This window comes from Cetorhinus maximus, chromosome 5 (assembly GCF_964194155.1).
Source record: "Cetorhinus maximus chromosome 5, sCetMax3.hap1.1, whole genome shotgun sequence".
Classification (NCBI taxonomy): Eukaryota; Metazoa; Chordata; class Chondrichthyes; order Lamniformes; family Cetorhinidae; genus Cetorhinus; species Cetorhinus maximus.
This window is the reverse complement of record NC_135883.1, coordinates 12,609,829-12,731,724: the sequence shown is the minus strand read 5'-3', so window position 1 is coordinate 12,731,724 and position 121,896 is coordinate 12,609,829. Positions and strand designations below refer to the sequence as shown.

At 44.2% G+C, this 121,896-nt stretch overlaps 2 protein-coding genes across 2 annotated transcripts; one reads left to right on the top strand and one right to left on the bottom strand.

The window, feature by feature from the left end:
- Positions 1 to 208: 208 nt before the first annotated feature.
- Positions 209 to 57,067, bottom strand: zpax1 (zona pellucida protein AX 1). The gene is made up of 25 exons (XM_078541397.1): positions 56,746 to 57,067; positions 55,080 to 55,149; positions 50,073 to 50,238; positions 27,808 to 27,910; positions 14,557 to 14,613; positions 10,432 to 10,524; positions 8,398 to 8,522; positions 7,788 to 7,928; positions 7,263 to 7,340; positions 5,085 to 5,252; positions 4,873 to 4,969; positions 4,293 to 4,510; positions 3,581 to 3,734; positions 2,609 to 2,823; positions 2,412 to 2,526; positions 2,131 to 2,336; positions 1,940 to 2,057; positions 1,694 to 1,860; positions 1,516 to 1,592; positions 1,313 to 1,440; positions 976 to 1,165; positions 755 to 896; positions 581 to 674; positions 407 to 508; positions 209 to 321 (listed from the first exon to the last, which is right to left on the bottom strand). The coding sequence occupies exons 1-25, from the start codon at positions 57,065 to 57,067 to the stop codon at positions 209 to 211; spliced, it is 3,459 nt and encodes a 1,152-aa protein (XP_078397523.1).
- kcns3a (potassium voltage-gated channel, delayed-rectifier, subfamily S, member 3a) lies at positions 35,018 to 68,143 on the top strand. Its single transcript, XM_078541518.1, has 2 exons — positions 35,018 to 35,092; positions 66,107 to 68,143. Exon 2 carries the CDS (start codon positions 66,171 to 66,173, stop codon positions 67,644 to 67,646), a length of 1,476 nt encoding a protein of 491 aa, XP_078397644.1. The 5' UTR covers positions 35,018 to 35,092; positions 66,107 to 66,170; the 3' UTR covers positions 67,647 to 68,143.
- The last annotated feature ends 53,753 nt before the right edge of the window (positions 68,144 to 121,896 follow it).

Below are 121,896 nucleotides of genomic sequence, written 5' to 3'. Positions count from 1 at the left end.
GCTTGTGTTATTTAATTTTAACCCTGTGGTTCCATTAAAAAGGTTCCAAGAATTGGTACAGAATAAGGAAAAGCTCATTAGGCACTGATTGCCAGACAAATCATTGAATGGCCAGAATTGTAGCTCAAGACTTGCCAAGCTTTTATGGCATTATCTAGAAGATAACAAATACATGGATAATTATGAATAATTAGCTTTTAATTAAAGCTCAAATTGATCTGTTCATTTGACATTTGTAACCAAACATTCCAAGCACAATAGAAACAATTATTGCTGATGCTCCAAACAATATCAATGGCCAATAGGACATCACTTGGGTATCTAAAAGAAAACAGTAAACACATTTCAGTATCAGTGATTGGATAGCCCAAGAAGGATTTCAAAATAAATTAAAAAAATTTTTCACCTTTCACAATCTTGTTTTCAAGAGTAGGGAATTCTGCCAAGATCACCACTGCTCCTGATGATACATATCCTTGCAGGTGGCGCTCTGCATCAGCACTCCGACCTGCAGTTGCACACAGCTGTCAGTATGTTACAGGCAACACCACAAATTTTATTCTAATTGTAAATGCCTTACCCATTCGTTGTTTTCCCGGTACACATTGACCAGGACAGAGGAGCCCATTTACCGGTTCCTTCCCGCACAAGACTACACTGCAATGAAAATACACCTAAGGAAATAAAAGGACACTATGATAGCAGGACATTAGGTAGAAAGCACCAAAGCATGTTGTGCTGAAGCAATCCTCACCTGCTCCAAGGTATTAACATCTCCCAAGATAAAAGCAAACATCTTGACTTCAAACCTTTTGAAGTGACTAGGATATCTGACCCTCTCACTCCTTGTTACTGGATGGAAGGTGGTCATATACAGATCAGCCTCATTCTCACAGCTATAAACAAAAGTTCCTCGTTACAACAGAAGTAAATCAGTAGCTTGCCAACTTTAGAAAGCAGCAGTTCATTACTTGCCTGTTGACAACAACTGGCCACTGTGGAATGCCCCGTCTGTCTTGTGATGCAGTTGCCCAACAATCTTGCAGGAACAATTCAATTTGTGGATCTTCATTACGCAACAGTTGCACTTCAAAGTAGAGGGGGTCAGTCAGATACTTCACTACTGGATAGTCACTGTGTTCATACAGGTCAGAATACGACACATCTGCAAGCATCCAAGCAATGTGGTTGGGAAAGAAATTACTCATTTCAAATTGATCTTGCCTAGTGAGTTACAGATGATCACATACTGCATATTTGCTTTAAGGCCATTTTATATGGAGCTGGTGTGAAGTCATTAGCTGAGTTTTACCTTTGGCAAGTTGCATAACTAAGACTAGAGGTCCATATCCAGGTGCAATTATTGGCTGAGCATTTATTTGGTGTTCAAACTGAAGATGCAGCGAGTCATTTACATGGTAACGACATGATATTGCAAGCCTAGGAGGAACAAGTAGTTACTTACCATTTCATATACCTACATCAAAAATAAAACAACTTTTCTCAGATTCTTACCGATATATTGGATCACTAGGTGCTGATTTTCTGAAATATGCCACTTCATTCTCATAGATCATGTGACCATTCTCAAACTATTACAAGAGAAGCCAAATTAGTCAATTACTAGATGCCTGCTGAGCCCTTACTGCAGACTCCAGCTCATTTTTCAATAGAAAAAAAATTGTTGGCTTACCCTTCTGCTAGTTCCACATGAGTCTGCAGAAAATTCAAAGGTGGCTTTGAATTCTGTACTTTCCTTGGGTTTACAGGTTTTATCTCTCAGCATCATTTTGCCATTTACTCCCAACAATGCTTCAAGTTTTAGAGCAGTAATGACAATTCTTCCATTTGGGAAACAAGCTAAGAAAGAAAAATAGTCAGTATGCCAATGCTATGCAAGAGGTCAGGTTATCAGAGTGAGTGAAAGGCAAGAGCTTACTTAGGAGGTTGGTTGTTGGAAAGCTACAAGAAACAGAAAAGTTGACTAGCACATCTAGGGTTTTATTATCCCGGAGCTTGAAGTCAAATCTATTGCGAAGACCTTGGTTATTTATTGCCTGTAACAAAGCCACAATTAATTTAGGATCCAATCAAATTAAATCAAGCCAAGACACTAGTTAAGCAGCTTACCTCATGGACAACACGAGCTGCATCATGTGGAATTACGATTACCGAGTGGGTACTATTCTCTCTCAGGATATAACCATGCTGCTCAGCAGAATGAGGGGTTAGCTGTACATTTCCAATGAAAGCAATCCAGTAATGATCCAAGGTGTCATGTGTCACTACCAGTGTGATGTTCTCTTCATCACAAAAACCATTTGCCATAGGAAGTTCTAAGGGAACATTTTACATTACTTGAAAGCATTTAAATTGCCTTTTAGTCTGCACAAGGAGAAAAATCCCCTTACCTATTTTATGCTTATGTATTAAATGAGCCACATGTGTGAATGTTAGATTTTCTGGTACCACTGTCAGTGTGTAGATGATATCAAGGGTATATTGTTCAACACCATCTCCAATATACTGAAAAAAAAAGGAACGGGAAGTGTTAGCAACATGTTCAAGCAGCCATGTGGAAACACAATTAGCCCCGATATTCCATTACCTTTCTATCTACAACTGGTGACTCCATTGGAACTTCAAGGATGAAGATTCTATTTAGGGCTGTTTCATTTGTGGTAGTCCCATTGTACACATTAAACATTGTGTTTTCTTCATCCACAGGGAAGGATCGAGAGTCCAAGGTGAGTTTTCTAAGTTCTACATCAGGAAGAAAGTTGCCCAGTGTGACGTTGAATAGCCATTGCTCAGGAATGGTCTCTGGAAGACATGAAAAAGCTTATTGTACACTGGAATCCAACTAGAGATGTGGGAATTGATTTTTCATGGTGTTTATTGTCCATGCTGGGCAGTTTGTCAGCAGAGTTAGAAGGGCATTTCAATTTGTCTAAAAAATTCCTAGACGACTGAACTTATTTCACCAATGTTCAGCTGAAATAAACAGAAAATACTGAGGTTGAGCAGCATCAACCCAAAACCCCTTTGTTCTCTCATTAGAACTCAAGCTGGAGAAACAAGACATGCATAAATAGCACTACTGATCATAAAAACATGGCATTTTCTCAGAGCTCATCTATTTTGTTTGCACTATGAATTAACTTTAGTTGATTCCATTTGCTTGGTAATCACCTCATTCACCATACCAGAAATGGATCTGTAGACTTAGCAACACCAAGGCTCCTTTGGAAGCACCTCTGAAACCAGTGACCCTTGACAACTACAAGAGTTGAGGGCAGCAGGTGAAAGGGAACACCTCCTCCCAAAGTTTACATCATCTGGACAAACATTATAAATCCTTCATCAGAAACCAATGAATTATGGAAGCACTTACTTCATGGACTTCAGTTGTTCAAGGCAGCAACCACCTTCTGTGGGCAATTCTGTGGTCAATGTCATTATTTCAATGACAGCATTAGAGTTTTAATACACAAAGTTTCTGCACATTATCTAGACCATATTTCAATTTTAAAATGAAAAGCCTCTCACCATTAGGGAGGGATGTGCTATTAGTACATACCATCAGAGAGAATTGGGGGTTGAGGAATAAAGGGAGTAGTAACTGGATGGATCACATTGATTTTATTCAGTCCCCATGCCTCATCTTCCCACTGGTGTTCCAAGAACAGATTAATACTGTACTTGATACCATACTGTCCATCCACCACATGGCTCTGAAAGTAAGTGACAATTCAGCTATTAGAACCAAGAACTTCAGAAATGGAACAGTGGCATTTTAAATTTGTGCCCAGTTTCTTCAGGTTCAGTGACACATAGCCAAAGAATTAAAAACAAAAACCTAATCTACACTTGCCTGCAATGTCAGATTGAATAAAACTCCTAACATGCCTTAGTAAATCAGGTACATCACAATGTAGCAGACTGCAACCAATGTACATGGGACTAGACAAGATAGGATTTAAACCATGAGGGATGGTGGTAATGTAGTTAAATGTTTATGGATAATTTTGCTCTAAATCTAGAGTGACCTTATTGACATTAAGAGCTTGAAAAAAATCCTGAAAAGCCAAACCAATGTGATATTGGATGGCTTACCTTCAGACAATTGGAATGTCAAGCATATTGATTTTCAGAATGAAAATTTTATAACTCCTTTGAAACAGAAGCCAATATCATGACTGCTTTTGAATGGGTTTGTCTCTGAACTTGCATAAAAACCTGTAACATGGATAATATGGAAAGTAAAAGAAAAAATCCAATTCTTCACCAACCTTATAGTAGCCATCCTGTGCTCCAATTGGGACCCTTATAGCAAGAGCTGTATCATTTTTATCAAGGGTATAGTTTCTTTCTGCCATTCTTGTGGGGTCCAACTTTATGCCATTTATTCCCATGGAGGTGTTGTCTTGATGAACTACACTGGTTACAATTGGAGTGAAGATTCTTGGCACTGTCCATATGATAGTGTCATCAATGAATGTAATACCATCTAATGGGTAACCAAAATACCAATGAATGTAATACCATCTAATGGGTAACCAAAATACCATTGATAAGTCAGCAATACAACTTTGGGTCACAATTATTCTAGTTAGAATAGAAATGGAACAGAAATAAAATGGATGGCTCCCCTACAGAGGGCACCACTATAAAAGGACAAGATTTTAGATAGTTACAGAAAGTGGTTAGCTAGTCTACAGTTAAAGCAAACATTTTATTCCTGTTTACTTGTTTAAGTTAAACAATGGTATCAATTTTAGATGGTTTGATCTATTCACTTCAGTCAGGACAGGCAAATGAAAGATGGTTGTGCTATTGAGAGCATAATGCTTGTAACATTTGATTTCTTACCAACAGGACAAGCCACTGCAGTGTCAATTAGCAAAATCATCCAATGCTCTTTGTAAAAGCTTGTTGACCGGATTACAGTCAAGGGAACACCTTGGACCTAATTGTAAAAAGGAAAGACTAAATTTGTGCGCAAAGCCAAAACATCCAAATCTTATTCAGAAGAATGCTTCAAATTGTACCAATGCCACCTGGTATACGATTAGTGAACTCACCAAAACGATTTCAGCCTCATTTGAATGATATGGAGCACGGAGCAATATACGAGACATTGTAGTATTGATTCCATAGTTCATTTCACGTGCTTCTTTCACAGTCATGCTTCTTTTGCCACCAGGGGTGTGAAATACCACTTGCCATATCCCACTTTCTGCACTAGTTGCCTAAATGAACAGTGAATACCAAAGGTTGGCAAGTCTTTCCATTTGACTGAATTATATTAGGAGTTCACTTTTCCCTAATCTGAATGTTTAAAAGATTAGCATCAGTAATTGCAGTAGGTGTTCCACTAACAAGAATCTGCCAACGTACAGAGTATAATGTTATCTGGACAAAGTTGGAAACAATTTAGAGAAAGCAAGTGTGGATGAACAGATCCCATTGCAACATTGCAATGAGGGGATAAATGTGTAATTCTCGAGTTAAGTTGGATGGTGGGCAGGGATGAAAGTGTTTAAAAACTACATCTTAAAATTAAATAGGAAGAATCTAATGCAACATGGCATGAACAAATTCTAGGCTTAAATTTTCTAAGAAGTTGTTAACTGGGCTTTCCCAGTCCTGTGGATTGCCTTGATGAAGCATGTTAAGAGTTGGAACAGCTCAAGTCAGTCACATCAGCAAACTCAGATGGTGATAAGAGATGACCACCTTAATTTAGATTTCCTCAGGGTATTCAAGTGAAGTCCATGCATCCATTTTCTAGAATGGTGGAACTCCCATAACAGGTAAAACCCTTTAAAACCAAGGTGCTCACATGGCATCTTATTCTAGACTGTAGAATATTTTTTCATGGTTGGGAAATAACAGTAGTCATGTGCCTTAATGGATTCAACAGCATTAAGTTAGGCTGTTGTTCACAAACAAAAACCCTACACAGATTGGTGTTTTTTGGCCCTCAAAAAAGGTAAATCAGCCAATAGTCCACGAAAGACCATAGGCATCTGCCTCCATTAGAGACAACTGTTCACACCACTCCGCTAACATGGGGTAAGGCAGGGAGGGAGGTCTTCACTCCCACTACCTGATGTGGTAGTTCAAATTGCACAGTGGGTGTCATTCTGCATCGCACTCTAGCCTGCTGAGTTAAACACCCTATCCCTCATCTGATCCTTCAGAATTGGAATCTGCACTAAAAACAGCTAATCACAGAACATTAATTACTTCTATAATTAATATACATACCAATTGTGGTGTGGCCTGGCCCTGTGTATGGAGTTTCAGGTGGAAGATAGAAAACAGGTGAAAGGAGAACCCAAACTAAAGATATTAAGAACTGTGCAACACAGGTGTGGAGAAAGACTTGGTTAATTTAGGTCAAGATAAAATTTTTTGCTAGAAGTAGCAAGGTCAACAAATGAATTAAACTGCAGAAGTGCTTGCATCAGGGAATGCCAGACTTCCTTGTTAAAGCCAACAAACATCTCCTCTAAGCCATGGAGATTAACAAAGTGGAGGCAAGCATGGCCTTGGAATTCATGCAAGGGACCCAGCCAGGAGACATCTGGAGAAGGGTGTGAACCCATTGACTTATTGGAAAGGACAGTGAGGTCATGGTTTATGGCACCAAGGCCAAAAAGTTTTTTTTTAAAAAAAAAATAAAAAGCACAAAGACATCATTGCTGCAGTGGTTAAGGTGACCTGGTCAGTCACCCTTGGAGGGCTTGTCAGCAGATTGACCAGAGATAGACTCTGGCTCAAAGCAACCGGTATTGTCAAGAGTCTGTATTAGTAAGTGTAGGGGTACATAAAGTTGTGTGCCATTTGATACCCAGAGTAAAGGCTAGTACAGGTAGAGGATCCTCAGGAGAACTGCTGAAATCCTATATTGATAAAAAGGATTGCAGATTTATTTGCGTTATTACAATTCAGCACTTAGATCTCAAAACAATCAATTCTCTCCAAGTACCAGCTGATTAGCTGAGCTTTAGCATTGAGTTTATAATGCCAGGGTCACAGGGAGAGTTAAAGGGTGTTGTTAGTGTTCATTCTTACCATTTAATCTAATGAGGCCAATACAGATTTAATAAAAGTCCTTAAATGTCATTGGTTGTCATCTCTACATCTGATCAAACTATACTGCACTTCATGCACATATATGTTTACATCAATCACAATGCCTCTATTTTAATATTGGGAAATCTCTTAAAGATGGCCAAGAAACAAATACTTACTTCTGGAAATACCAAAGCCCAATCTTCAGCATCTTGGGCATAATCTTCAATGCTTGGTATACTTCTTTGTACAGAGACCTGTGCATGATTGCAAGATTAAGTTTAGTGCATTTTTAATGGGGTAACACATCTTTGCACTATTAGCCACTGAACCAAGTTACATGCCTACATTTTCAGTAGGATCAATAGAGAAAAAAAAAGGACAGGAACACAGACCTTAGCCCATCAGATAGGGGCTAGATTTTTTGCTGAAAAGACTATCCTAAAGAACCCACTGGATACACCAGTAAAAACAGGAATAGATGACTTGGTGGTTTTTTAAAAAAATATAAATTAACTAAACTACATTCCTTAATGTAGAAAGGCATCAATCCTACAAGGATCTCAGTACAGTCACACCTACCATATGCCATAAAGGTATAGATACAGATCCCTAACTGGTTAGGCCAAATGGTGTTTGTGCTGTATATCTTATGTCAATCTCCACTCAGTCTGAGCAGCTATATTCAGAATTGCTGTTTTTACCTGCATGTAGTTTTCTTCACAGTATATTTCTCTTGCAGCCCATGGTGAATACATACAAGACAGCCTTTGAACATATGTTGAAGCTTCTGCATCAGTTCCTGATACTTTTATTTGTATAGTGATACTGAATTGCTCATCATTCTGCAAAGAAATTGGAAGTGCAATAAATGATAAAGATGAAACATTCTGATCATTCGTTCTCAGGCACCAAGGGCTGAGTGCTATAATCCTGAAAAGCTTCCTATTGTGCAATTCCACATAAGACCCCATGTGACTTCCATTCAATAGCCTCATCATGATGCAGTATATTAAACTTTTGAACATCTGATCCCAGCTGGGAGCACATTGCCCCATTGGTTATCCCTCCAATCCCTCCCACTCACCCATCCCCATTTCTGTTGTTCCAAGAAACCATGCTCCAAACAAGATTGCAAAATTTGGATCACATTTAGAAATGTTTCAAATGTCAGCCACCATGTATCCTAAAAAAGTTACTGAAATATTAACATAAGCAATATTTGTATCTTACTGGTTCAACCTTTGGTCAAGGCAAATATTTAAAAATTGTCCCTTAAATCAGTTCCCATACTAAAAGCTCAGGACTACTTACCAAATTATGGACACAACAGCTGAGGACAGAGGCACGGAATTCAACATTCCAGCGCTCCACTGCAATTGTATAACCACATTGTGATGCAAACTTTGGTGTAATGGGAAAGATATAACCAGACTGATCTGAGAAAATAAAACAGCGAGTTAGCATGCAAACTGAATTAATTGTGCTTGCTGTGGACGAATATTCTCACTCTGCAAACAATCGATGGTCAAGCTTTTCCTTCTTGAGAATCCATGTTGCAGGGCATTTCATTTGTACAGGGTGGGGTAGAAAGAAAGAGGAAGAAAAGTTCACCCATTAGCTGTTTCAGGTTATTAAAAAAAGTGGAATGGCCCAATTTTTTTAATCACAAGAAATTAAATGTTAGTTGTGTCACATGTGGTGCTTACCCAAGTTACTAGATCGATGTTTGAAAGGGCCTTGAATTGGATGGAGATGACTTTTCCACACACGAGGGGCTGAATATTCATGCATTACAAAGCTACAATTGCCAGGAACAGATTAGCAATCTGGTTCAACATGAGGTTGGGATTGGCAGGCAAAGTGTCTTGGTGAGGGTGCACTCCATAGGTAGTGCAGGGTATGGAATGGAAAACTGTTGTATCAGGAACTCAAGATGCCTTATCTCCAGTCACAAAATATTGTGCAGACAATGTTGTCAACTTGGGAGGTGAAGTCACACTTTGGATAGCCAACCAAGCTCCATCTTGAAATAACAGTTAGGATTTGTAAAGCAATACTTCAGAATACCTATTGTAAACAAACTAATGCTAATTATGCCATGAATGGCATTTACACTATTGTAAATAATTTAATTTTGGCTCAGGCTTGTCAAACTAGACAATTTGCAACTTATGACAAGCTTCAAGAACCAGTGACCAGAAACAGTAAGGCGACCTTACCAAAGAAAGGGATTATCTTGGTTCCTGGTTCTCTTCAGTGGAGAAGGTCTTGCTAATTCCCATTCTTACTTCCCAACTGCTCTTCAGGATAAAGGACATTTTTGATGCTATTGTTCATATTCAGCCAGAGTACACTGCTCTTTAAATGCCCCTGGGGATTGATTTGCTGGTATACAAGAGGTTAATGTCAACCTAGATCTACGTTGCACATGGATGACCACCTGTAGATCTGGTCCGATTACTTTAGATCACACCATTTATTGCTCCCAGTTGAATATCTGCACCATTCCAGAACCCTTAAAGGCTTAGGGTAACTTGAGCAACTTCTCCTTGTTACTTTATATCATGCCATGTACAGAATACCCTCCCCCATTCTGAAGTGAAAAATTATGACCCACTCCCTTAACCTTCAACTCTCAGCTTAAAGCTCAAACTACTTCACCTCATACATAACACCAACCTATTTTTAAAATAGAAGGGCATCATTCTAAAAACATTAGACATCATCCAACATCTAGTATTTGAATACCCACCATTGACTTCTCTATTGGCCACACTAGCTCAAGTTGTCAACTGCATATTTATGTTTCCACATCCTGTCAGGAGTTAACCATTTTACTCCTCCCCCTTTCCTACTCATACCAATGCCATCCAATATCATAAATATCTACTTAAGCAGTAAACTTGTACCACCTCAGCAATATTGCCACAAAAGCATTGCCCATATAAAACATAATTTTACTAGATTATTGCCTTTTGGATTTTGAGTCATGAGTTGGCTAGATATTTAGTTAACACACCAAAGGCCAGATCAATCTAGTTCCCACTACCAAAACTGCGGGATATACAACCCATTAGTTTTAGGTTACACTTTCCAACTATCTCTTACTATCACAAGATCACCCACGACAACACATCTTGGTTCCAATTTTATGATGTGGGGCCATGGAACGCAACTTACTTCACTTATTCCAGCTCCCATGTCACAAATGGGGTGAAGAGGAGAAGGGAGCCAGTGGGACATGGAATGTGAAGTTCGGCACATAAGAGTTGGAACTTCAGATCAACATCCCGCCGGCACTGAAATTAAAAACCGAGTCTCGTTACATGGACACGGAAAACTCACCAACAACGCTAATCTGCCAAAACTTCCCGACAAGAAAGTGCTTATTTAGTCCAACCCAAAATACACTGTCGCGGCATTCAGTCTTCAGGAAACCTACAGAAACGGATCAGAGAAATTCCTTCAATATTAAACCATTGGCGGCGACACAACAACAATAACAACAACAACACCGGCTTCACACAAACGCCGACCTGGAGGCCCAGGTTGCATCGGGACTTCAGGGGCTGCCGCAATCACCGACAATATCAAGCTGCTAAAAACAAACAGAGCAGCCATTAGCAAAAAAAACATGATGAGGAAACTTCCTCCCAACTTTCCCCCCATTGCAAAGACTTACCCAAATAACAGGGCAGGCGCCATGGCTCGGACTCTATCCCCAAACTGCCCAGGCCACGTCTTTAGTGGCTTCCCCCACAACATAACTTAAAAAAAAAAGCAGAGAGTCTCCCAGTGGAATGGTGAAAGGGGTAAGAAGGCGCGCGCAATTTAAGCCGGGCTCCGGGCTCCGGGCTCAGGGTCACGCGCTCATCATCATCATCATCAGCAGCAGCGCCCGCACCTGGTGCAGGTTACAGCGGAGCCTGGTTTGCATTATTGGGCCACCCTCAATCCTCACCCTCTGCTTTGCTTGTGCCTCCGTTGAATCCAAAAAATCAGGTCTGGGCACCAGCGGGGTCTGGGGTGTTTTATCGACCCTCTCGATCACATTTTGATTTGATGTTTGTAAGTTTTCTTTAAACTTTGTCTTTTGGTTTTACGGCTAACCTGACTTAGGGGCTGTGTTTACTTTATCCCTCATTTTGTTGATTTGGTTTATTAGGTTGGCTTTAAAAAGAGCTACAAAAGTCAAGTCTGATACTCCAGGGCAAATACTGAGGGATTCTATACGTTCCCAGCGCTGACGTTCAGATGAGCCCTTTAAACTCTCTGAAGAAAAGAAAAGTAATCGGCCCGAAACGCTAACTCCTGTTTTTCTCCACGTTTCCAGCATTTTTTTGTTTTTGGTTTTTTTTTCAGACTTCCAACATCCACAGTATTTTGCTCATGTGACTGACTGTCTGCTGTCTCAGTTGCATGTGTAAGATCCCATAACACTATTTTGAAAAAGAACAGGGGAATGAACCCCAGTATCTCGGCCAATTTCTATGCCTCAGTCAGCATCATAAAAGCAGATTATCTGGTCATTATCACATTAAAAATTTGAAAAACCTCCCTGATTGAGGTTTTTAAAGATAGTGTACCTGATGTGCATGAGTGATGGTCCAATGAGTCCAAACTAAAATTTTCATGCTTAAGGGAAGTTTATGGTTCCCATAGGATTTCATTGTTTAGGTTGATTTATGCACATTTTAATTTTGAAAATGCCCTAACGATATCAGGAAGATACTTGTGTAACCTAATCGGCAAAATGGACCCAATATTGGACACATTTCCCTCCCTGTATCTCATTACATTGCCACTACTGGAAGAACGGTATAATTACAATGTAGGGAGAATTTTATGCACCCCCCCCCGCCCGCCATATTTGAAAGCAGGGGGCATGTAAGATAAAGTGAGTGGCCAGCCCACTGCCTTTCCCCTTACCCCTGTGCTGTCCCCCATATTATTGGAGGGTGGATAAGGTGATGGGAAATCTGCCTGCCCTTAGGCCTATTGAGGCCCTTAAGTTGACAACTAAAGGCCACTTAAGGACCTCACTCTGCCTCAGCCACCATGATACATTGGGCAGGGGAAGGTGGCCAGCCTGCTACTCTGTTTTTATGCCCCCCCCGCATCAGGTACAACTCAGGCTAAAATGTGGAAAGGAAGGTGAGTACCTCCTGTGGGGGACTTCCCCCCCAAGATGGTACACCCGCTTTGTGCCTCCTGCCCCGGCCTCCGACACACTTCTTCACCCCTCCCCACAGCCCCTCCTTCTTGTTAGGATCCCTGATCCCTCCATGATCAAAATCCCTGGACTGATACCATGAAGTGCAGTATCCATGTTCTTTCTTTTCGGGGAGTCCTTGCAGTCCCAGCAGTGGGCACTACCATGTTCGGGCACTGATGACTCAGCTGTCTGCTTGGCTGCCAACTCTTCAGGGCGGGAGTGGAGGGGTGGAGGTCCCACCCTCACCTTGTTAAGGCCGCATCCAACTTATTATTGCTGCAGTGAAGCCCTTTGAAGTTGGCGAGGTGCTGACTGACTTTTCCGAGGGGTGGGATGCTGCGAGGAATACACCCCCATCAAAAATTCAGCCCGCAGTGTCTCAATTTTGAGACTCCTAGCTCCTCAGCATATATATCAGAGAAACCCCTGTACAATTCTCTGCTTCTGAAATTGAAGTCACTTTTGCGATGTAACTATAAACATAATATAAATCTAAATTATATAAGAATACGTCTGTGCCTGTTTCCATGTTGTAACTTCTGTGCACCTGAGTGATACTTTGATGTATTGGATTCCATTCTCATAGGTAGAACCTTTCCATCCTGATTTTTCCTTTCCTCCAACCGTGCACAACCTCAGTTCTAGTTTTATAAGCAATTATTTATGCATACAGCAGCAATGCAGTTTTTGGGGGCTTTTATGCCTATCCAATATTTCAATTTATACAATTATTATTATGCATTGAATATAGATGCAAGCTTTAAAACATATTTTGTAAATTGCAGTAATCTCAGTAATTACTTAAGTTTACTGATATTTGTGTGCATACTTGTGTTAAAAAGCTAGCCCTGGGCAAAGGTTTCTGTAGCTGCTGACCACAGTGAGTGTTACATTTACTAGAAGTATGAAATTTAGGGGAAAGTTTGCCACCTAGTGTTGTGACTGCTTTGTTAATTGAAGCATTCTAAAAGCAAATATTCTGTAGTGTGTGGCCAGAGAAACTGTTGCTTTCAACCTATCTCCACATCATTAAAACTTCAGTATGCTCTGAAGTGTCTGCTTGAACAGTACAAACATGTTCAATGGTAAATAGTTATGAGGAGTATTTTGAGCTTCATAATACTGTTTATGATCTGAAATTCAGCTATTTGGCTCCTATGTTGGGCACATTTTTTATCCACGGTGAAAATGTTTCCAATTCTCTAGGCAAATTCTGATTATCTCCATTTTTATATATTTTCTTTTAGATAGAAATTCATTTTAAATTCACAATAGGTTATTCTATTAATGATTATTAGTTGGCTGGATATGTTTTTTTTTTATTCATTCATAGGATGTGGGCATTGCTGGCTAGGCCAGCATTTATTTCCCATCCCTAATTGCCCTTGGAAAGGTGGCAGTGATGGTGAGTTGCTTTCTTGAACTGCTGCAGTCCATGTGGTACAGGTACACCCATAGTGTCGTTAGGGAGGGAGTTCCAGGATTTTGACCCAGCGACAGTGAAGGAACGGCGATATATTTCCAAGTCAGGACGGTGAGTGGCTTGGAGGGGAACGTCCAGGTGGTGATGTTCTCGTGTTGCTGCCCTTGTCCTTTTAGATGTTAATGGTCATGGGTTTGGAAGGTGCTGTTTAAGGAGCCAATGTGCAAACAAGTGAGACAATACATATCTGTGTGAAGTGTTACGACCGGTCCCCGGGCGAGGTCCCCCAATTTGTTATGATCCCGCACGAGGTACCCCAAATTGTTATGCTCCCAAGTGCGGAAGGATGAACTGGCTCCCCTTCTTTATTCAATCCCATCTGTTGGTCACAGCAAAGTTAGCTTAAAAACGATTCCTTCCGTCATGTGCACCTTTTCCCTGTCCAAATGTATTTATCTTTAAACAGAGACAATTTAACCAGGCTTTCTTGAATTAAAGAAAGAGTGAGTTTATTAGTTACTAAAACGCAGGAAAAAATAATAAAAACACAACACACATACACACAGATTAGAAATGAGAAATTGAGTCCAAAAATAAAAGTTCAAAAGATATATGAATCAGTCCTTTGGCTTGTCCATGAGGAATGGATGGTGAAACGTTGCAGCTGTTAAGTTGGGTGATTCCGGTAGAGCTGACTTTGGGCAGTTGAGCAGTGGGTTTGGAGATTCTTGGTTCTGCAGGTTAGCTGAAAGCAATTGTCCTGTTTTCTTTTCGATTGTGGCTTTGCTGACTTGTGACTTGCTTCCAGTAATCAGAGAAAGGACATTTTTACCTGCAAGTGCAGGGATGACTAGTTGCTTTTCTTCAGCTTTGATCTTCACAGCGTACACTAGCATCAGAACAGAACACCAGAGCTAGCACACAGAACTAGGGTTGCAGTTGGCTTTTTAATCCCTTTTCTTGTGTATTTCTGGAAGGGATAAAACAAACATGCCTTTCACCCAGATCTGCTTTCTTTTCAACTCAGTTCATGTCCACAGTCTGGGATATAACTCAACAGGAGATGGCTTCTGCTGAGATGGTAATCAATTTTCATTATCTCCACTAGCACAGCGGATTACAGTTCAGTTTTTGCATTGCATCTTTTCCTTTGAAGTGCCTCTATCTGAAGCAGGCCTTGTCACACCTTTTTAGTTGTGACATTCCGTCCTCTCTGGGCTAGTTGGTCAAGCAATGCACATAGGACTTTTTCAGCAAGTGCTTACTTTACAGTCTCAGCCAGCTTTTGCTTGTAGGTCCTTTTTCTAAAAAAAAACATACTTGAAAGTTCAATATGTCCGTAAGTAATTCAGGACAATGATGCGTGGTCATGACAAAAGGTCACTCGTAGTTTCTTAGCCAGCGGACCACCTGGCTTCCTGAAGTAATTTCATTACATGCACCTTATTTGTATCTAATGACATTATGCATTCAACATTAGTATTTAGAAATGTGAAAGGTGCAGGAGCCTGTCAGCCATTCTCAGGTTTTTCTCAGCCACAAACCCACAGTTGACTAAGACACTGTCACACTATCTGGATAGTAAAATTGATAAATTATTTTCATGCATATTTGAAAAAGAACTGCTTTGATCTATGCTGTCAAAAGAAGCTGACATCTACTTTAAAGAAAGCCGTAATTATATGTGCACAGCAGTCTTATGAATGCTCAGCAGCTAATTTGTGTGCCTATCTTTTACAAAGATGAACAGGGCTTAAGCACCTGCACAAAAGGATATTAGGTATGGATTCTACTTTCTAAATAGTTTAAATAATGATGTAAGACAAGCACTGAATTGCTATTTGTTTGGTATATTGTATTTCTTCCATGTAATTTTATTCACTATAAATAGAACTTTGCAATTTTAGCCTGAATGATAGATGGAAGTGTTGAATTTTCAACCTATCAAAGTGGATGGGGGTGCTTCATGTTTCAGGATTTATGAATGTTTCAAAAGGAATCTTAGTATGGCTTACATGAAACTATTACATTTAAGTTAGATTTTGTTCTCAAGCAGGTTAAATGCTCTGAAAGGAAAAAGAAGGCTGGAAGCTCGGTATTAAAGCTAGATAAGTCAGTTTGTGGAATAATGCTTCTTGCACAGAACTCCAGCTTGAGAGAATAGGAGTTATTATTAATGTCCTAGATAAGTGATTGGGTTATTATGCAGAGATGATCTTCTCTGTGAGCCATCCAGGCTCATTATATCTGGATGGTCTTATTTGAAATAGCAGTTAATAGTTTTTAAGGGCTGCACTTACAGGGCTGGTTTAATTGGCAGCCCTAATTATGAACCTCCCCAAGAGCAAGTGATTCAAAGGTCAAACTCTTTGTTCCCTGTCGACCATGGAAAGGGCAGACCCATATGATCTGTGCTCAGATGTGTAATATTTGATAAGTGGAGTAGACAGGAGGCAAGTAGTCCTGAACTGGTTCAGAATAAACCATAACCAGGCGTGCTAATAGGAGCAATGTGTCCAGTTCTTAAATTGTATTTGGGATGAAAGATAATACAGAATCAAGTTGAAGTGCGGTAGAATTTATGACAAATTTTCTTTATCGTCCATTTAACATTGCAAAATAAACTAATTTCATAATTTGTTTTAACCTCATCTGATTAAAGTGTAAATCAGTGTGCCTTTTGGAAGACTGGAGAAGTGCATGTGGAGACAGAGGACAGGTTTTTCTGGTCGGCGAGCGGGGAGGAGCGGGGCCCACTCGCTGACGCGTAAAATGAGGCGGGGATACATTGGGCGTGCGTCCCGAAGTCACCCCGCGTCATTTAGATTTTCAGTTCGGTGGCTGCGTACCCGCCGAACTGTCAACAGCCTATTAAGGCCATTAAAAAAACAAATTAACATGATTGATGGACCAGCCCGTCCAACCTTAAGTTTGGCGGGCAGGGCGGGAGCCCAGGCGGGCTTCAGAAAAAACATGAAACCTCATCCACGGGCGGGATGAAATTTCATGAGGGTATTTAAATTTTTATTAAATATTTAAATAAAAGTTATGGACATGTCTCAACATGAGGGGACATGGCAGGGAATTTTTTTAATCATCATTATTGAAAGTTTTAAATCAGAGCTGATCTCCCTGAGGCAGCACTTTGCCTCAGGGAGATCTGTGTGCTCTTTCACGCGCATGCCTTAATTGGCCCGCCCACGTAAAATGGCAGTGCGCCCCAGACTGGGGGGTGCCGATTGGAAGCCCGCCTGCCCGCGCCCACTCCCCCCCCCCCCCCCCCCCCCCCACAATGGGGGGAAAATGTTGCCCATAGAAGTTGTTTATTGCAAATACCCGAAATGCTGAAACTGAGAGAATATCTGGAGCACAGCTGGAATTTGTAACAGTGAGCATATGGTATAGTCATTAGTGTGAAATACTGCAGTAAAAGGGTAACTATTAATCTTGTGGCACACTGCTCTTATTCATGGCACGCATGAATTGTAAATTTCATATTATAGACATGAGTATGTATATTGAAATTTTATTTTGCTGTGAACTTGAATAGTGTTCAGGGATATTCTGTAATGGTTTTCAGTGATTATTCCATAATTCAGTTTTATATGAGCATAAAGTCAAAAGCTAAAATTAACAATACCAGATTTTCAGCGGTTGGAAACCAAGGGCTGAATTTAGCCCTTGACGGGCGGGCGGGCAGCCGAACGCCGCTGCCAAAATGGACCCCGCCACCATTTTATGTGGGCGGGCCAAATAAAGCCCGCCCAGCGTGACGCCCGATGGGAAGCGCTATGCGCTCCCTGTGCGGGCAGGGGGATTCCCCAAATGCGAGAGTGCGCTCTTTCGCACATGCGCACAAAAGAGCTCAGATCTCCCTGAGGCTATGTGCTGCCTCAGGGAGATCGCTGAAAGGATTTCAAAGTTTAAAAATAAAAAAATCATTAACATGTCCCCCTCGTGACAATGTCACACGAGATGGGACATGTTAATAAATATCACAGAAACTTTATTAAACTTTTAAAAAACCGACATCAAACCTCATTCCGCCGGTGGATGAGGTTTCATGTTTTTTCTATTCCCCGCCGGGGCTCCTGACCTGCCCGCCAGCCATAAGGTTGGACGGGTAGGGCCTTTAATTGATTTAACTAGCCTGTTAATGGCCTCAATTGGCCATTGACAGGTCGGCGGGCGGACAGCTGATCGCGCTGTCCCTCCGCCTTCCTGAATATTTAAATGGGGCGAGATGACGTTGGGGGTTCCGCCTGACGTCATCCCGCGTCATTTTCATGTTGGCGAGCAGGCCCCATCCCCAGCTCGCCGACGGAAAAATTCAGCCCCAAATTTCTGTTCCGCACCCCCAGTGGCTGAGACTTTCCACTGCAAACATAAAGTTATAAAATCACCCCATATTTAATTTACATATTGGTCAGTGTACTTCAAAGTGAGTATACATGAAGCACTTTAAATCATTTGAGAGTTATGTGTTCAATATAAATGAAAGGCTTTTCCTCTAATATGTTAAAAATTTCCAGGTAAGGTGTCGGACCCTCACGGCTTCTTCCCAGTATTTTGAATTTATATTTGTCAACATATTCACCAATGAATTGGTGTAGAGGGTTGAGGCCAAGTCAGAAAAGATTTTGCAATCTATCCCAAGTAATATTTCTTCATCTTCCATGCAACAGTTGGTCTTAAGTGGCAAGTATTGTTTATTTTGCTTTGTTTAGGAAAGGGAATGCTACAGTAACTTTCTCATGATCTCCCATGCAAGTGACTATCTCATGGCATGTTTGAAAAACAAAAGTGTGTCAGACATTATTTACTGAGGCAGTGTCCTTTAATGAAAGGAATACAGGCACGGTAACAGCTAAAAACTGACTTCCTAAGGGGTGAATGATATTCATCAACAACACTTTAGACGTATAAAATTAGTCAGGATAAGAATGTTACTCCCTAGTTAACCTAGTGCAATGTAAGCAAAATAATACCACTCTTGACAAACTGCAGCAAGTTAAATTTCCTATTGTCAGGTAAAACAGAGTGGGACTTAGAACAGAATATTATAGATAGTATCATACATATATTTTGAAATGAAAGAAAGAAGTAAAATTTCACAATCTCAGAACATCCCAACATATTTTACAGCCAATGAAGAACTTTTAAACTGTAGTTACTGTTCTAAAATAGGAAACTCAGCAGCCAATTTGCAAGTTTCTACAATGTGATATGGATCAGATAATCTGCTTTAGTGATGTTGATTGAAGGAGAATTATTGACTAGAACATCAGGGAGAACTCCCTGCACCTCTTTGAAACAGTGCCATGAAGCCTTGTACATCCACCTGAGAGAGCTGATGGTGCTGTGTTTTTATAATGATATAAAGGAACCAATAACTCATAAGGGATTGTGTAAACACATTATGAGTTCATTTATTGAGACTAGGCACATGAGAACAGGTATGAAGTTTGAAGACACCAGCAGCAGAGCTGCCTGTGTATGTGTGCTCTATTCAAGCAAAAGTGAAGCTTAAACCAGATCAAATGACACACTTCCCTTCTAGTGATGTCATGTTGCAATCCCTTAAAGGCATATTACAACATCCCCCTTTCTTTTTAATGATACTTCCCCCTCCTAAAGAAGGATAATTATTTACAATACATGTTCATGTTTCGTTGCTATTACATAGGCGTATAGAACTGATTAATGTTTGAGTCTAAAGTGTAGAGATAATCTACTGGTACATCCAGATCTTGTAATAGTAACCTTGTCTGGAGGTTTCTTTAATTGTTCACAGTGATCTGCTGGATTGTCATTCTTGGCTGTTGTTCCTGGTTGCATTTGGGATCTTGTCTGAGATGCAATAAGACTGTATGGTGGTTGAGGATCTGAAATGCATCTGATTTGTCCTTGGTTATGCCTCACCGTCGTGCCTTTATGTGCAATGACTTCTTGGTTCTGAACAAATCCTTGTCACCTTGGCTGGTTGCTGCAAACCTTCTGTGGATCCTATATGCAAACTTGTTGTCCCAACTGTAAACTTGGCAATTCTGTATCCGCATTTGCATTATGCAAATTGGTCATCTTCTCTTGCAGTTTTAAATTTTGTTCTCTAGTTTCTGAGAGAGCCGAATAGGTAAGAGTAGGTAGATTGGTATGCACCTGTCTGCCAAACATGAGCTCTGTTGGTGATGGAGTAGTTTCACTTAAAGGTGTTGCTCCCAGATATAATATTGCAATGTGTAGATTTTGCTTGGTCTGTCTACATTTGAGAATTAGGGATTTCGCCATGTGAATCATTCATTCAGCTAGGCCGTTAGATCTAGGGTAATGTGGGTAAAGAACTAGTGTGATCGATATTCCACTTCTCACACATAGCCTGAAAATAAATTGCGGACTGTTATCTGTAATAATTTCTCTAAGCACACCAAATATACTGAAAATAGCACTTAGAATGTGCATGACATTTGTGCTTGACGTATTGTGCACTTATCAAATAATGGGGCACTTGGTAAAGTACTTGACAATGACAATGAAGTCAGCGCCATGGATGTGAAAGAGGTTGGATGCGAGTTTGGACCAAGGGTGGGTAGGAACTTTACGTGGAATCAGTGGTGCTTTGTGCTGACTTGGCAAATGCACTTGACATGCCTTGTACTTCTTGATGATGACTTCAATGTCATTGCTCATACCTGGCTAATAGACCATCTCTCTGGTGTGTCCTTTCATCCGATTTATGCCCAGGTGTGAGTGATGAAGTTATTTTAGAATATCAGGTTGCAAAGGCTCTGCTATGATGACCTGCCTGCCTTTAAAAATGACTCCGTGGGAGATGTCTAGTTTGTCGTGATAAGGCCAAAATTGTCTCAAGTGTTCGGGGACATGCTGAATTGAATCAGATCATCCTTCAGTGATGATTTTCCACAGTTTCTGTAGCGTGGAATCTTTCGTGGTTTCTTCTTGTAGCTGCTGGCAATTGCGTTGTGCAAAATATACCAGATCAGTTGACAGACTTGCATTCGCTTGCAAGCAAAACATTGCTGCTCTCTTGAAACTGCCAATTTTGTTGAAACATTCTGGATATTTCGATATTAGGTCATGAACTGAGACAATAGTGGTAGTTTGTGAGGTTGATCTGCCATATGAGGCCTGACTGATTCCATGCATGGTCATGACATGCCGGTAGACCTACAATCTTAGTCTCCACGATGTAGAACATCTGTGACACCCAGGAGGGTTGATCGTACTTGCACTCCAGGACTATGGGACCTGTTAATGGAATTAGTGAACCATTGCACACTGAAAGCTACACAGCAGTAGGTTTCGCCAGGGCCCTTCATGTCTGTGGATACATGCCTTTTAGAATTTGCAAGGGTAGCATATTGGCACTTGCCCCTGTGTTAATCTTGGCCAATAACAAATAGTTACCAAATTTCTTAGGACTGATCATTTTAATCTTGGCAAACACTTCAGATGGTGTGAAAGCATCTATGTTTTCCACGAGATTGACGGTGTGAAACCTGTGCTCACTGCTCTTCTTCTTCTTGTGCACATCATCGTAATTTTCTGGTTTGTCAATCACCTCATGTATATGTTTCTGACAGGTTACCAGATGGTCATTTCTATTGGGTGAAGGTGCCCATTGTGTATGGTCTGTATGGATCAGTGCATGGTTCTTTGTAGCTACATCAGCCTTTACTCTAATGCACTGCTGCTGCCAATGGCCCTTTCTGCCACATGCCTTGCAGAATTGCTGGAAAGCTGGGCATTTACTTGGTGCACGCAGAAGGCCACACCTTCCACATGCCTTGCTTTTGATGTCATGCAGCAAATCTCTTAAAGGCATATTACAACAGTTGGAGCCTCGATTTAACATCTCATCTGAAAGATGGCACCTTTGACAGTGTAGCACTGCTTCAGTGCCGCAATGGGAGGGTCAGCTAAGATTTTTATGCTTAGGTCTCTGGAGTGGGACTTGCATTACTGCAATTACAGCTATAGCAATCCCCATTCAAAGGATGGCATTCCATCAGTACTGCACTGAAGTGCCAGACAATTTTTTGTGTTCTCTGAACTTGTGCTTGAACCACAACCTTGTGACCCAGAGGTGGAAATGCTTAGCCACAGCTGACAATGATTTTCTGTTTTATTTCACTATTTCTGTTATACACTAAACACTTGGATTCATTGTAAACTGTTGCAATTCACATCTGATTCCAAACTACAAGGCACCATTGAATCTGAGGAGGCAGCTCAGAAATGAGTTATATAAGTAGCTGGAGCAAAGACTGATGAATTTAATATTGACAAGAATAACATACGAAAATACATGAAGGATGTATGTTTGCCATGAATGGCACTGAATTTGTTTCAAGGGTAATGTTGAAAGAGTTCAAGGGGGTGGTGTAATCTATATGCCCAGCATGACCAATCCTGCAGAGAAGCAACCAACAAAGCAAATAAAATGACCAAAGTAGAATACACATTTGAGAAAGCCTGACATGCATAAACTTGTCAGTGCCTTGGAAGACTTCACTTTGAGTACACTGCCAAGTACTGAGCACTCATCAAGGCAAAAGGAAGACATTCAGAGTTTGAAGGTACTTCAGAGAAGTGTCACAAGATGGATTTCTTATTGTTGGACAACTGAGTTGCAAAGAAGGACTAGAAGAACTTGACCTTTTCAGCTTTAAACTGAATGACTGAGATGCAATATTATATTGAACAGAAAGGTATATTAGTTCAAATTAAACCATGTCAGTAGAACAAGGTTTACAATCCCCGGCACTAAAAGGCAAATATAGCACTGACATTCTGAAGATTTTCATACAGAGAAGGACCAATACTTCTGGGATAGACATTTGGGTATGGTAGTGGAAACAAAAAGCATTAAATCATTTAAGTAATAGTTGGACACTGTGCCGGAGGGATCATTCGAGTCTTGACGGATAATTTAAGGCGAATTCAAGGAAATTCCTCATTTATTTATTTTGTGAAGGAGGAAAATTGGTGAGGTATGGGGATAATTTGTAATGAAATGAGATAATATCCCATCTAATCTCAGGGTGATGTTGTAAAATATTTATTTCCTTTCAGTACCACTTGTTCTTTCTAGATATTTTTGAAATATTATACTTGTCTTTCTCATCTGTATATTTAATTTCTGTTTCCTTTCTTCCTTTTAATGATTTTTAGTTTCTGTTGGTATTGTTTACATTTCTTATTTAAATTAAGTTTTCACCATTAAGATGTAATATCAAAGTGATTAACTGTAACTTACACTTCAAGTACACATTTTAGCTCTGATGACTTTTATTATAATGGAGTAGGCTTGTTAATTTGTTTTTGTAATTTCTTTACAAACCTCAAGAGGGAGACAAAACATTTCTGGCTCTGGAATTCTCTCCTGGGCAAAATAGGACTCCAGTATGTGGAGCTGTCATTGTTGAACAAAGGCTACTTGAACAAGGTTACGGAAAAGCTAATATGACCATTGATATATTAAACAATTTCTCCCACTCTTTTTGCACGTCTGTGTCCATTAAGGTCAAAATTATGTCATTTGCATTTATTACAATTGTTTCTGACCTCTCCCTGATGCTGCTGTGCTAAATTTTCAATCTATCTGTCTGTCTGTCTGTCTACCCACACAAAATTTATCCAGTGGACACACAGAATATTGATTGGCTCAAGTATCTTTTTCATTCGGTATTGGGACCCTTGCATTTCCTGATATATATTAATGATCTAGATCTTGGTTTGCAGGGCACAATTTCAAAATTTGCGGACGATACGAAGTTTTGGAGTGTTGTGAACTGTGAGGAGGATGGTGTGGAACTTCAAGAAGGCATAAACAAGTTGGCGGAGTGGGCAGATAGGTGGCAGATAAAGTTCAATGTGCAGAAGGGTGAGGTGATACATTTTGGTAGGAAGGACATGGACAGACAGTGTAAAATAAGGGGTGAAATTATGAAGGGGGTGCAGGAACAGAAAGACCTGGGTACATAGATCATTGAAGGTGGCAGGACAGGTGGCGAGAGCAGTTAATAAAGCATATAGTATCCTGGGCTTTATTAATAGGGGCATAGAGTACAAGAGCAGGGAGGTTATGCTGAATTTATATAAGACACCCATTAGACCTCAGCTGGAGTATTGTGTACAGTTCTGTGCACCATATTATAGGAAGGATGTGAACACATTGGAGAGACTGCAGAAGAGGTTTACAAGAATGATTCCAGGGATGAGAAACTTCAGCTATGAGGATAGATTGGCAAGATTGGGATTGTTTTCCCTGGAGGGAAGAAGGTTAAGAGGAGATTTGATAAAGAGGTTCAAACTCATGATGGGGCTGGACAGACTAGATAGGGAGAAACTGTTCCCACTTGTAAAAGGATCAAGAACAAGAGGGCACCAATTTAAAGTGATTTGCAAAAGAAGCAAATGTGACGTGAGAAAAAACTTTTTCACATGAGTGGTTCGGGTCTGGAATGCACTGCCTGGAAGTGTGGTGGAGGCAGGTTCAATCAAGGCATTCAAGAGGGCATTAGATGACTATTTGAATAGAAACAACGTGTAGGGATACAGGGAAAAGGCAGGGCAATGGCACTAGGTCATAATGCTCATTTGGAGAGCCAGTGCAGACATGATGGGCTGAATGTCCTCCTTCTGTGCTATTAAGATTTGTGATTCTGTGATTCACAAAAAGGATCCTTGTCTGGAATTTCCACTGGGTGCAATTAGCAGTTTGCATCTAGAATGTGCTGAACACTTTGTTAGTTTGCCGAGGTGAAGTTATGCTCCCACACAAAACTCAACACTACATGCCCGGATGTAGAGTCTCCCATGAATTAATATAACAAAACAGCTTCAGGAGTAGTCATCATCCGAAGATACAGTGTTAGTTTTCACATGTAAGATGATGCCATGAGCTCTACCTCACCATCACCTCTTTCAACTCCTGCACTGTTGCTACATAATCAGACTGTTTATTTGACATCCAGTACTGTTGAGTAGAAATTTACTCCAATTAAATATTGGAAAGACTGAAGCCATTGTTTCAAACTTGGTTCTCAAGCTACTGACTCCATCCCTCTCCCTGACAACAGCCTGAGATTAAGGCCGTCTGTTTGTGTTGTTGGTGTCACATTTGACCCCAAGATCAACTTCCAACCTCAAGTTTGCTAAGACCTCTTATTTCCGCCTCTGTAACGTTGTCCGATTTCACTACTGTCTCAGCTCATCTGCTGCTGAAACCCTCATTTGTGTTTTAATTACCTTTAGGCTTGATTATTTCAACACACTCCTGGTTGATCTCCTACACCCCACTGTCTGTAAGCTTGTGGCCATCTAAAACTGGGCCCTAGCTTGCATCAAGTCCTGTTCACCTACCATCCTTGTGCTCGCTGACCTACATTGTCACCCAATTAAGCAATCCCTCGATTTTAAAATTCTCACCCTTGTTTCCAAATCCCTCCACGGCCTCGCCCTTCCCTATCACTGTAATCTCCTCCAACTCCTCAATCCTCTGAGATTCTATAATTCTGGCCTCTTGAGCATGCCCAATTTTAATTACTCCATCATTGGTGGTTGTGCCTTCAGTTGCCTAGGCCCCAAGCTCTGGAATACCCTCCCTACCCCTTGCCACCTCTCTGGCTCACATTAAAATATTCCTTAAAACCTACCTCTTCGACAACACTTTTGGTCAACTGACCTAATATCTCCTTGTGTGGCTCGGTGTCAAATTTTGTTTTATAATGCTCCTATGAAGCATCCAGGGATGTTTTATTACATTATAGATGTTTTGTAAATATCAGTTGTTGTAGAAAAGTCAGAGGAATGGAATTGTCCAGATTGGAGCCGTTTTTCAACTTGTTAAACAATGTTTTCTGCAGTAGGACATAGCTGTGGCTTGAACTGACTGCTGATCTTCAATTAGCTAATTGATATTTCTGTAGCAGCAGTGAAGACATGTGGCTTGAATTGACTATCATTGTCTGTGATCTAACCCTGGATCCATGGGACTATGAGTGCCTGTGTCCCTGAGAATCTGGTGGAATATGAGGGCTCCCTCAGATGATGGAAATTTGGTGGAAACCTATCTTTTCAATCTGGGGACAAGGTCAGATTTGTGGGCAGGAACTGCGTGGTTAAGGGACTATTTAAACTAGCATAAAAGGTTGCAGGTACTAAGAGTGTAAAGTAGTCATAGATGCAACTTGCTTATGCTTAAAATTCAGCAATCTTTTCTGCTGTCTCATTTGATTTTACACAAGTGCAGTTGTTACTTGGCTGGAAATTATGCAAAAACTTGAGGCCTCTTTCTGTAAAACTATTTTCTCATTGTCTCTATTTTTCCATTCACCACAACGTGGCCAATAAAAAAAATCACTAACTTCCCAAAATTGGCCCAAATTGGTGCAAATATTTATTTTTTAAAAATCTGAAAAGTATCACTAAAATCCCCCCTGAACTTGCCTTCTGGTTCATCTATTATTCAGCTTTGTCTAGGACCTTGATATTTATTGGGTCTCCATCTCTGGGTCCTGTAGGTCCAATCTACAGACTAGGTGGTGATACCTGACATACATGCCCACATTCCTGTCCCCAGAGCATGCTTGGAAATTAAATATTATTTCCTGTGTTTTATCAATTTCCTCAAGGGGATAGCTAATGATGTATTTCAGTATCTTGAATTCCTGACCTCCCACCATCCTTTGTGAGAGCACAAGTAATGGCCAGTGTTCTCCATCACATTCTATTTATATGGAACTAAGATTTAAACAGAAAGGTTGATGTATTGAGTTTTTTTTTACAACAAGCTATAAATCCCAAGCTAAGCTATATACGTCAATACCAGATCAATTATAAGCTCCAAATTTAAAGGAATCCTTAAGTTTTCCTGCTGACAGAGATCAAAGATCTGTACTTCTCTGTTCCACTCGCTAAGGCCATTCCCAGACCTCTGCTATGTTTCAGTGCCCAGACCATGGTCCTCACCCTTGCTGGGAAAGATTTGGGATATAAAATCAGAATAGCTGGGTATTACAGAGGCAATGCAGAAATTTTATAAGGCACTAATCAGATTTCACTTGGAATATTTGGTGCAATTCTGATGCCCATAATACCAATTGGCATATAAGCATGGAAAAATGAATAGTAACAAGAAAGATACAGCACTATTTCTTTAGAGTTAACGAGTAGAAGATGGGATCCTGTCCTGCTGGGTGTTTATGAGAGACCCAGAAAATGGGAAGGAGATGGAAAAGCAATGTGCACACTAATTTCAGAAAGATGTAAAAACAATAGTGTAGTGATATTGGGGGACTGTAATTATCTTAAAATAGACTGGGAACAAAATAATGTAAAGGGCGAGGATGGGGAGGAATTATTGAAACGTGTATAGGAGAACTTCCTTATTTTCAGCCAATGAGGAAGGAAGCAGAGCTAAATCAAATTTTGGAGAATGAATTGGGGCAAGTGGAGCATTTTTTTAGGAGAATGTTTGGGAAACAATTATCACATTATGATTGGGTTTAAAGTTATGGAAAAGGACGCTGAACAATCAAAGGTGAAAATACTCAATGGAATGGGGTTAGTTTCAGTGAGTTGAAAAAAGTATCTCGTCCAGGTAGAAACAAAAATTGGCACATACAGCAGTAAATAAGCAATGGGAAGCCTCCAAGGAGGAGACAGTTCTGGTAGAGTCTAAGCACATGATGGGGAAGCGTATGGCATTCAAAGCAAGAGCTCCTTGGGAGATTGAAGTAATTGTGATTAAAATAAGAAAAAAATAGGCTTATGATAAATGTTAACTGTAGAATGTGGCAGAAAATTAAGCACAATAGAGAAAGTGCAGAACCGACCTAAAGAGCGAAGTAAGAGGGGCTAACAGAGTGAAGGAGTTAGGTAGCTAATATAAGAAGGAACACCAAAGTCACTTCCAAGTACACAACTTGAATATTGCTGAAAAGAGAGACATGTTGCTGCAGCTTTTTGTCTTGCACTCATCAGGACAAATGCAAGAATGCCAAATTTCAAACAATCACCACAATTTATACTACAGGAAAAAAAAGGTGTTGATTGGTACCTGTTGTGATCATTTGAAATTTGGTATTCTTGTGTTTGTCCTGTGAGTACATGACAAAAAGTTTTGGCAACATGTCTCTCTTTTCAGCAATAAACACCGAAGCCTTTATAAACATACAAAAAGTGAAAGAATAGTCAAAAGAAGGAAGGGGCTGATAAAAGATCCAAAAAAATTTCTTGTAGAGGTAGAGGACATGACGGGCAGACACAAAATGAGAACTTTGCATCTTTCTTCACAAAAGAGGAGGATTCTTCCAGTGAAGAAACAGGGGCTAGAGAAATTAAATAAGGTACAAAAAGATGAAGATAATACACTAATAAGGTAGGCAATACTCGAAGCAGAAAATTTACTCGGTCCAGATGGGAGGTAGCTAATTGAATTGACAGTGAAAATGGCGTAGATTCTGGCCACAATCTTCCTTAGAAATGGGAATGGTGCCAAAGGACATTTGGGTTCAAAAATGGGGACAGGGATAGACCCAGTAAATATAAACCAGTCAGCTTAACTTTGGTGGTGAAGTAACTATGCAATACTATAATGTGGGACCAAATTAATTGTCATTTGGAAGAACGTGGTTAAGTAAAAACAGCCAACATGGATTTGTTAAAGGAAAATCATGTTTGACAAACTTGACTAGGTTTTTGGATGAAACAATGGAGAGGGTTGATGAAGGTAGTCTAGTTGATCATATGTAAAAGGATTTTCAAAAGGTGTTAAATGATGTGCCACATAATTGACTTGTTAGCAAAATGGAAGCTCATGGTGTTAAAAGGGCAGTGACAGTGTGGATAGGAAATTGGCTGTGAGACAGGAAGCAAAGTAGTAGCGAATAGTTTTTTTTATCAGATTGGAAGTCTGAAGAGAGGTCCCTGGCTCTCTTTTCAATATTTGTGAATGACTTGGATTTCAGGCAAGATTTCAAAATTTAGAATTGCAGTAAACAGTAAGGAGGAAATTAGCAGACTTCCAGAGCACATCAGCAGACTGGTAAAATAGGCAATTGCATGACCACTAACATTTAATTCAAAGAAGTGTAAAGTGATACATTTTGGAAGGAAGAAGGAGAAGCAATATGAACAAAATGGTACTATTTTAAAAGGGGTGCAGGATCAGGGAGAGCGGGGGATTTACATGCACAACTCTTGGAGGCCAAGTTGATAAAGCTGCTGAAAAAACATATGGGGTAGAATATTCCCCCTGTTGGGGGTTTGTGCGGGGGTGGGCGCGGGCGGTGTGGACCTGATTGGCGCCCCCTATCGGGTCCGCGCTGCCATTTTATGTGGGCTGGCCAATTAAGGCCTGCCCAGCGTGATATGCACCCGGAAGCGCTGAGCGCTCTCTGTGCGAACGGCGGGGGGCGGGGGGGTGGGGTTGGGTTCTCTGAGTCGGGAGTGCGCTCTTTCGCGAGAAATCTCCCTGAGGCACAGAGGTGCCTCAGGGGGATTACTTTCACTGATGAAACATTGATTACAGAAAATTTTAAGGACATGTCCCCTCATGTGAAACTGTCACACGAGCTGGGACATGTCCATTAATTTCATTAAAAACTTTTAAAACACTTTAAAAACTTTCATGAAACCTCAGCCCGCCCGTGGATGAGGTTTAATGATAAATGCGAAGGCTGCCTGGGCTCTTCGCCTGCCCCCCCAGCCAACCTTAAGGTTGGACAGGCAGCCCTGACAAGTACTTTAATTAGTTCATTAATGGCCTTATAGGCCTTTGACAGTTTGGCGAGCGTGCAGCTGATTCCAATGCACATCCGCCGAAATACAGTGACATCAGGACGTACGCCCGACATCGCCACACATCATTTTACGCATCGGCGTGCGGGACCCACCCCCCGCATGCCGAACAGAAGATTCTGCCCGTCAAGTACAAAAAACAAGGCAGTTATGCTAAACCTTTATAATTCACTGGTTTGGCCCCAACTGGAACATTGAGGCCAATTTTGGGCACCACACATTAGGAAAGATGTGAAATCCTTGGAGAAGGTGCAGAAGAGATTTACTCAGAATGAGAGACTTCAGTTATCTGGAGGGAATAGAAAAGCTGAAATTGTCTTCTAAAGCATGAAGAATACCAGGAATTTTAATAGAGGCATTCAAAATTATGAAGGATTTTGATTTGAGTAGATTAGGAGGTTGGTAGGGTCGGTAACCGGGGGCACAGATTGAAGGTGATCGGCAAAAGTACTAAGGGGACGAAATGAGGATTTTATTTTCGCAAAATGAATGCACTGCCTGAAAGGGTAGTAGAGACAGATCCAATAGTAACTTTCAAAATGGAATTCAATATATACTGGAAAAGGCAACAATTGCAGGGTTATGTGGATAGAGTGAAAGTGAGATGAATTGAATAGCCCTTTCATAGAGCTGACACAGCCACAATGGGTTGAATGGCCTCCCCTGTACTGTGTGTTTCAAAGTTTCTCTTTAAATATAAATGGAAACAGAGCCCAAGCATAGAAAGAATGAATGGGGGAAAAAAAACTATGAAACACTAAGAGAAACAGAGTTTTTGTTTATTTATGAGCCTTTCCATGGGGATCCACTATACTGTATACATATGCTATCACAAATGTGAATAAATTAAGATAATAGTTTAGCTACAGTATACTCTGAAAGTGGGTTTTGGTTTATTAATGCCTGATTTAATCATATGTTGTGAAAATACTTGATTATATATAATACCTAAAATCCTAAATATAAAGATGACACCTTTTTTTTGTAGAAATCTTTTGGTTATCAGTCAGTAAACATGCAGTGATTATATTACAGTCCCTAACTAAACAAAAAAAAAAAATCTGTCATCTAGTGCCCATCGCAGTCAAACATCCAAAATATCTTTCACCCAAAAATACTGTTATATCCATTGATAGATTGACTCAAATAAAAATAATTTAGAAATTAACATTAACGGAATAATGCTGACTACATGCAATATGAGTATACAGGTAAAAAAATTAACAATGAATAACTACCATGCAGTTGATAAGGGGTATCCATAAACAACTACTAAGAGCTAAAAAGCTATCAAAGAGCAATGAGCAAGCACCACAAAACCATCCAGTGGAATGAGTAGGTAGCAATTTCAGATGCAATTTGTTGCCTGTGTTTTTGCCTTAAAATTTTTAGATATGTGACCTCTGGTCTAATATACCAACCCTGGGACCAATTATTTTTCAGATCAGTGGAGTTTCCTTAGGTTCTTTAATGTTTTACTTGATTCAAAATGGAATCTTCTTCAACTAAGAATGTGGGTACACAGAAACAACTGAAACCAGGCAGGTCTGGGGATATCTGACTTCAGGGAGTCTACGGAGCTTACAGTATTTTGGTTGACTTAGGAGTTGCCCCAGTATCACTTGACAGAAGAATTAAAATATTAAGACAAGTGCCTTTGGGTAGTAGAAATATGATAAATAATAAATATCTATGTGTAATACAGCGACTTTACACAAGTAATAATTAGTTGATAATATGATTGTATTGAATACTTCTCTGTACCCTGCTGTCCCGCGGCTACTCATTGTGAAATGGATGCTGAGGCGCCAAGAGCTCCATTGAGTGTTTTACTGGAATTGGCTGTCTGGAATTTGATTAGTCTGGTTACATGGCTAATAAAAGCATATGATTAGCCAATCAGCAGTGCAACAGCCACTCTATAGTCATACACTATATTCTTACAGAGTCAAAGTTTTAGTAGTATAGGCAGATTGGAAGTATGAAATGATATTACGCATATACCACAATACTTAGTATGACAGTTGCAGCTTCACTTAATAGGTTCATGCTCACCATGGCCCTAAAAATTACATGCTGTGGGGCAAATACATAAATACTTATTGCGTTTGGACTTCCTCACCACGATATATGTATTAAATAAATGAATTGGGAGTTCATTTGATTGTCACTCATGTCTCCATGGTTAACATTTTCAGCAGATGTACTTATAATCAACTAACAAACTAACATTTAGTTGTTTGGTAGTACAGAATTTGAGCATCGCTGAAAAAAACATGTCAAAACTTTTCGTCTTGCACTCATCAGGATATTCACGAGAATACCAAATGTGAAGGGAACAACAATTTATACTTCATGAGAAAGAGTTCTAATTGGTTGGTAAGTGGACTCTGATTGATAGAGGCATTACCACAGAGAATGCACCAATTAACTGATGACTGACAGTTAACTGCCAAGCTTTGTTTAAATTCAAACCAGGCAGGTTGACTCAGATTGGTCAAGGCATTGCCCTGGGGAATTAACCAAAGAATGGCTGTTGCCTATTTTGTTCAGTTGAAACAGGCACAATGTGTGTACATATTCTTTCTGTCTGCAAAGAACAGGACTCTATGTATTATTTATTATACATAGCTTCTACATGCGCAAGTGTGCCATACTGTGAGCCCGACTGGTAATCTTAAATTGGATGACAGCATATCAAACAGCATGTCCCTTTGGCTGTTCGCAACAGGCAAGGTATTGATCGTACCAACCAGCCCATGCTTGCAAAACACAAAACACAGTGTCCAACATTAGATGTGATTCTGTAATTGGATAACATTTGCTAGACAATCCTGAGTGCACTAAGAATTACACACACAGAGACCTGTTCTTTGCAGATAGAAACAACATGTACACACATTGTGCCGGTTTCAACTGAACAAAATAGGTGACAGCCATTCTCTGGTTCATGCCCCAGGGCAATGTCTTGATCAATCAGAGTCCACCTGCCTGGTCTGAATTTAAACACAGCTTGGCAGTTAACTGTCAGTCATCAGTTAACTGGTACATTCTCCATGGCAATGCCTCTACCAATCAGTGTCCACTTGTCAACCAATCAGCACTCTCTTCTCTTGAAGTATAAATTGTTCTTCCCTTTACATTTGGTATTCTTGTGAATGTCCTGATGAGTGCAAGATGAAAAGCTTCGACATGTCTTTTTTTAGCGATACTAAAAAACGAGCATCTTACTATTTCCCAGTATGGGGGCACAAGGCTGTATATCGCTGTATCACAGAATAGAGTCACAAAATTGTTATGGTACAGGAAGAGGCCATTTGGCCCATTGTGTCCATGCTAGCTCTCTCCAAGACCAACACAGCTATTTCCTTTATCCTGTCCTATCCCTGTCTCCATGCAATTTTTTTCTCTTCAGATACTTATCAGAAAATTACCTTTTGAAAGCCACAATGGTATCTGCCTCTGCCACACTTTCAGTTAGTACATTCCAGATCTTAACCACTCACTACATATAAATGTTTTTCCTCATGTCACCATTGGTCTTTTGCCAAACACCTTAAATCATTGTCCCCTGGCTCTCAGTCCCTCTGACAATGGAAATAGTTTCTCTTTATCGACTCTGTCTAGACTCCTCATAATTTTGAACACTTCTAATAAACCTCCTCTCAATCATCTCTTCTCCAAGGAGAACAGCCTCAGCTTCTTCAGCCTATCCAGGTAACTTAAGTCCCTCATCCCCAAAACAATGCTGGCGAATATTTTCTGCACACTCCCTAAAGCCTTTGCATCTTTTCTAAAGTGTGGTTTTCACACAAGTGAGATTATTAAATGATTGGGTATACTTTTAAATTATTGTTAGGAAAGTGTGATTGTAACCAATAACGTTGCTACATGTTCTCTGTCAAACACAGCCTCAGAAGCAAATATCATTGTCCTACTTAGGTGAGCCTACTGCACATTAGCTTTTCAATGTTCCTACAGTCGGCACCTTAAATTAGTAAAATAAAATTTTATTTTGAATTGTGTGCAATAATATTCAATGGTTAGCCTTCAATTACAGTACCCCATAGCTGGATAACCTTTGCTAATTCTACAAAACAATACCATTTCCATTTTATTTTTCTAAGTCACTGCATTTTCTGCTTTTTTGTATGGGGCCATTTTTGCCAATGTTGTTCAGTTTCATTTCTGTGGCATTGAAACTTGAGGAACTTAGGTCACAAAGATAGATTGGAGAAGCTGCGTCTGTTTTCCTTGGAGAAGGGAAGATTGAGAGGAGGTTTGATAGAGGTATTCAAAATCATGAGGGGTCTGGACAGAAACTGTCCCTACTCACGAAAGAATCATGAATGAGGAGGGGGCACTATTTAAAATAATTATTTAAAGCAAGAGCAGCAAAGGCCACATGAGGAAAAATATTTTCACACAGTGAGTGGTTAAGGTACGAAGTGCACCGCCTGAGATTTGAGGGGAGGCAGGTTTAATTGCGGCATTCAAAAAGGAATTCGATTGTTATCTGAAATGGAAGAATGTGCAGGGTTAAGGGGAGAAGAGGGGGGTTATGGCACTGGGTGAATTGCTCATTCGGTGCGGACACGATGGACCGAATGGCCTCCTTCTGCGCTGTAACCATTCGATGATTCTGTGAAACGTTAAACTAGTTACCAGTAACCCAATGACATTTTCAACTATAGAATAGATACGACAGGGGTTTTTTTTCTTTTCATGTTGGTCAGAAGTGACAGCGATCTAAAAGTGTGCCAGTCACAGCAAACCCAAGCCTTTATAGTTCGGATTGTAATTGCTACACATCGCATCGGCTTTTCTTCATAAATCATCTTAGATTTAGAACCAGCGTGATTTCGTTCTTGCCCACTGGACAGTTTGCCTACTTTTGCGCGTCTAATCGTGGTTCATTATTCGATTCATTTACATTGCCAAACACATGTAAAACGAACTATGTGCATTCCTAATGGATTTGTTGTTACGCTTGGCTGTTTGCCAGGGCACACTGGGTTGGACAATCCCCCTACTTTCTAATCCAGTCTGACGATAAGAACAACACCGTTCCTTTCGGATACGCCGAGCAAACTGATGAAACTATTCAATACAGTCCTTCCGGCGATATATATATTTTTTTTTGCAGTTCCTTTTGGGAATCGTTGCAACAAATGGCAGTTTGCTGAAAGGAACTGGAAACGTTTCGTTTTACACCATTTCAATCAGGAGGGACAGAGAGAAGGGAGGGAGAGAGAGAGAGAGCGATCCGCCAATCAAACCCAGCAGAAAGGTAAGGGCCAAGCCAACCAGCGAGCGAATGGGCAAAGTCCCGCCCCCAGATATAATTCAGTGCCCGGACTGCAACCGGCAGCAGCGCTCAGAGCTTGAAGCGGAATATGGGGAGCGACCACCTTCTAGTCACATACACTACATTTCAATTAAAACCACCCAGGATGGACTTCAAAGGATTTTCTGTGTTTTTGCAACGGCATGGCGAAAGTGTACTTTGGGACACAAGCTATAATATCAAAAGCCAAAGAAAGGTAACAAACGTACGCACGCATTCTTATATTTCAAAGTTATCAATGATTGTGTGCACATGCTCCTTAGCTAACTGCTTGGTTTGTCAATTTGGATGAATTTTTTTTATGTAAGCAACAATTGCAAGTTTTCGCGGCATGAAACTTAATCTAACATAGGGATGGATGCTACTTTACAGGTTTAAGATTATGTTAATAGATTCCACGAGATTCCAGCTCCCAAAAGTCTTGACAACACCCACCCACCTGCATTGTCATGTTCTGTGCCTTGGGTTGGGTTTCCAGTTAAAAGTTTTGTTGCAGTTCCTCCGCTACTGGGTTCACGCCCACCATTTAACGTGTTACCCATGTGAGATGGGCCTTGACATTCCCTCAGCTTTTCGAAGTAAACCTCAGTATGGGTTGGCTGTCGTATCCGCAACGTATTATAATAATAATACCCCGTCGCGTTATCACTTTGGAACCGTTAGAATTGTTAGGATGTAAATCAATTAAAAGTCTTCTTAAATCCTATGTCACCTCGATAGTGATTTTTAAACTCTCCTCCACACTTTCTTGGAATCATCCACACCGTCCGTTCCTCATTTAAGTGCATTTTTTCCCTGAGGCGTCATTCTTTTCACATTCTAATTTTGGGATTTGCCTCGCATTTGTATATCTTCCAGTACTTTACATTCTTTAATTCTGGAGGCCGCTTGTAACTTAAAAAAAAACACGCATTGAAAATGATCTTGCAGTACGATTGATCTGTTATGTCAAAATGTTGACATCCACTCAATAGTTAAGCAGTTGGTCACCTGGTGTAAGATTTCAAATTCAGCCTTGTTATGCAGATATTCGTACATGCTTAATATTATGTTGTTATAAGTTCACCGAATTTCAAAACCCATATAACGCAATAATTAGTTAAAACTTGGCGTTTATCCTTTGACATTGTCCTTTGTCGCATGATCAACAATCGACAAATCCTAACTTGACAAGTTCAGAATAGGTATGAGAAAGCGATCTTGAGACACTGAAACAGCGAGTATTTGAACTTGCAGAATTGTGCCCACACGAGTGTTCTTTTTCACATCGTGTCCGGTCACCTCCGGTACCTCCACGGACAGTTCGCTCGGACGGCCGAATGGGCGAACGTTCTTTAGAGCAACATGACAGATCGAAAAGAAGTCATGCCTCCTAAACGAGCGAGCCAATGGCCCGGACAACCAGAGGTGCCTGGAAAGTGAGGTCCTTTCGTTATTACCGCACAACAACGATGCAGAAAACTTAAAACAACTGTGTTCGATAGGATTTCGAGGTCATATTTACCGAAAGAGCTGGAGTTGTAATGCTAAATTGTGAGTTTAGCTATTCGGCATTGGTTCATTCTCCGACGCAGCTCAACGTATTCAATTTTGGTCCATTACAGCCATTATGTTTATCCATGGATGTATCGTGGATCCAGTGTGATGCTCTCAGGGCGAGGTTTATGGGCGCTTATTGATTTTTCTCCTGATGTGCCCGTCGACTTCTTTCAAGGGGAGGTTCGATTTAAGCAACAGCGGTGAAAAACGGCCGTTTCACTATTTTGCTACCGTGCCATTTATCAGCCCGCGTACAAATCCGCCTTTTTAACAACTTATTTTAGAAGCAGCGCTGTTTATAAACTTGACAAGCAGTTGTTTCAGGCGGTTCGAAGAAGAACGATCTGTTTCCCTTTTAAATACTGATCATAATCACACGGATCCCGTTTTCCTGCCAGGAAAGGCATTCCATTCAGTTGGAGAATATCTTAAAAGAGTTAATATTGCACAACTTTAGAACGGTGAGTATTAAGCACTGCCTTTAGTTTATCCCAATCAATATCTAATGGCCCAGAATTTGCTTGGAGGGGAATAATGGCGAGTTCACAGGGCACATCATTGTTAGTCGGTGAAATTTATGCAAGATAGATGGATTCGGAAGAATTAAACTCATTATAGAAAGTTAGGGCTGCTTTCTCAAGGCCAAATGAGGTGATTTATGGCCCTGATAGGCCACTGAATGCTGGAGGCCCAGAGAGGGAACACATTAAACTGTGAACTCTCACCCTCGCAGGTAGTACATTTTTGCTCCAAGCTTTTACACTTTTTCTTACTTTTCCTTTCTGACTTCTCCCTCCCCCCCCCCCCACCTTTTCTGAATATATTTCTTTCTCTCTTTTTAATTTGATTAATTTGATTAATTCACACTCTTTCTTTCCCCATCATTTGCCCTGTTTGTTTCTCTGTCCTTAACATTTAATTAGTTAAGGATTGTTGGTTGCATTCTTTGCCAAGGTTCCAGATGTGGAGTTCAGCTCCCCTTCCTGTTCAGCTCGCACTTCCAGCAATAACTGGAGGAAAAGATGCAACTCATGGTGCTTACCGCCAGATGCCCCTCCAGCAAATTTTGGACCAATATAATAGTAAACAAGTCAGTTCTGTCAAAAGATCATTAACTTAAAAACTTTAATTGTTTCTCTCTCTGCAGACGCTGTTCAATATGCCAAGTATTTCCGTTTTAAAAATTATTTTCTGTTTTATTTCAGACTTTCAGCATCCCCAGTATTTTGCTTTCATGTAATAGTGAATAGGACTATTCACTAGTCACATTGCTTGGTGATCTGTCTGATAATAGTACAATGTATTAACCATATCAAAACAAAATAATTCCAAGAGATTGTCTTTTGTCGACCTTCTAAGGATATTGCTCCAAGTAGGTATCTCAACATCGACCACTTTTTAGGACCAGCTACAAAGTGCCAATCCAAGCATCTTTTATTTTGTTCTTTTGAATTTTTATTGTTGTATAATAGGAGGAGTTTTGGGAGCTGACATTGCAAGCCAACAGGATTAACATAAGTATTCACAGTCAGTAATTCAGACTGCTTCCCATCTGCGTGGTTCATTTGTTCACTAATTAAACTTGCTCAACCAGAGCTAGCCATATTTTGAGATTTCAACTGTGATTCTGAAACAATCATAGTACTATAGTAATAATGCTATTTGGATGTTGGAAATATATTTATTACTGTAACATTAATATTTTACAAGAACAAACAGTTTCTAATAAATGGTTTCTAATATTCTGTAACTTTTTTTGATTCATTTGTGCACTTCTATGGCTTCACTGTCTACTTTAGAGCTAGGATAAATGTCATCAGTATTGGCTGCTAGCTAAAAAATAATGCTAAATTCTAATTTATCAGCCAAACAAGACTTACAACATTGCAGTTTTTTTCAGTCTGCCACATTGAGTTGATCAGGATAAACTTTTGATTTCTTTATTATAGGAAAACATTAGATGCAATGGAAATTCTTAGAACGCCAGACAGCACCCATGGAGAGAGAAACAGAATTACTGGGTGGAATTTAATGCAGCACAGATAGCAAGTTTGGAGTTGGGGTGGGGGGGTGGGGGGGGTGGTGGTAGGGGTGTCATTTAATTGGCCAGGAGGCTGCTGGGTGTGGTCTCTGCTGCCTTTCTGCCTCTGCACAGTTAAGTCCTGAGCGGGAAGCATAGTGTCTTAAAAGAGGTGGCTAATGACGTAGTAGATGCATTAGTGTTAATTTTCCAAAACTCTCTAGATGCTGGAAAGGTTCCGTCTGACTGGAAAGTGGCAAATATAACCTCTCTATTCCAAGAGTGAAGGAGGTAGAAAGCAGCAAGCTATAGGCCAGGTTGCTTGACGTCTGTCGTGTGGAAGATGTTAGAGTTGATCATCAAAGAAGTTATAGCTGGGCACTTAGAAAAAAAACAAGGTAACCGGGAAGAGTCAGCAGGGTCTTGTAAAAGGGAAATCATGAGCAGAATATTCCCCCCGTTTGGGTGGGGGGGGGAGTTTAGGAGAGGGCGTGTGGAGGCGCGCCTCCGATTGGTGCTCCCGATTGGGGGTGCGCCACCATTTTATGTGGGTGGGCCAATTAAGGCCTGTCCAGCATGACGTCCGCAAGGAAGCGCTATGCGCTCCCTGTGTGGGTGGGATTCCCTGAGCCGAGAGTGTGCTCTTTTGCACATGCGCACGAAAGAGCACACTCACCTCCCTGAGGCTAAGTGCTGCCTCAGGGAGATCGGCTCCTGTCTGAAAAAATTTTTAAAACAGAAGAAATAAATTTCCCTGACATGTCCCCTCATGTGACACTGTCATATGAGTTGGGACATGTCTATCACTTTGACAATTTTATTAAAAATTTTAAAACCTACATGAAACCTCATCCCATCCGTGGATGAGGTTTCATGCTTTTTCTTAAGCCCGCCAGGGCTCCCGGCCTGCCCGCCAACCTTAAGGTTGGATGGGCAGGTCCACTAATTCTGTTAACTACTTTGTAATGGCCTCAATTGGCCATTGACAAGTTGGTGGGTGCACAGCTGATTCTGCTGAGCCCCCGGCAACCTGAAAATTGAAATGAGGCGGGGTGATGTTGGTAGTTCCGCCCAACGTCATCCCGCGTCATTTTACAAGTCGGAGTGTGGGCCCCGCCCCCCCGCTCACCAACCGGGAAATCCTGACCCATGTTTAACCAATTTATTAGAGATCTTTAAAGTAGTAACAGGTAAAGGGGATCCTGTAGATGAACCGTACTTTTTATTCATTGATGGGGTGTGGGCGTCACTGGCTAGGCCAGCATTTATTGCTCATCCCTAATTGCCCTTGAAAAGGCAGGGGCAAGCTGCCTTCTTGAACCGCTGCAGTCCCCTTGGTGTAGGTACACCCACAGTGCTGTTAGGAAGGGATTTCCAGGATTTTGACCCAGCGACAGTGAAGGAATGGCGATATATTTCCAAGTCAGGATGGTGAGTGGCTTGGAGGGGAACATCCAGGTGGTGGTGCTCCCATCTGTCTGCTGCCCTTGTCCTTCTAGATGGTAGTGGTTGTGGGTTTGGAAGGTGCTGCCTAAGGAGGCTTGGTGAGTTCTTGCAATGCATCTTGTAGATGGTACACAGTGCTGCTGCAGTTTGTTGGTGGTGGAGGGAGTGAATGTTTGTAGGTGGGGTGCCAGTCAAGCGGGTTGCTTTGTCCTGGATGGTGTCAAGCTGCTTGAGTGTTGCTGGAGCTGCAGTCATCCAGGCAAGTGGAGAATATTCTGCTACACTCCTAACTTGTGCCTTGTAGATGGTGGACAGGCTTTGGGAAGTCAGGAAGTGCATTATGCACCACAGGATTCCATGCCTCTGACCTGCTCTTGTAGCCACAGTACTTATATGGCTAAACCAGTTCAGCTTCTGGTCAATAGTAACCACCAGGATGTTGAAAGTGTGGGATTCAGCAATGGTGATGTCTTTGAATTGTCAAGGGGCGATGGTTAGATTGTCTCTTGTTGGAGATGGTCATTGTGTGGCACGAATGTTACTTGCCACTTGTCAGCCCAAGCCTGCATATTGTCCAGGTCTTGCTGCATTTGGACATGGACTGCTTCAGCATCTGAGGAGTGGCGAATGGTGCTAAACATTGTGCAATCATCAGCGAACATCCCCACTTTTGATATTCCGATGGAGGGAATGTCATTGATGAAGCAGCTGAAGATGGTTGGGCCTGGGATACTACCCTGAGGGACTCCTGCAGTGATGACTTGGAACTGAGATGATTGACCTCGAACAACCACAACCATCTTCCTTTGTGCTAGGTATGACCCGAACCAGCAGAGAGTTTCCCCCTGATTCCCATTGACTCCAGTTTTGTTAGGGCTCCTTGATGCCACACTCATTCAAATGCTGCTTTGATGTCAAGGGCAGTCATTCTCACCTCACCTCTTGAGTTCAGCTTTTTTGTCCATGTTTGAACAAAGGCTGTAGTGAGGTCAGGAGCTGAGTGGCCCTGGCGGAATCCAAACTGAGCATCAGTGAGCAGGTTATTGCTAAGCAAGTGCTGCTTGATATCACTTGATGACCCCTTCCATCATTTTACTAATGATCAAGGATAGGCTGACGGGGTGGTAATTGGCTGAGTTGGATTTGTCCTGCTTTTTGTGTACAGGACATATCTGGGCAATTTTCCACATTGCCGGTTAGATACCAGTGTTGTAACTGTACCGGAACAGCTTGTCTAGGGGCATGGCAAGTTCTGGAGCACAAGTCTTCAGTACTATTGCCAGAATATTATCAGGGCCCATAGACTTTGCAGTATCCAGTGCCTTCAGCCGTTTTTTGATATCACGTGGAATGAATCAAACTGGTGAAGACCAGTGAGATGCTGGGGCCCTCTGGAGAAGGCTGACTCTTGGCACTTCTGGTTTAAAATTGTAGCAAATACCACGTTTTTTGCACTGATGTTGAGAATGAGGGTATTTGTGGAGTCTCCTCGTCCTGTGAATTGTTTAATTGTCCACCACAATTCACGATTGGATGTGGCAGGACTGCAAAGCTTAGATCTGATCCATTGATTGCGGAATCATTTAGCTCTGTCTACCACTTGCTGCTTATGCTGTTTTGCATGTAAGTAGTCCTGTGTTGTAGCTTCACCAGGTTGACACCTCATTTTTATGTATGCCTGGTGCTGTTCCTGGCGTGCCCTCCTGCACTCTTTATTGAACCAGTGTTGATCCCCTGGCTTGATGGTAATGGTAGAGTGGGGGATATGCTGGGCTATGAGGTTACAGATTGTGTTTGAGTACAACTCTGCTGCTGCTGATGGCCCATAGTGTCCAGTTTTACGTTACTAGATCTGTTCGAAATCGATCCCATTTAGCACGGTGGTTGTGCCACACACCACGATGGAGATTATCCTCAATGTGAAGACAGGATTTTGTCTCCACAAGGACTGTGCGGTGGTTATTCCTACCGATACTGTGATGGACAGATGCATCTATGGCAGGCAGGCTGGTGAGGATGAGGTCAAGTGTGGTTTTTCCTCTTGTTGGTTCCCTCACCGCCTGCTGCAGACCCAGTCTAACAGCTATGTCCTTTTGGACTCGGCCAGCTTGGTCTGTAGTGATGCTACCAAGCCACTGTTGGTGGAGGTCATTAAAGTCCCTTGCCCAGAGTACATTCTGTGCTCTAGCCACTCCCAGTACTTCCTCCACATGGTGCTCAACATGGAGGAGTACTGATTCATCTGCTGAGGGGGAGTGGTTCATGATAATCAGCAGGAGGCTTCCTTGCTCATGTTTAACCTGATGCTTTGAGACTTCACAGCATCCTGAGTTGATGTTGAGAACTTCCAGGGCAACTCCCTCCCAACTATATGCTACTGTGCCACCACCTCTGCTGTCCCACTGGCAGGACAGACCCAGGGATAGAGATGGTGGTGTTGGGAACATTATCTGTAATGTTTCCGTGAGTATGATTATGTCAGGCTGTTGCTTGACTAGCCTGTGAGACAACTCACCTAATTTTGGCACTAGCCCCCAGATGTTAATAAGGAGGATTTTGCAGGGTCGATAGGGCTGAGTTTCCCATTGTCATTTCCGGGACCTAGGTCAATGCTGGGTGGTCCGTCTGGTTCCACTTCTTTTCGACTTGTTCATGGATTGATACAACTGAGTGGCTTGCTAGGCCATTTAAGAGTCAACCACAATGCTGCAGGTCTGAAGTCACATGTAGATCAGGTAAGGATGCCAGATTTCCTTCCCTAAAGGGTATTAGTGAGCCAGATGGGTTTTTACAACAATTGACAGTGGTTTCATGGTCATGCAGAAATTTATTGAATTCAAATTTTATCATTTGCGGGATTCAAACCTGGGCTCCCAGAACATTACCCTGGATTACTAGCCCAGTGACAATACTTCTACGCCACCGCCTCCCCACTTGGATTTCCAGAAGGCAGTTGATAAGGTGTCACATCAAATGTTATCGTGGAAAATAAATGCTCATGGTGTCGTGGGTAACATATTAGCCTGGATAGAGGATTGGCTGGCTGGCAGAAAACAAGAGTATGCATAAATGGGTCTTTGTCTGATTGGCAGGCTGTGACTAATGGAGTCCCACAGGGGCCTGTGCTTTTTACAATATCAATGACTTGGATGAGGGGAGCGAAGGCACATTAGATAAATTTATGGATGACACAATGATAGGTAGGAAAGTTTGTTGTGAAGAAGACATAAGGATTTTGCAGACGGACATAGATAAGTTGAGTGAGTGGGCAAAAATCTGGCAAGTGGAGTATAACGTGGGAAATGTGAAGTTGTTCACTTTGGCAGGAAGAATGAAACAGAAGAGTATTACTTAAACAGAGAACCACTGCAGAATTCTGAGGTGCAGAGGGATGTATGTGTTCTCGTGCATTCTGAGAGGAATTGAACATAAAAGTAAGGGTGTTATTCTTCAGTTATACAGGGCATTGGTGAGACCGCATCTCGAACACTGTGTGCAGTTTTGGTCTCTTTATTTAAGGAAGGATGTAAAAGCTTTGGGGACGGTTCAAAGGAGGTTTACTAGATCGATACTTGGAATGAATGGGTTGTCTTATGAGGACAGCTTGGATAGGCCGTTTCCACCAGAATTTAGAAGAGTGAGGGGGCGACTTGATTGAAGTATATAAGATCCTGAATGGTCTTGACAAGCTGGATGTGGAAAGGATGTGGGTGAGTCCAGAACTAGGGGGCAGTGTTTTAAAATTAGGGATTTAGGACAGAGATGAGGAGAAATTTTTTCTCTGAAGATTGTGAGACTTTGGAACTTTACCTCAGAAGGCATTGGAAGCTGCCTTAAAATATTTTTAAGGCAGAGGTAGATTGATTCTTGTTAAGCAAGGGAATAAGAGGCTATCGGGTGTAGATGAGAATGTGGAACTCGAAACACAAACAGGTCAGCCATGATTTTATTGAATGGCGGAGCAGGCTCGAGGGGCCGAGTGGCTGCTATTTCGTATGTTCGTAAGGCTTGTGAATGGCTAACCAATGCCCACTGAAGGGCCTGATCCCACCGCCACTGGCATTCAACCAATGGCAGGTGAGGATGGGGGGTTGCTGCATTGCACACCTGTCAGATTTGCTTAAGGTGTCCCAGGAAGGTCCCTCTTTCTCAGTGATTGATCGAGGGACCTGGCATCGGCAAGGCGGAGGGCCCGCTGAAAGCCAACCCTTGCCTTTGCCTCTGACCCCCTTAGAATCATAGAAAGTAGGAGCAGGAGTAGGCCATTCGGCCCTTCGAGCCTGCTCCGACATTCATCATGATCATGGCTGATCATCCAACTCAATAGCCTGCTCCTGCTTTCTCCCCACATCCTTTGATCCCTTTCACCCCAAGAGCTATATCTAACTCCTTCTTGAAAACAGACAATGTTTTGGCCTCAACTACTTTCTGTGGTAGCGAATTCCACAGGTCCAAACTTTAACCCCTGGTTCTGGACTCCCCCACCATCAGGAAAATCCTTCCTGCATCTACTCTGTCTAGTCCTGCTAGAATTAGGTTTCTATGAGATCCCCCCTCATTCTTCTGAACTCCAGCGAATATAATCCTAACCGACTCAATCTCTTCTCATATGTCAGTCCTGCCATCCCAGGAATCAGCCTGGTAAACCTTTGCTGCACTCCCTCTATAGCAAGAATATCCTTCCTCAGATAAGGAGACCAAAACTGCACACAATATTCCAGGTGTGGTCTCACCAAGGCCCTGTATAATTGCAGCAAGACATCCCTGTTCCTGTACTCGAATCCTCTAGCTATGAAGGCCATTTGCCTTCTTTACCGCCTGCTGCACCTGCATGCTTACCTTCAGCAACTGGTGTACGAGGACACCCAGGTCTCGTTGCATATTCCCCTCTCTCAATTTATAGCCATTCAGATAATAACCTGCCTTCCTATTTTTGCTACCAAAGTGGATAACCTCACATTTATCCACATTGTACTGCATCTGCTATGCATTTGCCCACTCACTCAGCTTATCTAAATCAAACTGAAGCATCTCTCCATCCTCCTCACAGCTCATCCTCCCACCCAGCTTTGTGTCATCTGCAAATTTGGAGATATTACATTTAATTCCCTCATCTAAATCATTGATATATATTGTGAATATCTGAGGTCCCAGCACCGATCCCTGCGGTATCCCACTAGTCACTGCCTGCCATTTGGAAAAAGACCCGTTTATTCCTACTCTTTGTTTCCTGTCTGCCAACCAGTTTTCTATCCATCTCAATACACTACCCCAAATCCCATGTGCTTTAATTTTACACGCTAATCTCTTATGTGGGACTTTGTCGAAAGCCTTCTGAAAGTCCAAATAAACCACATCCTTTCGTAAATCCATGCTGACTCTGTCCGATTCTGCCACTGTTTTCCAAGTGCTCAGCTATTAAATCTTTTATAATGGTCTTGAGAATTTCCCCCACTACCGACGTCAGGCTGACTGGTCTATAATTCCCTGTTTTCTCTCTACTTCCCTTTTTAAATAGTGGGGTTACATTAGCTACCCTCCAATCTGTAGGAGCTATTCCAGAGTCTATAGAATCTTGGAAGATGATCACCAATGCATCTACTATTCCTAGGGCCACTTCCTTAATTACTCTGGGATGTAGACTATCAGGCCTTGGGGATTTATCGGCCTTCAATCCCATCAATTTCCCCAACACCATTTTCCTACTTTCCCCCCCACCCTCCCCACTCCTCCCAATATCCCCACCCTGTGAGCCCCATCCTGGTCTTGAGCAAGCAAGGCAATCCTCAAGGTGGAAGGTGACACTTGGAGACTTTCTTGGAAGGGGGGGAGAGGAGGCTGAAAAGTAATGCAGGGAAGGTTGAGTGCGACTGAGGGGAGGTTGAGTGTGACTGCGCGTAGGTCGGTCACTGAAAGGAAGACAAGGATGAGCTCCGCAAAGACCAGGGTCAGCTCTTTAAAACAGGTGCAAAGTGTTTATTGAAGGCCTGACCATTATTGAAGGCCACACCCTTGCCCAGGTTCTTCTCCCTGCTGAGTGTCTGCAGGCAAAATGAGTTTCATCCACCCAGTGCTCCTGGAACCTTAGGCGGAGGAGAAATGGCACAGAGGAAGAATTGAACTGGGTGTAGTCAAAGTACGGCCAGAAGGCCAACAACGGGCACCACCTGCAGCAGGACCGGAGGCTGAGTTTCCTTTTTTCACTCATGAGTCCTTGTGAAGCGTGTGTTCACTTCGACCGCTATTTTTCTGATGGTAACAATTTAAAAAAGATTTCTGCTGTTGAAATTTGCAAACATTTTTTCCATGAGTGTCCTGCCTCTCAATCACAATATATTCTCCTAAGCTATCGTCTTGTATTACCAACATGTTTGTATAACAGTATACGATGTGCACAGTACAAATAACACTGGATAAAATAATAGATAATACCATGAACGATATAACATGGAACAGGACCAGATTGGTAACACAATCCATGGAAAAATGAATACATGAGCAAAAGAGTTAGGTTAAACATGTTATAAACACCAGATGCTGGCTGTGATTATGACGCATTTGCTGCCATTTGTGGAGTGTGATGTGCAGCTGATAGAGTAGAGTTATACCCCAGACTATGGATCATTGCAGGTTTTACTGAAGTCAGCGATAAAGCGCTTCTTTGCATGTGTGGGTCAGGAGTGTGCACATCCTGTGCTGTGTTATAGGGCAATTTAATAACAGTAAAACTTAATATGAATAATGTATTTTTAGAGAGGTTTGTAATCATTGTTCAAATTCACAGTCATGGATATTTTCCAGGAGGTTTTCCTGATCTCCTGCGATAATTTCTCCAGAGAAATTAAACGAACGACTGAATTTGAATGTGCCACTAATCTTCCACCAAAGGCACAGTGGAGTATCAGGAGAATCTAGCAGAAAACTCGTGGCACAGCTTGGCTTTTATTTAGCGCTTTTCCCAACTTCAGGATGTCCCAAAGTGCTTTGCAGCTCATGAGGTACATTTTGAACTGTAGTCACTGTTGTAATAAAGGAAGCGTAGCAGCCAATTTATGCACAGCAAGCTCCCACAAATAGCAATGTGATAATGACCTAATAATGGGGAACAAATTTGTTTGTGACACAGACTTGCATTGATTCCCCAAGGGCAGGGAGTGCTGTGAGCTGCCATTTAGATGGCCTGTGCAGCATTCTTCAATGATAGTGATGTAAGTATGCTTAGTGCAGCTAGCGGTGGTGCTATGCAACCGAATTTCTCCCCCCAGTCTGCTTTTGTCATGTTGATTGAAGGATAAATATTGGCCAGGATACTAGGGGAAGAATTTCTCATCCTGTGGGCGGGCGCATGCCTGCCCGAGCTGAACGGGAGTAAGATATTGCGCGATGATGTCGGGTGAGGGTCCCGACATCATCGTGCACATGCGCGATATTTCGCTCGGCGGGCGTGCACGGGTGCCATGCCCTGCCTGCCATTAATTAACAGGCCACTTAAGGCCCTTAACAGTCCAATTGACTGATTTTTCATTGCCCGTGCGATTCTCTGCTCATCACACGGGCAAAATGGGCAGGCGGCCAGCCGACATTTTCACAAACCTCATCCAAGGGCGGGTTAAAAAGGGTCAGCAGCATTGCCAGTGTGAGTAGTGAGGAGTTTTGGAGATAGCTTGCAGCTGGTTGCTTAATGGTACTTGGCAGCTTCGTCTCTGTTCGGGCTTCATTCTTAGCATTTCCAGGTCTCATTTCAGGACTCATTGCTGTCTGCCAGGCCCCCGGAGGATTCAGACAGCGTGGACCCTTCCAGGCATCAGACAGCCTTCCTTTGCCCTGGTAATACGGATTGTGGTTTCAGCTGGGGGCACCTCCTCTGAAGTGAAGGAGAGGGGCAGAAGGGAGAGGAGGCCAGGTGTCCCAATGCAGCTTCCAGGGGAGGGACCTGTGGGAGGAGAGGCGCAGGCACAAGGGCGAAGGGCCAACAGGTAGTCCAAGGCGGAAGGGGCCGCAGAAGACACCACTATCCTGCTGCCAGGGTTTATAGGTGGCGATGCAGCTGCCTCAATATGTCTGAGGTGCAATGCCAAAGGAGGCTCCGCCTCTCAAGGGACAGCGTGACCTCCATTTGCCAGATGATTGGGCCTGAGATCCGCTCCAACTGCATGGGTGGACACCCCATACCAGTGGCGTTGAAGGTCATAGTGCCCCTCAACTTCTATGGCTTCGACTCTTTCAAGGGCTCAGTGGGGGATCTTTGTGGAGTCTTCCAATCAGCTGTCCATAGTTGCGTCAAGCTGGTGACAGAAGCTCTGTTCTGGCGGGTACTGACCTTTATTCTTTACCATACGGACGAGGCCAGCCAGGCTGAGCAAGCCAGAGGCTTTGCAGCAATTGCCAGGTTCCCTCGTGTTCAGGGTGCAATCAACTGCACACGTGTGGCCATCAAAGTGCCAGTGGGTGAGCCCAGTGCCTTCGTCAACAGGAAGGGCTTCCACTCCATGAACGTGCAGATAGTTTGTGATCCAGATTCTGCAAGTCTGTGCAAGGTACCCAGGCAGCTCCCATGATACTTACATCCTCAGATACTCCCAGGTGCCGAGACTCTTCAGTGCTCCAGCCCAACTGGATGGATGGCTGCTGGGTGAGAAGGGTTATCCGTTGAAGAGGTGGCGCATGACGTCTTTCAGCTGCCCAAGAACAGGGGCAGAGAAGCTTTACAATACGAGTCATGGCTCCACAAGGGTGGTGGTAGAGAGGACCATTGGTCTTCTCAAGATGTGCTTCCGATGCCTGGACAGTTCAGAGGGAGCACTACAATGCCCCCCAGAGTGGGTTTCATTGATAGTGGTCGCACGCTGTGCTTTCCACAATATGACACTGGCAAGGGGGGACCCACTGGAGGAAGAGGATCTTGACACAGCTGCACAGGCCACAGATGATGAGTCCAGTGGTGAGTCCGAAGATGAGCATGGTGAGGAGAACGCTGAGGGCATGGAGACAGACCACAGTAACCTCCAGGGAGGCAGGGACACCAGGGATGCCTTGATCCGATGCTCCTTCAGCTGGGCTGCCAAAGATCAGCTTCAACCACATGCCAGGGCTGACACCTCCATCCCGGGTGTTTGAAATGGCCCTTTCATTTGAACACAAAGAACATTCAGTGCCTGTGCAATAAAGTTCAGAGCCACTTACGGTCAGCATTACATACTGGCGTTCCCCGCACCAATAAAATAAAAAGGTGAAGCATTCTCAGGCCAAGACGACAGAAACAAAATTTATCTCATTTGGACAATTCCAAACTATTTACATAAACTTCTCTGGTCTTCATTCCCAGACCAGTATAGATAAAGTAAACATAAATGAACATACAATCACCCGTGACCTGTCTCTCTTGTGCTCATGGTGCCTTTAACTTACATTTACGGGTGCTACGTCTAAGTACTCCCCCCCCTCGCTGGCACCGGCATTGGAGACAGCCTGCTGACTCTGCTGTCCTGTTGGCCTCGATGACCTTGGTGGTCGTCCTCTGGCCAGTGGAGCCTGTGCTGGCCCCACCTGGGAGGGAGCGGCCAGTTCCATGCCTGGGTCTCCCCAGTCGCCGCAGCCTCATCAGATGTGACGGTCACTGGCGGAGGAGCGGAGGAGCTGCCGCTGTCATCCAGAATGCCCTGAGAGGAGCCCACGGAGATGACAGGCAGCTCGTGAGCCAAGTGAGGTCGCTCTGGATCTGCATGCACACCATTGATGGACGGGCACCTAGCTGGGATACTGGGTGCCTCATCCTTCTCCCACACGGACATTGACCACCTGACGTCACTGCCTGTGTGAGGGCTTGCTGGTCTGAGTGCACCCCCAGCAACCCCTCATTCTGTCCCTGGAGCTGCCTCTCCATGAGAGTTGCCACTCTCTCAATGGAGGAGGCAGTGCACTCGCCCATAATGGTCAACGCAGTGCTCACGCTCCACATGGACTCCTCCATCATGGAGATCATGGCACGCAGACCCTCATGGATCTCCACCTGATCCTCCCGTTCATTTCGCTGGACATCCAGCATCTGCCGCCGAATGGATGACTCCAGAGGCTCATCATCAGCCTTCGACTGAGCATCGTCCTGGACCCCAGCAGTCCTCCCACTCTCTGCCTCTGCCTGTACCTCAAAGCGACTGTGAAGTGTCCTTACCAATGTGCACCGAGATAGTAGCCGCAGTTCTAATGCTACCAAAGTGCTGGTATCTGCGCTGGTGCCTGCTTCAGCGGGTGTGACGTAGGTGAAAATGACACCTGGTGGTCCTCCAGTGTCAGGGGTGGCCCTTCGGGGCCTGCAGATCGGACACCTGCTGGCAAACCTAAAAGGGAGAAGGAGGACATTTCATGAGTTAAAGTCATCTTTACTGTCACTGCACATGCCAGGCAGACAGATGAGTCAATGGAGATGTGCATCACGGTGCCATCATCTTTCAATGATCAATGGGGACTCCAGGTTCGAGGCTCACATCAATGAGGAGACCACACTAGAATGGTTGCATGATCTGAAAGTCTCACCTCTGTGCATTGCATTCTTACCTTCATCTGGCACCGCTGCCTCTCCACACTTGGTCGCATGGGGAGCGTCCCGGCTCTTGAGCTCCAGGTCGTCCTGCTTGAACGGGAGAGCAGCAGCAGGTTGGGTGGGCCTCCGCCTGTATGTGCCCTCTTGGCTTGGTTATGGCTCATCTTCTACTGAAAGGACAGAAGAATATTGATTAGTCCACTCTCTAACTGCAGCGCCATTGCAGCCTTGCTAACCCCGGCTGAGGAACACCTCACAGGGCACACCTGAGTCATGGCCCTCGAGCCACAAAGCACTCAGTCCAAGTAGCCAGGGCTCACCCCCATGGCCAGCTCTGGGGTGATTGACAGTTGGCACTCAGACTCTAGCACCCATGGGGGGACGGCCAGATCTTTAACATTTCTCCACACTGACCCATGCCAACATGGTACTCACCCTGCCTGAACGCAGCAGGTCATTGAAGCACTTTCAGCACTGCACCCATGTGCGCCGCACCACACCATGGCTGCTCAGCAGGGCTGTCACCTCCTCCCATGCCCTCATTGTGAGATCCGGTGGCCTCCTCCTCCCATATCTGGGGACAAGGGTGTCCCTCCTGGCAGCCCCCTCCTCCAGGAGGGCAGCGAGGCATTCATCAGAAAAGCAGGGGGACCGAGTGCCCACCCAACCTGACCTCCCGTCTGGCTTTTGCAGCCACACTCGACTCCCATCGTTACAACGGCAGGTGGACATCTTTCCCTGGCAGCCTTTCTGGGGCTGCCTGGGTGGTTTTTAAACCGGCTGCCGGGTCGCCATTGGACCTGGTGGCCGACAGGCCCCCTGCCCCCGCTCGGCCCTTCCTGGCCAGTGTGGAGCCCCGTTTCACGCCGGGCAAGCCTTAATTGGTCCACCAGTGTGAAATCGTGGTCGGAGCTCGATTGCGCGTGGCGGTTGGTTTTGTGGTCGCTCCTGAGCCCGCCCGCTGCACCCGCTCGACAAGGGAAAAATTCTGCGTTAGGGATAACTTCCCTACTCTTCTTCAAAATAGTTCCACGGCCAACTGTGAGACAACGGGTGGGGGGGGCTTCTGTTCAATGTCTAATCCAAAAGAGGGCACCTCTGGCAGTGCAACATTATCTCTTTACGGGACTGGATTGTCAGTCTGGAATTTTGTACCCAAGTGTCCGAAATGGGACTTGAACTCACAATCTCCTGACTCTTGGGGTGGTGGGGTGGTAGGGTGGAGGGTGGATTGGGGAAGAGTGTTATCAATTTAGTTTACAGTGGATGTGAGGCCCAGATCCTTGTCCTACAACATGGGGTGCTCGTTATACAGTAGACACACACAAGTGGACAGCACCAATATATTTACAAAATTCCAAAGTTACTTTATCCATCAGCCCTTAGGGTGAACTGCTGAGCAGATTAGTTCTTCTCTGACTATCTCTTCAGACATGTTGAAATGTTTCTTTCAGTCAAGCTCAGAAGCACTGGGTCTTGAAATGTTGCTGTGAGATAGTAGAATGTAATTTTTAACATGTTCGTCTGAAATTCATCTGTCCACTATTTCCGCATGGGATAGCAATGCTGCTAAAATGATTGACAAATGGTTGGAAGATTTATATGTTAGTAGCCCGCAGTGTAATTTCAGAACTCAAGTTTGATCTAGAAATAAATAGTTGCTTTTTTATTAACTCCCTTTCCCCACCAACCCCCTTGCAATTTTGTATTAATTATATTTAACTGGCCTTTAAGGGGACAGGCAAGTAAACACAATTAACTTTTCTGAATTAGTTTTGAAAGGAACAATAACAACTCGACTACTATTACGATTGTAAGGTGAGAAAAATATATAATGGGTTGTCTAGTTGACAATCCATTTGATGGTTTCCCAGATGCTGAGTGGCTAAATGAGGTACCTCCTGCAACAAATCATAGTGGGCCGGTGATGTGATGTATTCCATAGTCTGGGATTTATGGCCACAATTGCACTTTGGGCCATCCCTCACCCTCCACTTGCGGACTAGTGGCCACATCATCCATGTCCTGTACAGATTCAGTTGAGCATTGTCTGCAGTCTTCAAGGGATACCAAGGCCAGGGATTGGGTCAGTGATGAGGTGCTGGTTCTTTGCTACATGCATTCCATGATTTTGTCCATCTTGATAGTGGGTTGTTACCAGCTGCATGACTATCAGCTGCTTTTTCCCAGAATGGTTGGCATGATCAAGCACTTTCATGGTAGATTTTCAAGTCATTGTGAATGGGAAGGTTGATGTTCATCATGACCTTTTCCATCTGGCGGAGCACGTTGGCATCATGGTGAATGGCAGATGGGGCAATGTGGGAAGGCGCTGTGAACCACTCAGTTGGATTGGACTTTGGTATCCCTGACACAGACCTCATGGTGTCATTTGGTTGCACATCCACAATCTTTGTATGCCAGCTGCAGGACCTGGAAGCAGAGCAGTATCCTGCAGCGTACACTAGGTCCACTGTTGCAGTATGGAGTGTTCTGGCCGTGCTCTCTCATGATTTGGCAGTGAGTTTCTGGACCCTGTTGTTTTTATTTTCTGGCCACTGTTGATGAAGTGAGACCAATAGGTGAGAGTCCTGTCCAGGTTGATGCCCAGGTAATTTTGGGTGGGGCTCATGGGCAAGTTGTTTTCCAGCAATAAAGAACAAAAACAAAGAAAAGTACAGCACAGGAACAGGCCCTTCGGCCCTCCAAGCCTGCGCCGATCATATTGCCCGTCAACTAAAACGTTTTGCACTTCTGGGGTCCGTATCCTTCTATTCTCAACCTATTCATGTATTTGTCAAGCTGCCTCTTAAACACCACTATCGTACCTGCTTCCACCACCTCCTCTGGCAGCGAATTCCAGACACTCACTATCATCTGTGTAAAAAACTTGCCCCGCACATCTCCTCTATAGTTTTCTCCTCTCATCTTAAATCTATGTCCCCTAGTAATTGACTCTTCCACCCTGGGAAAAAGCTTCTGACTATCTACTCTGTCCATGCCATTCATAATTTTGTAATCTTCTATCAAGTCGCCCCTCAATCTCCGTCGCTCTAGTGAGAACAATCCGAGTTTCTCCAACCTCTCCTCATAGCTAATAACCTCCAGACCAGGCAGCATCCTGGTAAACCTCCTCTGCACCCTCTTCAATGCCTCCATATCCTTCTGGAAATGTGGCGGCCAGATGTTGAGTTTTGTCCCAGTGGCATTGTTGTTTGGATGGAATGCTGACACAACTGTCTTCTCTGAGTGGGGTGGAGGCATCAGGTACAGAAGTAACATACCAGTAGGTCCAGGTTGCTTGAGAGAATCTTACTTGCTGTCTGTAGCATTGATGCTTGCATCAGCAGTGGTACGCCATCATTAGAGATGAACTTTCGGGATTTGCTGCAGGGTATATTTGCCTTATACATGCTGAATAAAGCTGGTGCCCTGTGACAGTCCATTGTTGAGCATCTGTGTTTGGCTGGTCTTGTCACCAAGATAGATACAGAACTTACAGTTGCTCATTAGAGTTTGTTAACATAGTGGTTATGTTACTGCACTAGTAACCCAGAGGCCTGAACTAATGCTGCAGAGACAAATCCTAGCACAGCAGCTGGTGGAATTTAAATTCAGTTAACTCAATAAATTGGGAATAAAAAGCCAGTCTTGTAATGGGAACCATGAAACTATCAGATTGTTGTAAGAACCCATCTGATTCATTAATGTCCTCCAGGGAAGGAAATCTGCTGCTCTTACCTAGTCTGGCCTCCATGTTCCCACAGCAATCTGGTTGATTCTTAACTACCCTCTGAGAGGGCCTAAGAAGCCACTCAGTTGTTAAGAAAGTGACCCACCAATGCCTTCTTAAGGGCAATTAGGGATTGGAAATAAATGCTAGCCTTGCCAGTGATGCCTATATCCCATAGATGAATGAAAAAAGGGTGTTGATAAGCCTAAAAGTTTTGTGGTATTGATTGATTGTTCAAGGCTTCAGTAATAGGCCTTCACACCAGACAGTGTTGCATGCCATTGACAAGTCTGTGAATGTAGCTCAAGTCTTTAGCAGCTTATGGAACCCTGCCTCAGTGTTGGTAACAAGGTCCGCTCAGGGCAGCATCTTCCTTCTCTGAAGCCAACTTACTGGTTTGGAGAGTAGCTTCTAAAACCAGTTTTAACTGGTTAAGGCTGAGCCATTTAACCACTTTGTAGACTGTAGATAGAAGGGCAATGGGACAATAGTCTTTGGTATCATTGGCTGGTTTTATTGCTCTAGGATGGTAATGATTTGGAATTACACCAAACCTCCGGGATTACCCCAGTGTCAAGGATGTTGTAGGTGAGTATGGCAAGTCACATCCATCCAATCGGGGTCCTGGTTTTTGAGAAGTTCTGGGTATATGCCATTGATCCCAGTGGCCTTGCAGAGTTGGTGATGTCAGTGCTATATCCACTTCTTTAGAAGTAAAGGTCACTGAAAAGGTGGTTTGCTGAGCAGTCTTTTGCAGAGAGAGTTTAAGCAGCATTTTCACTGTTTATTTTCACTTGTTGGTTAGAAGGCAGGCTGTAATGGCATCTGCACTGATATTTGACATCTCAGTCAGGCAGCGCGAAGATGTCAACTAGGATTTGATGACTAAGTACGCATGTGTGTACCAGTTCATTGAGTACTTGCCAGTTAATGTCATCCAGAAGATGACTGAATGCCGCAACGTGACCTCCTGGTCTGAAAAGCATGAACAGATTGAAATTGCACTTATAAAGCTACTTTCAACACAGAAGAAGTTTCCAAGGCAGTATTCAGAGGCTAAAGCAAAATAAAAGATGCTGGGCGGAAACTGATATTAGGTGGGGTGATGAAGGATTGATCAAAGAGATGGGTTTTAAGGAGGTGGTTTTTTTAAATTCATTCATGGGATGTGGACATCACTGGCTAGGCCATCATTTATTGCCCATCGCTAATTGCCCTTGAGAAGGTGCTAGTGAGCTGCTTTATTTAACTGCTGCAGTCCCTGTGGTGTAGATACACCCATAGTGCTGTTAGGAAGGGAGTTCCAGGATCTTGACCCAGTGACAGTGAAGGAACGGCGATATATTTCCAAGTCAGGATGGTGTGTGACTTGGAGGAGAACTTGCAGGTGGTGATGTTCCCATATGGCTGCTACCCATGCCCTTCTAGATGGTAGTGCTCGTGGGTTTGGGGGGTGCTGTCTAGGGAGCCTTGGTGAATTCCTGCAGTGCATCTTGTAGATGGTACACACTGCTGCCACTGTATGTTGGTGATGGAGGAAGTAAATGTTTGTGGATGGGGTGCCAATCAGGTGGGCTTCTTTGTCCTGGATGGTGTCAAGCTTCTTTCACTCATCCAGGCAAGTGGAGAGTATTCCACCATTCTCCTGACTTGTGCCTTGTAGACGGTGGACAGGCTTTGGGGAGTCAGGAGGTGAGTTACTTGCCACAGGATACCTAGGCTCTGACCTGTTTTTGTAGCCACAGTAGTTATATGGTTAGTCCAGTTCAGTTTCTGGTCAATGGTAACTCACAGGATGTTGATGCTAGGGGATTCAATAATGCCACTGAATGTCAAGGGGCGATGGTTAGATTCTTATTGGAGATAGTCATTGCCTGGCACCTGTATGGCATGAATGTTACTTGCCACTTGTCAGCCCAAGCCTGAATATTGTCCAGGTCTTGCTGCATTTGGACATGGACTGCTTCAGTATCTCAGGAGTTGCAAATGGTGCTGAACATTGTGTAATCATTAGCGAACATCCCCACTTCTGACCTTGTGATCGAAGGAATATCATTGATGAAGCAGTTGAAGATGGTTGGGTCTAGGACATTACCCTGAGGAACTCCTGCAGTGACTCCTGGAACTGAGATGATTGACCTCCAACAACCACATCCATCTTCCTTTGTGCTAGGTATGATTCCAACCAGCAGAGAGTTTTCCCCCTGATTCCCATTGACTTCCAGTTTTGTTAGGGCTCCTTGATGTCATACTCGCTCAAATGCTGCTTTGATGTCAAGGGCAGTCACTCTCACCTTTCCCCTGGCGTTCAGCTCTTCCGTCCATGTTTGAACCAAGGCTGTAATGAGGTCAGGAGCTGTGTGTTCCTGGCTGAATCCAAACTGAGGGTAGAATCTTCCCAGATTTGCACTAAGCGCAGTAGCGGGCATGAAAAAAGACATTTCACCCGTTGACCACAATGGTGGGTTTTCATGCCATATCGCCCCCTCCCCGCCTCATAAATGATGCAGTCATGGGAGTCGCGCGTGATTGCTGGCGGGTGGCCTCCAATTTGCCTCCCATGCCGTTTACCTTGCCACTTTCTCACGCTGGGCGCCATATCTAAACTGCAGTTGTACGCACACGTCTCAATGCTTGTAGCCCAGGACTGCTCCAGTGAAGACATGGCCTCCAAAGCCAAGAAGACCACAGCTGTCCCTGATCCTGGGACACCTTCTGGATACCGTGGAGGCCCTCTGTGAAGTCTTCTACCCCAGCTCTGGTGCCGCAGAAGGCCCATCTGTGTCACCAGTCCGGCTTTGGAGGTGGCACAGGTAGCCAGTGCCTGTGCTGTACCCAAGAGGTTGGCCATCCAGTGCAGAAAATGGATGAATGATGTCATCCATGCCGCCATCTATCTCATCAATCTCAACTCACATGCTCACAAGTCCACCATACATTCACTGGCATCTCACTCACTGCCAGCTCAGGGGACATTGCCACTCACTCTCTCACATACACCCTCACATCTTCATCTGGCGTCACCCTCTCTGGAGACTGCCTTCTCAGCCCTCACCACCTTGAGGCTACTTGCACAGATCAACATGTGACACCCCCCCCCCCCCCCCCCCCACCCCCACCACAGACCCTGGGATACCCACCCACTTCCCCAGCACAGCCCTTGCCCTGCAGCCATTGAAAAGCTACCCCCACCTTATGGCTGATCTGATAGGCAGAGACCTGCCCATGAGCCCCCCTAAAAGTGATGTAATGCTGCCTGTGAAGCCTGGCGCTGATGACCTGCCTGAAGCAATGTAGGACTCGAAGCCCCGAGCGAAGTGTAGCTCCCTTATGTACGTGTCCAGGTGACCCAGCTTGGGTGGGGGGGAATGATTCCGGTGAGCAGGGCTTATAATGAGATGCTAAAGTATTATCTAAGGTTCCCAATGTGCGGCAGCAGGAAATGTGGCCCAACATTGATGGTTAGAACGGACGACTGCAAACTAGTTTCACATCGGCGAATATTAATTTTTGGTCTTCTTGGCATATTGCCTGCTCACGCCCACCATGATACCTGTCAACAATGGGACCGGATGATTCCGCCCTGAGTGTCAGTCAGCAGGTTATTGCTAAGCAAACGCTGCTCGATAGCAGTGTTGATGGCTCCTTCCCTCACTTTTTACTGATGATTGAGAGTGGAATGATGGGGTGGTAAAAGGCAGGGTTGGATTTCTCTTGCTTTTTGTGTACAGGACATGGCTGGGCAAGTTTCCACATTGCTGGGTAGATGCTAGTGTTGTTGCTGTGCTGGAACAGCTTGGCTAGGGGCGTGGCAAGTTTTGGAGAGCACGTATTCTGTACTATTGCCGGAATATTGTCAGGGCCCATAGCCTTTGCAGTATCCAGTGCCGTCAGCCATTTATCGATATCACCTGGAGTGAATCGAATTGGCTCACGACTGGCATCTGTAATGCTGGGACCTCCGGTGGAAGCGGAGATGGATCATCCACTTGGAGATATCGAAGTTCTGAGATGGATCACTGACCTGAAATGTTAATCCTGTTTTTCTCTCCACAGATGCTACCACATGTGCTGAGTATTTCCAGCATTTTCTGTTTTTATTTCAGATTTGCAGCATCTGCAATATTTTGCGCTAGTTGGAGGAGGTTGCTGGGTTTAGGGAGTGAATTCCAACATGTAGTGCCTCGATGGCTGTAGTCACTGGTACTGATGGTGAGGTTATGGCAGGGCGGATTAAAGCAATGGTTTACCTTGCTTAGGCAAGGGCTATAGGTGCTGAAAAGGCTATGGGCACTGACAATATGCCGGCAATAGTAAAGAAGACTTGGGCTCCAGAACTTGCCGCTCCCTAGTCAAGCTGTTCCAGGCAAACATGGGAAGGTCAGGCAGGTTTGTCAGGTGCTGTCAACAGATTTCAATGCACGGTGGAGGAGTCTCTCCGTGTTCTTCCTCATGACATTGTTCTAACATGCCAGTTCATCAAGGTCAACGCTAGTAGGATGGCGACTGTCATGGAGACCTTGGTCCAGGACATAGCACCTGATATACGGCAGGACTGGCACTCCATCGCTCTAGGCACAAATAGGATCCATCAGTGGCTAAGCAAGAGGGGGGCAGAGCACCTGAAGGAGCCAGCCAGAGGCCTTAGGCCACCCATAGGGTCGAGGACCAGCAGCTGGAACCCTAGGGCCAAAATCCCAGGTGACTCCAAGAGCGTCCAGCCAATCCCAATTCCCTCTGCCTCTGATCCCATCAGCTCCAGCTCAACAGGCTGAGGAGGGTGCATGTGCCCCACAGCAGGAGACCCCAAGCAGGCTGGGGTTCACCAGGCCTCGGCCCTCCAGGGAACACAAGTCAAGATAATCCCAGACAACAGGGCATAGCAATCTGCAGGCTGCCTCTACCTCTGTTGTGGATGCTGGGAAAGCACCAAGATGTAGCAGTACGGTTAGAAAAATTAAGTTAATTTAAGTTGGCTTTTGACTCTTCCTAACGTGTCTCAGCTGTGCCTTCCTCTCAATTTGGAAAAGCAGAAGTTAATTGGGCACCCCTTCAATCAGCCCACAAGTGCAGTGGTCGATTCCTTCCACAAGTCCTGAGAGCTCATCCCCTGGCATTTTCATTCCATGTCTGTTTTTCAATTACATCATTAGATCAGCTTGGAGAATGGAAGTGCTGAGGTTTTACTACCAGACCAGCTTCAACAGCCACCCCCAAACCCAGCGTGACTGTCGAGATCCCTCTCTTTGTGCTGAAGGAGCACCATGTTCAGGTCTCCCTGCCTCCAGTCACTCCCCTTCCTCCCCCTCTCATCCTTGATCCCATCAGGATTGATGTTGATAACCCCGCTGAACCATTTGATGATGATGTCCTGATGCCCCCCATTGACCTGACCCCTCCCCATCTTCAGGCCCTTTGCACTGTGACTTGCAGAGACCTTTCCCCCGCCCCTCGCAATTAGACCATTGAGTGCTCACCCCTGCATTACCTCTTCCCCCACCTACAGGCTGTAGATGCCTCCCCTGGCTGTAACTGTGCCACCTGCGGCCTAGTATGAGGCCACAAACCCGCAGGCCTGATGTGCGTGAGGGAATGACCATGCCCTGCAGACCATGCTGGCACAACTGACAAAGGACTGACAGGCCCACCCCTTCCCTGCACTGCGACCAGGGCAGGCGTGCCAAACACAGCCTTCTAAATTGTGGCGCGGATCCACAGGGCTGCCCAAGCTTTGTGGTTCCGAGTGTATCAATCCCTCACCACCCCAGCTCACCTCCCGTGATGTATCTGTGTGCACCCTTCTCCAGTCTTCCCCTCTCCTCCAGCCATATGTCTGTGTGCACCCTTCCTCAGTCTTCCCCGCTGCCTGCAGCCTCCAGCCCTCCAGCCCCTTCCCTTGCCTCCCCCCTGCCTTCCCTCTAGTCTGAATGGTAAGCCTTAGCTCAGAGACCCTCATGCCTCCCCGCGGGTCTTGCCTGCGCAGCCTGACATGGAGTCAGAGCAGCCACGAGCGCAGCGCAATGAAAGGTAGGCAAAGGTATCTCGGGGTCATGAGTGAAGTGATGCTCACCAGGTGCACATATATCCAGTCGTGAATCACGCCGGTCTAATTAGCTGACTTTATAATGGATATTCATGATATTTTCAATGAATGCAAGTGGGTGTTCCCGACCTAGTGTGGTGAGCTACCTGACCACCAGCAGAGCAGGGAGCGGACAATCACAAGCTTTTTTTTAATGCCGGTGGGAAGCCGACTTTTGGCCCTCCTCCATACTTTCCCGTCTCACCCACCATGACCCCCCCACCGCTGACAGGACCAGAAGATGCCGCCTATGGCTTCAGCCCCCCTGAATTGCCATTGTCTTCATGCTTCACTTTCACTGTCAAATTCCAAGAAGCCCCAGAAACCTGTGAAGTCAAAGTTAAGCTGCAAAACCCATGTCAATATCGCTCTAGTCGTCTAGTTCTCATATTGAAATTGGCGACCCGTCTGTACTGACGAGGTTGCTTGCATGTAGCCTCATGCACCGGAGTAAAATACAGAAGTCAGCAGACTGAAGCCAGTTTCCCAATGCACTCCCATTTTTTCTGGCTTTCACCCCCGCATCTGAACCAAACCCACGCGTTCACCCTTATTAAAGCTCACCCCATAACAGTTTAAAGCATTAGATGTTCCAGCCGCTGTTCGTAATGGGCAGGGTACAGTCTCCCAATGCCTGCAAGACTCGAAACAGTGATTCTATGAATGGACAACATTTGCTAAATAATCCCCTGTGTGCTAAGAATTACGTTGACAACCAATTTATGATTGTCAGTCAGGCTCAAATTGTGTGGTATTCTGTGTACTGGAAGCCACATATATTAATACACAGGGCCCTGCTCTTCCCATGTCTGTCTTTGCAGCCCCAACACCTGTGAGAATGGGACAATTCAGGGGGCTGAAGCCATGGATGGGTGCACACAGACACATGACTGGAGGAAGGGGGGGAAGACTGCACCCAGATACATCACAGGGGGTGAGGGGTGGGGTGGGAGGGGGGTGGGATTAATGCACTCAGGGCCAGAAAGCTTAGGCAGTCCTGTGGATCCGTGCCACAATTTAGAAGGCTGTGCTTGGCATGCCTGCCCTGGTTGCAATCCAGGGAAGGGGCAGGCCTGTCAGCTCTCTGTCAGTTGTGCCAGTGTAGGGTGCAGGGCGTGGTCATTCCCTCACGTACATCAGGCCTGCGGGTTTGTGGCTTCTTACTGCACCGCAGATGGCACAGTTACAGTCAGGGGAGACATCTGCAGCCTATAGGTGGGGAAGAGCTAATGTAGGGGTGGGCACTCAATGGTCTAATTGCAGTGGGGGGAGGGTCTCTGTAAGTCACAATGCATAGGACCTGAAGATGGGGAGGGGTTAGGTCAACGCAGGGCGCTGGGACATCAACATCAAACAGTTCAGGGCGGTTATCAACCATAATCATGATGAGATCAGGGATGAGAGGGGGAGGAAGGAGAGTGATTGGAGGGAGGGAGACCTGAACATGATACTCCTTCAGCACAATGGGAAGGATCTTGACAATTGCAATGGGGTGGGTGGTGGGGCATCGAAGCTCATCTGGTAGTAAAACCTCAGCACTTCCATTCTCCAAGCTGATCTAATGATGCAATTGAAAAACAGACGTGGAATGAAAATGCCAGGGGAGGAGCTCTCAGGACTTGTGGAAGGAATTGACCACTGCACGTGTGGGCTGATTGAAGGGGTGCCCAATTAACTTCTGCTTTTCCAAATTGAAGGGAAGGCACAGCTGAGACACGTTAGGAAGAGTCAAAAGCCAACTTAAATTAACTTAATTTTTCTAACCCTACTGCTTCCCCAACGTCCACAGCAGAGGTGGAGGCAGCCTGCAGATTGCTATGCCCTGTTGTCTGGTATTACCTTGCCTTGTGTTCTCTGGAGGGCTGAGGCCTGGTGGACCCTGGCCTGCTTGGGGTCTCCTGCTGTGGGGCATGTGCACCCTCCTTGGCCTGTGGAGCTGGAGCTGATGGTGTCACAAGCAGCTTGTGCCTTTTTACCTCTTTGTGCTGGTGACTGTCAAAGAGAGATGAGATTATTAGTGATTGTCTGCATAGTCACCAATATAACAAAGCACTCGCAGTTTTGCCAGCTGAATGGCTAGATGGTGATGGGCCGTCAATGGGTTGGGAGATGCTGATCTCATTGTCAGTGCAGGTATGGTCCCGTTTCTCGCTGGCCTCCTCTCCTGCCCGCCCTCGAACTCTGCGAGGGGCCCGAGTTCAGGCATCCCCACTCCCAGCATTTCTCCCTGCTGTTCTGGGTGATCTTGTCCTGCATAAAGACGGAGCAGGACAGACGCCAAGGCAGATGATAAGGATGCCTGTCTTCTGTGGGTCCTCAGTGGACCTGTGTAAGGGCTGAGGATGTGAGCTGCACAGAATGTGAGAAGCGATGAAGATGTCAAATGTTTGAGAGAGTCAGTGGTAATGTTCCTCGTACTGGCAATGTGTGAGATCCCTGTGGACTATAACCTTGCGGTTGCCTGAAGGGCCTGTGAGAGTTGAGAGTCAGGAGAAGGTTGAGATAATTCATCATTTTCCTGCACTGGATGGTCGTTCTCCTGTGAGCCACATTGGTGCTGACCGCGCTGGCAACCTTCTCCCAAGCTAGAGTGGTGAGGTTGGTGGACCTTCCATCACTGCAGTAAAGGACGTCCTGGTGAGTCTCCACCACGTCCAGAAGTACCTCCAGCACTGTGTCACTAAACTTGGGGGTAGTTGGCTGCTTTCTTTTGGGGACCACCATTCGCCACGACCAGTTCTGGGCTGCAGAGAGTGAATGATGTGCACGGGTGTGGCTTAAACATGGTGCCCGGAAAGATGATCCAATGAGGTCACGACAAGGCAGATGAGTACAGCCCGCCCTGCCACGAGATCTGACGTGGATTGTGTTCATGCATATACAATGAGCTGAAAAGCAGACGATCTGGTGCGCAAACCCTCCATTCCAGCCAGCAGGAGACACTCTGCTTTTCCCGTCCGCCACAGCATTTAGTCTCCGGAGTGGAAAATTCTGCCCCATGGAAGGGAAATATGCCAGTTAGCACTGAGCTGCTCTCTTTCTTGCTTATATGGAAGGGTTTGTTCACAATACTTGCGCTGAGAGGTTAGTTTATACACCTTGGAGATGATTTTACATCTCCATCTTTGAAGGTGACTTTACACACTTGGTGGCGTAATCTGCACTTTGGAATTCTGATTTATTTGATCAACATGGGCGCTGCTGGAATGTGTTACTTTGGACTTCAAATGAGGATCAAGATGACTGCCAGCATCACCATCATCATCATCATCATCACCAGCAGCAGCAAACAGGAGCAGCAGAAGCACCTGCAGCAGGAGCACCTACACCAGTAATAGGCTGTTGCTCAGAGACCTCCAAATCCACAGGCGAGAGGGGGACAGCAGAAAGGTGCAGCTTACAGGAGGCCATACTGGCACGGTGTCTACAGGCAGAGGATAATCTTCCTCAGCATCTTTGAACACTGGTGTCTCAAGAGGCTCAGCATGTTGCATCAGGTCGTGGCAGACTGCTGGAGTAAGACCTGCTGCCGAGAGGTTCTCTTGGCCATGCTTCACCACCACCACTCTCAACTTCTTTGTCTCTGGATCCTTCCAGGATTCATCCCATCACATTTGCAGGATCTTGCATTTGGTGGCACAAAAATTACACAAGTCAGGGGATTGATAGCTTCTTTGCCGGGGCTGGCAATTATATTAACCTTGCCTGTGATGACATCAGACAGAATGGGCAGGCACTTGGGTTTGTGGCTCTGACTGGCTTCCCACATGTGGCAGTTAAGACACCCATAGATCACCAGGAGCACTTGTCAACCACAAGAGCACCACTCTGTCAGTGTGCAGACGGTATGCAACCACAAAAACATGTTTATGTAGGTATGCACAATGTTCCCAGGTAGCTGCCATGATGCTTTCATCCTGCATTTGTGCACCCACTGTAATCTCTTTGCACCTCAAAGCAGGTTCATCGCTGGCTGCTTGGAGACAAGGGATACCCAAAGAATGAGACCAAAAAATGAGACAATGAATGTCATATGACCACCATATGGATCATTGAACAAGCCATTGACATGCTGAAGGTCCACCTCAGGTACCTAGGTAGATCCAACCAGGGGGTTCAGAATGACCATGCTGTGCTATGCTCTGCACACCATCGCGTAGCAGCAAGATTTGGACCTGTAGGAGGAACAAGAGCAGAGCACAGGCTTTTTATGGATGATTCTGAGGAAGGAAGGGAGGAGGAGAAATTGGAAGGTGATTTGGGCAGTGCACCACGAGTGGAACACATTGCTGCCTAGGATGTCCTCATTATTACGAGGCTCACTTAGGTTCTACCAATTCATCCATTTAACGACCACATGCAAAAGCCATTTTTGTTCTCCTGCACGATGCCACTAACACACAGCCTACAAACAACCAAACCTTAATTTCACAACCCTCAATTTCTCGGTGTCAATTCACGTCTTACCATTCATCATTGCACAACTGAAAAGGCCACTTGCCGGTCAGTAACCAAGAATGGAGGAGATGGCAAAGTGGTACAAAACAATAATATTTATGTGGCTCACATATGAAACAGAAACTTATCACTCTAACAATAAGTAACACACTCATGTGCATACCCTTGGACAATTACAAATCTTTTCTCTTCATTTCCTACCACCAAGTGGTGCAACCCCTGTGACTTCATGAGAGGTAAAGGCAGGCTGCTCAGGCTCCTGCTGGGACTGTTGAGATGCTCTTCGCTGACAATTCCCTGGGCTTTGGAGCCCATGAGGGCCCCAGCAAAGATTGTTTCACCTGCACATGGGCAGACTTGCCATCAGATCATGAGGCAGCATGTGGGGTACTGGAGAGGGCAATGGGTGAGAAATGGAAGAAGTTCTGAAGAAGAGTTATATTCAACTTGAAATGTTAAGTCTGTTCCTCTCAGCACTCCAGACCTGCTGAGTATTTCCAGCATTTTCTGTTTTTATACCAGAAAAGACTAGTGTGCTTTTATCTGGCTAGTCTAAAAGTTTGAAAAATACCTCAATGTACTCTCGAAAACATAATTAATTATTTTGCAAAACTTATCTAGCTCCCTCTTAAATTTGCCATGCTATCCATTCCAAAAACTCCTTGGTCAGTCTGTTCTAACAAATCACCACCCTCTATGATGAAGTACTTGAATCCAAACCTATTCCTACCATTATCTGATATTTTTATATATGTCATTGCTTAGAATTTTCAGTTGGTGATATCAGTGGATAAATGCTTAATACAATCAATGACATTCCCCAATTTTAATGGCAATAATTCTGTATTAAAAAGTAAACAATGTTTCAACTGCTAATTTAACCAATAGATAAATTTTAGGCTTATATCTATATTTTCTTTTCTCTTATTGACATACTGTAAACTTCATGTCCAATCATCAATTATGCTCCAAACTATGGAACTCTCATCTCCATTGATAGATTGGCTAACTGTTCTGGAAGATAAGCTTTGAACCTTTGGGTCCAATTTTAACTCTGCACAATTGGGTGGGTTTTGAATGTGTTAAAATCTCTCTTTAGTTCATTGGATTCTGGGATACATAGTTATTTTGCAGTCTATCCTGATATCATGCTTCATAAATAATGAGTGAAAGTAAATGTTCTGAGGGAATTTCAGTAAATACTGTAAATCACATTACAGGTAAATGCTTATTGTATCATGCACAATTTACACTCATGCACAATTTTATGCATTTTTTTTAATATCGTGTGTATTCCATGACCTTAATGTTTTAGAATGGTAGTAGTTATTTCTTATAATGTCCTTTACCTTTTCAACTGTATAATGCTAAGTAACAATTGTTGTATTTTAGGTGTAAGATGTCTATTATTTGGAAACAGTAAATGGAAGCAACAAAGCGATAAGGATTCATCGACATGGTTTACGGGCAGATATTCGAAAGGACAGTGCCTGATCATGAACTTATTAATATAAACGTGGGAGGATTCAAACAGAGAGTCGACCAGGGTACCCTGCTGCGGTTTCCTCACACCAGGTTAGGAAAACTACTGAACTGTGACACTGAAGAAGCTATTTTAGAGCTCTGTGATGATTACAATGTTGTGGACAAGGAATATTACTTTGATCGGAATCCCTGCTTGTTCCGGTACATTTTGAACTTCTACTACACTGGGAAACTGCATGTCATGGAAGAGCTTTGTGCGTTTTCTTTCAGCCAAGAGATCGAGTATTGGGGAATTAATGAAGTTTTCATTGACTCCTGCTGCAACAACAGGTACCAAGAGAGGAAGATGGATAAAGATTGGGAACAGAAAAGTGATGAAAGTATCGATTCCTCCTTTGAAGAACTGTCAGCTTTGGATAAAGATTTGCATAAATTTGACAATATGTGGTGTGGAAAAATAAGAAAGACTGTTTGGATCAGGTTAGAAAATCCTGGACACTCACTCTTGGCCAAAATCTTGGCAGTTTTATCTTTAAGTGTGGTCCTTACGTCCATTGTGGCTATGTGCATTCACAGCATGCATGAGTTCCAGGAATTTGATGAGGATGACAAAGAGATAGTTAATCCTGCACTAGAAGGACTAGAGATCGCATGTATAGTTTGGTTCACCGTGGAGTTCATTGCAAGGTTCACAGTCACGCCATCTCTAAAGAAATTCTTCAAAAACCCCTTGAATATAATTGATTTTGTATCAATTCTACCATTCTACTTCACACTGGGCGTGGAGAAAATGGATGAGGACAGCGAGGAGTTAGAAAACGTGGGTAAAGTGATTCAAATCCTTCGTCTAATGAGGATATTCCGTATCCTGAAACTGGCCAGGCATTCAGTGGGGCTACGGTCATTGGGAGCCACACTCAGGCACAGCTACCATGAAGTTGGGCTCTTGCTCTTGTTCTTGACAGTTGGGATCTCCATATTCTCTGTCCTTGTTTATTCTGTTGAAAAAGATGAAACTGAATCAGGGCTTCATAGTATTCCTATGAGCTGGTGGTGGGCAACCATCAGCATGACCACAGTCGGGTATGGGGACACCTATCCTGTCACTCTATTAGGAAAACTCATTGGAAGCGCCTGCATTATATGTGGGATTTTGGTAGTTGCTCTCCCCATTACTATAATTTTCAATAAATTTTCCAAGTACTATAGTAAGCATAAAATGGCGGACATTGATTGTTGCAATGCAGAACTTGTAGAAGATTGTTCCGATTTACCTTACATGAATATTCGAGACGTATATGCCAAAAATATGCACTCTCTCATGGCTAGTATCTCTTCCATGGTTAGCACCAATGCCAGTGACCATAGCACCATAGATGCCTCTAGCATCCAAGGTCTAGAAATTGTTCAGAACACAACAACACTTGAGAACTGTTCAGCAAAATAGAACATTATTTTATTGGCTAATCTCACTGCTTTCCAATCAAAGTTCTGTTCTATGATTATTTATTTGTTGCATTTTAAAATACTCAGGGTATATATGTTTGACATACAATAGCTACTTAAATGATTGTAGTATCAAAGTGGAAATGAAAGAAGCATGTGAATTAATTTCCTGACTTCTACTTTATGCAAGTATACATGTTGTTAGTGTTTTGTCTGTTTCTAAAGTAAATGACAATGCAATATAAACTCAGTCAAATGAAAATATATGATACTGATTGTACGCCTGCAGGAAAACATGAATTCATTTGTTATTCATTTTGGGAACTAGATGCAAACCAGCAGAAATTATAACTGCATCAAGTTTAGGAATAGTTTCCATTTCTTAAATGCGTGCAGAAAAGACTGCATGAAAAGAAAGAATATAGGCTTTTAAAATATACATATATTCTGTACAATGGTTAAAGTAATAAAGAACTTAATAAATATCCATTTAAACTACTTAGAGTGTTTTGACTACAATAGTATGTGTTGTAATGAAGATGATATATTATTCAAAATACACAGACTATTAAGTTAACAGTTAAAATGATAAATTTTTAAAAAGTAATCATCTCCACTTAAAAGTCAACTCAGGAAGTTTTACATTTATTTGGAATTTGCAGCAGAATTCACCTTAGTCGAACTTATTTTGTTTTTAGGGTCAGCTCACCCAAAGCTTGACTTTGGACTTTGAAGGTACTTGGAGAAGGCTGACTATCATTGTTGTCAGCCTTGGCTCAGTGGTAGCAGAAGTTGAGAGTTCAAGTCCTACAGATTTGAACAGATAATTAGGGTAATGTTTCAGTGTGGTACGAAGGAAGTTGTCCTTCAGATGACGCACTACACCAATGGCACAATGACCTCACAGGTGGATGCAAAAGATCCCATGAGACTATTTGACGAAGAACAGGGAATTCTCCTGGTGTCCTGGCCAATATTTATCCCTCAACCAACATCACTAAATCAAATTGTCTTGTCAATGCTGATTGTGGGACATGCTGTGTACAAATTGGCTGCTGCATTTTCCTACATTATGATGGTGATTACTTTATAGATGTAAAGTGTTTGGAATTTTTTTTTAGCACCAATCTCCTAGCGCTTCAGAAAGAAATCAAAAACTTAGTTCATATTTGGAGTGGCCAAATGAGAATTGAGAATATGCATAGGCTTTCCCAATCTTCTCAGTATAGCCTCCTGGGGTTTCACTTAAAATTTGGATTATTCTAAGCCAAATGGAACACAATCTCTGGAAGAATGAAAGTGTGAATCAAGCTTAATCCTGCTAAAATAAGTGTGATCCATTTGTAAAATATTTCATTTTTAATCATGGGATTAATATTAGGAATTTCTTAGCCCGCTCATCTCAGTGTTTTGACCCTGGTTTACAGCTATTAGATTGAATAGAATCAAGGTCAAAGACTGAAGTCAACATGTGGTATGTGGTTTATTAGCTCAATCTCAGCAGTAAAAAAAAATCATAGTTTACAATTGAAAAATGAGATTTCACAACATCTATGGCTTTATCCTTTACACTTTAACAAATGTATTGTGATCTGTAGCAACTTTGGGTGGTATTTTATGGCCCGTCCCACTGGCAGGATTTTCCGGTCCCATTGAAATCAGTGGACTTTTGAACGGCTCGTTGCATTTTATGGCCTCACCACTGCTGTAAAACTGCAGGGCTGTAAAATTCCACACTTTGTTTGGAGACTTCGTCCTTAATGCACCTGAGTAGCCATTTCAAGTACTAATAAGCAGCTATGGAGAGGATGCAAACGGAATATAGGATTGACTACAAGCAGATCATAACCTGTTCAAAACAAGGATTCTGATTTCTTTTTATGAAAAGATAAAAATACAATTTCTAACTAGTTGAACTTGGAATATGAATAGAGCTATCAGTTATTATAAAACTAAATAAGTAGTTTATTTTTAAATGGAAAATAGAAAATGAAGAATAATGCCATATTGCATATATGCAGTGCAGTACATCATCATATTTTTTCCAGGTTAAAAGTAGACAGTAATACAACAAAACATTTATCTCAAAATAAAATGAGAATTCTGTGACTAACAGTCTGAAACTTCAAATTTGAGTAACTACATGAATATTTTTAAACAGCAAATCCTTGAAGCTTGAGAGCCAAAAGCAACAAGTAGTGAGAATGGGAACAATGGGCAGAATATTCCCGTTGGCGTACGGGGGCGGGACTCGCAAGCCGATGCATAAAATAACGCACACGGTGATGTTGGGTGAGCGTCCCGACGTCACCGCACGCCATCGCGATATTTCGGTGGGCGGGCGCGCGATGACCTCTGATGCGTACCCGACATTAATTAACGGGCCACTTAGTGTCACCAATTGAGGCACCAATTGACGGTGACTTTTTGGGGCCTGTGCGATCTTCAGGTCGTTGCACGGGTGCAATGGGCAGGCGGGTAGGAGACATTTGTATAAACCTCATCCACGGGCGGGATAAGAGGGCTCAGTGGGGTCGCGAATCTACTCAGTCAGATATTTAATTTGGAAAGTTACTGATGCTTGCTTGTGTGAGCTGCAATACTTCAAAACTCATACCAGCTGCTTGGACAGTACTCACAACCTTCAGGTCAGCACTCTGCAATGAAGATCCTTTTTGGGGCCTGCAGGTTTCAGGAAGCCTTCCCTTAGCCTGGGAATGGGAGCTGAACTCTCCACTGGAGGCACCTCCTCTGAGGAGAAAGGGAGGGCTGGAAGGGGGAGGAGGCCAGGAGCGCACACTCAGCTTCCAGGGGAGCCATCTTTGGGAGGAGAGGCGCAGGCACAAGGGGCGCAGGGCCAGCGGGAAGTCCAAGGCAGAAAGGGCCGCAGAAGACGCCATTATCCTGCTGCCAGGGTATACAGGTGGCAAAGCAGCTACTTTAATATGTCTGAAGTGCAGTGCCAAAGGAGGCTCCATCTCTCAAGGGAGACAGTCAACTCTATCTGTCAGATGATTGGCCCTGAGATCTCCGCTAACTGTGTGGGTGGACACCCCATGCCAGTGGCTTTAAAAGTCACAGCTTCCCTCAACTTCTATGCCCCTGGCTCTTTCCAGGGGTTGGTGGGTGATCTTTGCGATGTCTCCCAATCAGCTGTGCATACTTTTGTCAAGCAGGTTACAGATGCTCTGTTCAGGTGTGCATTGACCTTCATCCACTACCGCTGGGACCAGGCCAGCCAGACACAGCAAGCCAGAGGCTTCGCGGCCATTGCTGGCTTCCCCTGCATCCAGGGTGCAATAGACTGTACACATGTGGCCATCAAAGCGCCAGCGGGTGAGCCCGGTGCCTTCGTCAACAGGAAGGGTTTCCACTCCATGAACGTGCAGATAGTGTGTGATCACAGGATGCAGATTCTACAAGTCTGTGCAAGGTACCCAGGCAGCTCCCATGGCGCCTACATCTTTGGACACTGCCAGGTGCCGAGGCTCTTCAGTGCTCCAGCCTGGCTGGATGGATGGCTGCTGGGTGACAAGGGCTAACCCCTCAGAAGGTGCTCATGACGCCTCTCCGCCATCCAAGAACAGAAGCTGAGCAGCGGTACAATAGGAGCCACGTCTCCACAAGGGCTGTGGTGGAGAGAACCATCGGTCTTCTCAAGATGCTCTTCCGATGCCTGGACCGTTCAGGTGGTTGCATGCTGCACTCTCCACAAACTTGCGCTGGAAAGGGGGGACGCAGTGGACGATGAAGACGTAGGCGCAGTGTCTGTGGCTGCACACGATGAGTCCAGCAGTGAGTCCGAGGATGAGCACGCACAGGGAAATGCTGAGGGGGTGGACGCTGACCCGGGCATACTCAAGGGAGGCAGGGACACCCGGGAGGCTTTAACCCAATGAACCTTCAGCTAGAACACCACAGATGGACCTCCAGCAAAAGCCTGTGCTGCAGGCTCCATACTCGATACCTGAGTGCTAAATCTGCCTGGATAGGAACATTAACTAAGGGCCTTGTCAATAAAGATCAATGTGACACAACTCACTCATAACATCATGGGTAACCATCCACCTGCAGCGGAAAAGAGTCACCCTCAGCCATGGTCACATGTCTAAATTTAATGATATAACAAAATGAACTTAAGGAAACAAAATGACAAAGGTGTTAAACAGCACACCAAATAATCATGACCTCATTGCGGGGCAACACCAAAGCACTAGTGAGAAATCCGTGGTGTGCCTTAAATTTACATTTTTGGGTGCTACATCTAGGTGTTGTCCCCTCACTGGCACTGGCATCTGAGACAGCCTGCTCACTGTGCTGACCTGTTGGCCTTGATGACCTTGGCGGCTGCCCTCTGGCCCGTGGAGCCTGTGCTGGCCCCGCCTGGGAGGGAGCTGCCAGTTCCGCAGCTGGTATCTCCCCAGTCGTCGCAGCCTCATCGGATGCAATGGTCACTGGCAGAGGGGCGGAAGAGCTGCCGCCCACATCCAGAGCGACCTGAGAGGAGCTTGCAGAGACAACAGGCAGCTGCTGCGCTGACGTGAGGTTGCTTTGGACCTCCCTGCTCATCGCAGATGGATGGGCACCGAGCTGGGAAACTTGGTGCTCAGATCATCTCCCACACTGGGACTGACCAGCTGAGGTCAATCCGACTTGAGTGCTTGCTGGTCCGAGCAGATCCCCAGGAAGCCCTGATTGGTCTCCTGGAGGAGCCTCTCCACGAGAGTCGCCACTCTCTCCATGGAGGAAGCATGGCGCTCGGACATGAGGCTCATTGCATCAGCGATGGTCCCCGAGGACTCCTCCACCACGGAGACCAAGCCAAGCATATCCTCATGTATCTCCGCCAGATCCTCCTGCACACTCTGCTGGACGCCCAGCATTTGCTGCCTCACAGACGACTCCAAAGGCACATCATCAGCCACCGACTGCTGGCGCCATGGGCACTCTCTGTCTCCACCAGCTCCTCCAGCGACTGTGAAGTGGCCTCACCGTTGTGCCCTGGGACACTAGCTGATGATCTAATTCCCACCGAGGCGCTAGTATCTGCGCTGGTCCCTGCCTGGCAGAGAGGGTGTGACGCTGGTGGGTCAGAGACTTCAGGGCCCTCAGGTGTGAGAGGGGGCCCCTGTGCCTCCTCCTCCTGGCCCTGCTCCACTGATGCTGAAAGGAAGAACAAGGACATTGGATCAGTTAACGTGGAGACAATGTCAATCTGCATCCCTGTCCCCGGATCATTATACGCTCATCCTTCCATAAGCAATGGTCAAGCCATGTTGCAAACTTCAATCACTGAACATTCAGCACTGCCATGGATGCTGGGACACACATGGTGACCTGAATGCTTGCCAAACATACCTCCCCGTGGCACCCCAGCCTCAGTGACACCGGTGGACCTGGGTGCATGGCATCTCTCCAGATCGAGGGCCTCCTGCTTGAACCTGGTAATGATGGCCAACTGTGCCGGCCCTCCACCAGCCCTCAACCGCTCAGCAGCATTATGAGCATTCTTCTCCTGAAAAGGAGAGAATAGCATTGAATAGTGCAACTTGTACCTGGATTCTCTTTGCTGCCGTCCCAACCCAGCCAGAGAGGGACATTGCAGGGCTCCACTACCTCCTCACCCCGCTGCTGCTGAATACTCACACAAAGATGCCAGGCCTGTTCCCCTCGCTCTTGGCCAAATGCTGCCTACATCACATTTGGCACCACACGGTCCAACCTTGCATAGTAAGGAGGCGCAAGCACATGGAGAGCAGACGGCAACAGATGGATTGGTGCCCCACCACCTGGAAGCTCCCCTCCCAGCATCTCATCACCCTGCCTTTGACATGTCTTGGAGTTCCAGCACTGCGCCTGGGTGCAGCTCCTCCAGGTTGCCCCCAAAACAATAATGTGGGTCTCAGTGTACCACATGCTGCGGGTGCAGAACCCATCTCTTCACCACCCTCTCAGGGTGACCTTGGCATGGGCAATATCTGCTGGCCCACCCAGCGAAGGACACATGCCGCCAATGATTCAATGCAGTCACTGCACTCAGACTTGGCGGGGGGTGGGGGAGACGGCCGGGCGGGGAAAGTCTACCTGCTGGGTTAAGTGACCAATGCCAACATGGTACTCACCTTCCCCGGGTGGAAGAAGTCATTGAAACGCTTGCGGGACTGGACCCAGGTGCGCCGCACCACGTCGTGGGAGTTCACTATCTCTGCCACCTCCTCCCAGGCACATTTGGCCAGGTGGGGGGGCCCCCTTCTCCTGTCCCTGGGGTATGAGGACCTCCTGCTGTGCTGCCACCTCTTGGAGGAGGGCAGGAAGGCAATTGTCTGATAAACGAGGGGCACAGTGCCCCCCTGCCCTACCCTCCTCTTGGCCTGCTCACCAGCAGCGCTCTGGGGAGCCCTTCTGCTGGCCATGTTTCACAACCTTTGCAAGGCTGCAGGAGCTTTGTTAAACAGGCTGCCAGGTCGCCACTGGATCCGGCAGTTCTGCCACCGCCCGCCCACTCCCGCTGTCCTCGGGAGACGTGTTTCATGCTGGGCGGGCCTTAATTGGCCCCCCCCGGGTAAAATGGCGGCGCGGACCCGATCGTGGGTGACGATTGGGTCCGCACCCGCCTGCACCCTCTCCCACACAGGCCCCCCCCCGCCCCAAAAGGCAGAAAATTCTGCCCAATAGTTCAAATCATAGGTGACTTATAAGAAATATTTTTCACATCCTCCACCCAGCAGGAGTGTGACTAAGAGATTTGTGCAGCAGTTTCTTCCCTTTTCTAGATAATAGGCAGGTGCCCACCATTTAGATTGAGACCTTGAAATGGGTGACCCTGGCACCTGCACTAAATTGGTGGTTACAGCCAGTGGAAATTGGGGTCCTTTGATGTAAATCGGACCCTAGTGCAATTTTGAAGTACTAATGGTTGGTGTGTATGCCCACATGCTCCCTCCACCAGCACTTGGCATTGAGCAGCTAAACTAATGGCCCTTAACAGACTTGTAGCCTACTCAGAAAAAGATGAGAGAAGTTTGTAAACAAATGTTTGTGGGATTAGGAGGTCCAGCCCCACCCCCACTGACTTGAAGCCCAATTCGTATGGTTACAGCACAAAAAAGAGGACATTTGTCCCGTTGCGTCTGTGCCAGGTCTCTGTAAGAGCTACTTAGCTAGTCCCACTCCCCCACCTTTTCCCCATAGCCCCGGAAATTGTTTCTCTTTCGATAATTATCCAATTCCATTTTGAAAGCGACCATCAAATCTGCCTCCACCACACTCTCAGTCCGTGCATTCCAGATTCTAACCACTTGCTGCACAAAAAGGTTTCTTCTCATGTTGCCTCTGATCTTTTGCCAATCACCTTAAATCAGTGTCCTCTGGTTCTCGACCCTTCCACCAGTGGGAACATTTTTTCCCTACCTTCTCTGTTCAGACTCCACATGATTTTGAACACCTCTATCACATATCTGAACCTTCCCTTCTCTAAAGAGACAAGCCCCAGCTTTGCCAATCTATATCAACATGACTGATGCCTCTCATCTCCGAAACATTCTGTTGTACCTTTTCTGCACTCTCTCTAATGCCCTCAAAGGATTGAACACAATACTCTAGTTGAGACCAACCCAGTGTTCTGTAACGTTCATGATAACCTTCTTGCTTTTGTACTCTGAAGTCTCTACTTAGTCACTTCACACTTCTCTGCGTTACATTTTATCTGCAACATGTCTGCCCATTCTGCCAGCCTGTCTACGACTTCTTCAAGTCTGTTACTATCCTCACAGTTCACAAGACTTCCAAGTTTTGTGTCATCAGAAAATTTTGACATCGTGCCCTGCACATCCAAGCCCAGGTCATTAATACAGATCAAGAAAAACAATGGTCTAATACTGATCCCTGGGGACATCACGTTATACCCACCTCAAGTTGAAGAAAACACCCATTCACCATCACTCTCTGTTTCCTGTCATCCTGTCAGCAACTTCTCTGCTGCCCTGCCCAAAATGATCACCTCCCTGCATTAACTTTCCCGGGCTGACTGGGCTCCAGGGTGGAGTTGCTGGGTTTATGGCTGTTCAAATTGGGAAGCTGCTCAAAGTGTGTGAACAGTTCACCGCTGGAGTGGCCCAAATACAAAAATTAGCTGGGCTCAAACCAGGCTGGGGTGGGGAGCCTGGGGAAGGCAGCGAGTTTCTTCCTCCTGCTTCTTGGTTGATAGAAACAATTACGTGAAAACATGCCCCTCAGAATCTATGGTCTGAATTTTAACAGCTAAACGTGAGTGGGATGGTGATGGAACATTTTAAAAAATCTGAACCTTGACTGCAATCCAGCTGCTTCTGGGTTTAACAGAAGTGGGGCAAAGAATGGGTAGCCAACCCACTCCCAGCAGGCAGGTTGGCAATTTAAATATTGTAAAGAGACTGGTAGCCTCTGATTTAAAATAAAAACAAAAACTGTTGGAAAATCTCAGCTGGCCTGGCAGTATCTATGGAGAGACAAACAGCGTTAAGTTTAGAGTCCATTACAGCTCTTCTTCAGAGCTCGAAACATTAACTCTGTTTCTCTTTCCACAGGTGCAACACTTTCAGTTTTTATTTCAGATTTCCAGCATCCGCTGTATTTTGCTTTTATTTTAGCCTCTGATTTAACTTGCTTTGCAGGTTTTACAGTGAGTGGCTGCATTTCCCAACTTTGTGTAGCCTGACAGTCGAAGGGAGATGAGGTGAGCTTTGGGGAGAAGGTAAGTGCCTTTAGAAGCAGGGTTGCTTCCCCGCCCTCTAAATTCCTCTGAACTATCAGAGTTCTCTCCCCACCCAACCAACATGCAAAGACCATCCAGAGTTGGGGATTGGACCACCTCTCCTGGGATCGGACTCCCTCTGGGGTCAATGATCCCCGCCAACAGTTGGGAAACCAGAGCCCGGCCAGATCCATTCTCTCCCAGGGTCGCGGATTGGACCACCACCTCCAAGGCTGAAAACCAAACCCCTGCTGTTGGGGATCAAATCACCCTACCTCCACCGAACTAGGAATCAGATCCCCACCCACCGCCAGGACCAGCCTCCCAAACCACCACCCTCCATTCCCTCAACTGGTTGTGGATTGGATCTACCTAACGCTGGACCCTGCTCCTACAGCTTGCTTTGTGTCCTGGAAATTAAGGTTCCTAATCAGGCTCACTTCTGGGTGAAGAACCTGTCAATGACCAATGATGCACACTTCGGAGTTAAAGCGTGCAGGGAAATCTCTGATTTCCTATTCAAACTTCATCACCACCTCCACCAAGAACTCCCCCTCCCCACCCACCCCAATTACATAATCCTTCCCTGTTAATATCCAGGCCAATATATTTGATCTGTAAATTTTTTAATAGATCTAATTTAATCATAGTGTCCAAAAAAAACATTTGATGTCAATTTTATTTCTCTCCATTTGGCCATGTATTGGTTCCAAAGTCTTAAATGTTATTATAAATGCTTCTGTTAAGTAATATTTATGGTGTTCTAATGTACAGCTGAGGAATTGTAACCTGTCTTCAATATAAAAATGGGGTTGTAAGGCAACAATTGTACTATCGACAAATATTTTCTCTTCTTACGCTATTTCAACCTTGTTTTGGTACAATTCAGTATTTTGACTTTTCTGGGTAGGTTAATTGAAGACTTAGAATACCACATAATATTTTAAAGTATTTTTAAATATTCAGTGTAAAGAATAGCTGACAGAAAGCATGGTGCTGAATCCCAGCTGGCACAACTGGCATGCGTTGGCCATGATTATGCAGCTGGGTTGGATGTTGCCACTGAGACCAACGCCAGAGAAACATTAATAGGATAGTTGATGCAGAGAGTACAGTTGACACAGCTGGCAGCGGCTACAGTTCATGTAGGTGCAAGGAGACAATTTTGATTGCTTGATATACAGAGTCTGCATAGATGTAACACATGACATTCATCACAGTAGATACTGTGATAGACACAAATGATGGAATGAGGTCATCAACAATGCTATCAAGCAGCACTTGCATAGCAATAACCTGCTCACTGACGCTCAGTTTGGGTTCTGCCAGGGCCACTCAGCTCCTGACCTCATTACTAACTTAGTTCAAACATGGACAAAGGAAGTGAACTCCGGAGGTGAGGTGAGAGTGACTGCCCTTGATATCAAGGCCGCATTTGACCAAGGGTAACATCAAGGAGCTCTAGCAAAACTGGAGTCAATGGGAATAAGGGGGAAAACTCTCTGTTGGTTGGAGTCATACGATTGCACAAAGGAAGGTGATTGTGGTTGTTGTGGTCAGTCATCTCAGCTCGAGGACATCACTGCAGGAGTTCCTCAAGGCAGTGTCCTCAGCCCAACCATCTTCAGCTGCTTTATCAATGACCTTCCTTCCATCATAAGGTCAAAAGTGGGGATGTTCGCTGATGATTGCACAATGTTCAGCACCATTCGCAACTCCTCAAATGCTCATGCAGTCCATGTTCAAATGCAGCAAGACCTGGTTAGTATGCAGGCGTGGGGTGACAAATGGCAAGTAACATACGCGCCACACATGTGCCAGGCAATGACCATCTCCAACAAGAGAGAATCTAACTATCACCCCTTGTCATTCAATGGCATTACCATCACTGAATCTCCCATAATTAACATCCTGTGGGTTACCATTGATCAGAAACCGAACTGGACTAGCCATATAAATACTGTGGCTACAAGAGCAGTTCAGAGCCTAGGAATCCTGAGGTGAATGACTCAGCTCCTGACTCCCCAACGCCTGTCCACAATCTACAAGGCACATGTCCGGAGTGCGATGGAATACTCTCTATTTGGCTGGATGAGTGCAGCTCCAATAACACTCATGAAACTTGACACTATCCAGGACAAAGCAGCCCACTTGATTGGCACCCCATCCACAAACATTCACTCCCTCCATCATCAACGCACAGTGGCAGCAGTGTGTACCATCTACAAGATGCACTGCAGAAACTCACCAAGCCTCCTTGGACAGCACCCTCCAAACCCACGACCACTACCATCTAGAAGGGCAAGGGCAGCAGACACATGGGAACACCACCACCTGGAATTCTCCTCCAAGCCGCTCACCATCCTGACTTGGAAATATATCGCTGTTCCTTCGATGTCGCTGGGTCAAAATCCTGGAACTCCCTCCCTAACAGCATTGTGGGTGTACCTACACCACAGGGACTGCAGCGGTTCAAGAAGGCAGCTCACCACCACCTTCTCAAGGGCAATTAGGGATGAGCAAGAAATACTGGCCTAGCCAGCGAAGCCCACATCCCTTGAATGAATAAAAAAAAACTTGTACAAATTAAATGGATACACTGAAAGAACACTGCAATGTGTAGAACAACTCCTCTTAAAGCAATACAAGTGCACAGATTAGTGAGAAGATAAAAACACAATTATATCAAATGTTTGAGTATTGCATATGCACATATATAAAAAAACGTGGAACTAAAAGTTGATGAAGTCTATTCCTTCTACACACAATATGGAAGAAACACCTTTCCTTACGTTCATCCTCGACCTAGTGCTTTCCTTAATATAAAAGTTATATAGTTACATAGGAACATAGGACTTAGGTGCAGGAGTAGGACATTCAATCCTTCGAGCCTGCACTGCCATTCAATAAGATCGCAGCTGATCTGCTTGTGGTCTTAACTCCATTTTGCCATTTGCCCCCAGTAACCCTTGACTCCCTAGTCTAACGAAAATCTGCCCTCATCCCAGGAATGAGTCAAGTGAATCTTCTCTGAACTGCTTTCAACACAATTATATCTTTTTTTAAACAAGAAGACCAAAACTGTACACAGTACTGCAGGTGTGGTCTCACCAATGTCCTGTACAGCTGCAGTAGAACTTGCCTATTTTTATATTCCATTCCCCTTATAACAAATGCCACCATTCTATTTGCCTTTCTAATCACTTGCTGTACCTGCACACTGTGCCTTGAATAAATTCAATGACCCAGCCTCCACTGCTTTCTGGGGAAGAGAATTCCACACACTAATGACCCTTTGAGAGAAATATTTCTCCGCTACTTCGTCTTAAACAGTGGGCCTCTTATTTTTAAACTGTATCCCCTGGTTCCAGTCTCTCCCACAAGCAGCAACATCCTCACAGTATCTACCCTATCAAAACCCCTCAGAATCTTATAAATATATATATATTTATATAATATATATCAATAATATCGCCTTTCATTCTTCTAATCTCCAATGGATATAGGCCCAACTTGTTCAACCTTTCCTTGCATGATAAGCTCCTCATCCCAAAGGGATGGGTTACGTGAACCTTCTCTGAACTGCTTCTAACACAATTGTATCTTTTTCAAATCAGGAGACCAAAACTGTACACAGACGTCTCACCAATGTCCTGTACAGCTTCAGTAAAACTTCCCTACTCTTATATTCCATTCCACTTGCAATAAATGCCAACATTCTATTTGCCTTCCTAATCATTTGCTGCACCTACACACTAACCTTTTGTGATTAATGCATAAAGACACCCAGATCCATCTGTACCACTGAGCTCTGCAATATCTCTCATTTAAATAGTATACTGCTTTTCTATTTTTCCTGCCAAAGTGGACAAGTTCACATTTTCCCACATTATAATCCATCTGCCAAAATTTTTGCCACTTACTTTACCTGTTTATATCCCTTTGCAGACTCTCTACCTCCTCTTGACAACTTACTTTCCTACCTATCTTGCTGCATTTGGCAAATTTAACTATCATACATTTGGTCCCTGCATCCAACTCATTGATGCAGATTGTAAATAGCTGAGGTCCCAGCACTGATACCTGTGGCACTGCACTACTTATGCTTGCCAACCTGAAAAATACCCATTTATCCCTCCTCTCTGCTTCCTGTTAGCTAACCAATCCTTTAGTCATGCTAATATGTTACTCCCTACACCATGTAATCTTATTTTGTGTGGTAACCTTTGATGTGGCACCTTATCAAATGCCATCTGCTATAACCTCCTTGATAATGGACTCTAGCATTTTCCCTATGACAGATTTAGGCTAATTGGCCTGTAGTTTCCTGCTGTCTATCTCCCTCCTTTCTTGAATAAAGGTTTTACATTAGCTATTTTCCGATCCATTAGGTCCCTTCCAGAGTGGAAAGAATTTTGGAAAATTATAACCAATGCATCTACTATCTCTGCAGCCACTGCAGATCCTAGGATGCAGGCTAGAAGCTATTTAGAAACTATTTTGATGAACAAAGGTGTTCAGTCCTCTGTACTTACCAACGTACCCTCCCATGCATCGTCAACTCAATATTTACCTGGCTCTTCATTCATTTGTAGAACTTGATTAAAGAAACTTTAAGTGCTTCTCCGGAGACAATATCCCATATATTTATTACTCTTCTAGAAAAAAAATCACCATCTCATTTTACTTGATGTTTGTTTATTTTATATTTATATCCAATGTTGCACTTACATGCTCCTTCCTACATTAGCTGTTTTTTTTTCAAAATTATAAAAACATACAGTATATCCCTTCTCATTTTCTAATTCAATGTAAACCAGTTCAGCTTCAAATTTCTTTTTATAATTTAGAGCCCTAAAGCTCAATTTCATCTGTGCCACTCTTATCTCAACCCTTTCCAAATCATCAATGTTCTTTATAGCAGTTCTGGAAACTGCACACAGCCATACAGATATGGCCTATCCATTGAGCTGTATAAGCTCAAAATAACTTGATTTGGTCGATACTCAAATGTTCTTGAGATGCATTCTGAAATGCCTTTGTACATATAGCTTTGTACATTGCCAGGAGACTTATAGCAAATGATTGATAATAACTTTCAAATCATTTCTCTCTTCCATTTTAACTAATGCACCCTTTTATCCTTTAAAGCTATCTCATTAGGCTGATTTATTGATTCTTTGGTCTAATTGCTGGCTTCTACAGAGTCGGTGGCCCGAGCTATTCAACAAGCAGACAGGAGCTGTAATACAGTAAAGTTCAAAGCTGTCACTCGCCTTTTCAGCTTAGCCGCATGACCTCCCGTTGCTTTCCACACTCAGTCAGTCACAGAGTTACACTTGCTTGCTTCTGCCTGTGCCGAGTCGGCGTGTAGACATCCTTGGTCCACGACGTACTCCCTGCTAAAAGTTAAGGTTAAAGGACGCTTTGGGCTCACCATCCGCCCCTTTACTGTTTGGTGGCATCGATCCAGTGGGTCCAGGTCTGTGTCCCCAGCGTCTTGTCTCCACAATCGCCATTGTTGCTTCAGAGGAAGAGGGAGATCACAACCCTAAATTCTATTTCTACAACCCCATCGGGAGTCATGACCCACAGTTTAGGAACCACTGCTGTAAGGTATGCTTCAATGAGTATGACTATATCAGGTTGTTACTTGCCTAGACTGTGGGACAGCTCTCCCAATTTTTGTACCGTCCTCCAGATATTAGTAAGAAGGATTTTGCAAGGTAGACTGGACAGGGTGTGCCTTTGTTGTTTCTGATCGATTAATGCTGGGTTGTCTGTTTGGTTTTATTCTTATTCATATTTTTTGTCATGGTTTGATACTGCTGAAGGGCTTGCAGTACAAGATTTATTAGTTGAATTTAAATTCCACCAGCTGGTGGTTTGCGAACTCAGATCTCCAGTGCGTTAGCTCGGGCCTCTGGATTACCAGTCCAGTAACATTAACACAATGCTTCCCATAATTATATCCCACTTTTCATATGAAGCATAATTTTTGGAATGCAATTGTATATCATAGAACTTGCAGCCATATTAATTTCATAATAATTTTGAAGTATCAATGCTATTTTCAGTGCAATGTTTAATTAAAACATTTCAGCGTGTGATTATCCTCTATTATTACTTATTGTCGTGCCAGAGCCTTGCTATTTTAGATTCGACATTAGACATTCAACTAGACAATGGCAATATTGATCACCTTTGATTAGATATATGAATTTAAATCATAAAAGCATATGGGCAGCACACAATAGGCCTGAAGTCAGGTTACATTATTATGGGGATTCGGCTGTGGCATGTAAGTATTGGCCCCAATAAAAGCTCTAAAGCGTGTTTGGAGTGATATACAGTGGGAAACCCAGAAGAAGTTTCAGTGCATTGGTTGGTGTAATTTTAACAGGGTCACTTCATTTAACATTCTTTCTGGATTTGGGATTGAATGCACAACAGTAGGCATGCTGTGGGCCTGCAAGATGCAATCTCAACTCGGGCATTTAAAGAATCAATCCAAGGATGGAATTTGGAGGAGCTAGGAGTTGCAGCAAAGTGAGGGAGAAGTGTTGTGATGGATTCAGAATGGTTCCCGGCTGCACCAAGGTTTAATAATGCATCCCTTGATCCACTACTGGGTGCAGTGAAGAGTCAGAGAGAGATTATCTTCCCCAGCAACAGGATGAAGAAATCTGCTGCTGCAACAAAAAGGATGTGGTTGGGTGTAGCCAAGGAGATTAGCTGCAGGAACATTGTGTTATCCCCCTGGGTTCACAACAGGAAACAGTTTAATGCCCAAACCAGATCAGGAAAGGTGAGTGTTTTTGTTCATTCACTTACACCCTGCTGTGTGCATCACCCCGCTCACTCAGCCTTTTCAGTCGTACTCCGTCACATGCTCCTCATACCTTGCAAGCGCATGTATTGTTCTCTTTCTATGCACTTCTTCACATCCTCATTTATCCATCCACCACTCCCACTCACCCTGATCCTTACTCAATTTGATGCCTCCCCGATAGACAACCTCATCAAATGCATGGCATCAATTGAATGGACACAACCCATTACATTCCTAGGTCACACATTGTGTTACAATCAGGTGAGGAGGGGTGGACCGACTCCCCTCTTTTTCCCGCTCCTCATTTGACCACAACAGGTTTTTTCAAAAGTACATGCCTGTCAATTCAGTGAATGTTTAACTGTTTGAGTGCTGTGGCTGTAAAAGACAAAAACAATCAAGTTTCGTTGTAAGTTTTAAAGAAGAAAATAATATTTATTGTACACACACACATATAAGTTACAAAGTGGGAGGATAGGTTAAGCAGTTTTTTAAACTCCAAAATCCCTAGGATGGATAGAGAGAGAGAGTGTTCCACTCAGTCTTGCTTCTTTGGTGTCTTTTCACTTCTGTTTAGTGGCCTGGAGAAAAGCATTTCCTTAAACAGACAAGATTAATGCACTGGGGAAACATGGGTTCAAATCGCACCTCGGCAGCTGGAGGAGTTTGAATTCAGTTTTTTTTATTCATTGGATGTGGGTGTTGCTGGCTAGGCTAGCATTTATTGCTTGTCCCTAATTGCCCTTGTTCAGAGTCAACCACATTGCTGTGGGTCTGGAGGCACATGGAGGCCAGACCAGGTAAGATTTCCTTCCCTAAAGGGGCATTGGTGAATCAGGTGGGTTTTTACAACAATCAGCAATGGTTTCATGGTCATCATCAGACTTTTAATTCCAGATTTTTATTGGATTCGAGTTTCACCACCTGCCATGGTGGGATTCAAACCCAGGACCCCTGAGCATTACCCTGGGTCTCTGGAATACTGGTTCAGTGACAATACCACTATGCCACTGTCTCCGTTAATTAATTATAAAGCTAGTTTATGACAGCTATCATCAATTGTTGTAAAAACCCATCTGATACACTAAGGAACTTTAGAGAAGGAAATCTGCTGTCCTTACCTGGCCTGGCCTACATGTGGCTCCAGATCCACAGCAATGTGATTGACTCTTAACTGCCCTTTAAAATGACCTAGTAAGCCACTCAGTTCAAGGGCAATTAGGGGTGGGCAACAAATGCTGGCCTTGCCAGTGGCACCCACATCCTAAAGAATTAAACATTTAAAAAAAAAAATCCAAACACTGTTGTAGCAAGTTGATTCCAGGTCCATGCTGTTGACATGATTAGAATATGGCTGGACAGGTTCTTTTCTTAGCCAGAGCCCAATGTCTGAAGTCATTACGTCTAATGGCTTGGCCCCCACCCAATTAAATACCCAGGTGCTTTCTGGATGTTTTGTGAATGGGACAAGAGATGTGGCTCATTCACATTCCTTTGAGGTATTTATCTTGGATGGATTCTTGTAGACAGCCTGACTCCGTTTTAATAAGTTTGAAATTTATGAGGTATAGTGATGCAAATGTTCAGCTATCTTAGCAGATGCCGTTTTTAAGTCATTGGATTGTAGTTTCCCCCTTTAAAAACTCAACCACTGGTTTTTAGCCCAATAAATACATAAAGTCATTTTCAATCTAAAGCATGGCTTTATAACACCTGTTACAGAAGAGAACACAAAGCACGGAAGAGGGAGAGAACTGGAAGTGGCCTTACACAGATTTCCCAGCTGACAGATGCAGAGGAGAAAGAGATGGACATTAGTGATATTTTGGCAGGCCTGACCATTGGAGATGGGAAAATGGGACTTTGCAGCTACCTGTTGATGAAATTAAATTTCAGTGACTTGATTTCAACAGCGAGAGAAATATAATCATCCTCTGTTTACCAGAGCTTCCAGCCACCCATCATTTTAAGTCTCCACCGCTCCCACTCTAACCTTTCTGTCCTTGACCTGCTAGAGTGTTCCAGTGAAGTTCAACGCAAGTTCGAGGAACAGCAATTCATCTTTGAACTGGGCAATTTACAGCCTTCTGGATTCAAAACATTGAGTTCAACTAGTTTAGATCGTAACCTCTGCCCCCATTTTGTTTCATTTTTCTTTTCTAGTTTGTTTTTTTCTCTGTTGCTGCTGTATCATTTCCCTTTATTTTGCTTTCAGTAGAAAGTAGCTCTCAGAATCCTGCCATTCACAACTCTTATAGACTGAACTGTAGTTTCTTTACTACTCACTTCAGCCTTGCACCGTGAAACCTTTTGCCATTTAATCTCTTTTGCCCTCCACCCTAACACAGAACTTCTCTTTTGTTCCTCTCCCCATCCTCCCTGCTTTCAATTGCTTAAACCTATTACAATTCTAACTTTTCCCAGTTCTGATGACTGGTTCACTGACCTGAAATGTTAACCCTGTTCCTCTCAGCACGGAAGCTGCCAGACCTGCTGAGTATTTCCAGCACTTTCTGTTTTTATTTCAGATTTCCAGCATCAGCGTACCTTGCTTTTGTGTTAACAGTGCTACTGTGCAACAGTCTTACCTTGACAGTACTAATTCATATCTTTTCTCTTTTCTCTCTGGTAGGACCTTCATGTATGCCTCAGCAGTTGGTGGACCTCCCAGATGATGGATTCTCAGAATAGGTGCTTCTCACTGATGGTGCACTGTTACAGTACTCACGCTAACCAGTTCAGCTCAGCCACATGTACTTTGGTGGGTCTGGCTGAGTAATTGGTTGGGTTTTCACCTGGTGACTGACAGTGCACAAGATAGAAGGAACAAACAGTGGAGACAGGGACAGGGATGGAGACTCCGTGTTGGAGGGCTTAGCCCTTTCCAGGCTCTGCTCAGCTGGATCCAGATGTTGCCTCGAGCACTATCAATAGAAATGATAATGATTGAGTAGCAGCAAAAAATCTGTGATGTACTGGCAAGCCTTCCAAACACACTGTCCCTGGTTTCATAAAGAATTGAGTCCATGGCAAGCATGAATGAATTGATGTCACAGAGCATTGTGATGATGTCTTCTTCCATGCATAGAGTGGCCAACGTTGTGGAACATCAATCAAGATAATCAGTTAAGTCCCTGCAGGCCTTGACCATGCCAGTGCAGACTCTGGAGGCCTTCTTTGTGTAGTTACAACAGACACTTTAGATGTAGTCTTAGTGTCACACTGATCTGCACCTTGCTGCTCTCCAGCAGAGTCATTGGGAATTGTGGCTGACTAATGAGAGAGATGATGGTGAAGGGGGAGATGGAAGTGGGAAAACCACTCAGAGCACTCCTACTTCTCACCCATTGTCCACCCCATCCATGACTCCTCAGTCAGCACCTGACATACCTTATGTGCCAATGGCCAAGTCTTCCCCTACACATGTGTAATTGGGGCAGGCTTCAGCAGTCAGTGGTTGACAGCCAAGAGCATCTCAGCAGTCGGAGGAGGGATCTGGGCAACCTACCTCTACCTCCCCTGAAGCCACAGGGGTTTCACTAGATAAGAGCAGTAGGCAAAGCTTTGTAGTTCTTTGTAGTAAAGCTTGTAGTAGCTTTGTAGTAAAGCTTTGTAGTTCTTGTGAAAATGCTACATTGCTAAGTTGGTAACTTTCCATTGTTTACTGGAAATACATAAACTTTGCATGACTTTCCTGTGTTGCTTGTTCTTGGCTTTCAGGTGCCAGCTTGCCTATTCATTTACTTGTTGATCAATTGGAATACATGAATTGATAGGACATAATAAGGGGAATGTGTAATGGGTGGATTACAGTATAATGGCAGTGAGATTGAAGGATGGTAAGGAGAGACTGGCTATTGAATCTGATTGTTACATCAGTATAGGGGAGGTAACTATAAGGGATGTTGTGATCACTTGTGGTTTGGCTTTCTTGTGTTTGCCCTGATGAGTGCGGGATGAGGAGCTTCAGCAACATGTCTCTCTTTTCAGCAATATTCAAATATAATACTGTTTTCTCTTTTACTGCCATTCCAGGCTTGATTCGCTCTGAGAAGCCTACAGCATCCCCATCCTACTCTCAGACCAAACTTCCTGCCCAGCATTCCCAAGGGTTCTAATCTTGTCAATCTGCCTCTCCCCAACTCACCCCTCCCACTGCTGACCCTGTGGACTCTGCCAGGTGTAACTGCCCCTCTCCACATTTCCCTCCAGAATGTCTGTTCATTATGATTGAGACCATCTGATCAGCTGCTTCTGTCACTTCCTTTCATTGCCCTGGCTAACCAGGCCAAACTTCCTCTAAAGTTCCCCCATTCCCCAGCCCTGAGCTCGCATCATTCTCTAGCTCCTCTCTTATCTCCCCTCATACCCTCTTAGGGCTCATCTTGTCCATGAGACTCACCTCCCGCTTCCTTGACCTTATTCTGACTAAACCGCTGACCATTCAACTTCCCTTCCTGGTTCCATGTTAACTGATATTGGCTGGAATTTCCTGGCCCCGCCTGAAATCAATGGACCTTTGGCTGGTCCATCAAATTTTCCATCCTGCCCGCAACGATTTCCACCACGGGTTGGACCGGAAAATCCCAGCCATCGTTAATAGTTCTCCCTCTTCAGGTATTGTCCTTCTTTCCTTCAAATCTGTTCTCATCAACTCTCACCTCAAAGAACCATTGGCCCAAATGTCCTTGCAAACTACCACCCCATCTCCTGCACTTTTCCTCTCCAAAATCCTTGAATGAATTTGTGCCCATCTTTCATGCTAGAATCCTTCCAATCTACCAAAGTATCAAAATGGCTCTTACAAAAGCCTGAAATAAAATCCTATGTGATGAGACAAAGGTAAGCTAACTTTCCCTGACCTTCTCGAACTGTCTGCAGCCTTAAAAATGGTTGACATACCGCCCTCCTCCAATGCCTCTTCGTCATTGTCCAGCTGGGTAGGACTACACTTGCCTGGTTCCATTCTTTTGTGTCTAATTATAGTCAGAGAATCACCTGCAATGGCTTCCCTTCCAGCTCCCCCACACATTTCTCTGATATCCCCCAAGGATCTATCCTTGGCCCTCCCCATTTCTCATCTACATGCTGCGCCTTGGTGACATCACCCAAAAACACAGCATCAGTTTTCACATATATCCTGATAGTACTCAGCTCTATCTTACCTTCACTTCTATCTGAGTCATTGAATATGTTCAAGGCTGAGTTAGACAGATCTCATATTGACAAGGGAGTCAAGGGTGATGGGGGAGGGGTGGTGGGGGATGGGGGGGTGCAGTTTCAGGCAGGAAAGTGGAGATAAAGCCACAACCAGATCAGTTGTGATCTTATTGCAGGGGCTGAATGGCCCACTGCTCCTATTTCTTATGTTTTTATGCTCTTATGTACCCTGACATCCAGGGCAGCAATGTCAGTGGCCGATGCTGCATTGGCGCACCCTATTCATCCACTGCCTCCTTCTTGTTCTTCTTATCCTCTTCGTTGTATTCACTGACAGATAATGTGTGCTCAGTGTCCTGCTTCTTCTGCAGCGCAAATCTTCTCACTGTGCAATGTTGCACAGAGCATAATACACCCATGATCATTCTGGATGCCCTGGCTGGTGAGTACTGAAGCACATCTCCAGATCTGTACAGGCTCCTGAAGGGCACCTTGAGCATGCTAATCGCTTGCTCTATGAGACTTTAGTGATCAGTTGGCTGTCATTGTTCTCTGCTTGGTGGGATTTCTCACTGGTGCCATCAGCCCAGTTTGAATAGGGTATCCTCTGACTCCACTCAGCTGTTTCTGCATCCAGGTCCACAGATGTCAGGGAGCTTGGACTGCCACAGATGGAAGATTCATGGCAGCTCTCCAGGAATCTGGTGCACACCTGCATAAACCTTTTTTTTTGATATTGCACATCAGCTGCTTATTGATGGATGGAAACCTTTACAGTTTTTGAACACTCTTGGTTGATCTGAGGGTGTGCTGATTGCTAGGGGTTCGGTCAATGATGCCCTGTGCCTGTGGGAAACTAGCCCGAGGTGTAAACCCACAGGTTTGCTTGTTCTGACTGATCATCACAGGTGAAACTGACATAATTGCCAGCCCTTAAAAGGAATCCATCCATGACCTGCCTGATCCGCTTATACGCAGCTGACTGGGAGATTCCAGATGTGTCTCTGTTGGAGCCCTGGAAGAATTTGGAGACCAAATATTTTAGGCCATTGATCACTTTCACAGTCATTGGTAATGTGTGATCAGCAGGTCCAGCAGGGAGCAGGCCTTTTAAGAGGCTGCAGGTATGTGCCACCAGCTGACACTGATAACCTCAGCCTCCAAAAGCACTGCTGTCCTGAAAGATCAAGGAAGCAGAACCTCTGCTTGCAAAGCATGTTACCTCCTGTGACCTTGACCATTATGCTGCTGTGTTCTGACCACCTGCAGGTCTCTCCATAGCAGGCTGTTGTTGATGCTGATGGTTATCTTGTTCCTTTTCCAAGGCCCAATCTAAAGGAGCCTTGGCATCACCCATCCTGATCTTAAGACAGTAACATAAGAAATATAAGCAGGAGTAGACCATATGTCCCCTTGAGCCTGCTCTGCTATTAAATATGATCATGACTGATCTTCAGCGTCAACCCCGCTTTCCTGCCAGCTTCCCATATATCTTGGTTCCCTGAGAGACCAAAAATCTGTCTACCTCAGCCTTAAATCTAGCCAACAATGGAATATCTACAAACCTCTGGGTTACAGAATTCCAAAGATTCACATCCCTCTAAATGAAGAAAATTCTCCTTGTTTCAGTCCCAAATTATTGACCCCTTATTCTGGGACTGAGCCCCCATATTCTAGATTTCCCAACTAGGGGAAACAACCTATCAGTTGCTATCCTAATCAAGCCCTTTTAGAACCTTCTGTGTTTCAATGAGATCACCTCCTCATTCTTTTGGACTACAAAACAGTATAGGCCCAATTTTCTCAGCTTCTCATCAACCCTTTCACCCAGAAACCAATCCAGCGAACCTTCGTTAAACTACCTTGAGCCTCAATATCTCCAAAAGTACAAAAAAATTGCCTCTCAACACAAGGAGTCTCAGCAAGCCCTTTTCCAGTGGGAGATAAGAAAGCAGCCATGAGCACTGAGTGTTTATTGACGTTCACATGCCTGACTTTTAATGAATCACATGAATTTCTGTTCAATCTTCTCACTTTCAGTTCAATAGCGAGTTTCAGGGAGCTCAGAAAATACATGCATATGAAGTTAAGTTTAAATGTCAGTCGAAATCTCATGAAAAGGGGCTCATTTAAAATCCCGAATGGGGTTACACACAAACATTGAAACACACGTCAGTTAAACCCAGAAGTTGATGAATTGGAGGCATTTTCCAAACATGCTGACCTGTTTGCTGATTTAAAACAATCTCCTGAACTGAAACCCAATTTTGAACAATATTGATCAAGAGAGCACAGCCTTCATAAGTAAATAATACACTTTGGGGAAGGCGAACTGGTAAATTCATAGCGTTGACAAAATCATGCATCACAATATAATATATTTAGTAAATGGATGAAAAAGCTTGCTCAAGATGATTTCATGAAACCATGTTTTTTTAAGTAAATAATTGGCTAGAAAGCTGACCTAAGTATAAATAATGCAAAACAAGACTTTGATATTGATTTTAGGCTTCATTGTCTTTCATGGTTAAAAAGCTTTAAGCAACAGTGTTGAAAATCTATGGGTAGTGTAACTGGAAGTGTAGGGGAAACAGCATGAAATGAACTTTGATGTATTTGAGACCCATTGGCTGTGAGTCAAGGGGTGGAATTTTCTGCTCCGGATACGAAGTGTGGTAGCAGGCGGCAAAAGCGATGCGTTTTCCACTGCCTGCAATGGCGGTTACCCCACCAGACCGTCACTGTTCAGCTCATTATATAGGCATGAACAGGAAGCATGCCGTGGTCTCATCGGATCATCTTGCTGGGTGCAATATTTAAATAGTGCCCGCGCACATCATTCATTCTCTGCAGCCCAGGGCAGGTGCATGGGAGTGATGGCCCCCCAAAGGCAAAGAAGCCGAGTGCCTCCAAATTCAGTGACGTAAGTATGTAAGAAATAGGAACAGGAGTAGACCATTCGCCCCCTCGCGCCTGCTCCGCCATTCAATAAGATCATGGCTGATCTTCCTGTGTTTCGATTTCCACATTCCCATCTAACCCCGATACCCTTTGATTCCCTCGCCTAACAAGAATCTATCTACAAAGATAAAAACAAAAAGCTAAAAGCTACTGCGGATGCTGGAAATCCAAAACAAAATAAAAACAGAATTACCTGGAAAAACTCAGCAAGTCTGGCAGCATCGGCGGAGAAGAAATCAGTCAACGTTTCGAGCCCTCATGGCCCTTCAGCAGAACTGAAGCATAGTTTCAACAAGGGAGAAATATAAATTGGTTTAAGGTGGGTGGGGGGGAAGAGACACATTGAGGGTGTGGTGTGAGCAGATAATCAAAAGATGTCAGAGACAAAAGGGTCAAAGAGGTGTTGAAGGTGGTGGTCTTTGTCTGAGAAAAGTGCTAATTAAGAATGCAAGACAGGATATTCAAAGTACAGCTCTAGTGGGGGTGGGGTGGAAAGACTAAAGGTTTTAGTTTTAGATTTAAAAATAATGGAAATAGGTGGGGAAAGAAGAATCTATATAGATTATTGAAAAAAAAGGCGGGTGGGGGGGGGAAAGAAACGGGGTGGGGATGGGGGGAGGGGGAGTTTAAGATCTAAAGTTGTTGAATTCAATATTCAGCCCAGAAGGCTGTAAAGTGCCTAGTCGGAAGATGAGGTGCTGTTCCTCCAGTTTGCGTTGGGCTTCACTGGAACAATGCAGCAAGCCAAGGACAGACATGTGGGCAAGAGAACAGGGTGGAGTGTTAAAATGGCAAGCGACAGGGAGGGCCCCAGCTATGCCTGTCTCTTTATGGGGTATGTGGAACATTTCTTGTTCCAGTCCTACTCCGGCCCCCTCCCACAACTCTTTCTCCGGTACATCGATGATTACTTCGGTGCTGCTTCATGCTCTCGTCGGGACCTGGAAAAATTTATTAATTTTGCTTCCAATCTCCACCCCTCCATCATCTTCACATGGTCCATCTCTGACACTTCTCTTCCCTTCCTTGACCTCTCTGTCTCAATTTCTGATGATAGACTGTCCACCAATATCCATTACAAGCCTACCGACTCCCACAGCTACCTCGACTACAGCTCCTCACACCCCGCTTCCTGTAAAGACTCCATCCCATTCTCTCAGTTCCTTCGCCTCCGTCGCATCTGTTCTGATGACGCTACCTTCAAAAACAGCTCCTCGGACATGTCCTCCTTCTTCCTTAACCGAGGTTTTCCATCCACGGTCGTTGACAGGGCCCTCAACCGTGTCCGGCCCATATCCCGCGCATCCTCCCTCACGCCTTCTCCTCCTTCCCAGAAACATGATAGGGTCCCCCTTGTCCTCACTTATCACCCCACCAGCCTCCGCATTCAAAGGATCATCCTCCGCCATTTCCGCCAACTCCAGCATGATGCCACCACCAAACACATCTTCCCTTCATCCCCCTTGACAGCATTCCGTAGGGATCGTTCCCTCCGGGACACCCTGGTCCACTCCTCCATCACCCCCTACTCCTCAACCCCCACTTATGGCACCTCCCCATGCCCACGCAGAAGATGCAACACCTGCCCCTTCACTTCCTCTCTCCTCACCGTCCAAGGGCCCAAACACTCCTTTCAAGTGAAGCAGCATTTCACTTGCATTTCCCCTAACTTAGTCTACTGCATTCGTTGCTCCCAATGCGGTCTCCTCTACATTGGAGAGACCAAACGCAAACTGGGCGACCGTTTTGTGGAACACCTGCAGTCTGTCCGCAAGAAAGACCCAAACCTCCCTGTCGCTTGCCATTTTAACACTCCACCCTGTTCTCTTGCCCACATGTCTGTCCTTGGCTTGCTGCATTGTTCCAGTGAAGCCCAACGCAAACTGGAGGAACAGCACCTCATCTTCCGACTAGGCACTTTACAGCCTTCTGGGCTGAATATTGAATTCAACAACTTTAGATCTTAAACTCCCCCTCCCCCCATCCCCACCCCGTTTCTTTCCCCCCCCCACCCGCCTTTTTTTTCAATAATCTATATAGATTCTTCTTTCCCCACCTATTTCCATTATTTTTAAATCTAAAACTAAAACCTTTAGTCTTTCCACCCCACCCCCACTAGAGCTGTACTTTGAATATCCTGTCTTGCATTCTTAATTAGCACTTTTCTCAGACAAAGACCACCACCTTCAACACCTCTTTGACCCTTTTGTCTCTGACATCTTTTGATTATCTGCTCACACCACACCCTCAATGTGTCTCTTCCCCCCCACCCACCTTAAACCAATTTATATTTCTCCCTTGTTGAAACTATGCTTCAGTTCTGCTGAAGGGCCATGAGGGCTCGAAACGTTGACTGATTTCTTCTCCGCCGATGCTGCCAGACTTGCTGAGTTTTTCCAGGTAATTCTGTTTTTAAGAATCTATCTACCCCTGCCTTAAAAATATTCAATGATCCCGCCTCCACCACCTTCTGAGGCAGAGAATTCTAAAGTTCCACAACCCTCTGAGAGAAAAAAATTCTCCTCATCTCTGTCCTAAAAGGGCGACCCCTAATTTAAAACAGTGCCCCATAGTTCTGGACTTACCCACAGGAGGAAACATCCTTTCAACATCCATCTTGTCAAGGCTGTTCAGGACCTTGTATACTTCAATCAAATCACCCCTCACTCTACTAAACTCCAGTGGAAACAAGCCCAGTTTGTCCAACCTTTCCTCATAAGACAACCCACTCATTCCAGGTATCAATCTAGTAAACCTCCTTTGACCGCCTCCAATTTATATCCTGCCTTAAATAAGGAGACTAAAACTGCACACAGTATTCGAGGTGTCCTGTATAACTGAAGCATAACATCCTTACTTTTATGTTCAATCCTTCTCGTAATAAAGGATAGCATTCCATTGGCCTTCTTAATTACTTGCTCTACTTGCATACTAATTTTTTGTGACTCATGTAGTAGAACACCCAGATCTCTCTGCACCTCAGAATTATGCAGCCGTTCTCCATTTAAGTAGTACTCTGCTTTTTTGTTCTTCCTGCCAAAGTGAACAACTTCACATTTTCCCACATTAAACTCCATTTGCCAGATCTTTGCCCACTTACTCAACCTATCTATATCCATTTGCAGCCTCCTCATGTCCTCTTCACAACATACTTTCCTACGTATCTTTGTGTCATCTGAAAATTTAGCTCCACGTCTTCACTCCTCTCATCTAAATCATTGATGTAAATCATAAAAGTTGAGGCCCCAGTACAGACCCCTGTGGGATTCCACTCCTGCCAATCAGAATCAGAAAAAGACCCATTTATGCATACTCTCTGCTTTCTGCCAGCCAGCCAATCTTCTATCCATACTAATAAGTTACCCCCTACACCATGCACTTTTATTTTCCATAATAATCTTTGATGTGGCACCTTATCAAATGCCTTCTGGAAATCCAAGTACATTACATCTACAGGTTCCCCTTTATCCACTGCACATATTACTCCTTCAAAAAGCTCCAATAAATTGGTTAAACATGATTTTCCTTTCTCAAAACCATGCTGACTGTTCCCAGTTGCCTTGAGCCCTTCTAAGTGCCCAGCTATAACCTCCTTAATGATCGCTTCTAATAACTTGTCTACGACAGACGTCAAGCTAACTGGCCTATAGTTTCCTGTTTTCTGCCTCCCTCCCTTCTTGAATATAGGGGTTATATTTTTTACTTTCCAGTCTGATGGAACCTTTCCAGAATCTAGCACATTTTGGAAAATCAACACCAGCACATCAACTACTTCATTAGCCACCTCTTTTAAGACTCTTCTGGGTGCCATGGAGGAACAACGGGACGTCCTCTACCCCGATGATGGGAGAAGGAGGTCCACCAACTGCACCGCTTTGACTTGGGAGGAGATGGCCAGTGTGGTCAGTGCTAACTCTGCACACAGGAGATCCATCAAGTGCAGAAAAAGGAAGAATGATCTCATCCGTTCCACCAGGGTAAGTCAATCTTGTTCTCACTCTCAGCTCACACACTCACAAGCCCATCAGATATTTGCAGGGTGACAATCCACGGGGATCTCACACAATGGACACCACCCCTGACTCTCTCACACACATCTTGACATCTTCATCTCCTCTCACATCTAGTGTAGCTTACATCCTCAGCCCTTACACAGGTCTACTCAGCACCCACACAAGGCAGGCATCCATATCATCTGCCTCAGCATCTGTCCTGCTCACTGTCCATCTATCTTTATGTAGGAGAAGCTTGCTCACAACGAAGGAGAGAGATCCCTGACTGGCAGGGGGTTGCGTGAGCTCAGGACCCTCACAGAGTTTGAACAGTGTGTGGCAGAGCTGGCCGGACAGGAACTGGAACCATGCATGTTGCAATGGTGAGACCGGCACCTCCTAACCAAGTGAGGACCCAACAATAATTGTGAGTGCTTTGGAATGTTATTGACTATTCAGCCAATCACAAATAATCTGTTCTCTCTTTGACAGGCAACGGTGAAAAACGCAAGAGGGACAATGGCAGCCAACCCCTCAACCCCAGCCTGCACACCACCTTGGACGAGGATCCTGAGGAGACACTAGATGAAGATCCATCATTCAGCATTCAATCGCACCGTCCACCAGCACAGAGACGTACACTTAGGTGGAACCAAGTTCTAGAGCAGGCTCGGGGTCTCAATCTGGTGAGCACAGCACAGACTCTGGTCCACAATAGGCGAAGGCAGAGACATCCAAGGCCTCTGCCACTCGGAGGACTATTGGAGACAAGGGTTCTGCAGAGTCAGATGAGGAGCCTCTGTACTTTCCCCTTCGCGCATGAGTTCGATTGTGATAGTTTTTGGGCTGGGTCAGCTGATCAGGCAAGAGAAGTGTGGATGCCTCCTCCTCATACTCAGTGCTCATCCTTTAATACCTCCTGAGGACACAGTCATTCACGGTCATTCATCACTCTCAGTGAAGGATGTGGGGCTGCAGTTCACCTGACCTTTCAGTTGATCTGGAACGCTTCACGGGCACCGTATTCTGATACCTACGCACCACTCTGGAACACGCCTCCTCTCGAATCTCCAAACTCAGGATATTTAAATCCATGCAAATGCCATTGCCAACAGGTCACAGCAGGACACCCGAGCTGCCATTAAAGTCAGAAGCGGACAATTGCGTCCTGTCCTTACGCCGGTGGGAAAACCAGACATTTCACCCTCCTCCTAATTTTCCGGACCTGACCGCCCTTGCGCCCGACGCTGGCATAACCGGAAAATCCCACACAAGAGGGGGAGAGAAGAGAGGTAAGGCCTGAACTTTTAGGATGGCAGAGCCTCGGCCCGTCTGAAAAGTTGGCGGGGATCACATCCCTGCCAACTCCAGCAGCCCGGGTGCCATTCTACGCTCTAATGAGCGTTGATTGGCATCAGGCGGGACCTCCACCCTTACTCTCCTTGGGGAGCTGCCGGCCAATCAGATTGCAGTCCCTCCAGGCACAGCGCCGCAGTGGCTGAAAGAGGCAAGGCAGGGAGCTGCCCCAGATCCCAGAGGACAGGTAAGTGGCAGGGGTCCCAGGGCGGGGTTGGGTAGGTCATGCCTGGGGGGGGTTACCGGGGGCAGGCGATCGGTGTCTTGGGGGATAGGCTCGGGGGGGGAGGGAGGGCTGGAGGTCACTGGGCCATAAGGGGAGGACACCCCCCCCCAGTCAGAAGGGGCCTTCTGGTGGAGGCGCCCTCCCCCCACCCCTCTTCCTGCCTGAGATTGAATTCTGTTTATTCCTGTTCTTCCCCCCCGCCAAGAGCTGTCATCCGCCTGCCAACCTAAAAATTGAGGTTGGGCGGGAAAAGGTCCAAGGGCCTTAATGGGGAAAATGGCGGGCTTCCCTCCCGAGGTCCTGCCCGCTCCACTGTATAATCACTACCAGGTCAGGGTGGGCAGGGACCCAGAGGGAATCCCATCCATGTCATTTCACAGTCACGCTACCCACCCCCCCCACCCACCGCCAGCTGCCTCCCCACCACCCTGGAGGTTGGAGGGTGGGGGGAGTGTAAAACTCCGGCCTAAGGGAGGACAAAAAAATCAAATGAATGACTGTATTTATTCACAGTTTGTTTGTGGGTGACACTGGCTAGGCTGCATTTTATATCCATCTCTAGTTGTCCTAAAGTGGTGTTGGTAGGCTTTTTGATTGAACTGTTGCAGTCTTTGTGGTCCCTTGGTGATGTTAAATAGGGGAGTTAAGTATCTTGACCCAGCGACAATGAAGGAAGAGGCGTAACACGTATCTACGTAGGGAAGGTGTGTGACTTGGAGGGGAACTTGAAGGTGGTAGCATTCCCATAATACTACTGCCCTTTTAACTAGTAGGAGGCCACAAGACGGCAGATATTGAATGCTTTCACAATTGGAATCTTCCCCAAATTCTGACTCCCCCCCACCCCCCCACCACCATCCTCACCCCCGTGGGAAGCAGGTTTTCCTCCTCCTCCAGCCTTATTCGATGCCAGATAAATAATCTGTTATTCTGTGCTCAGCTACAAACAATGGCATTATTGCCCTTGGAATTGTACCCAAGCTATTTTATGGATCTGATAAATTGTACCAGCTGCTATGGTACGCCATTATGTACTTAATAACTACCATCACCAATTCATTTATTTCTGGGGGAGGGGGGTTAATGCCAAATGATAAAGAAACATTTTCCCTGGCATGTTGGTCTGATAGATCCATAAATATACTACAAGTGTGCGCAAAGATATGAGTTAGAGTAATGGATGTTGTATTCACCTGCTGCAGCTTTAATCCTGGAAGCTAAATTGAAGCCCAATGTGGATTGCTGATATTAAAATCTCCTGTCTTTTTGGTTGAAGTGTCCAAGGTGAAATTATCCCCTGAATATTTTCAATTCAGTTTGTATCATATGATCATTGCGCGCAACGGCCTGAAACTTGACGGAAATTCCCAGTAAGTTGGGAATCTGGCATTCAGAAATGTTAAATATAGTCAGCTTTGGAAATTGAAAAATTAACAGCGCTGCTCCCTGCTGATGTTGAGATTCAGGCCCACTGGGCAGAATAGAGCAGCTTTTCCACCATCAGTCCATGCTGTACCTAGTCACTGACTACAGGTATCAGAAATGTGTTTCATTTTTCAGCATCAACTGCACTACGAAACTATATTTAGCGTATACAACACGAAAATTAATATAACGCAAAATAGCCATGCAAAGCCTGAGCAGAAAATGAAAATAAATAGGGCTAAAAAATTGGTTTGCGGCATTTTTGGGGCATGGGGGTGTCATTCTGCGTTGGTTTCAGTGGAGGTAAGCAGCATGTAAATTTCATGCTGTCAGCTCATTTACCTGATTGTAGCAAAGGGCCAAACATTCCCTGCATTGCCTGCTGCCTCTGGGGGTGCTAATAGCACATGGTGTAGCCGGCCTTTTATTCTTAAAGGCAGTATATCCCTTTCAAAGTGAAGCTGCATTGATTACAGGAGGCTGCTGAATACTGTTGCTGCAGTTGTAAACAAGGAAATGAAACACTAGGGCAGAGAGAGGGTTCCAAAGTCATGGATGAGAGTCTGGAGACTCTAGTGCTGGAGGTAGACAGGAGGAGAGACCCCATGGTTCCATGGTGGGCCAGAAGGCCCACAACAACCATCCTCAGAAACGCCTGGGAGCAGGTAGCTAGGGAGGTCAGTTCCTGGTGCCTGGCCCTGAGGACCTGACAGCAGTGCTACAACAAGACTAATGACCTCATGGGGGTGGCCAAGGTCAGTGAGCGCAACTTGACATGACATCTCCCACTCATTGCAACACCAGCCTCTCACACTGTTCAATGTACCACACCTCCAACATTCATCCAGCACCAGTCCATGGTACTCTGGACCCATGCCTAACATACAAATACCCCACCTCACCATCATGCACCTACCAATGATGACAGCCTCATACTTATCTCTTGTTGCCTCTGCATACCTGCAGCTATTCAGCTATGGCAGGCACATCACCCAGTGCTGCTCAATCACTCACATTATGCCAGATGTCTTGCAGGACAAGATAGCACACAATAGGGGGAAGCAGAGCAGAACCAGCAGGGGACAATTTAAGGATGCCTGCACCTCCTGAACCCTATGGAGAAGATGGCTCTCCGCATCACTGGACTGTCTGCACCAGAGCGCTTGGCATCTGACATCACTGAGGACATTGAGGATGATGTTCCTGTCTTATGCCCCTTCTCAACTTCCAGCTCTCCACAATTGGTTACCAGGCATGATGAATGGGTTTCAGATGGTGTGACCATGGACCTTTTGGTCTCCATTTCTCTCAACTCAATCTTGCTTTCTGATTTTGTGGTTTTAGATATGCAACAAATGCTGTCTGCACAGCCACAGGAGCCCTAGGAAGAGGGAGTGAAGCAGCACAGCACTGACGAAGAGGTCCTATTATTGATTGGAAATTCACAGCCACCAGTTCAGATACTGGCATTTTAAAAAAAATTAATTCATGGGATGTGGGCATCACTGGCTAGACCAGCATTTATTGCTCAATCCTAATTGCCCTTGAGAAGGTGGTGATGAGCTGCCTTCTAGAACTGCTGCAGTCCCTGTGGTGTAGGTACACACACAATGTTGTTAGGGAGGGAGTTCCAGGATTTTGACCCAGTGACAGTGAAGGAATGGTGATATATTTCCAAGTTAGGATGGTGAGTGACTTGGGAGGGGAACTTCCAGGTGGTGGTGTTCCCATCTATCTGCAGCCCTTGTCTTTCTAGATGGTAGTGGTCGTGGGTTTGGCAGGTGCTGCCTAAGACATCTTAGTGAGTTTCCGCAGTACATCTTGTAGATGGTACACACTGCTGCTACTGTTCGTTGGTGGTGGAGGGGACGAATGTTTGTGGGAGGAGTGCTGATCAAGCAGGCTGCTTTGTCCTGGATGGTGTCAAGCTTCTTGAGTGTTGTTGGAGCTGCACTCATCCAGACAGGTGCAGAGTATTCCATCACACTCCTGAATTGTGCTTTGTAGATGGTGGACATACTTTTGGAGTCAGGAAATGACTGTAGGACTCCTAGAATCTGACCTGCTCTTGTAGCCACAGTATTTATATGGCTAGTCCAGTTAAGTTTCTGGTCAATGGTAACCCCCAGGACTTCGATAGTGGGGGATTCAGTGATGGTTATGCCATTAAATGTCAAGGGGCGATGGTTGGATTCTCTCTTGTTGGAGATGGTCATTTCCAGGCACTTGTGTGGCGCGAATGTCAATTGCCACTTGTCAACCCAAGCCTGGATATTGTCCAGGTCTTGCTGCATTTGGACATGGATTGCTTTAGTATTTGAGGAGTTGCGAATGGTGCTGAACATTGTGCAATCATCAGCGAACATCCCCACTTCTGACCGTATGATGGAAGGAAGGTCTTTGATGAAGCAGCTGAAGATATTTGGGCCTAGGACACTACCCTGAGGGACTGCACATACCTTAGAGGCTAATATAACTTGATTTTCACCTGTCTTTGTATCGTCAGCAAATTTGGCTACAATACACTCTGTCCCTTCATCCAAGTCATTAGTATAGATTGTAAATAGTACTTCCAGAGACTTTGCAATAACACAAGTTATTCAAAATTACCTTACCTGCAAGCTGGGTGCCTGGCCCTTTAAATAGCACTAGTGTTGGGCTTCTCTTGCAACTTAATGCTTGACCTAAGGTTAATGACAAGAGAAATCGTTCAATGGACCTGCATAATTCGAATTTGGCATTTGGGCACCATATAGTCAGTGGGATTATGTGGCATCATGATAGGATCAGTTTAGTTGCTTCTGGCATGCCCGGGTGCCTGCTATCCTCTCAAAATGGCACGCTGCACAAGCTGCAGATCAAGTGACTAATGACGCAGTGTGCACTCTCAGGTGGGTGTTTTCCTTCCTTAGCACCGTCTCCAGTGGTGCTATGGATCTGCATTTCATGCCCTTAGTTAATAAGCACTGTCAGAATTCTATTAATTTACTATATTATGTATGAAAAACTCTTGCTAGTATGACACGATAGGTTAAATTTGTTTACATAGTTTGGCAGAAGATTTTTCGGTCTTAATTATTAATTCTCCTATTTATTTTTGAAGAAACTGATATGTAAAGGTTCAGTCATGTAATGGACCCTATTTTGAATGCTAGGTTGGATGTTCGTTAGCAGGCTTTTGGAAACGGTTTTATTGACTATATCATGATAAATGTTTATTTTCACTTTAAGCATAAGTGAAGAACCTCTCAGGGTTACTTGTACTCAGACAGGCACGTTAATAGTTTCAGTGAAAATCCCAAAATAGTGATTATGCATCTGATCTGAAAGGAAAGCTTTAATCTTTATAAGCTATGACATTAAGATGAGAGATTTTGTCTAAGCCTGGGGAAGTTTGATGGGGAAAGAGGTCTGACAGTAGAAATTTGAAGGTATAAGAACGTTTGGAATGTTAGTAACGCGAGCTTTGACAAATGGCCCTTTGGGATTTGGTCCGCTTTTTGGGAGGCACGTGTTTGGGATTTGTGCCGACTTCATTTGAAATGTGCTGGCCAAACTGGAATTTCTGTCGTCAACATAACTATAATAACACAAAGGAGTCCCCAGTCTGTTTTGGGAATGACAACACGAGCTCAGTGGTTGGGGGAATCACAATCCTTAAAAATTTTGCTCGCCTTCAAAAGGGCACTAAGTATTTCATAGATATACTTTAAAAAAAATCTTCATTCATTCATCTGACAGTTTGCCTCTATCTACTCTGTCCCATCCTTTCATAATTTTAAACATTTCTGTCACATTGCCCTCCCTGTAATCTCGGTTCTTTTAATGAAAATAGTCCAAGACTTTAATTCAATTAGACTGGAGGATCAGAGGCTCTAAGCCCTTAAACTCTGTTGCATGATCGATACTAATAATACCTTAAAATACCTGTGTGTTATAGTAAGATCTGAACTTTCGCTTGTCCTTCTTTATCATTCATGTCAGAAAATCTTTACTCTTACAAAAACTGTCCCCGAATGAAAAAAAACCTTTCTTTTCTCATTATTATAGTAGACCACATGTGAGGCATGATCACCTCTGTTTAGCTCTTATAAGCTAGACAATGTTGTATAAAAAGAAAGTCATCATAAGAGGAACATATGAATTTGCTGCTAAATGCCAGGTGCTTGCCTCTGGGGCAGCATCTAGGGATTATAAATCTAAATTTCTGCCAAATCAGTATTGTTTCCCTTCAGTTCCTGGAAACACATCATGAGGCCTGGGGAGGAATATGAAGGAGTGTACTTTCCACATTTGCACAGGCGTGGATGCATGGCTGCTTTTCCTGCAATCTACCGTGGACTACATGACCATTTTTGTGCCATCTGCAACACAGCCCTCAATAGTGTAGGTAGTAGGAACAATGGAAAAATCTCTCTGAAGGCTAGAATGTGGTTACAGAAGCGTTGGGCTCAAATCATAAAGATTAACGTTGAGAAAATATAATAAGCCAACTTGATCGCAGAGATCGACAGATGTCATTGCTACATGAAGTTCTGCTGTAACTGAGTGAAAGAGGAAAGATGCATGAGCCATTTGGCTTTTGAAACTTCTGTATCTGCGATTGAGGTATAACTAGGGATGTCAACTGTGATTGAATGTACCCCTGGAGGTTTCGTCACATGACTTTCCCCCATGCTCCAGCCATTAGTCAGCCAATGCCTTGTGATGCACAGAAGTCCGACACCAATTGGATAGCAAAAAGACTCATTACCCAATTGGATGATTCTTGACTCTCAGCCCAGCAGCCTTTTTTCCCCCCATTTTCAGTATTTTTATAAAATGTAAAAAAATGTTCAAAGAAAATGACAAAGCAAATCTTTTTTAATTTCCTTATGACTTTTCTCCAGGATGGCACACAGCAGTGTCCTGGAGATTGATCTTCAGCTCCCAGGGGTTCCGGGCCTATCCTGGAGGGTTGGTAACTGTAGGTGCAACTTTAAAAAGTTATATAAAATGTGTCAGAATAACCAAGGCAGGGGGATATAGCTTTATGAAATCATTGACCTTATTTACCTTTAACAAGGAATAATACGCGACCTGCAAGGATAAAAAGGAGGGAAATAGGTTGGTTAGAGGGAAGTTAGGAAAGGATGGGATTCAGTGTGAGTAGGCTGGGAAGGGATGTCTGTTACTGTCGTTGATTGCTGCACTTTAGTAGATCAGTGCCATGAATGAGTAGACCTCATTTGTTTCAAATTGTAGTCTGCATATTTAATTGACCATAGTGTGTTGGGTTTGCTTCAGCTCCTTAGAACATTTGAGACTGCTTTGCAACAGTGTCATGCATTAGTCATGGATGGGATGGCTGATGCATTTATGGATCATCAAACATCCTGGGCAACTGGCATTAGTGATATCAGAAAACAAGCAGGACAAGGCAGACACCAGATCAGGACACTACTGGTGCAGGACATGGCTGACTCTGAAGCAAGGCCTTAACAATGCCAATCACAAAGAGGTCTAAGGACACTAGAATCCTCTTGTCCAGACTGTCATGAAACCCTGGAGCCTGTCAGTACACTTACTCCTTTAGACGGTAATCAATTGGAAGAACTAGGAAGTTTTAGGTGTCAATCCACCAGCACAAAGGGGAAGCATATTTGTAAAACAAAATGTGGTATTTGCGAACTGCAATGGAGAGTGTAGGTGGAGGTGGTTTTGGGAAGGTTTATTTGCAGATCTCGTTTACAACCATAAGAAATTGAACAACATTGACACTTGTTTGAAGACATTGTGATTAATTCTTGGTGTTTCAGTCTTCCTCACTGCAAGGCTGATTTAGCAGCCGGTTCCTCATCACTTGCAGTTTCCTGCTGTGCCATGGGTTTTTCATCATCCAATTCTTCAATCTCCGTGCTGAGGTCCCTTTACAGGGTGAACTTATGTAGAATGTAACGGATGACAGTTCTTTGTGGAACCCTGTGGAAAGAATATGCATGATGGATGCTGCCAAGAGGTAAAGACATATCCAAGTTGTTTTTAGTATGTTTTGAGAATTATTCTGCTTGAGCTTTGCTGCACTTGCACTCTGGCTCTTCCATGGTTGGCAGTAGGGTGTGTTCAGCCATGGTTGCCGAGGGAAGCCTTGGTTTTCTAGGATTATTGCTTCAATCTTCCTTCCCCTTCACATAAGGGTGTCAGAGCTGACTGTATTGAAGCACAGTTTGAGCACCAGGCAAGCTTGTATTCATAAAGATAATTTTATTCTGATGGTTACATACCAGATGAACATTGAGGAAATATTTTCTTTTTAGGTTCAAGTAGAGTACAACTCTGTTTTGAGTGGCAACCTGGGAGCAATTAATAACTATCTGAACCTAATAAATGCCAGTGGATTTGCAGGATTGAACCACCCTATCATGCTGCTCATGTTGGTCAGTGATGAAAGAGATGAATCTTTATCCTTGCCTAATAATATTCCTGTGATCTCTCTGATGCATCCGATGACCTTCTTGATAGCAAACTTGCTGATGCTGCACAATAGTAGGTTTCAAGGAACCAGATGCATAATAATTGAGCGCTGTAGTGATTTTGGCAGTTTCTGACAGTACTATACAGATAATTGATCTCATCTGCTGTGCTTTTAAAGCTGCTGGTGTCGCTTGCTTGCCTAGCCTCGGCCTCATTCGGCGCATTTCTTTTGCCATTCCTTGGTAGTTGTCTGACTTGTAGACTGGCTGTATCGCATATCCTGATGGTATGGCTTGTGCCCCATAGGACAGCATCAGCAGTTCTTTCTTTCTCTCGCTGCTCCTCCTTTGTTGTTCAGTGCTGATTATAATCTCCAGAGGATCCAGACAAATCAATAGCTTTCAGCTCAAGTATATAGCATTTCATCTGTGAGTACATGGGTGGGGAACCTTTCCTTATCAAGGACCACTCACACATAGACAAAATCAGTCACAGGCCACACATATATAAAATCCAACTTTTTTTTAAGAGATAATAGAGAAATGTTCAACTCACCTATTGCTTTAATGTGATGGCTGAGTTTGCTTTTCCTTAATGAGCCTTGATATTCTATGCTGTTCACAATGACTGGCATTTCAGTCTGCTTCACTGCTGCTTCCAAAACCTCCTGCCCATCACTGCCATGTTTGCCAGTATCTACTCAATGACAGCAGTTGCCTTAGATAGGTAAGCATCGGAGACCAGGACACCTCTCACCCGAGACTATCCCGGGGCACCTCTCACCCGGGGCACCTCTCACCCGAGACTATCCTGGGGCAGCTCTCACCCAGGGCACCCCTCACCTGGGACTATCCAAGAACATCACTCAAAGGAGTTTAAACTGAAGGGGGATTGGACCAGGAATGGTTCACTTTTTGCCCTTGTGTTGGTTTCAATCTTTAACTTCTCGGTGTGGTCAATCCCTTAGATTGTGGGAGCAATTGTACAATGTGTTTAAGATTAAAAGGTAGGCCTCCATAAATGCTGCACTTAACAACTCACAACTATGTACTTATTTACAGTAGAAGGTACAGGCATGGAGCTGACCCCATTCTAGGTCTTAACCTAACTGTTTCCATCTCCAGATGGACCCTGGCTCTGGATCAGGTGTTTTCTTACATCACTGTGTGGGCAGTACTGTAGTCAGTCCCATATTAACCCTTTATGTACCAGACCCTTCTACTACACCTCCCCCCCCCCCCTAGTTTTTATCCAATGGTTATAGAGTTACTTTAGTTTACTTCCAAGTCTTACATTGTTATGCCTTGTACATTAACCTTATTGTTACAACCTTGATGCTTTTCTAACATTACTGCCATTATAGTATTAACATTAACAACATTCTCAGTACCCCATCTCACCCCTCCAAGTCCTTGAAGTTAGAGGTTCAGGAGACCTGGAGGCTTTATAACCCTTCCACTCTGGTGTTTGGATATGGTTTCATCCATTTCTTCCATTGCTTGAGGTTAAACCATACCCGGTTGGTCTGGCTGGTTTGGCTGTGTAAGGCTGTTGTTACACTTGACCGCTTCTTGCAAGGTGGACGAAAGCGGTGTCTGCCTGTCTTGGTGGTGTTTTTTCTTCTTTCTTCTCCATTTAGGCCACTGAGGTTGAGGAAGAGTGTTCCTGTGGCAAGAAGAAGAAGATTGAGTAGCATGCTCACCTCTGCTTTTTGTTAATAGTGTGCAACTGCTATCAGCTTCCAGCACCCCTTGTGGTTTTGGCACTCAGGCTGGAAGTTGCAGTGTGTGCACATTAGTTGGTGTTTCTACCAACTGTGCTATCATTGTAGTTGGAGTTAGAGGCTATTCAGGCTGTTGATCCTTCTCTGGTACCACTTCCACTGGGGGTGCAATGGTAATCCTGTGTTTGGTAGGTTGGTCTGATCGTTGGGACTGTCCAGGACCTGGAATGAGGATGGGGAAACCTGCTCCACAGAAAGAAAAGAAAGATCACAGGTGAAATCAGTGTCTGAATACTCTTTAGTGTTTGGGACTCAGGACCATTCTGGCTGAGTGACAACTGTGGCAATCTTGACATCTTCCACTGGCTGGATAAGATCAAGGGCTACGAAGGCATCTCTGCTCAGAAGAGAGAAAGGCTGATTGCGGACGACATACATCATCTCAAAGATTTGTTTGTCACCATACCTCAGTGGTTCAAGAATCATGCCAATGACCAGGTATTGGACTCCCCCTACTCCATACAATGGAGTGTCTGTCAATCGAATCCAATGACCTTGGAGCCATGGTTCCTCGGCTGACAGGACTGTCATGCTGGCCCCTGAATCTAATTTAAAATGTGTTAGATGACCATTTACCAGGATTTGAGCATTCCAAAATGAAGAACTGCATTTTCCCCCAAGAAGAATAGCTGTGCACCTTCGGGGCCTTCGGTCTTGACCTGATGTTTGTGGAAGGGGTGTCAATCAAGCAGGCTGCTTGTCCTGGATGGTGTCAAGCTTCTTGAGTGTTGTGGGAGTTGCACTCATCCAGGCAAGTGGGGAGTATTCCATCACACTCCTGACTTGTGGCGTGTAGGTGGTCGACAGGCTTTGGGGAGTCAGGAGGCGAGTTACTCAATGCAGGATTCCTAGCTTCTGATCTGCTCTTGTTGGTGCCTAGCTAGACCCAGGGTCTACAGACAGCAATTGTCATTCATGCAGATGACCGAGAGCCGGTGTTGCAGAAGATTGCACATGTCCAGGGAACAGGTCAGTCACATCTGCCAGCTGCTGCAGGATTTGGTGCTATGGAGACATGGAGGGCATTCACTGCCAGTGGCCGTGAAAGTGACTGCAATGCTCAATTTCTATGCCAGTGGCTCCTTCCAGGCTTCACAGGTGACCTCTTTGGGATATCGCAAGTCTCCACACACAAGTGCATCCAGGAGGTCATGGACGCCATATTTGCAACAGCACACAACTTTGTGCATTTCGTCAGGGATCAGGAAAGCCAGGAAGCAAGAGCACTGGGATTTGTGCAGATCTCAAGTTTCCCAAAGATGCAGGGTGCCTTCGACTGCACTCCTATGATGCTTAGATCTCTGTAGCAACAAGCAGTCAACTAAGTCAACCGCAAGGGCTTCCACTTGCTGAATGTTCAGCTAGTGCGTGACCACCACAAACACATCCTACAGGTCTGTGCACGATTTCCAGGAAGTGTACATGACAGCTACATTCTCACTAGGTCTCAGATCCCTGATGTCTTCCAGGTCCACAGAGGCTGCAGGGCTGGCTCCTTGGGAACAAAGGATACCCGCACATGTGGCAGCCTCAGAGTGCAGCAGAGAGAAGGTACAGTGAGGCTCATGCTGCTACGTGCACTCTGGTGGAGCAAACCATTGGGATATTGGAAATGAGGTTCTGGTGCCTGAACCAGCCTGGTGGAGCCCTGCAATACAGTCCACAGAGGGTGTCACGCATCGTCGTCCCTGCTGTGCCCTTTACAATCTGGCGCTGCAACGGGGGAAAGAGCTGGCTGAGGGGGAGATGGAGGAGCTGCACGTCTCCTCCAATGTCGACGGGATGAGGTCCTCAAAGTCAAGCAGACGGTGATGAGGCCATTGCTTGTCCAGACAAGGCATACGCGCTTGGGAGGCCTTCATAGCCACAAGATTCATGGAGGGTGATGACAACATGCAGTGAGGAGACTCCATAGATCCTCACATTGCATCTGTGAACATTTGACTCCTGTCTAGCTGATGGCAGCGCGAATACCCTCTGTGATAAGGCTCCTGTCATGGAGATGCAACGGATGCCCATAGTCCCTCCATTCCAAGAGGATGATGACGACATGCAATGGGGACACTCCATAGATCCGCATATAGCTTATGTGAATGTCTGACTCCTGTCTAGCTGATGACAGATCGCTTACACTCTGTGAACAGGTTTATATCATGGAGATGCAGCAGGGAAACTTTAACTTCTCCTGATCCTATGGCATCCTTTGTGAGCTGAACCCTTCAGGACCACACTGTCACCGGACACAGATGCTGATGAGATGGGGTGGCCTCAGAGTGCAGCAGAGAGAAGGTACAGTGAGGCTCATGCTGCTACGTGCACTATGGTGGAGCAAACCATTGGGATATAGAAAATGAGGTTTCACCTCCAAAGGTGCTGAGAGCACACAGAGAGAATAAGGGAACGCTGTGCCTTTGGTCCAGGACTTTCTGGCAGCAATGATAAGACCCATTGAGGTGCAGGCATGACTGAAGTGTCCAGTGACTGTGAAGGTGTACTATTAGTATGCTGGGAAGCATAGGGAAGAGCCCCTGGACTGAGACCCCTGACTTTATCTTGTGCAGGAACACTCGTTTCACATCTGAGTGACATGAACACTAATCATTATAACAAGGAGACATAGGCAAGGAGACATCCTTGGAGGTTAATTTACAAAAGTGAACATTAGGTCCAAGTGATTAGTGCCTATGCCCCGGCTTTGTAACTATACCTTCTTAACCTTCCTAACCCTGCTGCTACGTCTTGGTGCTGCCCCAACATCCAGAGTAGAGGTGGTGGCAGCCTGCTGACTGCTATGCCCTGTCTGTGCTGACCTTGACAGGGCGTCCTCTGGAGGGCAAAGACCTGGAGAGCCTGGCCTGCTTTCGGGGTCCTGCTGTGTGGCAGTGGCACCCTCCTCAGCCTGTGGAGCTGGAGCTGCCGGGGTGACAGGACGAGGAGCTTCGGATGGGCCAGACACTCCCAGAGTCACCTGGGTGGATGACCCTGGGGTGTGCACCTGCTGATCCTCCTCTCCTCAATCATCTCAGTCCCAGGATAGCACCACAGGGGTTTCGCAGGATAGGGTCTGAGGCCCAAGCATCTTCAACTGCTTCATCAATGACCTTCCTTCCATCATAAGGTCAAAAGTGGGGATGTTCGCTGATGATTGCACAATGTTCAGCACCATTCGCAACTCCTCAGGTACTGAAACAGTCCTTGTCCAAATGCAGCAAGACCTGGACAATATTCAGGCTTGGGCGGACAAGTGGCAAGTAACATTTGCCCACACAAGTGCCAGGCAATAACCATCTCCAACAAGAGAGAATCTGACCCTTGGCCCTTGACATTCAATGGCATTACCATCACAGAATCCCCCAGTATCAACATCCTGGGGGTTACCATTGACCAGAAACTGAACTGGACTAGCCATATAAATACTGTGGCTATATATGAGCAGGTCAGAGGCTGGGAATCCTGTGGTGAGTAACTCACCTCCTGACTCCCCAAAGCCGGTCCACTATCTACAAGGCACAAGTCAGGGGTATGATGGAATACTCTCCACTCACCTTGATGAGTTCAGCTCCAGCAACACTCAGGAAGGTTGACACCATCCCGGACTAAAGCAGCCTGCTTGATTGGCACCCCATCCATCCCCAGCAATGCCCACACCCCATCAATGACTAAATGAGCTTGGTGGCAGACGGAGAGACTAAGCCTTGCAATTGACTTGTGTAGCTGTTACACCTTACTCAACAATAAATTATAGCTGCATAAACTATTTACTTGCTATTTAATCCTCTTTTTACTTCAAGATGTAATGCAGGGCAGACATAAGCTTCCATCTAATTTACCTTTGCAATGCCTCTTTCAACCATTGCATTGCTTCTGTGTTGTCTTTCTGCTTTGCTGATATCCAGAACTTTCTCCAGTTTAGCATAGATCAGAGCTGTCCTTTTTAGTCCCTGCCACAAGTTCTGTACCCTTCCCTTCATTTCTGGACCACTGCCCCAGGCTGATGCCAACTGTTTGCCATTTCACTATCCTATTCAACTTCGGGCTGAAAGTCCGAACCACATATTCTCTCCATCTCTGCATACTTCCAACTCCATAATATCGCCTGCTTCTATCCATGCTTCAGCCTTTCAGTTACTGAAACCCTCACCCATGCCTTTGTCACCTGCAGATTCAAATAATCTCAATACTCCCAATTTCTAAACCTTCCTCCTCTCCACCTCCCTGTCCTCCTTGATTAGACCACACCTTGAGTACTGTGTTCAATTCTGGGCACGACATCTTAGGCAGGATGTATTGTCCTTGGAGGGAATGCAGTGTAGATTTACTAGAATGCTATGTGAAGAGATTACAGTAACTAGGGATGCATTCCCTGGAGATTAGAAGATTAAGGAGTCATTTGAACAAAGTTTTCATGATATTAAGGGGAACTGATATGGCGCAGGGAATAGGGAGAAGCAATTTTCATGATTGGGGAGTCTAGGACTAGGGCAGGGGTTATCAATCAAGAGTCTGTGTGAAGATTTGAAGGACTCTGTCTGTGGCTCCTTGTCTCTACCGTGCATACGATTTAAAGTCACATTAATGCCGATCCCTGAATGTTACTCTATCCAGGGCATTCATAAAGTGACCTTCCAGACCCAGACACTAATCAATACCAGCATGGTATTATTTTACACCCTGGGCCAGACCCCACAATGCGATGGTTGGCATTCACAGCAGGATATGAGGAACTGGAAACTACCCCAGGGGCTTATGGTTCTTCTGCTTGGCTTATTATTAATACACAAGAGGAAAAGCAAGAGCTGAAATGGCTTTCAATACCATCAGTCTCATCAGCAGTCTATTAGCTTTAGTGACAGTCTACTAACCGCAGAGTGACAATCTACCATCCTCAGACTGACAGTTTACCAATCTCAGAGTGACAATCTACCAACTTCAGAGTGACAGTCTATTGACCTCAGAGTGATCACTCTATCAATCTCAGACTGACAATCTACCAACTTCAGAGTGACAGTCTATTGACCTCAGAGTGATCACTCTATCAATCTCAGACTGACAATCTACCAACTTCAGAGTGACAGTCTATTGACCTCAGAGTGACAATCTGTCTACCTCAGAGTGACCAGTCTATCAGTCTCAGAGTGATCAGTGGTAGAAATTTGGAACTCTCCTCTGCAAATCACAGTTGATTTAATTGTTAATTTTAAATCTGAGATTGATAGATTTCTGTTAGCCAAAGATATTAAGGGATATGGGTCAAAGGCAGGTATATGGAGTTAGGTCGCAGATCAGCTGTGACCTCACTGAAAGGCACAACAGGCTTGTGGAGGGGTATGGTTGTGAGCTAAATGACATACTCCTGTTTCTGCATTCTATTAAGATCCATTAAGATTAAAATACATAAAGCTTGGTCAAAGGGATAGATTTTATGTCACTCTACCTAATATCTCCTTTGGCTTGGTGTCTGTTTGTTATGGGTACGTTTGATGACGCACTGATGAGATCTTGAGACTTGTATGTTTAAACATGAACCATTTATTATTAACCTTTAACTATGTACAGATCCCAGTTAATGCCATGCAGGGTGATGCTGCCATGCAGGTAGGCTGCTTCTACAGTGTTCGCTCTGTCTATTATCATGTGACTCTATACCTGATACTGTGAGTGGTGCTATTCTTCAGTCCCATGTTAACCCTTGCTCTGCTGAGCACCTTTTCATTACAACGGCATGCAGGCACAGACAACATTGTACAACAGTGTCCATTTATAACTGATATGTGAAGCGCCTTGGAACATTTTTCCATGATAAAATCGCATTATAATTACCTCGATCTTGATGTAATACTGTTTGGCACCTTAAAAGCAACAGTCAAAATGCAGCCTCAAAAAATGGCACCTTGGCTTCAAGGACTTCTAAGCAAATGGGTGGCCTCCCCGCCCTCTTTTTATGCAGGAACTCGGGGAATGAGCAGCTGTGCTGCATAAGGCTAATTTACTTTAATTATAATAATTTTTTGGATTTAATGAGTCCGGTGATGCCTGTAGCATGGCTTCCAAAATTTGAAAATTTTACCCTCTCACTGCTGTAACCTATTTTCCTGGTTCTGTTGGCCTTGTATGCTCCAAGCAGGGTGCTTTTCCCTTAACGCAACATTAGGGAATTGGCTCTTCTGTACCCTTTGAAATAAAGTGTCTATTTTCTGAGTAATGCTGAGCTTAATGACTTAATGCATGTCTCCTGTGCATTGGCACACAGAAATCACTTCTTCCATACAGCAGTTTGGCAGCAAATGATAAATAGTCAAGAATTGTAAGCCATAACATATCTCAGAAATACTGATCTGGGGCCATTTATCATTGCAGGGGCTGCAATTAATGATGTCACTAATTTCCAAACTGAAGAACCTGTAGCTGGTTTCAGTGCTTTTTAGGCAAGATATTGCCCATTTCTTCAGAACCCCATCTTTCACTACCCCGACCCCCAACACCAAATCTATAAGATGTTAAAAGAGATTCAAGGAGCAACATTTGGTCACAGGAGTTTTGTTGGCATTCACAGCAGGGAAGTACTGCATATACATAGTGAATTAATTCAATGCTGCATAGCTAGCTCATGAAATATTAAAATGCATTACATATACAAATCAATGGATAGTAATAGATGCATGAAGCAGTATGTTAATGCACTAAAAATATGTCCGGATGTCAAAATACATTGATTGACATTTGGAGCAAAGTGGAGTATCGCATCAAACACTTTGGCACTATGTTGAGAATGATTTCAAAAGCTAAAATATTACCACAAATTATTTCCCAGCATTTAAATAATTTTATCTAATTATCACATGAATACGAATCCAATGCTCCTCATAAATTTCTACCAATCAGATGAGAAGTTTTTTTAATGTCATAAATCTTATTTAGCATTGCTTTTAATATCATGTGCAATAATTTGATATATTGTTATATTAGCTATTTTGCTAACTCATCAATCACTCATAATGAGGATAATTCATCCTACTACTTGGGCGGTCAATGAGTAATTAGTGTTGATTTCTGATTGGGTACACCAATTTACTGTTAGAAAGCTGGCAAGCCTTATCAGCATAAGTGGGTGGATATCCATTAATTTAGTTTTCTGCCCAGTTTTTGCCTTTCACTCATTTCCATAGGGCAGAGTGGTATATGAAGTGCCTGCGTATAATAGGCAGCCACTTGATTTAACTATTAGTTTTGTCTTTTCGTCAATATGCCAAAATGGTTTGAGTTGTGTAATGTGTAATCTGAGTACAATTAGCCAATCTGTGACAGTTTACGTTTATACCATTGTCCAACTCAGTAACAGACTTGTCTGTGATCATATAAATTTTGGAAATAACATCAAGAGAGATGTAAAAAGGTTCTTCCGATAAGCTGTCACCAGTTTAAACCATTGTACAAAGTCAGGATCTACTTCCGCTTGACTGAGGACAGCAATTTCCTTATCCTCTACAGGCTTTATTAATTCTACTAAGTTCCATCACTTAGGCCTGATTACTCCTCTGAAACTGAAAGCAACTTCTGGAGTCCACACATGCACAACTAAATATAGAAATCCACAAGCTGCTGATGAAGTTGACCCAAAATGCAATCAAGTAGAAATCATTGAACTGATGAAAACTTCCACTCATATGATCTTGGTCTGACTGTAAAAACCTTTTAAAAAAAAAAGTTGCACCTGGTTGAATGAGGTGTAACCGGGTTTTTAACTGTGTACTATAATTACTGTTAAACGGAATCACTAGCTGTGAAACAGTAATTGTTTATTTGTTGACTATCAGATTTTTCCATTTTGATAAGAATTACACAGGCTGGGCGGAATTTTCCGACCCCGTCATGCTGGGGGCGGTGCCATAAAATGCAATTCAAAAGTCCATTGGCTTCGGCGGGACCATAAAATCCCGTCTGTATAAAATTCTGCACGCTTTTAATTTTTCTTTCCATAGCTTGTTTCGCTATCTGTAAAAATTTGAAGTTAAAAGTGAAGGGATTCAGTAGTTTTCACTGTCTGTGCGTCTGTGAGAATACTTTATTTGGGCTGCTTATGTTTCTTGATGACATCACTATTGTTGCCTGCCTGGAGCTCCATTGACTTTGCGCCAGATCAGTCTTGGGAAAGGGGAATCCACACCAGAGAGATTGATAGACCTTTGTGGGCAACTTTCTTCAAAGTCAACGGCTTTACCACAAACCTCAAAACCGGGACGTCATTTTTTCATATTTGGACAGATGGCTAGAGCTCTGATATCTGTTGTTTTCCCATAGCTTGGTTTAACCATCCTCAAGGTCTCTGTTTGTTCGCAGTCCCTTATTTATTTTCTTTTATCAATTTTCTCAAATTTTTAACTACTTACATGTCTTCCTATAAGATGGCAGTTTACACATCAAAATTTTGGGTTTCTTTCTGTCAGCAATGCCCTCATTTCAATCTTGTTGGAGTCTGTTATATCAGCACAGCTAGCATGGGAAACTGTCCTTTCTAATTTCACGTGGGAACCTAACCTTTTGCTCATATAGTTCAAGCTTAATTTTAGTGAGCAGAGCACAATGATTCATAATAAACACATACATTTGCAAGGATAAACAACAACATGCCAGATTTTTTTGTAATATGCCTTTAAGGGATATCATATCTTGTGCAGTAAATAAGCCCATTGTATTATCCAATTATAATAACACGACATGGTGATCAGTAGTGGTAAGACAGGCGGCAGAAAGATTAAGTACAGGTACGACAAGGTGAACAGCCTTAGATACTGCTGCATGGCATACGAAGACCCTCAACATTTTGGTCAGACTGCAGTAAAGTCACAGTGTCAGAGAATGTTGAGAACGCAGCATGGTGACTGCAAAGAAAAGCCCTGGAGACACAGTGCTGAGATAGTGCTCAGATAAAGAGCTAGTAGGCAGATGGATCCCTCATGGTGAGATTGCAGCCCCATTAGTGGGACAGTGCATTGAGAGGGCCAGCACCGGGCTATCTAAGTTGGGAAATGCGAATAACCAGAGTATGGGCCACATTGATAGTGAGGGAGGGAGAAACAAACAAAATAAGCTTTCAAAAAAAGTCATAAAAAATCGGCCAGAGAAGGTTGTGATTACAATGGGTGGTTTCAGGAGTTGCTGCATAACAACTTGAATAAACAGTAAAGACACTATTACCCCATGGTGCATTCCCACCACAACTCGTCCTTATGGGTGGAACTTCAGAAAAGCGTGCAAAAGAGGTTACAGTGACACTCATCCCAGGTACTACAGAAGAAGGAAGGTGAAACGGGTATTCTGTCAAAATGTCCGCAACATTCCTCAGTTTGAATTGGGATGCAGCTGACCACCTATCCGAATTCGAAATGTTTAAACAGCGTACAGAGCCATATTTCAGGTGGGTCTGAACCAGACAAACAAGCCATAAATATTTACTTAGAAATTGGGAATTAAGTTCTACACAGGTTGAACACATCAGTATTAACAGAAGAAGAGCTAAAGGATCCCCACAAGATATGGATTACATTGGAAGACCAATTGGAAGAGTTCATGTCATTTCGACAACAGTCTACAGAATCCAAGGCAAATGCTGAGGAAAGGTAAATAACTGTGGTTTTTTAAATGCCGAGCTAGCAGATAGAATTATTGAGTTGGTGATCGCATCTACTCCCACGGAAGCGTTTCAGAAAGATCTGAAAGGCCCAAAACAGATAGCATCAAAGAGCTACTCAAGGATGGATGTAAGTGTGAAGCGATCCTCAAAGGCCCATTACACTTACAGGCCCTAAGTACCACCCCAATTGTTGACACACTCACTAGAAAACTCACACCCAGCAAGCCATGTGGAAGGTGTAGACTTCTTTATTCACCAAGGAAATGTCTAACATTTCATCAATTCTGCAAGACATGCGGCAGAAAGGGTCATTGGCAGCAGCAGTGCACTAGAGCAAAGGCTAATGCAGCTACAAAGAGCCATGCACTGATCCAACCAGACCATACACAACGGGATACCTTCAAGTAACAAGAATGTCCATCTGGTATCCCTTCAGAAACATATGCAAGAGGTGATTAACAAATCAGTAAAGGACTGTGATGTGCAAGATGAGTTGAAGAGCAGCAACCACGTATTTTACACTAAGATAAAAGCAAAAAACTGCGGATGCTGGAAATCCAAAACAAAAACAGAAATAAAAATAAAACTCTTCTGTTGAAGAGTCATACGGACTCGAAATGTTCACTGTGTTCCTCTCTGCAGATGCTGTCAGACCTGCTGAGTTTTTCCAGGTATTTTTGTTTTTGTTTTATATATTTTACACTGTCAATCTCATGGAAAACATAGATACCATCACAACGTTTGAAGTGTTTGCCAAGATTCAAGTTATCTTTCCTAAGAAAGTTGGTAACTATTCATTATTGGCCAAGATTGACACAGCAACAAGTGCCAACATACTACCTTTGCGAATTCTAATGACATGTATCCACAGATGTGGAAGGCCGTGGCGAAACCTACCATTGTGAAACTTTCAGTATACAACAGTTCACTAATTCTATGTGCAGGATACATAGTCCTGGAGTGCAAGTACAATCAATGCTCTTAGGTGTCACAGATATTCCATATTAAGGAAACTAAAGGCCCAGTGATTGCAGGTCTACTGGCATGTCATGACCACAGACTTGTAACAATCCATGGAATAATTCAGACGTCACAAGGCAGACCAACCTCAAAACTAATCAGTTCATGACCTGACATTGAAATATCCAGAATGCTTCAACAAGATTGGCAAATTCAAGGGAGCTGCAATGTTACACTTGCAGGAGAATGCAGGTCTGTCAATCGATTCACCACATAAGTGCAGCATCCATATACAAGACAAATTGAATGTTGAGCTAGACAAAATGAAGAAAGATGGAATCATTAGAAGTACACAAGAGCACACAGATTGGTTCAGCTCAATCACCTATGTTATAAAGAAGGATGGATCATTGAGAGCATACCTCGATCCACTGAATTTTAAATAAAGCTTTGAAACATTGTCCTTATAAAATACCCACATTATAAGCATTAAACCTGAGATTTACAGGTGAAATATTTTTCTTGAAGCTTAATGCCAAGCATGGTTACTGGTCAGTACAGCTTGTGGAGAAGTCCTGAGAGCTTATTACATTTCATACCCCATTCAGATGATACTGTTTTCATTGACTTCCTTTCAAGCTATCTATTAGACAAGATCTCTTCCAAGTTCACATGAACTGCATTACATACAGTGTGCCAGATCGCAGATGATATCACTGTTGTGGGAAGAAAAAAGCAAGAACATGACCATAATCTGCATTTATTGATGCAAGCAGCATGGAATGAAGGATATGTGTTCAACAGTCTGAAATGTGACACCAACGTGCAGCAGATCAATTTCTTTGGTTCTATTTATTCCAGTGCTCAGGAGGGCAGTGGAAACGCTTCAAGGACACCCTCAAAGCTTCCTTGAAAAAGTGCGACATCCCCACCGACATCTGGGCCCAAAACCGCCCAAAGCGGAGGGAAAGCATCCTGGAAGGAGCTGAGCTCCTTGACCCTCATTGCCAAGGGCCAGATGAAACCAAGCGTGGACAGCGAAAGGAGCGTGTTGCAACCCAGGCACCCCACCCACCCTTTCCACCTACCACTGTCTGCCCCACCTCTGACAGAGACTGTGGGTCGCGCATTGGACTCTTCAGTCACCTGAGAGCTCATTTTTAGTGTGGAAAAATGTCATCCTCAATCCCAAGGGGCTGCCTAAGAAGAAGATAGGAATGCCTCACAGAAAGGCCTGGGAGCATGCATACTACGGGAAGGCAAACCAATTGCATTTGCTTCAAAGTCTCTCCAATTGCTCCAACATTGAGTGAGAAACATTAGCTTTAGTGTTTGGAATCATGTGTTTTCATACCTATTTATTTAGCAAAAGATTTGTGGTAGAGTCTGACCACAAGTCTGGAGATGATTTGGTGAAAACCTTTGACCAGTGCACTGCCAAGATTGTAACATCTCTTAATAAAGACTCAAGGTTACGACTGTGAGATTAGATACCTGGCAGGTAACCTGATGGTCTCAAAGGATACATTTAGCATATGACCTTTGCACTTTAGAGACTCATAGATTCATCAGTACTGTGCACCTGTGTAATGGTAGCTAAGCATGAACGTGTCTTCTAAACAGTTACACTTCAGAAGGGGGAAAGTATCTTTAAAAAGAAAGGGGGATGTTGCAAATGTCTTTAAGGGATATCAGCATGACATTAACGGCAGGGAAATGTGTCATGTGATCCAGTTTAGTTTTACTTTTGCTTTAAGCAGAGCACACACAGTTCTGATGTCTTCAAACTTTATACCTATGTATAACTGTTCTCATGTGCCTAGTCTTAATAAGTGAATTCACAATATATTTACTCAATCCCTCAGGAGTGATTGGTGCCTTGTGTCTTTTTCAGTAAATAAGCCCAAGGTATTATATCATTATAATATCACAACAGGGTTAGTCACTATTGGCAGTATTGGGAAACTAATTTAAAGGAAAAAGTTGTGTATTTTAACCATTTCTTGACTGTTTTTCCGAAGATTTTAAGGTTCTCTTCAATTGATCTGTTTCCAGACACAAATCCCAATCAAAGGGCAGTTTTGCTGCATAGGTATAACTGGATCATGCAAATAAACCAACCCACCAAATGTTAACACTCTGAGTCTTGGACAGGCGCAGAGTACTTTGAGCTTGTCCAATGCCATGTGTGCATGTGTGTGTGCATGGTGCTTGGAGGAGAATATTAGTGCCATATTGTCTTTGATGCTTTGTGTTAACATTCATGCTGCATTTGCTAATTTTCTTATTTTAAAAATGAATAACCAAAATTTATACCTTACTGTGTGGACTGAATGATTATGATCTATTTGGGGGTTGGGGGGTAGGGGTTTGGGGGGTGGAGTGGAATTCTCCCAGAAACTAGCTCAGATTTCAATTCCTCAAATTACACCTTGCATGATTTACACACGTACACGTCAGGCAGATGATAGCAGCCTTTTCTGTTTTCCTTATGTTCGCATTTTCCATGAATTGTAACTATTTAATTTGGAACATCCATTTCTTGAAGACTGTCATTACAATGTTAAGCAATGAAAATTCTGACACAGTTTTCTATTGAGCCAGTTAGCCAACCCCAAAACAGAATTCACATGGCATCACATGGGTGTGTCGCACAGTAAATAACTCTGCATTATCACGAATGAAGGAACCATGTGGTTTAATCTGACAGAAAGCAGATTTGCTCCTTTCTTGGATTATCTGGATGGTGTTCAGCGAGGATTATCAGGCTCATAATGGTCAGAAAGGTCAGTGGGCTCCATTGCAAGTGTATGCAATCCACCGGCTTGGTTTTCTTCTATATGCTCTGCTCAGGCAATTATTTTTGTCCAAGTTCAATGTTTTCACAATTGACAAAGACTGATGTCTACAAAAGGTAAATTACTGTGGGCAGGAACGAAGGGAAAGGAGGATACTATAAGATAAAAGCAAAAAAGCTGCGGATGCTGGAAATCCAAAACAAAAACAAAAATACCTGGAAAAACTCAGCAGGTCTGACAGCATCTGCAGAGAGGAATACAGTTAACGTTTCGAGTCCAAATGACTCTTCATTAGAACTAAGAGAACTAAGAAAAGAGGTGAAATATAAGCTGGTTTGGGGGGTGGGTGGAGTGGGACAGGTAGAGCTGGATAGAGGGCCATTGATAGGTGGAGATTGCCAAAAGATGTCATAGACAAAAGGACAAAGAGGTGTTGACGGTGGTGATATTAGCTAAGAAATGTGCTAATGGTGACATTAAGGGTAGAAAGCAGGACAAGCAAGGTACAGATAGCCCTAGTGGGGGTGGGGTGGGGGGAAGGGATCGAAATAGGCTAAAAGGTAGAGATAAAACAATGGATGGAAATTATTGGAAAAAGGGGGATCGGAAAGGGGGTGGGGATGGAGGAGAGAGCTCATGATCTAAAGTTGTTGAACTTAATATTCAGTCCGGAAGGTTGTAAAGTGCCTAGTCGGAAGATGAGGTGCTGTTCCTCCAGTTTGCGTTGAGCTTCACTGGAACATTGCAGCAGGCCAAGGACGGACATGTGGGCTTGAGAGCAGGGTGGAGTGTTGAAATGGCAAGCGACAGGGAGGTCTGGGTTATGCTTGCGGACAGACCGAAGGTGTTCGGCAAAGCGGTCACCCCGTCTGCGTTTGGTCTCTCCAATGTACAGGATACTACAATGCCTTCTTCACCCATGATTAGACTTCACGGCTGCTATTGCAGCTCACTGGGACCTACCACCTCTTTCCCCATGGTCGCCCTAGAAACCAGTGATAATATGAATGTATTGGAAGGAAATCCACCAGGGATCCAGGCTGTGTCTTCCTGGGCCACCATTCTGTATGCACCAGGTGAGTAGGGAATTACCAGAAGTCATCCTGGCAGAAATTGAGTGAGTGAAATACAAATGAAGTCATTGGAAAATGGGCTGCTGAGTCGCTGTTGCACAAAGTCAAGATTTACCCCTCTGAATTTGATCTGATCTATGAGTAACGCCTGTGGTTAAGGTCTTGAATTTCCTTGATCCTTTCTAACTTTCCTCTTGGGAGATCTTGGTGGCAGAGGGGTGGTTGGAAACATCTATATCTATATTTGAGCATTGCAGATTAAAGAAGGATGAGTGGTGACGGTGGAACTCCTGACTGATGAAGTTCATGTAGGAGTGCCACATTCCCTGTGTGTGATGAGGAAAGGCAATTGGATAAGCGCCCGAAAGAGAAAAAAATGCAGAGCTAAGGGGAAAAAGTGAGGGAGCGGGACTAGCTGAGTTGTTTTTACAAAGAACCGACACAGACATGATGAGCTAATTGGCCTCCTGTGCTTTGACGATTTTATGAATCTATAAATGTATGATATTTTCACTCAGGTGTTAATTTGCTTGTTTATATCAGTGTACGCAGAAATACGGTAAAGGGTAAATAAATGATTGTCAGTGAACTTTACTGATTGGAAAGGGTATGCAAAATGGGGTGTGAGTAGGTAGGCCCAGTTGAGCAGCTGACCTTGGCAGTTGCAATAGACAGAATAGTTGTGGGTGCTGCAACTTTCATGATTTTATGCCTGAGATCCTTTGATTGAGGAGAACAATGCTGTTGGATGGTGAAGAAATGTAGGAATTACTTTGCTCTGTTTTTATAGGATTATTGTTTTTTTCATTGTTATAAAACATTGCAGGGCTGTTATATTTTTTTTAAAAAGCTGAACTTACACAATCAGAG

Excerpts from the sequence above, each read along its gene's own strand:
- zpax1 (XM_078541397.1), bottom strand. The coding sequence starts at position 57,067 with ATGGCGGCATGGATGACATCATTCATCCATTTTCTGCACTGGATGGCC. Across the intron at positions 1,593-1,693 it reads CATGTGGAACTAGCAGAAGG|TTTGAGAATGGTCACATGAT; the intron begins GTAAGCCAACAA and ends CTCTTGTAATAG. Across the intron at positions 1,166-1,312 it reads AGTTATGCAACTTGCCAAAG|ATGTGTCGTATTCTGACCTG; the intron begins GTAAAACTCAGC and ends GGATGCTTGCAG.
- kcns3a (XM_078541518.1), top strand. The coding sequence starts at position 66,171 with ATGGTTTACGGGCAGATATTCGAAAGGACAGTGCCTGATCATGAACTT.